At 36.3% G+C, this 144,179-nt stretch overlaps 2 protein-coding genes across 4 annotated transcripts; one reads left to right on the top strand and one right to left on the bottom strand.

The window, feature by feature from the left end:
• Positions 1–22,781: 22,781 nt before the first annotated feature.
• Positions 22,782–71,111, top strand: MNS1 (meiosis specific nuclear structural 1). The gene is made up of 10 exons (XM_086710758.1): positions 22,782–23,351; positions 24,340–24,561; positions 41,777–41,904; positions 49,998–50,100; positions 53,227–53,456; positions 54,044–54,260; positions 54,360–54,467; positions 62,199–62,456; positions 68,292–68,417; positions 70,054–71,111. Exons 1-10 carry the CDS (start codon positions 23,349–23,351, stop codon positions 70,144–70,146), a joined length of 1,488 nt encoding a protein of 495 aa, XP_086566884.1. The 5' UTR covers positions 22,782–23,348; the 3' UTR covers positions 70,147–71,111.
• On the bottom strand, positions 70,571–134,352 carry TEX9 (testis expressed 9). 3 transcript variants are annotated; one of them, XM_025919724.2, is made up of 12 exons: positions 134,280–134,352; positions 134,084–134,175; positions 123,369–123,432; positions 121,651–121,730; positions 115,963–116,008; positions 115,105–115,187; positions 112,881–113,059; positions 110,105–110,187; positions 109,511–109,684; positions 90,502–90,636; positions 71,575–71,709; positions 70,571–70,951 (listed from the first exon to the last, which is right to left on the bottom strand). In XM_025919724.2, the coding sequence occupies exons 1-12, from the start codon at positions 134,304–134,306 to the stop codon at positions 70,877–70,879; spliced, it is 1,173 nt and encodes a 390-aa protein (XP_025775509.1). In that variant the 5' UTR covers positions 134,307–134,352; the 3' UTR covers positions 70,571–70,876. The 3 variants fall into 3 exon arrangements, with proteins under 3 accessions (XP_025775509.1, XP_086566887.1, XP_086566886.1); XM_086710761.1 differs by lacking the exon at positions 90,502–90,636; XM_086710760.1 differs by lacking the exons at positions 134,084–134,175; positions 134,280–134,352 and adding an exon at positions 123,592–123,931.
• Positions 134,353–144,179: the final 9,827 nt, after the last annotated feature.

Here is a 144,179-nt window from a genome sequence, read left to right as displayed (position 1 = left end):
ATCACTACAAGCATAAAACATACAGACATCACAATGACTCTAAACCCATATCTTTCTATAATAACACTGAATGTAAATGGATTAAATGCGCCAACCAAAAGACATAGGGTATCAGAATGGATAAAAAAACAAGACCCATCTATTTGCTGTCTACAAGAGACTCATTTTAGACCTGAGGACACCTTTAGATTGAGAGTGAGGGGATGGAGAACTATTTATCATGCTACCGGAAGCCAAAAGAAAGCTGGAGTAGCCATACTTATATCAGACAAACTAGACTTTAAATTAAAGGCTGTAACAAGAGATGAAGAAGGACATTATATAATAGTGACAGGGTCTATCCATCAGGAAGAGCTAACAATTATAAATGTCTATGCGCCGAATACCGGAGCGCCCAAATATATAAAACAATTACTCATAAACATAAGCAACCTTATTGATAAGAATGTGGTAATTGCAGGGGACTTTAACACCCCACTTACAGAAATGGATAGATCATCTAGACACACGGTCAATAAAGAAACAAGGGCCCTGAATGAGACATTGGATCAGATGGACGTGACAGATATATTTAGAACTCTGCATCCCAAAGCAACAGAATATACTTTCTTCTCGAGTGCACATGGAACATTCTCCAAGATAGATCATATACTGGGTCACAAAACAGCCCTTCATAAGTTTACAAGAATTGAAATCATACCATGCATACTTTCAGACCACAATGCTATGAAGCTTGAAATCAACCACAGAAAAAAGTCTGGAAAACCTCCAAAAGCATGGAGGTTAAAGAACACCCTACTAAAGAATGAGTGGGTCAACCAGGCAATTAGAGAAGAAATTAAAAAATATATGGAAACAAACGAAAATGAAAATACAACAATCCAAACGCTTTGGGACGCAGCGAAGGCAGTCCTGAGAGGAAAATACATTGCAATCCAGGCCTATCTCAAGAAACAAGAAAAATCCCAAATACAAAATCTAACAGCACACCTAAAGGAAATAGAAGCAGAACAGCAAAGGCAGCCTAAACCCAGCAGAAGAAGAGAAATAGTAAAGATCAGAGCAGAAATAAACAATATAGAATCTAAAAAAACTGTAGAGCAGATCAATGAAACCAAGAGTTGGTTTTTTGAAAAAATAAACAAAATTGACAAACCTCTAGCCAGGCTTCTCAAAAAGAAAAGGGAGATGACCCAAATAGATAAAATCATGAATGAAAATGGAATTATTACAACCAATCCCTCAGAGATACAAACAATTATCAGGGAATACTATGAAAAATTATATGCCAACAAACTGGAATACCTGGAAGAAATGGACAAATTCCTGAACACCCACACTCTTCCAAAACTCAATCAGGAGGAAATAGAAAGCTTGAACAGACCCATAACCAGCGAAGAAATTGAATCGGTTATCAAAAATCTCCCAACAAATAAGAGTCCAGGACCAGATGGCTTCCCAGGGGAGTTCTACCAGACGTTTAAAGCAGAGATAATACCTATCCTTCTCACGCTATTCCAAGAAATAGAAAGGGAAGGAAAACTTCCAGACTCATTCTATGAAGCCAGTATTACTTTGATTCCTAAACCAGACAGAGACCCAGTAAAATAAGAGAACCACAGGCCAATATCCCTGATGAATATGGATGCAAAAATTCTCAATAAGATACTAGCAAATCGAATTCAACGGCATATAAAAAGAATTATTCACCATGATCAAGTGGGATTCATTCCTGGGATGCAGGGCTGGTTCAACATTCGCAAATCAATCAACGTGATACATCACATTAACAAAAAAAAAGAGAAAAACCATATGATCCTGTCAATCGATGCAGAAAAGGCCTTTGACAAAATCCAGCACCCTTTCTTAATAAAAACCCTTGAGAAAGTCGGGATAGAAGGAACATACTTAAAGATCATAAAAGCCATTTATGAAAAGCTCACAGCTAACATCATCCTCAACGGGGAAAAACTGACAGCTTTTTCCCTGAGATCAGGAACACGACAGGGATGCCCACTCTCACCGCTGTTGTTTAACATAGTGCTGGAAGTTCTAGCATCAGCAATCAGACAACAAAAGGAAATCAAAGGCATCAAAATTGGCAAAGATGAAGTCAAGCTTTCGCTTTTTGCAGATGACATGATATTATACATGGAAAATCCGATAGACTCCACCAAAAGTCTGCTAGAACTGATACATGAATTCAGCAAAGTTGCAGGATACAAAATCAATGTACAGAAATCAGTTGCATTCTTATACACTAACAATGAAGCAACAGAAAGACAAATAAAGAAACTGATCCCATTCACAATTGCACCAAGAAGCATAAAATACCTAGGAATAAATCTAACCAAAGATGTAAAGGATCTGTATGCTGAAAACTATAGAAAGCTTATGAAGGTAATTGAAGAAGATTTAAAGAAATGGAAAGACATTCCCTGCTCATGGATTGGAAGAATAAATAGTGTCAAAATGTCAATACTACCCAAAGCTATCTACACATTCAATGCAATCCCAATCAAAATTGCACCAGCATTCTTCTCAAAACTAGAACAAGCAATCCTAAAATTCATATGGAACCACAAAAGGCCCCGAATAGCCAAAGTAATTTTGAAGAAGAAGACCAAAGCAGGAGGCATCACAATCCCAGACTTTAGCCTCTACTACAAAGCTGTCATCATCAAGACAGCATGGTATTGGCACAAAAACAGACACATAGACCAATGGAATAGAATAGAAACCCCAGGACTAGACCCACAAACGTATGGCCAACTAATCTTTGACAAAGCAGGAAAGAACATCCAATGGAAAAAAGACAGTCTCTTTAACAAATGGTGCTGGGAGAACTGGACAGCAACATGCAGAAGGTTGAAACTAGACCACTTTCTCACACCATTCACAAAAATAAACTCAAAATGGATAAAGGACCTGAATGTGAGACAGGAAACCATCAAAACCTTAGAGGAGAAAGCAGGAAAAGACCTCTCTGACCTCAGCCGTAGCAATCTCTTCCTCGACACATCCCCAAAGGCAAGGGAATTAAGAGCAAAAGTGAATTCCTGGGACCTTATGAAGATAAAAAGCTTCTGCACAGCAAAGGAAACAACCAACAAAACTAAAAGGCAACCAACGGAATGGGAAAAGATATTTGCAAATGACATATCGGACAAAGGGCTAGTATCCAAAATCTATAAAGAGCTCACCAAACTCCACACCCGAAAAGCAAATAACCCAGTGAAGAAATGGGCAGAAAACATGAATAGACACTTCTCTAAAGAAGACATCCGGATGGCCAACAGGCACATGAAAAGATGTTCAGCGTCGCTCCTTATCAGGGAAATACAAATCAAAACCACACTCAGGTATCACCTCACGCCAGTCAGAGTGGCCAAAATGAACAAATCAGGAGACTCTAGATGCTGGAGAGGATGTGGAGAAACGGGAACCCTCTTGCACTGTTGGTGGGAATGCAAATTGGTGCAGCCGCTCTGGAAAGCAGTGTGGAGGTTCCTCAGAAAATTAAAAATAGACCTACCCTATGACCCAGCAATAGCACTGCTAGGAATTTATCCAAGGGACACAGGAGTACTGATGCATAGGGGCACTTGTACCCCAATGTTCATAGCAGCACTCTCAACAATAGCCAAATTATGGAAAGAGCCTAAATGTCCATCAACTGATGAATGGATAAAGAAATTGTGGTTTATATACACAATGGAGTACTACGTGGCAATGAGAAAAAATGAAATATGGCCTTTTGTAGCAACGTGGATGGAACTGGAGAGTGTGATGCTAAGTGAAATGAGCCATACAGAGAAAGACAGATACCATATGGTTTCACTCTTATGTGGATCCTGAGAAACTTAACAGGAACCCATGGGGGAGGGGAAGGAAAAAAAAAAAAAAAAAGAGGTTAGAGTGGGAGAGAGCCAAAGCATAAGAGACTTTTGAGAACTGAGAACAAACTAAGGGTTGATGGGGGGTGGGAGGGAGGGGAGGGTGGGTGATGGGTATTGAGGAGGGCACCTTTTGGGATGAGCACTGGGTGTTGTATGGAAACCATTTGACAATAAATTTCATATATAAATTAAAAAAAAAGAAATATTGGGTTCTTATATTGTTATATATATATTCTCATTTTCTACAATGTACATATACTGATTTTGCAATAATAAAAGTAAAAACAAGAAAAAAATTTACTGCAAACATCTTACTTAGAGGTCAGATGTCAACATATAAGGCAAGGATAAAAAAATTTTTTTTTTTAAATTTTTTAACGTTTATTTATTTTTGAAAGAGAGAGACAGAGTGCAACCTGGAAGGGTCAGAGAGAGAGGGAGTCACAGAATCTGAAGCAGCTCCCAGGCTCTGAGCTGCCAGCATAGAGCCCGATGTGGGGCTCCAACTCAAACTGTGAGATCATGACGTGAGCCGAAGTTGGACGCTCAACCGACTGAGCCACCCAGGAGCCCCAACGATACCCCGATTAATTAGTTCCTCTATTTATTAGAAGTTATGGTTAGTTCAATAAAGGAAGAAAATCTTTTATATGGTGTAAGGAGAGGAAAGCAAAAGATGTTTATGAACATAGAAGACTCCAGAAAATCTACAGATACGTGATCAAATTTTAAAATGGAATTTAGCAAGACTAGTGGATATAAAATCAATATAGAGAAATAATTTGTTGAATATCAATTTGCCCCTCCAGATTCACTCTTCACCTTCCTCCACAGTGGTAGTGCCTTGGGATACCGACCTACAGTAACAAGTTCCCTTATTCTCTGGCTTCTCATTAGGTTCAGTAAGTAGTAGCAGCAGCAGCAGCAGCAGGAGATCCAAGGGAGGAGGAAAAGAGCTTGAGGGTTATATAACCTTATCTCTCTCCCTGTGGGGCTGCTCTTGGCTGGTTGTATCACCCATCAAAAGTCATAGCTCCCATCAGAGGGCTCTCTCTGCATAGCTGTTTCTGTCTTTGCGTTCTGGAAAATTTCTTCTTTCCTTCCCTTTAAGTTTAGGAGTAGTAATGGTCCCCCAACATTACTGCACCTTAGGTACTGTATAATCCCTGGTAGTTTGCTTAAACCCTGCCTACGTATGTGTAAATGACCTAATATGAGGGTGCTGTTTCCTACTTGGGCCTTCAAGGATATAGATAGTATTTATGACAGCAACAAAGAATTTAACTAGAAATAAACAAAGAGGCAAAAGACCTTTATAGAAAAATTCTAAAGCTTAATTAAAGGACATTTTATTTTTATTTTTATTTTTTTTTTAAATTTTTTTTCAACGTTTTTATTTATTTTTGGGACAGAGAGAGACAGAGCATGAACGGGGGAGGGGCAGAGAGAGAGGGAGACACAGAATCGGAAACAGGCTCCAGGCTCCGAGCCACCAGCCCAGAGCCAGACGCGGGGCTCGAACTCACGGACCGCGAGATCGTGACCTGGCTGAAGTCGGACGCCTAACCGACTGCGCCACCCAGGCGCCCCTAAAGGACATTTTAAAACAGCTATTGAGCTATACCATGTACATGGCTAGCAGGACATAATATGCAGACATTGTTTTTTTCTCCAAATTGATCTGTAGATTCAAATAAATTCCATTGCAATTTCCAACCTTATTTTCATGGGACTTGGCAAGGGAAATCTAAATTTATATAGAACAACAGAGGGCAAATAATAGCCCTCTATTGAAGAACAATAAATCAGGTAAAGCCTTGCTCTACAAGGTGGTGTTACTATACACATGGAGTAATTAAAACTGAAATTGGTGCATTGCAGATCAATAAGGAAAGATAATGGTACTGGAACAATGGTATTCATATGGACAAAAGAATAATAAAATTATACACCTATGTCATTATACAGAATATATAAATCCCAGGTGAATTATAGTTGGATCATAAAAAGCTTTATGATCTCACATTACTAAAAGAGTATTTAAATATGGTCAAAAAACCCACATTAGACCTAAAGGAAATAATTGATGAATTTGACAATTCTGGATTTTAAATTTCTGTGCATTAAAAGCCATTTTAGACAAAGTAAAATATATATGCCACAGCTTAGAGAAAACAAAGTAGATGTACCCGCAATAGGATGTAGTAATCTCACACATGTGGAGTTAAAAGTGATTTAGGAAGTGTGTCTCAGCCTTATTAAACATGGAAAGTAGTATCACCTCTTTAGAAGTATTAAAAGTATAAAGCCGTGTGTGGGAATGATGCTATTAAATACAGAATAATGTTGTCTCAAGTCAGAGAGACGAGACCAGGATATGTACCCTGGTGCACAAAAATAGCTTCCACAGTTTTTCTTAGGTCAATTTTTTTAAAAATAGAAACATGGGCGTTCATATTATTCCCTATGCTTTTATGTTGGAGATATTACCAATGCAAGTAGCCATGTCACAAAAGTAGAAACTAGATACCAGAAAACAGAGTTTAATAACCCAAAAGTTGTGGGATTTAATTTTTAAAATCTAAACTATGTATATAAATTATGATATTTAAGGAAAAAATAGGAAAATATCAGCATTGTTGAAATGAATAGGCATTAAAAAGAGGATAATGTGGGGCGCCTGGGTGGCTCAGTCGGTTAAGCGGCCGACTTCGGCTCAGGTCATGATCTTGAAGTCCGTGAGTTCGAGCCCCACGTCAGGCTCTGTGCTCAGAGCCTGGAGCCTGTTTCAGATTCTGTGTCTCCCTCTCTCTGACCCTCCCCCGTTCATGCTCTGTCTCTCTCTGTCTCAAAAATAAATAAACGTTAAAAAAAAAAAAAAAGAGGATAATGTGAAATACTTCCTTATTAACTGGAGATCAAAACAGACTTTTGTTTAATGGAAAATTAACCAGGATGTTTTTCTATTAACAATTCAGTGTTGACCCAAGATAAAGGCAATGCATCATAATACATAAAGGCAATGTAAAGGAAACAAAAGTAAGAAAAACAAAATGGAATTAGATGAAGTAGGTGTGGGCACAACTAGAGTCCATGACCACAGATGTCCTTGAGCACTTTGGAAACTGGTAAGGAATTTCACAAAACCACTCTCTATCATTTTTCAAAATTCCGGTAGAGTGCCTGCTGAAGTTCTGAATATAGGAAAAAAGTCAGCACAATGGCTATTTTTTTAATAGAAAAGAATGGCCTCGGTATTATAATATGTCTATCAGGTCAAATTCCTTGCCCACAAAGCTACTGAACCTTTTGTGAAAGCATTAATTTGCAAATCTTAAAAAATAATGTTGGACTTCAATTCAACATGAGTTGGTGAAGATTAAAATCTGTCAGTTGAATCTAATTTTCTTCTGTGATGGGTCTGTTAAAGGGCAGCGACAGTGTAATTAATTGCTCGAGGCTCAGAAACCCAATTAATCTCTAAGTTGATTTTTATTTCATAGAATGTTAGTGCTAGAAGAGGCCTTAAGGATTATCTAGCCCACCCTCTTCATTTTATAGAAGAGGAAACAGACGTTAAGGAGGTTAAATAACTTGTTCAAGGTCAAAGACACAGTCTTTCTTTGCCAGTGCATCCTGTAAATAGGTTCAGTAATGCATCCTTTAAACTTTTATGAGTTTCTTTGCATTGGATCATGAAATATTATTTGAACACAGGTTTTTTTTTTTTAATTTGCCTCTAAGTTTTTAAAAATTGAAGCCTGTTCCATAATGATTATGCAGCAAAGGGGGGGGGTGGGTAGTGAGGGCAGGGTCCTGGTCTGCACCCTCAAGAGGAGGACTCTGGAGACAGAGGACCAGCCCTATATGGACTCTTGGAAAACCAGGAGTCCCAGTTTGGCAGATGTGAGTGACACCTAATCCTGTGGTGCTTTGCCAGCCATGACCTCTCTTAGGAATTTGTATGTCTGATTCCGAGATGTAAGTGGATAAACTGGGCACACAGGGTACTCTTAGAGAAGATGTCAGCAGAATAACAATGATAACAAAGATGACATATGAGAAGATTAGAGAAAATGAGAATAGCCACTATAAATGTGAGACGCATACTAGCACTCCATGTGTCAATGTAGCAGCCGTGGGGGTGCTCTGCTCAAATCTCTCTTTAAAGGAACTTGCTTCAAGGAAAGCAATTGCCCAAGAACCTCTGGTTGCTGCACATCAGGATCCACTGCAGCGTTCACACTCAGGCCACACTCTGCCAAAGCTGCTCCCAGGCAATGCCTGAGCATGACTGGGGGATTAGAGCCGGGACTTTTTGGCCCAACATGGGACATCTCTCATGGAAAGGCTGTGCTTGGAGACTCCCAACTGGCCTGGTAGAGACTTTATCAATTGTACAGCAGTTTGAGGCTCTTCTTCTTTTCCTCTCTCCTTTTACAGGTGTCAGAATCAGTTCTGAAGGCTCTCCATGCCCATGTCTACTTCTCCCTCCTCCTTTCTCCTTTATAGACCTTTTCCAAAATAAACCTCTTGACCAGCCAGTTCGGTCTTGGCATCTGTATCACAGAAGACCCTAGCTGATGCAGAATATAGCAGTTGCCTTGGTTGATGTCAAGGAGGGATTTAAACATTACCTGAGAAAAAAATTAGGATCCTGCTTTGTGGAGGGAGTGGTTTGAAAGCAATAGTTTCTGTCTGGTTGTTGTAGTTACCATTATCACAATTCCTTAATTGTGCTCCCTCATGATGGCATGGCCTTAGATATACGTATGTATTGTAGTAAAATTTACTTCTGGTGTTGGGGTGGGGGGGGGGAGAAAACCCATGTTTCACAGATTCTAGGATATACTTTCTTTTTTCATTTTAGTCTTTCTGAAATTGGGATGGGCCTTAAAATAAATGATGTGCTCCAGTTAAATCAGAGGGGTTTCTTCCTTTACTGATGGATAAAATACCTGGGCATCCTACCATTGATGGTGTCATAGATTGATTCAGTAAGAAATATCATCTCAATTCAGGTCACAAGATGCTAGGTACTATTATAGATTCTAAAGGCCTAAGGGGCTGAGTTAACCTTTGTGGGTTATTATTTGGCTATTTGTTAGATGTATCTACTAAGAAAGGAAAGAAAAACTCAAGGAACAGAATTATATGATAGATAGGTATACTGTGGATAAATATTGTCATGGGCATATTACTATAGAAATAACTAGGGATCCAAAGAGGCATAAAAAAAGTTTTGGAGGGGTACCTGGGTGGCCCAATCAGTTAACCGCCCGACTTTAGCTCAGGCCATGATCTTGCCGTTCATAGGTTCGAGTCCTGCATGGGGCTTTGTGCTGACAGCTCAGAGCCTGGAGCCCGCTGTGGATTCTGTGTCTCCCTCTCTCTCTGCTCCTCCCCTGCACGCACTCTGTCTCTCTGTCTCTCTAAAACATAAATAAACATTTTTAAAAAGTCATAGGAAGCAAGAACCTTTACTCTTGTCACTTCTGACTCTATTCACTCTTTTACTCCTTTTTCTTTTTTGCTACTTTTACAACTGATGTTTTCTTATAGGCCAGAGCTGTCTTACCTAAAATTGGATTCCTTGGCACTGTTTCCAAAGTTAGGATTGAAACCATTGTTTCCTTTCTCTCTCCATGTAACCTTTATACTTGGATCAGTTTCTCCCAGCATTCCAATTATTTCCAAAATTCCCCATGTTTCAAAAATCCTAGGAAAGAATAAGTGGGGATCATTTTGATATACTACTCCATAATCACTGGAAAGATTGGTAAAGTTTGGGAAAAATATACTTCACACTTGATTCAGAGATTGTTTGAAAAAAAATGATTTTGTGTGGAATGATGCCCTAGACATTGTGGAAAACATTCTATAAAATGAGAAATTTGCTGTAATTCCGAAGTTCACAGCATTTCCCTGAGATTCAGTAGTTTTTAAATTTTTTTGACCTTGACTTGTAGTAAGAAACACGATTTATATCATGATCAAATATATACTCTCTTTCTTGCTTTCTTAGCTTTCTTTCTTATCTTACCTTATTCGTGATCCACAATTTGAAAAATACTTAATTTTATAAAAAAGCATGAGCTGGGGAGACAGACTTGGTACAAAACTCTGTCGCACAACTAACCCCTTCCATGAATTTGGCAAATTGCTTCTACTGAATCTTGTTTTCTTCATATGTAAAACAAACTGAATTGTCCTAATAATTACAGACAATTATAAATGAAGCGGCTGGTATATAGTAGGTGCTCAATTAGGTATAAGGTAGCAGGAAAATGTTCTCAAAATATTTTGCACTGCATTTCCTTATACACTTTGTCATCTATTATCTCAAGGCAAGGTTGTTACAGGATTTCTGGGCCATTCTGGTCTGTTAGCTCTACCAGTGAATTGATACAGCTGCTTTCTCTCTCTCTCCCTTTGCCTTTCCCCTCTCCTCCCTTTTTCCCTGTCTCCACCTCCCCACCGCCCCCCAGTTCCTCTCTGTTTTCTGGCAATGGGCCAAGCAGGGCTGGATCTTAGGACAATGTAAACAGCCTTGCACCATACTCCTTTGCCTTGCTTCAAGTGATCACAGTGAGCTTGGGTTCTTAGGCTCTCCCTCCTCAGGTAGCTGCCTTCTTCATCTGCCATTCCTCTTGAAGGAGTATTGTGTCCCTCTTGCTCTCCAGGACCTTAGAGTTGGTGCTCAGGTTCTCAGTGCCCAGTCATTCTTTCCTATGATGTTGCTCAGGCTCTCTGCAAATCACCTCTTCTGGGCCTGCCCCTCTGACCCTCCAGACATACTCACATGTTCTCTAGGTACGTAGCTGATGTGCTATTATTTATTTCATCATTTCCTTACCATTGTGTATTTGGGCTGCTCCTCTTTTTCTGCTAAATTGGAAAATTCTACAGTGAATAAAATAATACATTTAGTGGTTTCAAATTTTTGTTTGGTCTGGTTAATTTTCCATTGGAAAAAATGCCACAAATATGCCAAATTTGATCAAATTAGGTACTTTTTCCAAAGTTAAGAAATGAAAAACAATTAACGCCTTTCTAAAGGTGTTTTACCTATATATGTACTTGGATATTAATATGTACACACTTTTTAAAAAAATGAATACGAGCTTTATAGTTCAGAAAGGGACTCCTCTGTTCTTTACAATGAATTAGATGTGGTTGTCTTTGTTTCACCACTAACCAATTAGTCTCTATGCACCAAATGACAAATCTCTAAGCAACTATTACTTGCTGTTCCATATCTTGTTATGTATATGCCAACCACCTATTTTAGTACTAATTAATGTCACTTTTCATTCAATTCTGTTCTTACACCTGTTGTATCTGCACTTGGTTTTCCTCTTATGCTTAGAATGACAGAATGCACAAAAATAGACAACTGAGGCAATCATCTAGATGAAGGTAATAATTTTTTTCAACTACATGGTATTTTATTTTATTTTATTTTATTTTATTTTATTTTATTTTATTTTATTTTATTAAGTAATCTCTACACTGAACATAGGGCTTGAACCCACAACCTCAAGATCAAGAGTCACAGGCTCTACCAACTGAGCTAGCCAGTCATGCCAAACTACATGGCATTTAAAATTTTTTTTTAAAATTTTTTTTTTCAACGTTTATTTATTTTTGGGACACAGAGAGACAGAGCATGAACGGGGGAGGGTCAGAGAGAGAGGGAGACGCAGAATCGGAAACAGGCTCCAGGCTCTGAGACTTCAGCCCAGAGCCTGACGCGGGGCTCGAACTCACCGACCGCGAGATCGTGACCTGGCTGAAGTCGGACGCTTAACCGACTGCGCCACCCAGGCGCCCCTACATGGCATTTTAAACAAAAGTGGCTTTTTAAAAAATTACCCAGATAAAACTTTATTCATATCCACAAAGAATAAGCATTCTTTCCGTGTGGTGTTCCCCAACCTTAGAAATGTACGTGTGACATTTCTATAGTTACTTTCTAGCATTCCTTTAGAATTTACCAAGTCAGTAATTTCCTAATAGGTGAGCATGCAAGAGCGAGGATGAAACTAAGAGAGCAGTGAAGGAAGGGAACCACTAATCTAGGTTTAAATGGGCGACAAATAAACCTATATAACTGTGTCTCCTCCCTCCCCCGCAAACAATTATTTAGCTCTTGATCCCATCGGCACCTAGTCAATGTGATTCCCAGATTATGGTGGATAAAACATCCAGACACAGATTTTATTGCCTTAATGAAACAGTCAGGTTCAACATATGGAAACTGGCTTATTCTGAATCGACCAGAAATAGTCACTTCCTAACTGCATATCACAGAGAGACAAAGTAAGAAAGGAAGTTATATACAATGAAACCATTAAATGCAGATTTGCCACAAGGCAAGATGGTAATGCTTGAACATTATGAAGTGCGAAAACTGCACAAACACATTATATTTTAAACACTTCATCTATTTAACAAACTATATACACTCTTCAGCTAAATAAGATGAATTGAGATTCAAGAGGCAGCACCGTACTGGCAAATCTCGTCCTAAAGGCATCCATTAATATAAATCAACAGTAGCAATTTGGTTTGATCATTTATTTGCGAGAATCATTAAGGTTTATTAGCATAATTATTCCCTGTGGGATTTCATGTCAAGGAAATGAAAAATGGCATTATCAATATTTAAAAGATAAGTGTGTAACGTTCAGAGTACTTAGTCATCTGCAGGTGGTGTCCAGCTGCAGCAAATTAGATTAGATTTGGGCATTTTTCTGAATGAAAGAAAAATTGCTTTTTTTTAAATTGCCTCATTTTATAAAGCAATACAATTTTGTAAATAATTTCTACTATATGGTTAAACTTACAGTGTATACCTATTACCATGACTTATTTCATATCAGGAACTATGTTATGTTCAACCTTCCTATATTGTAACTGTTGGGAATGGTGAATCATATAATCCATCATTTATTATTAGGAAAAGCTCTTTCCCTTACATACTCTAGACCTTTAGTCTAGACCTGTGGGTGAAAAGCTATATTCCAAAGGGAAATGAACCAGAAAATTTCTCCTTAATGCTGGGAGGGCATAAATCCTTCCTCAACAATGAAGTAGCATTTATGATAATTTATCATAAAAAATAATCTTTAAATGTAGTAATTGTTTTTTTAAAAAGGCATACAATGGAGTATTATTTTGTGATAAAAATAAATGAGCTATCAAGCCACAAAAAGACATGGAAGAATCTTAATGCATATTACTAAGTGAAATAAATCGGTCTGAAAAGGCTACAGACTGTGTGATTTCAACTATATGACATTCTGGAAAAGAAAAAAAAAAGGCAATAGATAGATTAGTGGTTTCCAGGACTTGGGGGGAAGGAGGGAGGGATGTATAGGTGGACCACAGGGGATTTTTTAAGCAATGTAACTATTCTGCATGGTACTGTAATGGTGAATACATGACATTATGCATTTCTCAAAACCCATAGACCTGTAAAATAGAGTGAACCTTAATGTCAACTATGGACTTTAGTTAATACATCACTGTTGGTTCATCAATTGTAATAAATGTACCACACTAATGTTTGATGCTAATGATAGTAGAAACTGTGTGAGTATGGAGGGAGGAGAGGACATATTGGAACTCTCTGTAGCCTATCAATTTTTCTATAAATCAAAAATTGCTCTAAAAAGCAAAGTCTATTAATTAAAAAAAATTAGGCTATTTTTTCAGGTCAAATCAGCTAATTGTTGCAACTTACTAAATTTATCTTTAATTTATTATTATTTGTAATGTTTATTTATTTTTGAGAGAGACAGGGCGTGAGCAGGGGAGGGGCAGAGAGAGAGGGAGACAAAGAATCCAAAGCAGGTTTCAGGCTCTGAGCTGACAGCACAGACCCTGATGCAGGGCTTGAACCCACAAGCCATAAGATCATGACCTGAGCCGAAGTTGGACGCTTAATGGACTGAGCCACCCAAGCTCAAATCTAAATTTGTCTTTAATTTAGATGAAAATTTGGGCCAAAAATCTTTTTCTCTGACAGATTCCTTATTAAATTACGTAAATTATTGTAGAATCTTTCTACAATACTCATGTGTTGCCTGGAAACAAGAAGCTATAAATTCCGTTCTAAAATTCCGTTCTAAAATTCTGTTTAGAACCAAGTAGCTATAAATTCCGTTCTAAAATTCCGTTTAGAACCAACAATCCTTAGAGAAGCAAAAAATAATTGCTAAAATACTTTGTAATACTACATCACATTTTGCTATTAGGAATTAGCAAATTCCACTCTCTTAAACCTGGTATACCCTGAACCTGTCCTCCTCATTTACCCTCGCTACAGGGAGCCTAACCTTTTAGGGAAGTGGTTATATCAAGAAATTTGCAGCAGGCTGTCTGCTTTGCTTTGTTCCAGGTCAATTTACACAGAACACCAAGAGAGAAAGCTTGTGCCTTCTGTTCCTCTCAGGCAATATTGCCGATGAGTAGAGCGGGAGAGATAATATTGATATGCAACCATGCGATCAATAACCCAAGGACAGAGAGAGGAGCAAAAGATTTGCAGTTCCCAGAACTTTTTCCACAGCTCAAGTTAATCTTTTTACTCATGCTTTAGATTCTTTTCCTTATGGTCTCAATCTTTGCCACATATAGACCTTTCTCAAACTCCTTCCCAGAATTTGCTTTAACATGAACGTTGCATGTTTTTAGCTTGTTTATGTATGGCCCTACATTTTATCACTGTTTTCTTTATTAGTGAACATTGTTCTTATTATAATGTCATTACTTTAAGGTAGGGGTCCCTTTGCCAGGGCAACCTGGAGTGCAGTGTAGGTCCTCTTAGACCGAGGACTTGAATTCTACTTGTTCAGAATCCTGTTGCTTTTTCAGTACCCTCCACTCTTGTGATTAAAAGTATACCAACCATTCCTTGACATTCTTCTTTTGTCTCTCATCTCATAATTTCTGGTCACCTATATGGTTTCACCTTAGTTTATTCCTACTGACTAAATGCAAAGCTTTTCCCTCCTCCTACACAGTAGATTCTCCATCTGAATTATCCTTCTGAACATCCTAACACTCAAATCACCACGTTCTAAATATACTGTCAGTCCTTCAATATATACTTACTAAGCTATACTGTGTTCAGAGCTCTGTGCTAGCCACAGTCTGGTAAATTTAGACAATTAGTAATGCATTTAGACTATTGCTTACCATGTGTGGTGTTCTGAAATGCTAACTGCATGTTTTAAGAGGCAAATGGAATTGATATATTTAGCTGCCTAACTAAACAGATAATCTATGTATTGATGAGTGAAATACTTTGTGTATTTGATTAATGAAGTAGTCTTTAGGTTACAAATGTTTCCTTGCAAAAACTAATGTATTAGTGTGTATTAGAAGTTCATTGTATATGAGAGCCTATATTTAGTTAGCAAGTAACTAATGTTTAATGATCAGATTTGTACCCTCTTAATGTTTTTAAGACATTTATATTTATTGATCTGTGAGCATTTCAGGCAAATAACATTGACCTGAATCTATCTACGCAACCAAAAAGATTTGCCATTTGGTTGCCAAGAGGTCAATTGGATTGTGTTAGACAGATAAGGGAAATGAAGAAATTATAATGTATTTAGGCTTTAATGAAGTCTTTTTGAAGAATTCTCCCAGTAAATTCTTATGGAAAGGTATATAAATATTGGTAACATTTTAGTAAAATTGGTTCATTGGTAACTAGTTAGATGATCATACTCAAAGTTTGCTGATTTAGTTCCCCTCAAAAAGATACTCTAATAGTATATGTCAGGGCTCTTTGTTCTTGGAGCCTTGTCTACTTTTTTATTCTTTAAGTATTTGAAAATACAAAAGGCTTGTTTATTCAATTTGTAAATGACATGACTCTGGGAGTTATTAAACATGTTACGTGGATATTTTGGAAATCAAAACCAAGAATCAGGCATCGAAATCGGCCAGGAGGAGGATAAACTTTCACTCTTCACAGATTACATGATACTCTATATGGAAAACCCAAAAGATTCCACCAAAAAACTGATAGAGCTGATTCATGAATTCAGCAAAGTTGCAGGGTATAAAATCAATGCACAGAAATCGGTTGCATTCCTATACACCAACAATGAAGCAACAGAAAGAGAAATCAAGGAATTGATCCCATTTACAATTGCACTAAAAACCATAAAATACTTAGGAATAAATCTAACCAAAGAGGTGAAAAATCTATACACTGAAAACTATAGAAAGCTTATGAAAGAAATTGAAGAAAACACACACAAAAAATGGAAAAATATTCCATGCTCATGGATAGGAAGAACAAATATTGTTAAAATGTCAACACTACCCAAAGCATACACATTCAATGCAATCCCTATCAAAATAACACCAGCATTCTTCACAGAGCTAGAACAAACAATCCTAAAATTTATATGGAACCAGAAAAGACCCCAAATAGTCAAAGCAATCTTGAAAAAGAAAACCAAAGGAAGAGCCATCACAATCCTGGACTTCAAGCTGTACTACACACCTGTAATCATCAAGACAGTATGGTACTGGCACCAGAACAGACACTCAGATCAATGGAACAGAATTGAGAACCCAGAAATGGACCCACAAACGTATGGCCAACTAATCTTTGACAAAGCAGGAAAGAATATTCAGTGGAATAAAGACAGTCTCTTCAACAAGTGGTGCTGGGAAACCTGACAGCGACATGCAGAAAAATGAACCTGGACCACTTTCTTACACCATATGCAAAAATAAACTCAAAATGGATGAAAGACCTAAATGTAAGACAGGAAGCCATCACAATCCTCGAGGAGAAAGCAGGCAAAAACCTCTGTAATCTTGGCTGCAGCAACTCTTACTCACCATGTCTCCAGAGGCAAGGGAAACAAAAAGCAAAAATGAACTACTGGGATCTCATCAAAATAAAAAGCTTCTGCACAGGGAAGGAAACAATCAGCAAAACTAAAAGGCAACCGATGGAATGGGGAAGATGTTTGCAAACGACATATCAGATAAAGGGTTGGTATCCAAAATCTATAAAGAATATATCAAACTCAACACCCAAAAAACAAAGAATCCAGTGAAGAAATGGGCAAAAGATATGAATAGACACTTCTCCAAAGAAGACATCCAGATGGCCAACCGACACATGAAAAAATGCTCAACATCACTCATCACCAGGGAAATACAAATCAAAACCACAATGAGATACCACCTCACACCTGTCAAAATGGCTAACATTAACAACTCAGGCAACAATAGATGTTGGCAAGGATGTGGAGAAAGAGGATCTCTTTTGCACTGCTGATGGGAATGCAAACTGGTGCAGCCACTCTGGAAAACAGTATGGAGGTTCCTCAAAAAACTGAAAATAGAACTACCCTAGGACTCAGCAATTGCACTACTAGGTACTTATCCAAGGGATACAGGTATGCTGTTTCAAAGGGGCACATGCACCCCAATGTTTATAGCAGCATTATCAACAATAGCCAAAGTATGGAAAGAGCCCAAATGTCCATCGATGGATGAATGGATAAATAAGATGTGGTATACACACACACACACACACACACACACACACACACAATGGAGTATTACTTGGCAATCAAAAAGAATGAAACCTTGCCATTTGCAACTATGTGGATGGGACTAGAGGGTATTAGGCTAAGTGAAATTAGTCAGAGAAAGACAAATATCATATGACTTCACTCATATGAGGACTTTAAGGCATAGAACAGATGAACACAAGGGAAGGGAAGCAAAAATAATATAAAACAGGGAGGGGGACAAAACATAAGAGACTCTTAAATATGGAGAACAAACAGAGGGTTACTGGAGGGATTGTGGGAGGGGGATGGGCTAAATAGGTAAGGGGCACTAAGGAATCTACCCCTGATCTAACAATCTAACATATGTATTGTGGATTTATGTAATTTAAAATGTATGGTAACAGCACAAGATATGGGATGGAAGAATTGAAATTATACTGTTCTAAGGTTTACACACAACAACTGAGGCAGAGTTACAGTATTTGAATAATATATAAATAGTAAAGCTTAGGGCAATCACAAACATTTAAGAGGTATAAATAACACGTCAATAGTGAAAATAAAATGAAATCACAAATAATAAAAAAAAAAAAGACCGAAAAAGAAGAGAAAATAAAAAATGTATGCAACAAATATTTTAAAATTAGCATGTGTATATTTTAATCCATACATATCAATACTGATATGTAAATGGCATAAACCTAGCAATTAAAAGATGGGACTTTCTTAAATTTTTCTTAAACATATGAGTGAAATCATATGCTATTTGTCTTTCTCTGATTGACTTCACTCAAACATACCCTCTAGGTTCATCCATATTGTGGCAAATGGCAAGATTTCATTCTTTTTTTTTTTAAATTTTTTTCAACGTTTATTTATTTTTGAGACAGAGAGAGACAGAGAATGAACAGGGGAGGGGCAGAGAGAGAGGGAGACACAGAATCCGAAACAGGCTCCAGGCTCTGAGTGGTCAGCACAGAGCCCGACGCGGGGCTCGAACTCATGGACTGTGAGATCATGACCTGAGCCGAAGTCGGACGCTTAACCGACCAAGCCACCCAGGCGCCCCTGATTTCATTCTTTTTTATGGCCGAGTAATAACTCCATTGTACATATTTACCACCTCTTCTTTATTCATTCATCTATGGATGGGCACTTGTGTTGCTTCTATATCTTGGCTATTGTAAATAATGTGTAATAAGCATAGGGGTGCATATTTCTTTTCAAACTAGTGTTTTGAATTTTTTTTTTGGGGGGGGTAAATACCCGGTAGTAGAATTAGTGGATCATATGCTAATTCTGTCTTTAATAATTTTGAGGAAATTCCATACTGTTTCCCACAGTGGCTGTACCAATTTGCATTTGTACCAATAGTGTACAAAGGTTCCTTTTCCTTCACATCCTCAACAAAACTTGTTATTTCTTGTGTTTTTGATTTTAGACATTCTGACAGGTATAAAATGATATCTCATTGTGGTTTTGATTTTTATTTCCCTGATGATTAGTGATAAAACAAAACAAATGAACAAAGAAAAAAAAAAGAAAAAAAATCAGACTCTTAAATACAGAGAACAAACTGGTGGTTGCCAGAGGGGAACCGGCCAGAGAGGGGTGGGGGGTTGGGTGAACTAGATAAAGGGGATTAAGAGTACTCTTATCTTGATGAGTATTGAGAAATGTATAGAATTTTTGGCTCACTATATTCTACAGCTGAAACTAGTATAACATTACATGTTAATTATACTTAAATTTAAAAAAAGATGGAGATTATTCGGTTGAATAAGAAAATAATGCTCAATGATATGCTATCTGTAGGAAAGTCATTTTAAATATAAATATGCAGATACATTAGATAGAAAATTAGAAAAGTAAAAACATAGAGAAATACATGCCATGTAAACATTAGTTATAAGAAAGCTAGGGTGGCTACATTAATGGCAACAAGATTTCAGAAAAAGAGTATTACTGGGGTGCCTAGGTGGCTCAGTCAGGTAAGTGTCTGACTCATGATTTTGGCTCAGGTCACAATCTCAAAGTTCATGAGTTCGAGCCCTGCATCAGGTCCTGTGCTGGCAGCATGGAGCCTGCTTGGGATATTCTCTCTCTCTCTCTCTCTCTCTCTCAAAATAAATAAATGCTAAAAAATTTTTAAAAAGAACAAAGAATAATTACCGGGGAAAATAAGGGTGTTTGAAATGTTAATGTCAAATGTTAATGTATATACCTTAATCCTAAAGGTATACACACTTAACAATAATACTTTAAAAGACATGCAGCAAAAGGATAAGCAAATCCACAATTATACTTGATGACCTCAACACTTCTCACAGTAATTGATAAAATAGAAATACTGTAAGGACATGGAATTTCCTTGGCATTGGATGAAAGCCATTCTCAACCAACTTGACCTTTGTGATGTTTATAGAATACCTCACCCAAAGTGCCTGAATACATATTCTTTTCAAGGACACATGAAACAGTCACCAAAATGGACCATATTGTGCTGAATAAAATAAATCTCTACAACTCAAAAGATTTGAAGTCATACAGGTACATTTTTTTACCATAGTGGAATCAACTAGAAATCAATAACAAAAAGATGCCTGGAAATGGTTAACAAAGCATGTTTAAATAATTCATAAGTCAAAGAAAAAGTCTTTGATATTTTGAACTGAATGAATGAGAAATCACCATATATCAAAATCTGTGGGAAGCAGCTAAAGCAAGGCTTAGAGAGAAATTTATATTATATATTTATATTTAAAAAGAAGAATGGTGTTAAAGATTTAAACTTCCACCTTATGAAACTATAAAGAGAAAAGCAAATTAAACCCAAAGCAAGATGGGAAGAAAATAATGATGGTAAGAGCAACAAACAATGAAAATGGAAAAAAATATATATACATATATTTATGTATATATATATATATATATAGAGAGAGAGAGAGAGAGAGAGAGAGAAATTAATAAAGCCAAAAGTTTGCTCTTTGAAAATATAAGTAAATTTGATAAAACTTTAAATGATGAAGAGCAATATTTCTTCAAAGTTATTTCTGGGTAGAGCTTTTTCCGATGTGTATAACAGTACCATAATTTCAATCATTTGTTAATTTAACAAATATTTACTTATCACCTATTATGTGCCAGGCACTAATCATTGTTCAAAACAAAACAAAAATTCCTGCTGACAGCCCAACCAACGAAATTTTAATTAGAGGCTACTTTATGAGAAGCTATACATAAGCCATGCTTTTTGTAGAATTCTTGTGGAAGTTGCTAGACAAACAAAATTGAATGTTTTCAAAATGTTTTGCACTGTACACATGTGGCCAATTCGACTTTTGTGGTAACTGGGTTTATATGATCTCCCCAAAAATAGAAACCTTGACAATTACCATCCCCTCAACACACACACACACACACACACACACACACACACACACACGCACACACACACACACACGCCCTTTTCTATTGTAGAAAACAATTTGATTCTAAGGTGAGGTCTACAAGCCCAATAGGATTATCTACTCCTTGCGTTTCAGTTTGGGAAGTTTCTACTGACATATCTTCAGGCTCACTGATCCTCTCCACAGTGTTATCCAGTCTACAATAAGCTTGTCAAAGGCATTCCTCATTTGTTACAGTGTTTCTTATTTCTAAAATTTTCTTTGGATTCTTTGAGTTTCCATTTATCTGATTACATCACCCATCTATTCTTGTATGTTGCCAATATTTTCCATCAGATCCTTTAGCATATTAATCATAGTTATATTACTGTTTAATAATCTCCCAATCTGTTCTGTTTCTCCCAATCTGGTTGAGTCTAGTTCTGATGCTTACTTTGCCTTTCAAACTGACTGTTTCCTTGCCTTTAGCCTTGTTGTTTTTTGTTGAAACTGGCTGTGCTATATTGGGTAACAGGAATTGAGGTAAATAGCACTTAATGTGAGTTTTTTATTACATGGCTAGGAGTTGGGCTGTGCTTCATGTTTGCTGTAGCTGTTTGTTCTAGAGGTTTCAAATACTTCTAGTATTTTTGTTTCTGTCTCCTGTTGTCTTTGGATTTCCCTAAGAATTCCTTGTTAGTATGTGATTTTGCAGTGCTTTCATCTGTACTCAATGTTAAGTGTGGGAAGAATTCCATAATTTTATATTTAAGCCTCTTTAAACCTCTTTGGGCTGTGACCTTCACAAGTGTTTCTTAGCTTCCTCCTCTCTACTTAGGAGAGACTGGCAGGCTGGAGGAAGCTATAGTCAGAGAACTGTCCTTGCCTTGGGTGGGATATAGCTTTGGTACAATCTTTTCTTCTGGGGAGTAGGCCTTTATTAAGGAGAAGGCTCTAGATATATTTGATAATAATTATTAATCTTATCTGCTTCCTAGAGCCACAAGATATCTTTCTTGGTTTTTAATGGTGAGAACTTGCTGGAGTTCGTCAAAGCAAAACCCATGCAAGTGTTGGGCCTCCCAAGACTGCAAACCCCGGGTAGTTTAACTCACGCCAGTCCATGCTCAGTTTCCAACAATTAATCAAAATTACTATTCAAGTATTCCTTGTTTATGGCTTCAGAGGCTCCTGCTCTAGATAAGTAGGTCTTAGCTGTTAACCCCTGGACTCACCTCTCCAGATTTCAGGGTTGTAGGTTGCCCTGTGACCTCAGTTCTTTGATGAGTCCAAGAAAAATCATTTGTTTTTAGTTTGTTGAAATTTTTCTGATAGTAAGGACAAGTGATAACTTCCAAGCTTTTACATTTTGGAGCTGGAACTGGAAGTCCTTTTGGTTATTAATATTTAAGCACAATATTGCTGCACATGATGGGCTTCAAATTAGCTAGCACAAACTAAGTCAAGTTCCCACACTACGTTTAATTTTTTTTTTTAATATTATTTTTGAGAGAGATAGAGAGGGAGAGAGTGAGAGGGAGAGCGCAAGTAGGGGAGGGGCAGAGTGAGAGGGAGACACGGAATCTGAAGCAGGCTCCAGGCTCTGAGCTATCAGCTCAAACTCACAAACCCCAAGATCATGACCTGAGCTTAAGTCAGATGCCTAACCCACTGAGTCACCCAGGCGCCTCAATTTTTTTAGGGACTTCTCTGTCATCTCTATAATCTTTGAATAATTTTTCTGACCCATTCCTGTTCTTAAATTCTTCCATTTAAAATGGACTGTAGTGTGTAACTGCCAGTAAAATAAACCTGATCACATCCTGCCATCATCTGTATGCTGGCTCATCGATACCTGGACCAGGTATTCCACAGCGGAGAAAGCTCTGTGTGGCCCCTGCATTTTATTACCACAGTTTACCAACAGCGTCTGCGGGGTGTGAGGTGAAGGGCGCTGGAAGGACATGCCACCCACAGTGGCTCACAGTTACCCAGCTAGGGAGACGGTGGCCGTGCCTCCCACTGCTAAAGGTGAAGGCAGTCATCAACTCATGCAGAACGGGCTTTGAGGGCACAGGATGTTCTATGCGTGGAAAGTGACTTTGGCCCCATGGAATAGGAGTTTGCGTATTTCTGTGTAAAGTTTCCACAGCCTCCCCTTGGCTCCCAAACCTACCCAAATCACAGAATTTAGCCGCTTGAGGGAAATCGTGAGCGCCCTAAAAGACTACAAAGAGCTCGCGCCTGGATACAGAATCTGAACTTCCCGCCTGTTAATTAGATCTGGAGAAGTAGCTCCTCTGCCAGCCTTCCAAGAAGCTCAATGCCCATTGGCTCTTCCTGCGTCCAATGAGAGACTGCGCCCTGCGCCGGTAGGTGGGACCCTCTTTGGCGGCAGTTGCCAGGAAACCGCGTCAACATCAGAGAGCTGAGCCTCTGCTTTGGAAGCGGGAGGTGGTGGCCGCAGGAGCACGAGAGGGGAATTTTCGTCTGCCAAGATGGTAAGCCGGTTGGGGGTCTTGAAACTACTTGTTTATCTATTGGTTTAATTGTAGTTTAGAGCCAGCTTGCACCTAAAAAGGATTTGAAGTGCCTAATCTGAGAATTAAAGTGGGAAACTCGTACAATTTGCTTTCAGAGGCCTCCTGTGGTATTGTTTAAGCAACGAACACGGTGGCTTTCAGCCTTTTCCAAAATTTCTGGCTGTTATTAGATCTGCCCGGTAAATATCTTTTTTCTCATATTTTGGAAATTTGGGAAAAGATTAAGAACGTTGAACGAGTAACTGGGGGAAGAAAACTCCAGGAGAGAGTGAATGAATTAAGTAGCAGCGGCCCGACCTGTTAAATCTATATTAGGAAAACCTGACCAGTTTCTCAACGGAACTTTATGGCCAAGGGTAAGGGAGAGGGGGGTGGAATGGGGAAGGAGGAATTCCCTGTATTGCGCTAAAAGCTAGTTCTACAGAGCTTGACTACGGGTCTTTGAATCTTAGTACTGCGGCATATTTAAGCTGAGGAATCCTGGGTAAAGTTGCTTTTACTTTTTATTCTTCATCTATAAAATGGGGAGTAATAAAAGTAGTTTACTGATATATCAATATATTTAGCTACCACGCGTACTTTTTTTTATTTCTCTGAATTTAGGAAGGAGGCTAAAGGTCCTTTGTTTTTATTAGTGTTCCCTTTTTTGGAATGGGAGCTTACATCAGTATACTTTTAAAGTTTATTTATTTATTTTGAGAGCGAGGGAGCACAAGTGGGGGAGGGGCAGAAAGAAAGGGAGAGAGAATCCCAAGCAGGCTCCACGCTCAGCCGGGCTCAATTCCTTAGCGGGGCTCAATCCCAGGACTGGGAGATAATGACCTGAGCGGAAATCAAGAGTGGTGCATAACCCTCTGAGCCACCCAGGCACTCCACAGCAGTATTCTTTTAAAAATTAGATTTTGGAATATCAAAGTATGCATACTTTTCTTTTTTTTCATTATAGGCTTCTAAAAGGAGAGCTATGAACTTCAGTGAAAGACATCAGAAATTAGTAGATGTAAACTACTGCAAGAAATTGCATGTCCAATCACTAAGAAAGATACAGAATCAAGTCAGGGACCAAATGGTGCAGAACGAAAATGATGACCGTGTGGAGCGCAGGAGATTCCTCAGATTATTACAGAATGAACAATTTGAGTTGGATATGGAAGAGGCCATTCAAAAGGTACATTTTACTATTCATTCTTACATCATTTTTTTCCCTTCATTTTCTCCTTGGAAATGATAAAAACCAACTGCCGATACTGGAATTGAATAGATAACAGGATCAGATAAAGTATGCCTCATTGTATGTCAGTCCAGTGTAGTGGTAAAGAACTGTGTTTTTGGAGTTAGACTGTTATGTCTTTAAATCCTAGTATTGCTGTATATAAGCTGTTGAACCATGATTTTACTTGCTGCCTCATCTATAAAACAGGAATGATAATAGTACCCACTTTGTAGGACTGTTTTAATAGTTAATGATTTAATACATGCAAAGCACTTGGAAAAGTACCTGGAACAGAGTAAGACACAGGTTTTCTCGTTTTTTTCATAAACATGAAATCCATAATTACTGAGTTTTGCTCATATAAGTAAAATTCAGTTGCATTCCATAAAATTCAAAAGACAAAAATTTCAGATTACCTTTTTTGAATTTACTGATATTAAACATGTTCATTGTTCATTGGTAGAAAATGAACACCTATGTATTAGATTTGAATTTACTTGTATTTTTGATTTTTGAAATACTGACTTGAATTCAGGTACAGTACATATATATAACTCCTAAAATATGGAGATAATTTTTTAATGGAAACTTCTAAATATTTTACAGGATGAAGGTGGTAAAAAAGGGAAACCAATAAGAAACAAGTTCTCATAAATGTGAAAAAGGTGTTCTGATATTTCACTATTTTTTGAGTTCCTGCTTTATGTTCAACATTTTGCAAGATATTGTGGGGAATGGCAAAAGCAACTTTTAAAAATGATATCCATCCCTCTGAATTTCAATTTCATAAAGCTTAGACATGATTTTCAACTCTGAGCAATAAGATCCTAGGGATTAGATTTTTTTCCTATTTTTATTCTTATTTTTTTCTTTAATTTTAAAGAAAACCCTAGATATCAGATCATCTCTCTCCTGTATACTTCAGTATGCATCTTATAAAATACAGATATTTTCTAACATAGTAGCAGAACAATGCCATTATCTCACGTAATAGAATTAACAGTAAATTCTAGGTATCATTTAATGCCATCCCATAATCAAGTTTTGGGGATTATGTCAAAGTCTGCTTTTACAGTTGGTTTGTTTTAATCAGGATCCGAACAAGGTTCATATAGTATATTTGGTTGTTGTGTCTGTTAGGTACCTCTAATCTAAAATAGTCTCTCCCTCATCCTTTATTTATTTAAAAAGGAATTTTTCTTTAACGTTTATTTATTTTTGAGAGATAGAGAGAGACAGAACATGAGTGGAGGAGAGACAGAGAGAGAGGGAGACACAGAATCCAAAGCAGGCTCCAGGTTCTGAGCTGTCAGCACAGAGCCCGATGCGGGGCTCGAACCCATGAACTGTGAGATCATGACCTGAGCCAAAGTTGGATGCTTAACCGACTGAGCCACCCAGGCCTCTCTGGGTCTCTGGCTTTCTACTCTCAGATCTTAGGAATCACTTGAGCTGATTCATTATCCTATTTGTTCTTTTCCTCTGGTGAATACAAGACTCATCTTGTAAATTTCTGGCTTCACACCCGGAATCAGCCATTGTACCAAAGAGCACTGTTATCATCTAATGGAAATAATATTTAGAGACAATTTTTGAGATAAATTTAGATACATAAGAGTTGCAAAAAATAGTAAAGAGAATTGCTGTATACCATTTACTGATTTCTCTTTAAGTTAACATCTTAAATAATCATGGAACACTTATCAAAATGAAGAAATTAGCCTTGGTACAATATGTTAACTATAGTATTTATTCAGATCATATGAGTTTTTTCCATTAACATGTTTTCTGTTTCAGGAATACAAACTGCATTTAGTTGTTATGTTTCCTTAATCTCCTCCAATCTGTAACAGTTTTTCACTTTTCCTGTCTTTCATGACCTTGACAATTTTAAAGACTACTGTTCATTTATTATATTAGTTTTCTGTTGCTATGTAACAAATTACCACAAATTTAGTGGCTAAAAACATCTGTTGATTACCTCACGGTTTCTGTGTGTCAGAAATCCAAACGTGGTTTATAGCTGGATTGACTGCTTGGTCTCACAAGGCTGAAATCCAGGTGTTGTCTGGAATATATTCTCATCTGAATCTTGGGTCCTCTTCTAAGCTCATTTAAGTTGGCAGAGTGCATGTTCTCATAGTTCGAAGACTAATACTCATATCTCTCAGAGATTGCTGACATTCCCTGCCACTTGATCCTTTCCACAACATAGCAGTCTGTTTCCCTGATATCCACAGAACAGTGGCTTCAACTGCTCTTTGTCATTTTAGGGCTCACCTGATTAGGTCAGGCCTACCCAAGAGAATCTCCCTTCTGATTAGCACAGTGGTTATTCTAGCCTTTCTCCTTTCCTTATTCATAATTGCTTTCTCCAACAAAAAGAAAGTTGGTTCTCATTATCTATAGTATATTTACTTATTCTTTCAACCCTAGTATACAAATAAAGTAGTCTCAGAATTGTTAACCTGCACCCCTGTGAACAACACATTTACTTACTACAGTACAGATTTGGATATAAATATTTTTTGTCCTTAGCCTTATAATATCTAGTCAGACACTGTTTCCTAAAATTACTTATGTCTATTTCTACTGCATTTATGTGATTGTCTTTTTAAAAATTTTATTGAGGTATAATTGACATACATTATGATATTAGTTTCAGGTGCACAACATAGCAATTTGATCTTTGTATACATTGTGAAATGATGACCTCAATAAGTCTAGTTACTATCTATTTACCATACAAAGTTAATACGCTATTATTGACTATATTCCCCATCCTGTATGTAAATCCCCATTACTTATTTTATAACTGGAAGTTTGTACTTCTTGATCCTCTTCACTCATTTCACACCTCCACTCCTACTCCCCTCTCGTCTGGCAACCACCATTTGGTTGTCTATATCTATGAATTTGGGTTTTGTTTTGTTTATTTGTTTTGGTTTTGAGATTCCACATATAAGTGAAATCAAAGATAATGGTCTTTCTCTGACTTATTTCAGCTAGTGTAATACCCTCAAGGTCCATCCAAATTGTCACAAATGGCAAGATTATCTTTATGGCTGAGCAACATTCTATTGTACTTACATACCACATTTTCTCTATCCACTCATCCATTGATGGACATAGGTTATTTCCATATCTTGATTATTATAAATAATGCTACATTTATATATCTTTTTAAATTAGTGCTTTTGTTTTCTTTGGTAGATACCCAGAAGTGAAACTGCTGGATCATATGATTTTTTAAAAATTTTTGAGAGCTTCCATACTGTTTTCCATTGTGGCTGCACCAATTTATATTCTCGCCACCACTGCATGAGGATTCCCTTTTCTCCACACACCAACACTTATTTCTTTTTGCTAATAGCCATTCTGACAGGTGTAAGGTAATAATCACATTATAGTTTTGATTTGCATTTCTCTGATGATGGGTGATGTTAAATATCTTTTCCTGTGCTGGTGGGCATCTGTATGTCATTTTTAAAAAGAGTCTATTTAGGTCCTCTGCTTATTCTTTAATCAGACTGTTTATATTTTGTTCGTTTTGGGGTTTTATGACTTTATATATTTTGGATATTAACCCCATATAGGATATATGATTTGCAAATACTTCTGTCATTCAGTAGGTTGCCTTTTAATTTTGTTGATGGTTTCCTTTGCTGTGCAGAAGCTTTTTAGTTTGTGGTAGTCTCATTTGATTTTGCTTTTTTATTGCAATTACCTCTGGAATCAGCTTTAAAAAAAAACATTGTTAAGATTAATGTCAAGGAGCTTACTGCCTTTGTTTTCCTTTAAGACTTTTATGGTTTCAGGTCTTAGCATTCAAATTTCTGATCCATTTTGAGTTAATTTTTGTATATGTTGTATGATAGTGGTCCAGTTTCATTTTTTTGCATGTTGCTGTCCAGTTTTCCCAGCAGCACTTGAAGAGTTTTAACACCACTTTTCCCCGTTGTATATTCTTGCCTCCTTTGTTCTAAATTAATTGACATATATGTGCGGGTTTTCCTGGGCTGTCTGTCCTGTTATATTGATCTATGTGTCTGTTTTTATTTTAAAATTTTTTTAATGTTTATTTATCTTTGAGAGAGAGACAGAGCATGAATGGGGGAGGGTCAGAGACAGAGGGAGACACAGAATCTGAAGCAGGCTCCAGGCTCTGAGCTGTCAGCACAGAGCCGGATGCGGGGCTCAAACTCATGAACAGTGAGATCATGACCTGACCCGAAGTCAGACACTCAACCGACTGAGTCACCCAGGAGTCCCTCTATGTGTCTGTTTTTAATGCCAATACTATACTGATTTGATTACTATAGCTTTGTGATAATAGTTTGAAATTTGGGAGCATTACACTTCTGACTTTGTTCTTTTTCAAGATTGCTTTGGTTATCTTAATTCTTTTGTGCTTTCATATGAATTTTAGAATTATTTATTCAAATTCTGTGAAAATGCTGTTGATATTTCGGTAGGAATTACATTGACTCTGTAGATTGCTTTGAAGAGTACAGACATTTTATACTACTACTCCATGAGCACAGAATATCTTTCCATTTATTTGTGTTTTCTTCAGTTTCTTTCATGAGTATCTTATAGTTTTCAGTATATAGTCACCTTGGTTAAATTTAGTCCTAGGTATTTTGTACTTTTTGATGCAGTTGTAAATGGGATTGTTTTCTTGATTTTTCTTTCTGATCTTTTGGTATTGATGTGTAGAAATTCAACAGGTTTTTATGTATTTTTTGTGTCTTATCACTACTGAATTGATTTATTTTAATAGTTTTTTGGTGTAGTCTTTAGTATTGTGTTATTTGCAAATAGTGACAAGTTTGCCTCTTCCTTTCCAATTTGGATGTCTTTTATTTCTTTTTCTTGCCTAATTACTATGGCTAGGACTTCCAGTACTATGTTTTATAGAAGTGGAGATGGAGTGAGCATTCTTGTCTTGTTCTTGATCTTAGAGCTTCTCACCAATGAGTATGAAACTAACTGTGGGTTTGTCATAAGGGTATTAATTATGTTGAGGTACATTCTCTCCATAATCTGCTTTTCCTGAATCAAAATGATCAATGATTTTTATCTTTCATTTTGTTAATGTATATAATAGTGATTGATTTGGGATGTTGAATCATCCTTGCATCCCTGGAATAAGTCACATTAATCATGGTGTATGGTCCTTTTAATATGTTGTTGAATTTGGTTTGCTTAATATTTTGTTGAGGAATGTTGCATTTATGTTTATCAGGAATATTAGCTGGTAATTTTATTTTTGTATGGCATCCTTGTCTGGTTTTGGTATTAGGATAATGATGGCCTCATGACATACAGTGAGAGTGTTCCCTCCTCTTCAGTTTTTTGAGAGTTTGAGAAGGGGAAATATTAATTCTTTGAATGTTTGATAGAGTTAACCAGTAAAGCCACATAGTCCTGGACTTTTGTTTTTTGGGAGGTTTTATTGATTCAGTCTTCTTACTAGTAATCTCCCTACTAGTATCTTGATTTTATTCTTGATTCAAGAATTCTTCTTGATTCAGTCTTGGAAGATCATGTGTTAGGAATTTATCCACTTCTTCTAGTTTGTCTAATTTTTGGCGTATAATTGTTCATATTACTCTCTTATGATCCTTTGCATTTCTTTAGTATTAGTTGTAACTCCTTTTTCACTTCTCATTTTTATGTATTTGAGCCCTCTCTCTTTTTTCCTTGGTAAGTCTAGCTGAAAGTTTGTCAATTTTATTTATATTTTCTTTTTTAAGTTTATTTTTGAGAGAGAGATAGAATGAGTGGGGGTGGGAGCAGAGAGAGAGGGAAAGAGAGAATCCCAAGCAGGCTCTGCACTGTCAGCATGGAGCCCAATCTGGGCCTCGAACTCACAAACCGTGAGATCATGACCTGAGCTAAAACCAGTAGTTGAATGCTTAACTGACTGAGCCACCCAGGCACCCCATTTTTATTTATATTCTCAAAGAACTAGTTCATAGTTTCATTGATGTTTCCTATTATCTTTTTTTGTCCGTATTTCATTTATTTCCACTCTGATCTTTATTATTTTCCTCCTACTAACCTTAGGCTTCATTTATTCTTGCTATAGTTCCTTTTGGTGTAAAGTTAGACTGTTTAATTGAGGGTTTTGTTGTTTCTTCAGAAAGATCTGTATTGCTGTGTACCTCCCTCTTAGAACTGCTTTTGCTGCATTTTGATGTTATTTTCCTGTTTTCATTTGTCTCCAAATTTTTAAAATTTTATTCTTTAATTAAAAATTTTTCTCAATGTTTATTTTTATTTTTGAGAGAGAGACAGACAGAGCATGAGTGGGAGGAAGGATAGAGAGGGAGAGGGAGACACAGAATCTGAAACAGGCCCAGGCTCTGAGCTGTCAGCACAGAGTCTGACAAAGAGCTTGAACTTGGAAATGGTGAGATCATGACCTGAGCCAAAGTCTGATTCTTAATTGACTGAGCTACCCAGGTGCCCCTGTCTGTAGATTTTTTAAAAATTTTTTCTAGGTATTTATTTCTTCAATGCCCTTGTGGTTGCTTTGTAGCATGCTGGTTAATTCTCACAGTTTTGTTGTTTTCTTCTTGATAATTGGTAATTCCATACCATTATGGTTGGAAAAGGTGCTTGATATAATATCAATTTTAAATTTATTTACATTTTCTTTTTTATGTGGCCTAACATTGATCTGGTCTGGAGAATGTTCTATATGCACTTGAGAAGCATATGTATTCTGCTATTTTTGTACTGAATGTTCTGTATATATCTATTAAGTCCACCTGGTTTAAGGTGTTGTTTAAGGCTGATGTTTCCTTACTGATTTTCTTATTTCTGTCAGATGATATAAGTAGGGTGTTAAAATCCCCTACCATTATTGTATTATTGTTGATTTCCCCTTTTTGGTGTGTTAATATTTGCTTTATATATTTTGGTGCTTCTATATTAGATACATATATATTTGTAAAATTTATATTTTCTTGCTTGATTGACCTCTTTATCATGTAATGCCCTTCCTTGTCTTTTATTACAGTGTTGGTTTTAAAGCTTATTTTGTCTGATATGAGTATAGCTATACCAGCTTTCTTTTCATTTCCATGGAATATTGTTTCCATTCCTCACTTGCAGCTTGTGTGTATCTCTACTTCTGAAGTAACTCTTTTGCAGGCAATATATAGATGAGTCTTGTTTGTTTTTTGTTTGTTTGTTTATAATCCATTTGGCCAGCTGTCTTTTGAGTAGAACATTTAGTCCATTTATATTTAAAATATTACTGTTAGATCTGTACTTATTGCCATTTGGTTAATTGTTTTCTGGCTGTTTCTGTAGTTCCTCTCTGTTCCATTTTCTTTCTGTCTTTCCTTGCGGTTCATTGTCTTTCTTTAGTGTTGTGTTTAGTTTTTTCATTTACTTATTTACTGTAAAGTATTGCTTTGTGGTTACTGTGAGATAATTTATGTATACAACATATATAACATCCTATCAACCTTTTAGGTTGATATCAACTTGAACTTATTCCAAAATAGTACACTTTTACCATCTCCCCCATTTTATGTTTTTGATGTCACACTTTATCTCCTATTTTATGTATCACTTAATTAATTATTGTAGTTTTATTTTACTATTTTTGTCATTTAACCTTCATACTAACTTTATGAGTTAACTTATATACTACCTTCACTACATATTAAATTTTACAGAGAGATTTTTACTTTCAAATGTTTTTTGGTTGTTAATTAGTCCATTTCTTTTCAACTTAAAAGATCCCTTTAACATTTCTTCAAAAACCAGTTTAGTGGTGATGAACTCCTTTAGCTTTTGCTTATCTGAAAAACTATCTCTCCTTCAATTCTGAGTGATAAACTTACTGGGTAGAGTGTTCTTGGTTGGAAGTTTTTTTCTTTTAGCACTTTGAATATGTCATGCCACTCCCTTCTGGCCTGCACAGCTTGGGCTGAGCAATCTGCTGATAGCCTTGTGGAGTTTTCTTTACAACAAGTTGCTTGTACTGCTTTTAGATTTTCTTTTTTTTTTTAATTTCTAAAAAATTTTTTTAAATTTATTTTTGAGAGAGAGAGACAGACAGAGTGCAAGCAGGGGAGGGACAGAGAGAGAGGGAGACACAGAATCCAAAGCAGGCTTCAGGCTCTGAGCTGTCAGCACAAAGCCTGATGCAGGGCTCAAACTCATGAACTGCAAGATCCATGACCTGAGCCAAAGTTGGACACTTAACCAACTGAGCCACTAGGGCACCCTAAGATTTTCTCTTTAATTTTTGACATATTAATAATAATGTGTGTTGGCGTGGATCTCTTTGGGTTTATTTTACTTGGAACTCTCTGGGTTTCTGGATCTGGGTGTCTGTTTCCTTCCTTAGGTAAGGGAAGTTTTCAGCCATTATTTCTTCAAATAAGTTTTCTGCTTCTTTCCTTTCTCATCTCCTTTGGTACCCCTATAATGCAGATATTATTTCACTTGATTTTGTCCCATAGATCTCTTAATTTATCATCTTTTTTTTTTAAGAATTCCTTTTTCTTTTTGCTGCTCTGTCTGGGTGATTTCCAGTGCTTTGTTTTCCAGTTCTCTGATCCATTCTTCTGTTCTATCCAATCTGCTGTATAACCCTCTTTGTGTATTTTTCAGTTCAGTTATTATATTCTTCAGCTCTGATTTCGGTTTCATACTTTCTTATATCTTATATCTCTTTGTTGAAGTTCTCACTGTGTTCATTCAGTCTTCTCCTAAGCTTGGTGTGCATCTTTATGCCTATTACTTTGAATTCTTTATCTGGTAAATTACTTATCTCTGGATCAGTAAGGTCTTTTTCTGATGTTTTGTCTTATTCTCTCATTTGGAACATACTTCTCTGTATCCTCATTTTGTTTGACTGTGTTTGTTTCCCTCTGTTAGGCAAAACAAGTACTTCTTTCAGTCTTGAAGAAGTGGCTTTGTGTAGTGATGAAACTTCTCATTCACCATTGATTAGTTCTTGGTTGTCTCTTGAACCTTTGTGATCGTCTGAACAGCCTGATTTTTATTCTTGATATGTCTGTGTTGTTGATGGTATGCCAAGACCTGTCAGTGTTCCAAGGAGAGGAATCTTATTCAGCACCTAGTTTCAGGCCGAATGGAAGCCAGACCCTCAGGCAGCAGCTTTTAATATATGCAAATATATACAGTCCTGTGGGGCTACAATTGTAAACTCTGTTGGCCTCCAGATCTAGAGATGGAGGTGTTCCCTAGGCAACAGTTGTAAAAACAGGGCTGCAGATGAGTATATAAGCTCCTTCCTGGGAGGTCTTGTTGAGCTGCAGTGAGGCCAACAGGATGGGCAAGAATAATGTCTCCCTACTTATGTTCCCTGGGAGTGCCTTTGTAGCTACTGTTTGTGTGGGAAACCTGAAGACTCTTTCTTAGGCTGGAGCTCCAGGATAAATAGGCCTTTTTCAAGGAAGACTGGGCGTGCAGTGCCCTGGGGGGTTGGCCTGCCAAGAACTGTCTTCTGATGGTAAGAGTCCCTTGGAGCTCAGGACCTTCAGCCCTCTTGGCCACCAAGGCCAAGTGAACAAAGGGCATTCTCTCTGTGGTTTGCACACACCTGCTCTGAAAGGTGCGCTCACCAAGTTCAGAAAGGCAGGGGGGAAATGTCTTGACTGCATGTGCCTGAAGGCTTCTGTGATACTGTGGGAGAGTGCCCTGTCTCTGTGCCTGTATGGTCCCAGGTTGGTGGCAGGAGAATGTCACGACTGCTCCCACTTGCCAGTCCAAGCAGGGTATGGGGGATTGCTATGACCGCTCCCACTGCCCAGCTGCAGGAAAGCAGCAGGACGTCACTGAGGCCACTTGTCCCACCAGCCCCAGTGAGGCAGTGACAGGGTGCAGCATCCAGTGTGCTACCCTGGCAGGTTAGGTAGAGAGTACACAAAAGGAGTTAGCCTTGCCTCTGTCTCTGGCAGAGTCCCAACTGTCCCTTACTTCTGCAGCAGATTCCCCCAGATCAGCAAATGAATTCCCTTCAAATTGGTGCTTTTGTGCTTGATCCTGGGATGAGTGAGACTGCAGGTGAGCCTTTAAAATGAGAATCTCAGTTTCCTATAGTACTTTGGGTCCCTTGGATGTCAGCCCTGTTGGTTTTCTAAGCCAGACATTTTTGGTGCAGCTCTGAAGTGTTGGAGTGCCTAATGTGGGGCACCAACCGCTCACTCATCTGGCAGAGGTGCTGGACTGGTGAGATCCCTCTCTGTTGTGTCTCCCTGCCTATTGGGTGTAGGGTTTTTTGGCAAGACAGTGTCTCTACCCCTCTCAATGTGGTCCTTTTATCCTTTGTTGTAGAGAAGCAGTTCATCTAGTTTTCAGATCCTTTTCAGAGAGAAATTGTTAGAAGGTGCAGGAGAGACATGAAGCATCCCCCAAACTGAGAAGGCACTTGGAGACCGGAAAATGAAGTAGGCCACTCCATACAGTTTACACAGTGTTTTACTTCAGGTAACTTACTGACAGGGGGATTGGGTGGAAGACTGACTATTCACAGCAACTGCATAGTTATTCTCCACCAAATCCAGACCTTAGTCCACAAACCTTATAGAGCAAAGGGACGCACAGAAGGGCACTATACTGAGATCAAAGGGTTCACACACACCGCAGAGAGCTTGAATGTGTCTAATTGACCGCTAACTTTTAATTAGATCTTGCAGCCTCACCTGTGCATCAGGAAGGGGAAAGACTATTATTTCTAAAAGATTAATGGGAGACCAAAACAACCTTCTCCCTATTTTGGTCTTGGTGGGCATTTCTAAGGTATGATTATTCATTTCCATGGAATGGCTACATGGAACCTGTAGCCCCAAGAAAGGTCATTGAGCAACCATGAACAAGATGGAGGGCTAAAGATGGAGTCGGTATTGTCAGCATTCCTACACAAATGATCTACAGGTAGCTGTAGATTTTGTGTGTCCATGGGAGGAGATGAGTTCAGGATCTTCCTATGCTGCCATCTTGGACTCCCTAATTTTTAATACAGTTAATTTGACATAGTCTGCATTCCATTATTCCCCCCACATGTGGTCGATTTCTTTAAAAAATTTTTTATGTTGAAATAGTTACAAATTCTTGGGAAATTGCAAAAATCGTATGGAGAGGTCCACTGGGCACCATACAGAAGATTCCCCCGGTGGTTACATCTTGCATAACTGTAATATAATATCAAACTCTAGAAAATGATATTAGTACAATATGCATATATACCCATATGTCATTTTTTTCAAATGTGTAGTAGATTTACACAGCCACCACCTAATTCAAGATACAGAACTGTTGTGTCACCACCAAGACCTTATTCATGCTACCCCATTATAGTCATATATTTTCTTCACCACCACTGCCCTCCCCTCCCCCGCACCCCGCTGCTGCCACCGACTATGCCTGGCAACCATTGATTTGTTCTCCATCTCTGTAATTTTATTCTTTCAGGAATGTTATATAAATGTAATTGTGTGTGATTCCATACATATGTGGAGTCATATGTGACCTTTAGAGTAGATTTTTTTCACTCAGTGTAATGCTTTTGAGAGTTATCCAAGTTGTTGAATTTGTCAATAGTTAATTCTTTTTTATTATTGAGTAGTAGTGCATGGCATGGATTTACTGGTTGATTTCTTTTTAAATTTGCATATTATAAAATTAATTCTCTCTGATGTATATATAGTTCTATGGATTTTGACAAATGGATAGATTTCTATCTCTACTCTCCCAGTGTCATTCAAACACTTCTGTCATCCCAAAAGCCCCCTCATGCTGCTCCTTTGTAGTCAGCCACTCACCCTTTTCCCCAAATCCCTGGAAACCACTGATTTATTTTATGTCCTGTTAGGTTCACCTTTTCCACAATGTCATATAACTGGAATTAGGCAATATGTTACCTTTTGGGTCTGACTTCTTTCACTTAGCAAAACAAATGTAAGATTCCATATTGTTGTATGAATTGTTCCTTTTATTGCTGAATGGTATTGTTATATTCTAGTATATGGATGTACCACAGTTGTTTGTTCATTTGCACGTTGAAAAAAATCTGAATTGTTTCCAGTTTATGGCAACTGTGAATAAAACTGCTATAAACATTTGATTACAAACTTTTATATGAACATAAATTTTCATTTCTCTTAGATAGATATCTGAGAGTAGGATGGTTGTGTCATATAGTGGGTGTATGTTTCACTTGATAAGAAATTGCCAAACCATTTTGCAGAGTTGCTGCATTTTTTTGCATTTCCTCGGGTGGTGTATGAGAATTCCAGTTGTTTTGTGTTATCACCAGTACTTGCAGTTGCTTTTTGTTAATTGAAATTATTATTTAGATAATTGTGGATTCATATGCAGTTGTAAGAAATAATACAGAGAGACCCAATATACCTTGCACCTAATGTCTCCTAATGGTACATCTTGCAAAACTGTAGTACAATATCACAGGCAAAATAACAGCAATGATACAATCCACCAATCTTGTTCAGATTTCCCTACTTTTACTTGTGCTCCTGTCTGTGCATTGGTGTGTGTGTGTGTGTGTGTGTGTGTTTGGTTCCCTACAGTTTATCACACGTGTAGGTTTGTATGTCCAGCACCACAGTCATGATCCAGGGGAGCTCCATGACCACACGGGTCCCTCATTTTGTCCTTTCATAAACATAACCATCTCTTTCTTGTACACCATACCTCATGCCTGACTCTGGCAACCACTAATATGTTCTCCGTTTCTATAATTTTGTCATTTCAAGAATGTTACCTATACAACTCAACAATAAAAAGACAAACTCTTTAATGGACAAAGGACATCAATAGCCATTTCTCTAAAGAAGATATACAAATGAATAATAAGCACATAAAAGATGTTCAACATAATGTCATTAGGGAGATGCAAATCAAAATCGCAGTTAGGTATCCCTTCAGAGCCATGAAAATTGCTCTAATTCTTTTTAAAAAGGATAGTAAGTATCAGAAACGATGTAGAGAACTTCGAACCCTTGTACATTGCTTTTGGAAATGTAAAATGTAGTGGCTGTGGGAGACAGTTGGACAGTTCCTCAAAAAGTTAAATGCAAATGCTGTATCACTTAGCAATTCTTCTACTAAACCCAAGACAATTGAAAACATGTTCACACAAAAACTTGTACATGAATATTGAAAGCAACATTATTCATGATAGCCAAAAGGTGGTTGTTGGAAACAACCCAAGTGCCCATCCACTGATGACTAGATAAAATGTGTTCTATCTGTACAGTGGGATATTATACAGACATAAAAGGGAATGAAGTACTGATACATGCTGCAACATGGATGAACCTTGAAAGCATTACACCAAATGAAAGAAGCCGAGCACAAAAAGGCCACTTATTCTGTGATTCCATTTAAATGAAGTATCTAGAATAGGCAAGTCCATAGAGATAGAAAGCAGATTAGTGGTTCTCAGAAACTAGTGGGTGTGTGGAATGGTGAGTGACTGCTAACAGGTATGGGTGTTTTTTGTTTTTTGTTTTTGTTTTTGTTTTTTTTTTTGGAGGCGATGAAACTGTTCTGTAATGTTAAAACTTACATCTACACGAATACCTGCATGTGGATGTTTATAGCAGTTTTAATTGCCAAAACTTGTAAGCTACTAAGATGTCCTTCAGTAGATGAATGGATCGTTGATCCAGACAATAGAATATTAGTGCTAAAAGAAATGAACTATCAAGCCATGAAAAGACATGGAGAAACTTTAAATGTGTATTACTAAGTGAAAGAATCCAACCTGTAAAGGCTTCATACTGCATGATTCCAACTATCTACCAGTTCTGTATGATAACTGTAATGGTAGATAAATATCATTACAGATTTCTCAAAACCACAGAATGTACAACACCAAGAGTTAACCCTAATATAAACTGTGGACTTTGGGTGATTGTGTCATTGCAGATTAATTGATTGTAACAAACGTACCACGCTGGTGGGGTGTTGATAGTGAGGTGGGCGGTGCATATGTGTGGGCTTTGGGTATATGGGAACTCTCTTATTTCTGCTCAGTTTTGTTGTGAACACAAAGCTGCTTCAAAAAAAAATATCCACTTAAAAGTTCTGAAACTAGATAATGATGATTGTTGCACAACACTGTGAATATACTAAAAAAACACTGAATTGGGAATTGTAAAAGGTGAATTTTATAATATGTGAATTAAAGCACAATTGTAAAATAAGGAACGTGTTTCAAGAACATTATATAAATGGGCCCAAACAGTATATTGGGATTGGATTTTTTCACTCAGCTTAATTGCTAGAAATTCATCCAAGTTGTTGCTAGTGTCACTATTTCGTTCCCTTTTGTTGTCGAGCAGTCCTCCATGGTAGGATGTACCACAGTTTATCTCACTATTCACCTGGTAGCATTTGTCTGTTTATTTCCATTATTAGCTATTTTGAATAAATCTGTAAACATTTAGATACAGGTTTTTATTTATTTTTATTTTTTTATTATTTTTTAATATATAATTTATTGTCAAATTTGTTTCCATACAACACCCAGTGTTCATCCCAACAAGTGCCCTCCTCAATGCCCATCTGTCACTTTCCCCTCTCCCCCACCCCCATCAACTCTCAGTTTGTTGTCAGTATTTAAGAGTCTCTTATGGTTTGGCTCCCTCCCTCTCTAACTTTTTTTTTCCTTCCCCTCCCCCCTGGTCTTCTGTTAAGTTTCTCAGGATCCACATCTGAGCGAAAATATATGGTATCTGTCTTTCTGTGCCTGACTTATTTCCCATAGCATAATACTCTCCAGTGCCAACCACGGTTGCTACAAATGGCCAGATTTCATTCTTTCTCATTGCCAAGTAGTATTCTATTGTATATATAAACCACATCTTCTTTATCCATTCGTCAGTTGATGGACATTTAGGCCCTTTCCATAATTTGGCTATTGTTGAAAGTGCTGCTGTAAACATTGGGGTACAAGTGCCCCTGTGTATCAGCACTCCTGTATCCCTTGGGTAAATTCCTAGCAGTGCTATTGCTGGGTCATAGGGTAGATCTATTTTTAATTTTTTGAGGAACCTCCACACTGTTTTCCAGAGCAGCTGCACCAGTTTGCATTCCCACCAGCAGTGCAAGAGGGTCCCTGTTTCTCTACATCCTCTCCAGCATCTGTAGTCTGATTTGTTCATTTTAGCCACTCTGACTGGCATGAGGTGGTATCTCAGTGTGGTTTTGATTTATATTTCCCTGATGAGGAGTGACGTTGAGCATCTTTTCATGTGCCTGTTGGCCATCTGGATGTCTTCTTTAGAGAAGTGTCTGTTCATGTCTTCTGCCCGCTATTTCACTGGATTATTTGTTTTTCAGATGTGGAGTTTGGTGAGTTCTTTATAGATTTTGGATACTAGCCCTTTATCCGGTATGTCATTTGCAAATATCTTTTCCCATTATTTTGGTTGCCTTTTAGTTTTGTTGATTGTTTCCTTTGCAGTGCAGAAACTTTTTATCTTGATGAGGTCCCAATAGTTTATTTTTGCTTTTAATTTACCTTTGTAGATGTGTCAAGTAAGAAATTGCTGCAGCTGAAGTCACAGAGGTTTTTCCCTGCTTTCTCCTCTAGGGTTTTGATGGTTTCCTGTCTCACGTTTAGGTCCTTCATCCATTTTGAATTTATTTTTGTGAATGGTGAAAGAAAGTGGTCTAGTTTCATTCTTCCGCATGTTGCTGTCCAGTTCTCCCAGCACCATTTGTTAAAGAGACTTTTTTCCATTGGATATTCTTTCCTGCTTTGTCAAAGATGAGTTAGCCATACATTTTTGGGTCCAATTCTGGATACAGGTTTTTAAATAAACATAAGTTTTCATTTCTCTGGGATAAATGCTTAAGAGTAAGGTTACTGAGTTATATGGTAATTGTATGTTAGCTTTATAACAAACTACCAAACTGTTTTCCAGAGTTGCTCTATCATTTTACATTCCCACCCAGCAAACAATTTCTCACCAACATTTGGTTTTGCCATTATTTTTCATTTTAGCCATTGTAATAGGTTTGTAGTGATCTGTCGTTGTAATTTTAATCTGCATTTCCTTGAATGCTAATGATTGTGAACATCTTTTCATGTGCTTATTCCTTCTAAATACAGAATCTAGTTAAGCCTCTAGATTCTTCTACCATTTTACCCATGATACAAAAGAGAAACAAGTTAAATGGTATCCTGGAGAAGCAATCAGTCAAATTCAGAATGTAGGACATTCTATGGGCTACATGTACTAATTTCTACAACAAATCAATGGCTTGGGGGGAAAATGTGTGTATGGGATGGACTATTACAGAAGGAAAGAGACTTAAGAGAACTAATAACTAGATGCCACATGTGGACCTTGTTTGGATTTTGATTTGAAAAAGCAAACTAAAAGCATCTTTGAGACAATTGGGAAAACCTGAAAATGGACTACACCTTACTAAGGAATAACTGTTATTTAGACATGTTAATGGTATGGTTGTTATATGAGATGAAATTCTTATCAGGTAGAGATCAATACTGAATTACTTATATGGTAATGACATATCTAGGATATGTTTTAAATAGTCTCGCAAGGGGCGCCTGGGTGGCGCAGTCGGTTAAGCGTCCGACTTCAGCCAGGTCACGATCTCGCGGTCGATCTCGCGGTCCGGGAGTTCGAGCCCCGCATCGGGCTCTGGGCTGATGGCTCAGAGCCTGGAGCCTGTTTCCGATTCTGTGTCTCCCTCTCTCTCTGCCCCTCCCCCGTTCATGCTCTGTCTCTCTCTGTCCCAAAAATAAATAAACGTTGAAAAAAAAAATTAAAAAAAAAAATAAATAGTCTCGCAAAAAAGAACAAAGGAAAAAAAATGAAATTGGAGTAGAAGAGCAAAGAAAAAAGGTGGACAAAATATTGGTAGTTATTGAAAATGAGTGATGCTACCTGAGGGTGTATTTTAATATTCTTACTACTTAAGATGTCTGACATTTTCTATGGTAAAACGTTTGGGAAAGTGTTGATTGAAATAGCGTTTTGTATTTTAAAATAAAACACAAATGGTTGTTGCTCCGAAGGCACTTGAAGTTTTCTGTTACAAAACAGAGTCTTCCTTGAGGAAAAAATATATCTGATTCTGAAGGACAAATAATTGAAGTTTCTTTTTTAAAAAAATTCAGGCAGAAGAAAACAAAAGATTGAGGGAACTTCAGATTGAACAAGAAGAAAAATTGGCTATGGAATTGGCCAAACTAAAACATGAAAGTCTAAAGGATGAAAAGATGAGGCAACAAGTAAGAGAAAACAGGTATCTTGGCTTTTATAAATTTCAGTTATTTTGTTTTTGCCTTTAAACTATTTATGTTGTGCTTGGCACCTGAAAGTGAAATTTCTTTCTTTGTATCATTGCACTTAGTTAATATTTTGTCTGGAAATGCTTATTGCTTTAAGTCCTGTATATATTCATTTGAGAAAAGAAGTTGTATTCAAAGTAGTGTTTAAGGTGAAAATAAATATCAGTTTCTTATCTTTCCTCTAAATGTAATTTTTTAAATGACCTAAAAAATAGACTCATGAATCCTACTCTTAAGTGAAACCTTACATAATTTAATTTTCCAGCCCAGTATTACTGGAAAGTGGCTGGTCAGCTATGGGTCAACACCTCTAGTGATTGCCATAGAACTTCTATTTTCATTCAGCTGTAACTCTGAATATCTTTCCCCCATATTGTTTCAAAATTAATTTCCTTGTAACTTTCATGAATTTATCTCATTTTTGCTATCTAATAAAAAACAAACAAATTTAGTGCTTATTTAGGATATCCTTTCATATTTATGAATCCCATAAATGTTTTATTCTATAAGTTAAACATCCTTCATTCCTTCATTTGTTTCACATATAGTATAATTTCAAGCTTCACCATCCTGGTTCTCTTCTGTAGATACACTTTACATGATTATTGGTCCTTAACAAAATATTACCCCCATAATTATGTGTAATGCTCCAGGGTATTGCTTAATACCCCTAGTAGAGGGACTGTTAACCACATTGTTCTAAAATATGTTTCTTAATGTTGCCTAAGACAGAATTACTTATTAGGAGCAGCCATGTCACACCTATACTTACATAGTTGAATATAATAGAAATTTATTTACTTTGATAATTGTTACATTTTATCTTAACTGAGCCAAACTTCCTGTAGGATATTATATGACCCATGGGTGACCCTCAGGGATTCTAAACTTCATTAATTTATATTTATATGTTTGACAGATGTACCCATGTGTGTTTTTCTGGGTCTACAACTTTTATCAAATTCTTTTACTAATTCTTAAAGATTTAAAATTGCCACTAATGTCTTCGTATTGTTCTAGTCGCAAACCGTCTTTTTGGACATTAATTCTCCAATCATATGAGCTATCCCTTGTGGTTTTATGTTATCTGAAGATGAAACAAATATTTCATCATATTTTTGTCTAATTCACTGATCTAAAAATGAAATGGAGGAACTTTCTACTTCTAGCAATTTTTAGACAAAGTGATTCCAATAATTGCTCCCTCTGAGAACAGGTTATCTGGAGAAAGTATAAAAGCCAGATCTGGGAAAGAAGAAAACCTGAATGGTAAGCTTGGCATTTGAAGCTGCATTTCTTTTGGAAGCTTTGCTGATTCCAAAAGTATGGCTGAGAGTTAAGAAAACTGAAGCAGAGCTTAGCCAATAAGCATATGGCAAGGTGTTCAACATTTTGATGAACTTTATGTTTAAGATTTTTGCACCTTCGTGTATGTTTTACTTCACTAATACAGAATTCAATTTGATTTTATTAGAAAGAAACAGATGAAGAGAGCCATGTGCAAGCAGGCCAGTGGAAAATATCCAGAATGAAGCACAGAGAGACAAAAAGATAGAAAAATACAAAAGAAAGCTTGAAAGAGATAAGGGCTATGATGGAAATTCTAACAGATGTATGATTTTAGTTCTGGTAGTAGAAATAGAAGAGGATGATGCAAAAAACAGTATTTGAAGAGATATTGGCCAAGAATGTCCAAAAATGATAAAAGACATAAAGCCACAGGTTAAAACACAACAAATGTTGAAAACTATACCTGTACTTATCCTAGTCAAACTTCTGAAATCCAACAATAAATAAAACTATGAAAATCACAAAAGCAGCCCCTCAAAAGACTATTACGTTCAAAGGAGCAACAATCAGAAGTACAACTCGATTTTGATAGTAACAGTGAAAATGAGAAGTCCATGTATTGAAAGGGCTGAAAGAAAATAATGGCCCATCTAGAATGCTATATTTTTGAAAATTTTCTTCAAATTTAAGGCAGAAGTCATTCAGCTGAGTGCTTTTTCAAATAGCGTATGCTACTTCTTAGCAGTGTCAAAACTGCTAAGAGTTTTTAATTTTGTGCATAAGCCATGATGGAATTGTGACTGACGTGCAGTAAGGGACCAGTTTTCTGATCAGTGTTTTCATCTGCAAATTGGCAATTCTCAAATCAAGGAAATGTTTGCAGTGGTACTCAAAATACATCCTAAGTGATTAAAAACCATGTATAGTAAGATTAGCCTCTTTAAATCTAAAAGAAATGAATTTTTAAAACCCAAGGTAAATTTTAAGGCTCATTGACATTTATTTTGAAAATAATTGACTTTGAAAGTCATGAGATTCTTTGTTATTTGATCTTTGAACACATGATTTTTTAATCCAAGAAAATATTTAAAAGACAGTTTAATTTTATCACTGCTTTTACCTTGAGATGGGACAATCACTTCCTATTTTTATTTTTTTATTTTTTTAGTCACTTCCTATTTTTAGAAGTCTTTTTTAAAATTATACCACAGATCAGTAATTATATGTGTGATTAATAATTTCAGTGATTTAAAATTATTATGCTTAATTATATGATTAATTATACAATTTATAATTACATAATTAGCAGCTATACATGTACTATATAGTTAATATATAGTTTTATAAAAGCAAAAACAAGTATCTCATATATAATTGATAGTTAAGTTTAGCAAACACTGGCTCAAAGAGGAGACAGAGATAGGCTTCCTTTATTAAACACATAGCCACTTTGTTCCTGATGGCAGTACAGTTCGAACAGTCAAAGGTTCATAGCAACCAAGTGAATGCTGAATCAAGAAAAAGGCAACTTAAAAATGGCAGCAAAGCTTTGTAGTTTTTTCATTTGTCCTTGCTCCATCCTCTCCCAGTTCTAAGGCAGGCTTGAAAGTAGGAGCCCATATTGTGAGTATCTGTCCCTCATTCTGGAGAGAGGAGAGCAGATCAGATGTTATTAGAAAATTATTATGTATGTATGTTTGAACCTACCTGGTAGCTACCTGTAGGATTGACACAAGATGCTCATCTCTGTTACACATAACTCCTAACCAACTCAGACTAGAAAAGCAAATTACATCTGTGATAAGATTTTAATATCCTTGGGGCACCTGGGTGGCTCAGTCATTTAAGTGTCTGACTTCTGCTCAGGTCATGATCTCATGGCTGCATCAGGCTCTGTGCTGATAGCTCGGAGTCTGGAGCCTGTTTCAGATTCTGTGTCTCCCTCTCTGTTTCTGCCCCTCCCTGTCCATTCTCTCTCTCTCTCTCTCTCAAAATAAACATTAAAAAACTTAAAAAAAAAAGAATTTAATATCCAGAATATTTAAATGATTCCTACAATTCAACAGTTTGGACATAGGCAAAGTACTTAAGAGATTTCTCCAAAGAAGACAGACAAGGGGCAATAAGCGCATGAAAAAAACACTCAACATCATTAAGTCATTAGGGAAATTGATAGGATAGCTTTAATAAAAAAATGGAAAGTAAATGCTGGTGAAGATGTGGATAAATTGGAACCCTTGGACATTGCTGGTAGGAACATAAAATGGTGCAAGCACTGTGGAAAATAGTTTGACGATTCTCAAAAAGTTAAATATAGAACTGCCATATGATCTATCTAGGTAGATACCCACAAGGATTGAAAATTGAGGCTTAATCAGATATTTGTACATTAATGTTTAATGCAGCATTATTCACAATAGCAAAAGGTAGGAACAACCCCGTTGTCCATCAACAACTTTGGTATGTATATACAGTGGAATATCATTCAGTTATGAAAAGGAATGAAGTTCTGATACATGCTACAATATGGCTGAACCTTGAAAGCAATATGTTACGTGCAGTAAGCCAGACACAACAGGATAAATACTGTTTAAATCCACTTATGTGAAATAACTAGAACAGGTAAATTTATAGAGACAAAAAGTAGTTAGAGATTACCAGAGGCTAGGAAAAGAGAGGAATGGGAAGTTACTGCTTAAATGAGTACAGCATTTCTATTTCGAATGATGAAAAGTTTTAGAAATAGTGATGATGGTTGTAGAACATTGTGAATGCAACTAACACCACTGAATTGTACACTTAAAATAGTTAAAAATGGCAAATTTTTATTTTTTGTATTGTACCACAATAAAAAATTATAATATGAAAACCCTCAAACTTATGGGGTTTAGCTAAAGCTGTTGCTCAAGAGTAATTTATAATCTGAAATGACTATTAGAAATGAAGGCTCCATCTGGATATTAGAGAATATACAGCAAATTTCCATCTGGAATGATTATAAAAAGAATGTAGGAAGAGAATAATAAGAGCAGAAACAAATGAATTAGAATGTAAACATAAGGTAGAATCAAAGCCAAGAATTGTGCCTTTAAAAAGGCTAATAAAATTGATTACCTCTGGTCAGAATGGTATAGTGTAAAAGAGAATGAATGCATAAATAACCAATTTTAGGAATGGATGATAAGATATCACTGTAGATCATACAAATGTTTACTAGATCATAGCAAGATATTGTGAATAATTTGATACAAATAAATTTGAAAATTAGATAAATTCTTAAATAGAACTATTTACCAAACTGGCATATGTAGAAACAGAAACATAAATGTTTCTATAACTTTTAAAGATATTACACCTATAATTAACCTTTTTCACAAAGAAACCTACATAGCTAGGTGGTTGGTGAATTTTACCAAACATTCAAATAATAACCCTGATCTCACATAGTTTTGCAGAGTGGGAAAAGAAGAAACACTTTCCAATTGATTGTAATCAGATCAGTATCTGAGTAGGGTAAGAACCTTATAGACTAATTTTTCTCTTGAGTTTAGCTACTGTAATCTGAAATTAGTTAATATCAATTCCAACAGTGTGTGAGAAAGATAAAAATCTGACTAAATTTAACTTATTCTAAGAATACAAAGTTGTTTTAACATTAGAAAATCAGTAAGTGTAATTCATCCGATGAACAGAATATAATAGAAAAACTGTATGAGCAGAAAAAAACAATTGGTGGAAATCAACATCACTCTAAGATTAAAAGAGGATTAGCAAATTAGGAATAAAAGGAGTTTACAGTAACATCATAGTTAATGGCAAACATTAAACACTTTACTTATATTAAGAAGACAGGAATGCTTGCTATAACAACTTCTCTTAATAATTGTATTGGGGACACTAGCCAGTGCAATAAGGCAAGAAAAGTAAATGAAAGTTGTTAGGATTGGCAGTAAAGAAATAGAACTTTTATTATTACCAGATGATATGATTGTGTATCTAGAGAATCCAAAGAATCTATGTATAAATTATAAGAGTAAGTTCAGCAGTGTTGTTGGATGTGAAGTCAATATACAACATTAATTGTATTTCTGTAAATTAGCAACAATTAATGAAAGTTTTAAAATAATTTGTACAAGAGCATATAAAAGTAAGTAACTAATGAAAGAGGTATAAAACCTCAACACTGAAAAAAAACTATTATCAATAGAGTTTTTAAAAACCTAAATAATTGGAAGGATGTGCCATGTTTATAAAATTGAAGACTCAGTATTGTAAACATGTCAAACTGATTTATAAATTCAGGATAATCCTAATCAGAATCTCAGCCAGTATTGTTTATTATGACATTTGACAAGCTTATTCTAAAATGTATATGGAAATGCAAAGTACCTAGAATGGCTAAGACAATCTTTAAGAAGACCAAAATTGGAGACATATTCTTTAGGATATGAATACTTATTATAAAGCTGTAATAATTAAGATATTGTGGTTTTAGCACAGAATAAACAAATGGATTTATGAAATAGGATGGAGCAGATCTTTTCAACCAGAAAATTTAAACCCTAATGGCCTACGGCATCTGTAATGAATTAACTTACTTCCTGTGGATCTAAAACAATGCCTGCTATGTACTGTCTATGAGAGAATTAAAATATAGACTCCGTTTTCTGTGAGGCTTAGTTCTCTTATGGAACCCCAGTTGAGGAACGATGGGATGGGATATTAAAAAATGGATCCATGCATATATACACACTTAAACTTTATGACACTGCAAATCCCTGGCACTACAATGGTAGTGCAGAACATTCAGAAATGGACATTTTTATAAAATGGTACTGCATCAATTAAATAGCCATATATACAAAAATGAACTTGATTTTTTTACCTCATTCTACACACAGAATTCAATTCTTGAATGATTATAGTCTAAAAGTCAATGGTGAAACAAAATTTTGAGAGACTAACAAAAGAAAATAACTTTATGTCTGTGCAGTAGGCAACATTTCTTAAAACATGACACATAAGTCATTGACAATGAAGAAACAGATGGGTGAATTAGAAAACTTCTCTTCATCTAAAGAAACAGCTATAAGAGTAAGTACAGACTGGAATAAGATATTTGCAATGATTGTAACTAACAAGAGACTTATATTAAGAACATACAAAGAACTCTTCTGTAACAAGAAGTAGACAATTTAGTCTAAAAGTGGGCAAAAAATTCTTGAACAAAAACTTCACAGAAGATGAATGACTTCACAGAAATGATTCAAACATATGAAAAGGTCTGAGTTTCATTTTATTAGGGAAACAAAACCACAGTGATATTTTACCCACAAGAGTGGTTAAAATGAAAAAGAATGACATGACTAAAAAGTGTTGCTGGGATGTGTAGCAGTGGGAGTACTGAAGCACTATGAGTGTAAATCTCTGTACAGAGCATGGAAAGCTGGCATTTTCTATGAAATTTGAATACAGCCTACCCTGTGACTCCGAAATCTCATTCCTAGGTATATATCCAGTAGAAATCTGTGCATTTGTCCTTCAAATGAAAGTCATTTATTTACATGTTAGTTGTTTGGAACTTGATGCACTTTGTTTTGGAGAGGTAATATTATAAATTGGGATTGGGTATGTACATTGGCTTACTAATATTAGTACCTAACTCTAATCCAACAAAAACTCTTGTAAATATGTCAGCTCCTTAGAGTAAAATATGTGGACTAACCTAGAAACTTAATCCTCACTTATATTATTACTTTTATGAAAGAAGACAATCTTGTGTCCCATACATTTACAACTACAACAGTGAGGGCAAGAAGGACACATCACAACACCAAGAATAGCTCTCTTCCCTACCCATGATTATCTCTTTGGAGGTTTAGGGTACTTCTAAATTGTTTATAATTAGGTGAGTGCCTCTGTTCTAGTAAGAATTAAGATGTGCTTTAAAAAAATTTTTTTAATTTAACTTAATTTTTTGAAACAGCATGCACAAGTCAAGGAAGGGGAGAGGGAGAGGGTGACAGAGAATCTTAAGCAGGCTCCATGATCCACACGGGGGCTCCCATGACCTTGGGATCATGATCTGAGCTGAAATTAAGAATCAGATGCTCAGCTTATAGAGCCACCCCAGTGCCCCAAGATGTGCTTCTAAGTGACATCTAAGTACCCTTCCGACTCAGAATTCTCATATTCAGAAATATGACTGGCACATTAAAATGAAAAGTTGTGTATGGCATATTATTTTCCACTATAGTTAGGGAAGGGATAGATTGAAAAGCAGTTCAGAGGTTTTCTGAGGGCGATCCTCATTTTTAACAGGTAAGTAAACAAGCCCAGAGAAGTGAAGCAAACTTACCCATGGTCATTCCTCTCCATCATTAATCATCAAAAAATAGTCATGGCTTTCAGAGTGTTTACAACCCTTCCACTATAGTTCTTGTAGCTCAATAGTGTCGGTAGCTGGACAGAAATTTTAACCAATATTGCTAAAGCATCTTCTCTGAGTCAGGCACTGGCAAAAAGATTTTTAGTGGTGATTATTGGAAATAAAACAGTTGTTTGTCTGGAAAATTAATTATAATGCCTCATTTTCATTCTGATTTTTCTTTGGATGAAGAGAGAAAAGAGTATTACTTTCAAGATATTTAATATAAATATACATTTAGAAAAAAATTATTTTAAATTTCAGGTACAGATTTTTAAGATGAAAATGTGGTCCTCAATTTTAAATTTCTGTCTTTTTTTTTTAAAACAGTATTGAGCTCAGAGAATTGGAGAAGAAATTAAAAGCAGCTTACATGAATAAAGAAAGGGCAGCTCAGATTGCAGAGAAGGATGCCATTAAACATGAGCAAATGGTAATCATGTTTCTGGTCATTATGTTTTCTATATTTTTAGCTTCATTTAGAAAATCAACAATAGACCAATTTTTTGAAAATTGCTACATACTATGAAGAATTTACACTGCTAGATTTCTTAAATACTTTTATGCTTTTCAGATCCTTAAGGTATAGAAACTCAGAAATTATTCAATAGTGAGCCTTGTTTAATTTAATATTAGAGCCTTTCAGAGACACAAAGAATGTGGTTGCTGTTTAGAATGAATAGCTATACTCAGTAAGTCTGAGCATTCTTTGTGGTCTCTGACTGATAATTCTTTGACAAACCAATACAGTACAAGTTGTTAGTGTGATCAATTCATTTTAGAATGTTACTAGGTTTTTCATTTGTTAAATGTTTTAAAAAGTGAAGTATTTTATAATTTTAAGCAGGAAACTTTCATGTTTTGTAAGTAGCTATCTCTTTATCTTTTTCCTCTATGTTTATTCCCTTTTCTAACTCCTGACATACTGCCAGATTCAGGGCAAGAGTTACTCCTGGGCAAAGGAGTTTTAGACACACTCACTAGTGGTGCTACAGTAAATGTAAAATAGGGTTTATTGAGTTAATTCTGAAAAGCAGTGTGCACACCATCACTTGAGCCCTCATGGTCCCCTGGAAAGGCTAGACATAGATGAAAAGGTCTGATTGCAATAGTACACAATCTTTTCTCTCGTTTCTCTATTAATACGTAAAGCATTTTGGTTGTAGAGTTTCCTCTCTCTTGGATCCCTTTCAAGGATTATAAGCTATTAAAGAGAAGAGGTAGAGGTAAATGTTGTGGCTTTTAAAGTTATATTTTAGGTTAAAAAGAAAAAAAAAACAAGTTGCAGAAAAATCAAGTTGGAGAGAAATACACATCACAGACCGTCTTTATTTTTTAAAAACTGTATATTAACATATGTGTATATATATCAACACATATATGTTGATGCACACATACAATTAGAGGAATAATATCAAAATACTTAACCAGCACAATGCAACATAGGCATCTCATAAGAATAGATGCTGGCCACAGTGATGTGCATGCATGTGTGTTAGTATAGGAAAAGTCTGAAGGGTTGCACAGCATGCTGTTAACTGGGATTGCCTTTCACGTGGCAGGTGGTAGGAGAGCATGAGGAGACCTCATTTCCTAAGCCATGTAGTTCTTTTCTACCCTTTCAAAAATAAAGTGGAACTGGGGCAACTGGGTGGCTCAGTTAGTTAAGCTGAGCTAGAGTTGGTCCAACTCTTGATTTTGGCTTAGGTCATGATCTCATGCTTCGTGAGATCAACCCCACATCTTTGTGAGATTTTCTCTCTCCCTCTCTGCTCCTCCCCTCATGTTCTCTCTTTCTTTCTCTCTCAAAATAAATAAAATTAAAAACAAAAAGTAGAACATAAACAGTGTACTCTTTGACCAGTAGTTTGCAGTTTTATTCTGATCATTGAAGTTTTTCCAGGTAGTTGTACATTTAAGTCTGACTCCTGAAAGAATTGCCACTATTTTCTAAATAAAGTGAGTCCACAAAAATTAAAGTCAAATAGTCCTACAATTTGACTAGGTGTTGAGATACCTAGGTGCCAATATGGGCTCTGTCTGAGCTTTAGTCTTCTTAAATCTGTGAAATGAGAACATTGTATGTCTATTAAGTGTGTGGCAGTGTGTACATAAATGTTTTTGTCATTTCACATTTTTTTAAAGAACCCAATACAACACGTACTAAGAAAGTAGAAAAGAAAAAATTTTGGTCAAGTCATATTCATAGTGTATATGTTAAAAGCCTCAATTAGATTAGGAATGGCATTCACATTCGCATTTTAATCTTTTCTTGTCTATTTGATGCTATTTGGTATGTGATCATAATGGTCGAGGGTAATAAAAATTGCCTCAGTATATTTAATTTACAACTTATTTTGTTAAGTGATTTAAAAATGCTCAAAACAAATAAGAGGTTTAACCTAGTTAAGAAGTAAGATTGTCTCGGGGCGCCTGGGTGGCTCACTCGGTTAAGCGTCCGACTTCAGCTCAGGTCACGATCTCACGGTCCGTGAGTTCGAGCCCCGCGTCGGGCTCTGGGCTGATGGCTCAGAGCCTGGAGCCTGCTTCCGATTCTGTGTCTCCCTCTCTCTCTGCCCCTCCCCCATTCATGCTCTGTCTCTCTCTGTCTCAAAAATAAAAAAATAAACGTTAAAAAAAAATTAAAAAAAAGAAGTAAGATTGTCTCTAACTCAGGGAATGGTCTTCAATGAGTGAATTAAAAGCTACAGAAAACAGGCACAATGATATATGTGACTCTTTTAAGTTAAAGTGATTATAAAGGGCATTTAATAAATGAGAAATGAGAGACTTCAAAGGCTGGTGGCAAGAAAGAAAGTTTAGGCTGAGAGAAACTTCAGAGTTGCTCAGAGCTGGTTAATAGGAGACTTGTCTGAAAAAGAGTACAATCCTTACTGTAAAGGGCAGCTGATACATAATGGAGCTAAAAATTGCCTACATGACTTTTAAATAAAAGGAAAAGATTACTACTGCTTTTTTTTTTAAAAACAGTTATTAGGGGCGCCTGGGTGGCGCAGTCGGTTAAGCGTCCGACTTCAGCCAGGTCACGATCTCGCGGTCCATGAGTTCGAGCCCCGCGTCAGGCTCTGGGCCGATGGCTCGGAGCCTGGAGCCTGCTTCCAATTCTGTGTCTCCCTCTCTCTCTGCCCCTCCCCTGTTCATGCTATGCCTCTCTCTGTCCCAAAAATAAATAAAAAACGTTGAAAAAAAAATTAAAAAAAAAAATAAAAACAGTTATTAATAAAGTACCTCAAATTTTTTCAAATTTTTGCTGTTTTTCAAATGCGGAGTTTTTCTAATTTTCTCACACATGGAGTTATTAGTTACACTTATCTTGTATTTCCTTGAGATCTACTTGAAGGAATGGGAAAGCACCTTTAGGGTTTGACTCATCATTCAAACCCTTCAAGTAACAGTGACTTACCTTTGCATTTACCTGGACAGATGAAAATATTTTATGCAGTACACTTTATAATATTCAATTTCACCTGTTTTGAAATATTCTATCAGACTGCACTCACATTTGAAAGTAGAAAGATGAATTTTGTTTTCATAACAGAAACGTGATGCTGAAATAGCCAAAATCATGATGGAAGAACACGAGAGAGCAATAAAGGAAGAGAATGCTGCAGAGAACAAACGGAATAAAGTAAAAGCACAGTATTATCTTGACTTGGAGAAACAACTTGAGGAACAAGAAAGGAAAAAGCAGGAAGCTTATGAGCAGTTACTGAAAGAGAAACTCATGATTGATGAAATTGTTAGGAAAATCTATGAAGAAGATCAATTGTAAGTTTATCCCAGTTTCTTTACATGCCTAAAAATTGAGATGAGATTTATGTCAGGCTTGTTGTGAAGAGGAGAAGCACCTGAACAGTGCTGAATACATACGAAGTCTTCAGGAAGTATTACGATCACATAAACGGAGTCCAACTCCTGTTTATCTTTGTGAGCATTATAATAATCTGGTAACAAATGCTTATTAAGTAACAATGATTAAACCTTTGTTTTCCTTAAATGTGCCCATATCGTGTCAGAGGACTTGTCTTCTGATCATTTCTTTGCTAGACAACTGAAGTGTAGTGTACTGCTAGGCTTATGTAAACAGGTTGGTGCCTTTCTGAAGTGAGAGGCATAAAACTTCATTAATAGGTTAGAGGAAAGGTATAAGTAGTATTTTACTTGGAAAATTCATACCTGTCATTATATTTAGCAGTACATAGTGGACACTCAAAATGTTTGTGGTATGAATGAATGAATAAACTATAAATAGAAAGGCTGTTTTTTCCCACATTATCAACTGAAGGAAATGACACATTTTTATATTTATATTATTTCTTGTACTATTAAACTGTACTCAACTATTGCTTTTTTAGGGAAAGACAACAAAAGTTAGAAAAAATGAATGTAACTCGAAGGTACATAGAAGAGTTTCAGAAAGAGCAGGCTCTCTGGAGAAAAAAGAAACGTGAGGAGATGGAAGAAGAAAACAGAAAAATCATAGAGTTTGCCAACATGCAGCAACAAAGAGAAGAAGATCGAATGGCAAAAGTTCAAGAAAATGAGGAAAAAAGGCTGCAGCTTCAGAATATGGTATTAAAATAGCCACTTTAACAATGGAGAAATTCAGAAATACTTGATATAGAATTTGTTTCTTATTAATGTTTGTGTGTTTCTTTAAAAATTTGATAGCTGACTCAGAAATTGGAAGAAATGCTGCGGCAACGTGAAGATTTGGAACAAGTGAGACAAGAATTATACCAGGAAGAACAAGCTGAAATACATAAGATGAAACTAAAAGTAAGTTTTGTAAATGGAAAGAATGATTAACATAGAGAAGAGTATCATTTTGAGATGAAGCAATAGAAAAATAGTAGATTTAAACCCAGCCATATTGATAATTACATTATGTGTAAATAGCATAATCACTGCAATTAAAAGAGAAATTTTCAGGCTGGATAAAAAAGTCATACCTAGGTAACAGTCCACAAACTGCATAGAAAGTATGATTCAACTGTGTTATCTATAAGACACACAATTTAAATATGAAGACATATAGTTTAAAAACAAAAGGATGGAGAGAGATATACTAAACATTAATCAAAAGCAAGTGGTGTTGGAAATCATGGTAAATTCATCTAGAGGATATAAAAGTCCTAAAGGGTGGATGAACCTAAATAAAGTTTAAAATGCATGAAGTAAAACTGAAAGGAGAAAGAGACAAATCCATAATTACAGTTCAAGATTTCAGTATCCCTTCTCATTAATATATAGAATAAGTAGTCCGAAAACCCCAGGATATGGTGTTCAACAACATCAAAAACCTTGACCACAAGTCAAGATGACTGGCCAGTTTTCTAATTGTGTTGTTAATTTATCGTAGAGTTTTGAGAGTTTTTTATGTATTATAGATATTAGTCATTTGTCAGGTATGTGGGTTTCATATATTTTCTCTTGGTCTATAGCTTGTCTTTTTATCTTTTTAACAGGGTCTTCTTCCAAGCAAATGTTTTCAGTTTCTCTGAGGTCCAATTTGCTAATTTCATTTTTTTTAGATCATACTTTGGTATCAATTCTAGGAAGTCTTTGCTTAGATCCTGAAGAATTTCTCCTTTTTTTCCTAAAACTTTTTTCCTTTTCCATTTAAGTCTGTGATCTATTTTCAGTTAATATTTTGTGTGGGATGTGAAACTTAGGTCAACGGTTTTTGCTTTTAGATATTCAGTTGCTCTACATCATTTGTTGAAAAGATTTTCTATCCTACATTGAATTGCTTTTGCAACTTTATTAAAACACAGTTAAGTATATTTGTATGGATCTGTTCCTGGGATCTCTATTTTGTTCTGTTGATCTACGTATCTGTTCCTCCACCAATACCAGACAGTTTTGGTTACTGTAGCTATATAAGGCTTCAAATTTGCTTTAGCCTTTCCATACATATTTAAAAAAATTTTTTTTAATGTTTATTTATTTTTGAGACAGAGAGAGACCGAGCATGAACGGGGGAGGGTCAGAGAGAAAGGGAGACACAGAATCTGAAACAGGCTCCAGGCTCTGAGCTGTCAGCACAGAGCCTGACGCGGGGCTTGAACTCAGACCGCGAGATCATGACCTGAGCCGAAGTCGGACACTTAACTGACTGAGCCACCCAGGCACCCCAGCCTTTCCATACATGTTTTTGAATAATCTTGTCTCTAAGTACAAGTAAGTCTTCTGGGATTTTGAGAGGAATTGCATTAAATCTAAGTATCAATTTGAGGAGAACTGACGTGTTCACTGTTGAATCTACCAGTCCATGAACATAGTATAATTCTCCATTTATTTAGATCATCTTTGTATTTTTTCTTGTCTTTCATAGTTTTCATCGTACAAATCCTGTATGTGCTTTGTTTTTATATTAAATATTTCTTTTTTTTGAATAATTGTAAATGGAATTTCAGTTTTAATGTCAGTGTCCACGGACTCATTACTAGTGAATTCACTTTTTTTATATTTATCTTGTATCTCAGAACTTTGCTGTATTCATTTAGTACTGTAGGAGTTGTTTTTCTTTTTTTTTTTTTTTTACCTACCCAGTTATGTTTTCTGAGAATAGGGACAGTTTTAATTCTTTTTTATCTGTATCCTTTTTATTTCCTTTTCTTGCCTTATTGTTCTGGCTAAAACTTCTAGCATTGTCTACCACTGTTATGAGTAAGAGTGATGAGATAGATATCAGCTTTCTTTGTTGTCTGTCTTCAGGGAAAGCATTTTGTTAATTGTAGTTCTGTAGATAGATGCTCTTTATTAAGTTGAGGAAGTTCTCTTCTAACCCTATTTTCTGAAGATTTTTATCATGAAGAGATATGAAGTTTGTCAAATGCTTTTTTATATCTATAGATATAGATATCTATATCTATCTATATAGATATCTATTTATATCTATAGATAAGGTTGTGTGTTTTTTCTTTACTTTGGTGGGTTACATTTATTTTTTTTTGAATATTGAACCAGTCTAATCACTGGAATAAATCCCACTTTGCATTGGTGTATAAGTCTTTTAATATATGGCTGGATTCTATTTTCTAATATTATGCTAAGGATGTTTTCATCCATATTCATGAGGAATATTGCTTTTTAGTTTTCTGTTTTCATGTTGGTATCAGGGTATTATGATCTTCATAAAATAAATGTAGAAGTGTTCCCTCCTCTTATGTTTTCTGGAAGATTGTGTAAAGTTGGTTTTAATGCTTTGTTAAAATGTTTGGTAGTTTTTTCCAATGAAACCATCTGGCCCTGGAGTTTTATTTTTGAGAGCTTTAAATTATTAATTCAGTGTCCTTAATAGTTATAGATTAATTCAAATGATCTTATTTCATATTTGGTTACTATTAGTGATTTGGGAAAGTGATCCATTTTGTCTAAGTTGTCAAACGTGTATGTAGAATTACTCATACTGTTCCCTTATTATCCTTTTGATGTCTGCAGGGTCTCCAATGCTATCCCATGTTTCATTCCTGATATTGGTAATTTGTTTCTTTGTTTTTTTGGTCACTCTTGCCTCAGGTTTTTCAAGTTAACTGGCTTTTATTATCAGTTTTCTTAAAGTATAATTGACATATAAACTTGTAAGATATTTAAAGCATTATGGTGATTTGATATATGTTTATTTTGGGGAATGATTCTCCCATCTAGTTAATACATCTATCACCTCACATAATTATTTTTTTAATTTCTTTTTGAAGAGAGCACTTAAGTTGGACTTTTAGCAAATTTCACTTATATAATACAGTGTTATTCACTTTAATCACCACATTTTACATTAGATCTTCAGGCCCTATGGCTGAACTTTGTACCCATTATCAACCTCTTCCTATTTCCCCTACCCTCCAGTTTATTATTTTCTGTCTCATTATATACAAAAACTAACTCAAAATAAGTGTGACAAACAAAAAGGATGAAACTACAAAATTTCTAGAAGAAAACAGAGGAGAAAGTCTTTACGACCTTGAGAAGGGTGAAGATTTTTTTGGTACAGTAAAAAAGGCATGATCCATAAAGGAAAAAGTTGCACATTGGGTTTCATCAAAACTAACAATTTCCTAACACCGTTAGGAAAATGTAAATGCAAGCCACAATCTGGGAAATAGTATTCTGTATGTGTATCTTACAAAAACCTTTTATTCAGAATATAAAAAGAACACTTATAACTCAATAATAGAATAATAAAGAACTATTTTTTTTAATGAGCAAGAAGTTTGAACAAAGACTTCATACAACAAATACATGAATAGCCAAGTATGCAATAGATTGTTGGTTATTAGCATTATTTTTAATATTTTTCACCTATAACAAAACATCATTTTAGATAAACTTTTTCATCAGTGAGGAGGAAATAGTTACCATGTATTGATATCAAAACCCTGTTGGGTGTATATTCTTAATGATTACTGCATGTAAGAATGTAAATATAGGAGCATCTGGGTGGCTCAGTTGGTTAAGTGTCCGACTTCGGCTTAGGTCATGATCTTGTGGTTCGTGGGTTCAAGCTCCACGTTGGGCTCTGTGCTGACAGCTTAGAGCCTGGAGCCTACTTCTGATTCTGTGTCTCCCTCTCTATCTGCCCCTCTCCCGTTCATATCAAATTACCCAAAAAAGAATAAAATGATGGATGAACGTGTAACAGGTATACATGGACCAAGGGGAAGCAAATAGTCAAGGTTAGCATCAGATAGATAGAACATCAAATGAATCCCAGATATCATAGATGAAAGGTACAGTTGACAATGAGGGTATTACAGGATAAACATTTAATCTTCTATGTAACATTGCATTGAAGTACATAACTTTAAAATTTTTTTAATGTTTTATTTAGTTTTGAGAGACAGAGAGACAGAGTGCAAGCAGGGGAAGGGCAGAGAGAGAGAGGGAGATGCAGAATCTGAAGCAGGCTCCGGTCTCTGAGCTGACAGCACAGAGCCCAACGTGGGGCTCAAACTCACAAACCGTGAGATCATGACCTGAGCCAAAAGTCCATGCTTAACTGACTGAGCCACCCAGGCGCCCCTGAAGTACATAACTTTAAAAGCTATTAAACTTCCAAAGAAAATTTACCAGAATAATACAAGGGGAAATGGTATTTGTCATCACTAGAAATTAATGACAAATATTTTCATCTTCTATCTGAAAATCTAAAAATATTATTTTCAGTTATTATTGGTTGAAGAGGAAATTTGTAGGTAATTTAGAGGATGAGATTAGTACACATCAAAATCTTATCAGATTTATAAAACTGATCTCTGAGGCAATTAATCTTTTAAAAATTTTTTTTTATATTTTATTTTTTTAATGTACCTCCAAATTAGCATTTGTGCAACAATGATTTCAGGAGTAGATTCCTTAATTCCCCTTACCCATTTAGCCCATCCTCACTCCCACAACCCCTCTAGTAACCCTCTGTTTTCCATATTTAAGAGTCTCTTATGTTTTGTCCCCCTCTCTGTTTTTATATTATTTTTGCTTCCCTTCCCTTATGTTCGTCTGTTTTGTATCTTTTTTTTTAAAGATAGCCATTTGGCCAGCAATTGTTTTTTTTTTTTTTTTTTTTTTTCAACGTTTTTAATTTATTTTTGGGACAGAGAGAGACAGAGCATGAACGGGGGAGGGGCAGAGAGAGAGGGAGACACAGAATCTGAAACAGGCTCCAGGCTCCAAGCCATCAGCCCAGAGCCTGATGCGGGGCTCGAACTCACGGACCGCGAGATCGTGACCTGGCTGAAGTCGGACGCTTAACCGACTGCGCCACCCAGGCGCCCCTGTTTTGTATCTTAAAGTTGAGGCAATTAATTTTTAACAAGAAATATTAGAAAAAATTATCCAGGCAGCCAACTCAGTTACTTAGAAAAACAATACAAATTCAAGTATGGGGCAAGAATATGGAAGGAAATGATAAAGATACAAGTGGAAATTTACCAAAATCAGGAAAACCTATTAGAATTAATTAATCCAATTATTTAGTATTGGGTGGTAAAGCTTTTACTCTGGAAAAACATACTAAAAAGGAAAGCAAAAACAAAACTAGAAAGACTAAAAGGTCTGTAAAGAAAAAAGATTAGAAAATAATGAACGGTCATTCAATTGTATACTTATAAAATGGGACAATCTTAATGGTACTATTTTCTGCATTAAAAGTATAGTGATTTCAAAAAATGTAGAAAAAGCCAAAATAAGATTACTAAGGATATATCCCATGTGAAAAGCTTGCTGTGCCCTGCCTCATACCCTCTTAGCCTCACCTCTAATTTCAGTGGCAGCTGTGGAGAACACTTGTGAGGGTTTACACTGACTGTGGTTGACAGTGTCCTAATGGGTGGTGCTGTTGGTGGGGGCAGGGAGTGAACACCCTCTGAGGCATCCCTCAGCCAACAATGGACAGGAATTAAGGGATAAATGCTTCCTGTCAGCCTTGAGGACAGACCTGAAAGAAGCTTCATGCATTCCTCACAAGATTCTGGCAGGATTAAGCCACACTTGCCCACATAGTAACCAGTTCAGTGATGTACCCACGTGTTGGCTTTTCTCCCTTCCCTATTTCTCTCTGCTTTTCCCTCACTGCTGCTTCCTGAGATCTCTCTCTCTCTCATAAAATATGTATACGCAAATATTTGTGTAAGATTATGCTTTCAGAGGAGAACCCAGACCAAGATACCTCTAAAAGTTTCCAGGCTCAAAGTAGTTTTTTCAGCAAATTATTTCAAACCTGCAGTGAACAGCTATTTCTCAAACCACATTATGGGCTTTAGAATGTAGAAAAGTTTGGAAAATTATGCAGTTCATATTACATTAATATATATTCCTGATCCAGGCATATCAAAGAGTATAGGGACATTTTTCTAGTTGAAAAAAAATACAGTGAATGGTGTTTTGTTTTGTTTTGCTAACATTTCCCTGATTTTTAGTCAGATGTCTTTACCGTTGATTGGATTAAACTAAAATTTGTATGGGAGATGGATGCCAGGAAATGTCAACAGTTCATTTGGTTCTATGTGTATTTTTTGTGTGCAAGGTATTAGGATAAACTCTGGAGGAATTCAAAGCTGAGACAATATCTGCCTTCAGTGAGCCTTCTGACTTCTATATATAATACATAGAGATGAACACAAACTATAATATCATAAAAACACTGTACCCAGCATCCCAAAGGAAAATAATATATAAGATAAATAAAATAATAAGAAATAATATGCCCTCTAGGAATTTATTTTTAGTGAGGAGATAATGCATGTATCTGAAGTAAAATTAATGATGGGAAAAATAAATGGTATCAGAGGCCCAAAAGAGAGAGATGTATGAATTAGAGTGACTTTCTGGAGGAGGTAGGTTTTGAACAGATTAGATAGAGGTAAGTGAAGAAAAAGAAGTGGAACATTCAAGATAATTAACAAATAGGTGGAACAAACAGCTGATATTCCAGATTGGGTGGCTTAAAATCCACTCCTATACTTTTTTGTCTTACTTTGTTATAAAAGCTATAAAGTTAAAACCACATTTCTTTTAGCTAGAATTCTTCATAGGACCTAGGTTATCTTCCAAGTTACTCTCCACCTCAAGGTGTGAAGATAGAAGTGGGCAAAATGAGGTCATAGTCACATGTAGAAGACTGGGTCTTTGGGAGTAGTTTTGGTAGAGTTATCATCATGGTAACTTTGAGCCATGATGGTTAACTCTACCGAAGACAGATGGTAACCAAGACAGTGGCTGGCTCCTTGGCCATCCTGGAAGTTCTCTCATACCACCTGCTGGCCTATAGTAAATCCCTTATAGCTTCTGTTACCTGTAAGAAACCTGACCAAACGGCTGTTATTAAGGCAATATTTTGATTGCCTTGAGGATATGGCTTACCTCCTGGAAATTGTGTTTGAATTAGGCAAGGCTGGTTACAGTTGAGAAGGAATTGTATCAGTCCTAATTGGATAGATGATAAAGCAAAAATAGTAAAATGTTACTAATAGTACCTAGGTGTTAGGTAGATGAGTGATCACTGTAAACTTCTATTTTCCAGTTATGTTTGAAATTTTTCATAATGTTAGGAAAATTAAAGCTTGTAGGAAAAGATTTGAACTACTCCAGGTAAATTTGAATTTTCCTGAAAAACTTGTGATTGTCACTTGTAGATTATTATTCTGAAAAATATTTCCCAGTAATTTGAATCATAATTTCAGGCAAGATTCTAGAATGATTCTTTGTGGGTACAAATTTCACAGACCACAGATTTAATGATCTCAGTTATGCAAAAAAGTTTTTATGTCAGCTCCTTTCAAAATAGATACAAATTAAAATTTAAAAATAAAAGAAGGCAATCCAAAGTAACATGTCCTTTATCCAACTAGTGTTAACAGGGTGAGGGAAAGTGTTATCTTGAAAAGGCTTAATTTTTCAGGCTTTATTTCATATTGTAACACTGCACTTAACCAAACTCTATCCATCATTTCTTTATAAATCGGTTGTAAAGAAACAGTTACTGAATCAATGTTTATACGGATTGTTGTTTAGGAGGAAGCAGAAGAGAAATTAAGAAAGCAAAAGGAGTTGAAACAAGATTTTCTAGAACAAATGGCCCTGAAGGAACTAGTACTCCAGGCTGCAAAAGAGGAAGAGGAGACCTTTAGAAAAGCTACGCTCGCTAAGCTTGCTGAGGATGATCGAATAGAACTGCTGAATGCTCAGAAGCAAAGAATGAAGCAGCTAGAACACAGGAGGGCTGTGGAAAAGCTTATCGAAGAGCGTCGCAACCAGTTCCTTGCAGACAAAGTAAGAAAAAGTGTTCATTTTTGTTATCACTGAACAGTAGTCAGCTCATCTATTCATCCACTCAGCATTTAACTGAGACCCTTTTATGTGCCAGGTGATGTTAGATATCTGCTTACTAGTCACATGGCATAGACATTTTCTGACCATTTATTTATGCATCTAGAATGTATTTATTGATGCTTTCTATGTGCTAGACACCGTTTGGTGTTGAGAACATATGTACAGCTAAGTCTATGACATCTATGATTTTATTTTATCGTCTTGGTTAAAGAAAATATATAAAAACAATCATTGTAAAGATATGTCAGGTACACGTGACAATAATTATACAGGTATGGGCATCTTGGTGTGGTAGACAGGGCACAGATCATGAGTGCCCTGGATGCTATTTTAAGGAAGGTGGTCTTTATCCAGGGGAACCCACTGAAGAATTAAGAAAGCTATCTGATAAGATCTGCACTTGGAAAGATGACTTGAGTAGTGGTACTGGGGGTACTGCCTGGAGTGAGACCAGAGACAGGGAGATCAGTTAGGACATTACTACCATCAGTCCATGATAGGTGGGGAAAGCCTGTGCAAATAGAGAAGGGGGCCCTGTGAGAGATGTTAGGGAGATAGACTTGATGGGGCTTGCTGACCAGTTAGCAGGGTCTGGAGAGGTGAGAGCAGGATTATGCCTGCTACTACCACTAAATAATACTATTGCTTCCATCTTCAGTGAGTGAGTGGGTGATGTCCTAAAGAAAACAAAGAAAAATAGATTTCAAGGGGGTATATAATTCCATTTTGTCCACATTGATTTTGAGGCCGCAGGGGTTGATTTCTTAGTTGGAAATATGGATTTAAGAGTTGGAGATGGAACTCGGTTTGTGCCTTTGGACACATTGATTTATCTATTTTATGTTTGACTTATAAAACTGAAATAATACTTAATCTGCCACACTAGATTGTTGTGCTTTAAGAACCAAATAAGAGGGGCACCTGGGTGGCTCAGTCTGTTAAGCGTCCGACTTGGGCTCAGGTCATGATCTCATGGTTCGTGATTTCGAGCCCCGCGTCAGGCTCTGTGCAGACAGCTCAGAGCCTGGAGCCTGCTTCAGATTCTGTGTCTCCCTCTCTCTCTGCCCCTCCCCCACTCACACTGTGTCTCTCTTTCCTTCAAAAATAAATAAATATTAAAAAAATTAAAAAAAAAAAAAAAGAACCAAATAGGATAACGTATAAGTGCTTTGTAAAGATAAACGCTCTAAATATGAAGAGTACAGATTAGGCATAGGGTAAATATTTTAAAATAATTAATATAAGTGGTAGTGTAACAACTAACATTTATTGAGCTTTTACATATGTCATTCAACTATTCTAAGCTCATTTCAAGCAAATAACCTTAACCTTTCAACTCTATGAGTTAGGTAGGTCGGGGTTTTATAGCAAGTAAGTGGCAGAGCTGGAATTAAGTTAATTGATATCCTAATGATGATCTTTTCCAGTATGGGTAGGCAGAAAGAAATCTCAGGATATTCTTGTAATCAATAGATACTGATCTGCTAGACATTCTGTTGAGTATTGGTGAGAGAACCAAAATAAATACAAGTTAATTCTGGTACTTTCTAGTGTAGTACAAAAAATGGGGTATAGATTCCCAAAACACTCAATTATATATAAAATTATACTGATAATACATTTCTTAAATGTACAGTGTACATTTATAGAATTTGGTAGTTATAATTTACCAATTGTGCAGTACAGTTGACCCATGAACAACATAGGGGATAAGTAAGGGTGCTGATACCTCCCCCAAACCCCACCCCAGTCAAAAATCCACATAAAATTTTTGACTCCTCCAAAACTTAACTAATGGACTTCTGATGACCAGAAGCCTTCCTGATAACATGAAGAGTCACCTGGCACATGGGGTGCCTGGGTGGCTCAGTCAATTGAGCATCTGACTCTTGATTTCAGCTCATGTCATGATCCTAGGGTTGTGGCACTGAGTCCCACATTGGGCTCTGTGCTGTGCATGGAGCCCTGCTTAAGATATTCATATTCTCTCTCTCTCTCTCTCTCTCTCTCTCTCCCCACCCCCACTCCCTCTCCCCGCCTCTGTCCCTCTCCCCAGCTTGTGTTCTCTCTGTAAAATAAAAAAATAAAAAAGATTATCTTATTTTAAAAAAGTCAATTAGCACACATTTTATATACATATTATAAACTATATTCATATAATAAAGTAGCTAGAGAAAACAATCTTATTAAGAAAATCATAAGAGAAAATATCTTTATGGTACCATATTATATTACCGAAAAAAATCTGCAGGTAAGTGGACCCACTCAGTTCAAACCTGTGTTGTTCATGGGTCAACTGTGCATTTATGGCAGAACTATGTGGGTTTTCCTGGAAATACATAAAAGATGAATAAAAGCAGAAGAAGGCTATTCTAAGTTGGCAGCATATGGAATTACCCACAATGAGAAACTTGAGTGATAGGCAGAGGAGTTTAGACATGATACAATAGGAAATTGGTGATCACAACATGGTCTTAGGAAGAAGAGAATGTAGTGATTCAAGAGTGAGGTGATGAGGACCTAGAATAGGTTAACAAAGCATGGAAGAAGCAAGAAAGGAAGAGTTTAAATATTTTTAAAGGAATATGAGACTGGTATGTTTTGTTTTGTCTTGTTTTGTTTTGTTGGTGGATCATATAGGGTAGACTGGAGGAAGGAGTCAAAATAACTCCAAGGTTTCAACTAGGAGAAACTCAAAGAATACCAAGTGCTGTTATGTTTTGAGTCAGAGAAAAAAGATAGTTACTTCAGTTTATATCATGTTGGGCTTGAAATAGAAATACAAATTGAAAATATCTTGAAGGCACTGGACTCAGAGGAGCAAAGCTTAGGTCAAGTTTTCCTAAACTTACATATCTGGCATTAATTAGTACACAGAGATTCCAAGAATATATTATAATGAGAAACAATCAGAGGGCCAATGATGGAGTCTCAGCGAACATTCTTATTTAGGAGTAGAAGGAGGAGGAAAAAAACAATGACAAGACCAAGAGATGGTCAGAAAGGCAAGAGAATCTGGATGGTTGTAGTCACAGAAAACCAAGCGAGGTCAGCTCTTTTTTTTGTCTGCTCCATGAAGGGGGGAGGGGGGATACTTGGAGTTCAATTTTTAGGTCTCTTCTATTCTTATTCATTTCATGCTTTTGTTCTGATGCCATATTTCTAGCTGTCTAAATGATATAGTTGGAAATCTTGTAGGTGCCTTAGAATTTAGTTTCCAAAAGTGAACATTCCACACAAACTTTTTACAGTTTCTGTAGCCTGAATCTTGGTTAAAGACAGCATATTCAGTCAGTTACCCAAGTCTATGACTTTGAAATCATCCTGGACTTTTCCCCATTCCTATCTAATAATTTTTAGTCAGCCACCAAATTCCATTGACTTCATTTCAGTAATAAGTCTTAAATCCAGTTTCTTTTCTTAATAACTTAGTTCAGACATTTAATACCATTCCTGTGGACTACTGAAATTGTTATCTACTGGTCTCCATATGACTAGTCCATCTGCTACTAGTTATAATGGGCTTAAAAAATTCATTATGTCCTCCTCGTACTTAAACCTAAGTGGATTCCTACAGCATAAAATCCCAATTCCTTATCTTTGATATAAATCAGTCATGATCTACTCTAACCTTTAAGGGTTAACCTTTAAGCACCTAGCATTTTGCTTGACAAGTGGTGAATAATAAATGTTTGTTGAATCAAGGAGGGTGATCAACAGTGTCAGACAAGCAGAGCAGTCAAGGAGGATGAAAATTAGAAGACTTTTGAAATGATCAGAAGGTGTTGAATACTCCTTGCGTAGAAAGAGGTAGAAACAGTGATAGACCGTCCCATCTCATGGCTTACAGAGCTAATTAAAAGCTCCTAGAAAAGTTAGCAAGGCAACTATACATGGAAATCACATAAAACCACCTAAAGCATAGATACTTCTACAATTTATGTCTTAATTTTCTTAATTTTTTCTAATGTAAATATTCCTAATATAAAGCTGTGTGCTAAAAGTGTCTGTGAGATTGGGTCACATTTTTCTTGCCCAAGAGCAAGGGTGGATTTTCATGATCATGGAACACATTAATCCCATAAGGCTCTAACTCTGTTTTTTTAGATTTCAGATATATTCCTAAATAGGTAACTACAATTCTGTCTACGTCTAAAAAAATCATATGGTTTGTCAGACAAAATATAAAACTCCCCAGGAAAGACTTACCTAATACCAGTTCTATTGAGTTTGTCTAAATGGACAAATTGGTTTCATACTTTCTATTTACCCTAATTTACTCTGAAAGTGTTTTTTAGGATAAATATTTAATGTGTTTGCCACATCCCAAGTAGAGAAATCTTATATTCTACCCCAAATAGAGACCGTACATCATTGGACAAAAATCTAACAACTGACCTTTCCTCACAATGTTTGAGAATTTTTTTTTGCATCTCCTTTTTATAAAGAACAGATCAGTTAGGATTAGGTTTGGCTGCAGGTACAGAGCATCAAATTAATAGTGGCATAATAGATAGTTGTGGCTTCTGTAGCCTATAGCCTTTATCTTCATGGTCTAAATTGGATCTTCACCCTTCATGTTTCAAGTAGCAGATGGAAGAGTTGAAGAGAAACAAAGTGGGTGTATACGATTGATTCCTGGAATCTGCCATATGACACTTTTGCTTATAGTCCATTGGCAGAAACCAAGTCCTGTTGTGATCACACATGATTATAAGGGAGCCTTAGAAATATAGTCTCAAAATAAATTCAGGTATAACGATTCCATGCCAGATTCTATAACTTTATATCATCTTAGAAAATAAGTAAGAGCCACTCAACTCTTTGATTCAATAACAAGATGGGTAGAGAGTGTCTTTTCTCAGCTACCAATGCTTCTTCTGATTCTGTAATGCAAATAAGGTAATATCATAGTAGACAAAATAGTCTCATTAGAAGCCATTAAAGGCTTAAGTGGCATTGGATATGGCTGTGTCCTAGCATCCTTCTTTATCTTTATTTGGTAACTATGAAGAGTTTTGAAGAAATTGTGACCCTAGGAAACTACTTATTGCACAGACCAGCTCAACATTAATACTACTTTAATCCTATGTAGGAATTCATCACTACTTCAGTGGCCTGCCTTTAGCACCCTTCCCTTTACAAGAGATTATTTGGATACAATGCTGTAAGAGTTCTTTTAAGCCCTAAAACTTTTAAAACTGGCCATCTCTTCCATAGCATGTGGCACAGAATTTTGGTGCGGTTACATGAGAGCATTCAGAACTGTTGCCTGAGAAACACTGGTTCTCCTGTTAGAACTCTTGCTGCTACTCCTGTGCTTCATATGGGCTCTTAAAATCTTTAACATACATGGAAATATTTATCTTTTAGATATCCCTATTCTGTTTCATCCAGTTTTTGGTTTTGTTTTACACTGAAAGCTGCCTTCAGCAATTGGCATATGGTAAACATTACATAAATATTTGAATTAGGAAGTCCCTTCTTTGTACATTTTTTACTTGGTGATGAAGATACTGTCCTGAAGACATATACTTGCCTCCCTAAAATCCCAGCCATGCCTATTTTTTTGTATCCTTAAGGGAATAGTGACTGTAAAAAAGAGATTTGTGTATATATAATAAATATAAAAGATATATATACTACATAATATTTTCTGAAGTTAGTGTAAAAAATAGTTCAATTTTATCTAATCCACTGCAAGATGGCTTTATTTGACGACTTCTTAAAATATTAATGTATTCTGTGTCAATAAAATTTCATTTACATTTCCAGCAACGTGAACTGGAAGAATGGCAGTTGCAGCAAAGACGACAAGGATGTATTAATGCAATTATTGAAGAAGAAAGACTAAAACTTCTCAAAGAACATGCTACAAAATTACTAGGATATCTTCCTAAAGTAAGTGAGATTTAATTCAAGGTATAATCTTCCTAAACTCTAATAATGGGGAAAAAAACAGAGGGCCTGGGTTTCACTTACTTGTGGCTGTTATAAAGCAGCAGTGGGATCGGAGGCAGTCATTGAACATCTGTCTCTAAAATTAGAGTTGGTCTTGGCACATTTTTTTTCTTTTTTCTTAATGTTTATTTTTGAGAGAGAGACAGAGTACAAGCAGCAAAGAGTCAGAGAGAAAGGAGACACAGAATCTGAAGCAGGCTCCAGGCTCTGAGCTGTCCACACAGAGCCTGACTTGGTGCTTGAACTCATGGACTGTGAGAGCATGACTTGAGCTAAAGTTGGAAGCTTAACTGACTGAGCCACCCAGGTGCCCCAAATCTTGGCACATTCTTAAAGTAGGAGCTAGATTTACTGAATTTAAATTTTAGAAGTTCTTTTTCCCTTTTGGTGTAGGAAGTCTAAAACTAAACTACCCTAAAGCAACCGTGATACTTTTTGTACAGGAAACTCTTGTAATTGGTAACACTGATAACAGACACATGCTTGAACCAAGTCCGAGACAGAGCTGCTGTATAATGGGAGGTTATAAGTAGGTACTAAGTAATCTATTTTTAAAAGTACTTCCAGAAGGTAACAGATTTTCATGTATAAGTGGAATACATTCTGACTATAAATGAAGTAACAATGGATTTTCCTAAGCCCCATAAACATCTGGACTCATGTAAATAAAATTTACAACCTTCAAATAGAAATGTCATTTGATATTTTATTCCATTGTAAGAATAAAGTGCTTATTTTGGGTTCAGTCCAGTGCTAAGGAAAGAGAAAGGGAAATATATGAGTAATTATTGCTTGCCCACAGGATGTTATAGTCTAATTGGCTGATTGGATTAATGAATATGAAATGATACACTGACAAAAGCTATAAGAAATTCATTTCAAAAAAATTAGACTATAAATTCTGGAGAATCTCAGTTTAGATACTTTTAAAAGGAAATAAATGTGGAGATAGGGAGAGTCTAACAAACCTGTTCTGCCAAAATGATTTTAATTTTTAGGTCCTAATGGCCCTAAATGACCTAAATTATTCTTTAGCTCCTTTAAATTACATAAGTAAATATTTAAGAGCCTTTTATTGTGTACTGTAAGGAAAAGAAACGTAAATAAAAGCATCAAGAATTTCAAAGGGCTTGCTTAAAGGGCATGTAACTCCAAACCTGGAGTCTTTCCTGCAAGACAATGTTTGCTGATCAACCATAGAATGGAGGTGAGAGCCAATCCCACGCATGAATCTGGCAAAGCTCAGTCTCTTAACTCTGACTGCTCTCATACCTTATGAAATTCTCATTCAGCCAATCCAAGCAGTGGTACCTGAGGTAGTAAAATAGAATTCCAGATTCCTATTACAAATTCCTATACTGGAGCTGATAAATAAATCAGGAAATCAGGTCAAAGATTTCATTATACATAGAGTAATAATTTTCAGAGACTAGTGATATTATTTGTAAACCTATGAAATAGATTTCATTATCTTGGAGATAACTTTACAAATTTTTGTAGTCTATATGTTAGTCTTAGAAGCATTTAGTTAAATATTCTGGCATCTGAAGTAACTCACAAAATATTTTTCCTGTAGGGAGTATTTAAAAAGGAGGATGATATCGATATGCTTGGTGAAGAGTTTAGAAAAGTATATCAGAAAAGGAGTGAAATTTGTGAAGAGAAGTGATACCATCAAGATTTGGTAAAACCTGGATTGTTTTGTTTTCACCACTAGATGTCAGTGTGACTTTTGTTTCACAGGTCAGTGATAGAATCCATAATCTATTTGGATTTTCTAAAGCAACTCTGTATTTCATCATTTGTAAACAATTATCTATAAGAAAATATTTGTTTTCTGATAAAATTAAATTGCAGAATATTTTTTATCTATAAAATTAATTGCTATTAGTCAAATTCTTGTTCTTGTACTGATAATTTGAACAGCTGAGTTACACACCACATTACAACATTTCCTTTATATAAATACAATACAGCCAAACCCAGGAGACTAACTTTTCCATACTACTCCTCCTGCTCAGAGCTTGGTATTTGTGTTTAGGGAAAGTATCTTTTTCTTTCTACTATAAGGGAAAAGAATAGTAAAGAGTGAGGAATTTCAAAGTGGTTTATTGTCAATAAGAACTTAAATGACAGTTTATGTGCTAGTACTGTTTTTATTAATTAGAGCTAAATCACCAGAGCATAAAATACTTCATGTAAAAAGGCAAGTGCTCACAATTTTCTAATAATTTTCTATCCACCCCAAATCTAAACAGGGAATTTGTTGCAATTGCTTTGATTTCATTATCAAATATCTTAATTATTTATAAAGAGTAAAAATAAATCATTAAAACTTTAAATAAAATGTATATGGGGCACACAGTCAGTTATACAGACTAATTAAAGTAGGTCACTTATCAATTTCCCCATTCAAGTGCCTTCATAAATTCCTCTTCGGTGAAAGACAGCATCTTGGCAGCTTCAATATGCATCTGTGTTTGTAACAAATCAATATTGTTTTAGCATTAAGAGTAGACCACAGGACAACACGCAGTTGATAAAAATGTGTATATAAATATGCTATCAAATGATAAGCTCTGTTGGAATGTGTACTCTAATCCCAATAAACATATTTGAAATAATTACATTCAAGGGTCAGCCTGTAAAAGCCTATTTGTCCATGGTGGTTACTGAATCAACCTGTTGAGAGAACACTTCAGTAGTATTTTAATACGTAACCTTTGCAAAAAGGGAAAGTGGCAGAGCCATGGCTTCGAATCTTCTCACCACCAGGTAATTCATGTGTAGAGAAGGGAAGAGTGATTTGGAATCCATTTTCACTCTTCCGTGTTTAAAGAGGCAAACCAATCCAATAAGATAATAGTATATTATACTCTTGTATATACTTTCTGTTATTAGGGAGTACCCATACTGTATTTACCAGTCCCATTTTCCACATTACTAATTTATCTGCCTGAAAATATCCATTTGCTTGGATGACATCTTATGTAGAAATCTTATTATGTATGTTCTATTGGTAAAATTTTGTACCTAAGCATATCAAATACATCTAAAAATATCTACAATTTAACTGTTTTTTTTAGAATAGACTCACCTTCTGCCTTTTTAAAACATCAATTAATTTTAACTGCTTCTTGAACCCTATCATTAATTCTCCTTTTTGTTTTTCTAGCTTCTTGTTTTCAGACTTTAATGCTTCAATTTTTTTGTGGTCTTCATTGGCTATATCCTGCACAAGGAAAAACAAATCCCAAATAGTCTTCAAATTATAAAAACTATAGTCACTTTGTAATAACTACCTTTAAAATATAAAATTTTTGTAAATCTTCTTTGCATTACTGAAAAACTGACTTTGATAACTCATACATTTTAAGCATTTTAAATATAATTCAGTTCTAATTCCAGTAGTGGCAGAGTAACTTATAATGGACCAAACCCTTCTGAGGGTAACAATAACATATTTGAAGGCACAGATGAGTAATCAATAGTAAGCAGAAAGTGGAGATGATATGATCCTTGAAAAAAGGGAAATAAACTGACTGAGGTCCATATTCAACTGGCTTCTGAGAGCACTTTCCACTTAATGGGTTCACAGGAGATAGACCTCAAGGAAAAAGTAGTTTTACTGGGCTGAGGAATGAAAGAGCAGGGTTGCCAGGGTGGTAGAAATTTCCAGGTGGCAAATCCTGGAAAGAAAAGAGCCCTCAAAATTCCCTCAAATCCTTGGCAGATACCTAGATAGCCCACGTGCAGAGTGAGACCCCTAGGAAAGGCAACATGAAAGGCAAGAGCTGTGGTCTAGAGGGCTGGGCAGAGAATTCAGCCAGTGGTCTGACAAGGCAGAGTTTGTAATCTTGGCAAAAATTACCTGAATGAGCTCTGCAGCAATTTGGACAGTGCAGAAAAAATATCTGTGAGCTTTAAGACAGGTCAGTAGAATTTATTTAAGTATAGGAAGATCTTAAAGAAATATTAAAGGAAGTCTTTCATGCAAAAGGACAATGATACCAGAAGGAAATCTGAATCTACATACACATAAAAAAGTACCAGAAATAATAGAATATTAGACTTTTTCTTTCAAAATAAATCTCTGTAAAAGATAATTGACAGTGATATCACCAAGATTAGGAAGCTCCAGACCCTTCTCCCCCCAACAAATACACAGAGAAACACTGAAGATACAATATACTCCCCAATGTAACATGAGAACTCTAGAAGCCAATTAAGCAGCAGTAACAACCAAACACCTAACCAACAAAAAGTCACATTCAAAATGATAGGAAACTTTATGGCCTTTATGCTCACCCTTTCCCCTTACTCTCCTGGCCTAGTGGAAAAAAGAAGCCTCTAAATTCATGGAAAAAAGAGTGGAACTTACTTGTGATGTTCTGACTTGTCTGAGGATTGCTTGAGGGACTGTCTTGCCTGACTCAGAGCACTGATGGGAAGTGCTACACCTGAGGGCTACTGGGGGTCTGCAGAACCATGAATGCCTAAGGGCAAGAGATTATGGGCAGAGGAATAAAATACAACATCTAAGGCCCTGAGAAGCAGCAGGGCTGAGACTCCTAGGAAATTAAGACGTTTAAATGACAAAAAGAGCTTTAAGACATATAGAAAATAATACAAAATGGTAGCAGGAATTTCTTCCCCATCACTAATAACTTGAAATGTAAGTGAATTAAAGTCCCCATAGATTGGATTTAAAAAACAAGATCAAGTATATACTGTCTACAAAAGACTCACTTTAGATCTAAGGACATACACAGATTGAAAATGAAAGGATGGAAAAAGATAATCCATGCAAATGGTAACCACAAGAGGATGGAGGTAGCTACAATAATACCAGACAAAATAGACTTTTAGTCAAAACAGGTACGAGAGACCAAAAAAAGGCCATTATATAATAATAAAAGGCTCAATTCACCAAGGAGCTATAACAATTATATATGCACCCAACATGAGTTCCTAAATATATGAAGCAAACATGGACAGAATTGGTGGGAGAAAAAGAACCGCTCTACAGTTACAGTAGACTTCAATACCCCACTTACAATAATGGATAGAACCAGAAAGAAGAGCAATAAGAACAGTACTTGAACAACCCTAAAGACCAACTGGACCCAAAAGACATATTAGAACATGACACCCAAGAAAAGCAGAATATATATCTTTCTTAAGTGCACATGAAACATTCTCCAAAATAGACCATTTTAGGCCACAAACAAGTCTTAGGAAATTTTAAAAGATTGAAACCAAAGTGTCTTTCCTGTTCACAGTGAAATGAAACTAGAAATCAATAGCAGAAGGAAAAGGGAAAATCCATAAATACGTGGGAATTAACATACTTTTAAACAACCAATGGGTCAAAGAAGAAATCACAAGAGAAATTAGAAAAATATCTTCAGATAAATGACGATGAAAACCCAATATAACAAAAGTTATAGGATGCAGTGAGAGCAGTGCTAAGGGGAAAATGAAATGTATAGCTATAAATGCTTACATTAAAAAAGAAGATATCTCAAATCAACAATCTCACTATAACTAGAGAACTAAACCCAAAGCTAGTTGAAAATAGAAAATAAAGCTTAGAGCAGAGATAAATGAAATAGAGAATAAAAAAACAGTAGAGAAAAATCCATGAAACCAAGAGTTCATTCTTTGTTAAGATCAATAAAATTGACAAACCTTTACCTAGACTTAAAAAAAAAAAAACAAAACACGATGACTCAACTAACATCAGAAATGAAAGCAAGAGTCACCTGGGTGGCTCAGTCTATTAAGTGTCTGACTCATGATCTCGGCTCAGGTCATGATCTCATGCTTGGGAGATCAAGTCCCACACTGGGCCCTGCACTGGGCATGGAGTCTACTTAAACTTCTCTCTCTCCCTCTGCCCCTCCCCTGCTCATGTTTGCTCACTCTCAAAAAAATAATAGTAACAAAAATGAAAAAGGGGATATTGCAACTGATTTTACAGAAACAAAGCCATTTTGGAAGATTTTATTTTTTAATTTTTTTTTAACGTTTACAAGAGAGTGCAAGTGGGGGAGGGGCAGAAAGCAAGGGAAACAGAATCAGAAGCAAGCTTCAGGTTCTGAGCTGTCAGCACAGAGCCCAACGTGAGCTCAAACTCACAAACCGTGAGATCATGACCTAGGTGAAGTCGTTTAACCAACTGAGCCACCCAGGTGCCCCCATTTTGGGAGATTTTATTATTTATTTATTTATTTATTATTTTTGGAAGATTTTAAATTAATGGGAGAGTAGACATTACAACTGATATCCCAGAAATACAGAAGATAAGAGAATACTATGAACAGTGGTACACCAATAAATTGGATAACCTAGATGAAACAAATTCCTAGACATTCCCAGTCTACTAAAACTGAATGATGAATACGAAATCAGTTCAGGAAATCCAAATAAATCTGTACCTAGTTAGGAGATTGAAGGAGTATTCAAAAACCTTTTAATAAGGAAATCCCTATTCAAAAACCTTTTAACAAGGAAATCCCTGAACTAGATGGCTTCACTGGTGAATTCTCCCAAATATTAAAAAAAAAAGAACATGAACCATCTTTAAATTCTTTACCCAAACTGAAGAGAACAAAACACTTCCAAACTCATTCTATGAAGACAGCATCAGCCTAATACCAAAGCCAGACAAAAATACAAAAAAACTACAGACCTATATCCTTCACAAATACTTACGTGAAAATCCTCAACAAAATAATAGCACACAATTCCACAGTACATGAAAAGGAATGTACAGAATGACCAAGGGGGATATATTCCTGGAAGCAAGGATGGTTCAACATAATGAAAATCAATCAATGTAACACTTCACATTAACACAATGAAAGAAACACACAATCCTCTTGAATGATGTCAAAAAAGGATTTGAGAAGATTAAACACGCTTTCATGTTAAAAAACATGAAACAGACAAGGAACAATGATCCTACTTCAACATAATAAAAGCCCCACATGAAAAGCCCACAGCTAATATACTCAGTGGTAAAAGACCAGAAGATTTTACTCCATTATCAAGAACAAGACAAGGATACCTGCTTTTGCCACTTTATCCAACATAGTACTGGAAGTCTTGGTCAGAGCATCCAGGGAAGAAAAATAATAAAAGGCATCCAAATTAAAAAAAAGAAGAAGAAGAAACATTATTCCTGTTCACAGATAAAACATGTATGTGGAAAACCCTAAAGATTCTACAAGAAAACTATTAAGAATAAATTCATTTGGTAAAGCTGCAAGTTACAGAATCAATACACAAAATCAGTTATGTTTTATATACTAACAATGAATATTCCTAAAAAGAAATAACCATTGTACAATAACCATTGTATTGTAACCATACAATAACCATTGTATTCAAAAGAATACAATACTTAGGAATAAACATAACCAAGATGAAAGACTTTTACACTGAAAACTTGAAAACTGCTGAAAGTATTTAAATCCAAATAAATGGACAGATATTCTGTGTTTGTGGATTGGAAAGACTTAACATTTTTATGATGCCAATACTACCCAAAAGATATTTATAGATTCAATGTCATCTCTATCAAAATCCCAACTGTGTTTTTTTACAGAAATGGAAATATCCATCCTAATATTCATATGGAATCTCAAAAGGATATAAATAGTCAAACAATCCTGAAATGAATAACAAAGTTGGAGATCTCATACTTCTGGATTTCAAAACTTATTACAAAGCTACAGTGATCAAAGCAATGTGATACCTTCATAAAAGACATAGACCAATGGAACAGAATGCCCAGAAATAAACACATAAGGACAAATAATTATATTGACAAGAGTGCCAAGACCATTCCCTGGGAACGGACATCCTCTTTAACACACTGTACTTGGAAACTTGGTATCTCCAAGCAAAATAATGAGCCTGTACCTCTATATCATACTATCTACAAAAATTAACTCAAGTTTGGTTAAAGACCTAAATGTAAACCCTAAAATTATTAAACTATTAGAAGAAAACACAGGGGACATGGTACATGATATTGGATTCAGTTGTGATTCCTTAGGATGCCAAAAGTACAAGCAACCACAAAAAAATTTTAAAAAATACTACATTAAAGGACAAAATCAACAGAGTGAATGGCAAATCTCTGCAAATCATATATCTGACAAGGAATTAATATCCAGAATATGTAAAGAATTCCTACAAGTCAGTAACAGAGCACAGTCAACCAATTCAAGTCCTTGCCTATTTTGTAGACATTTCTCCAAAAAAAGATATACATATGTCTAGCAAGCACAAAAAAGGTGGTCAGTATTACTAATCGTTAGGGAAATGTAAATCAAAGCCACAATGAGAAATAACCCCCTAATAAATATTAGGATGACTACTATAGAAAAAATAAAACCAAAACCACAAAAAAATAACTGCTGGTGAAAATACAGAGAAACTAGAACCCTCATGCACCATTGGTGAGGATGTAAAATGAGAGCTCCTGTAGAAAAGCAGTATGGTTGTTTCCTGAAAAATTAACAAGTATTTGCCATACGATCCAGCAATTCCACATCTGGATATATACCCAAGAAAACTGAAACCAGGGTCTTAAAAAGAATAATTGTACACTCATGTTCATAGCAGTCAGTTAAGCAGCCAACTCGATTTCGGCTCAGGTCATGATCTCATGGTTCAAGGGTTCGAGCCCTAGGTCAGGCTCTGTGCTGACATTGCAGAGCCTGCTTGGGATTCTCTCTCTCTCCCTCTCTTTCTTAAGCAACCATCAGCTTCATAAGACTATGATAAAGGTAGAAGATGTTATATATACACCTAATGATAACCATAAATCAAAAAACAGTAAAAAAATATGCAAAGAATAAAGAGGAATCCAAGTATATCACTAAAGAAAATCAGCAAACCATGAAAGAGAGCAAGACAAAAGTCAGAGAAAAACTACAAAAAAAAATCCTACAAAACAAGTAACAAAATGACAATAAATACATACCTATCAATAATTACTTTGAATGTAAATGGACTAAATACTCCAATGGAAACACAGGATGACAAAGTGGATAAAAACAAAATCCATCTATATGCTGCCTATAAGAGACTCATTTTAGACCTAAAAATACCTGCAGATTGAAAGTAAGGGGATAGAGAAATATTTATTTTGTAAATGGATGTCAAAAGAAAGCTGGGATAGCAGTACTTAGACAAAATAGACTTAAAACACTGTAACATAAAGCAAAGAACACTATATATAATAAAGGGGACAATCCAAGAAGAAGATACAATAATTGAAAATATTTGTACACCTAGCATGGAAGAACCCAGATCCATAAAACAGTTAAAGACAAACATAAGGGAACTAATCAATACTAACACAATAATAGTAGAGGACTTTAACATCCCACTTACATCAATGGACAGGTCATCTAAACAAAAAATCAACAAAGAAATAGTGGCTTTGAATGACACAGGAGACTAAGTGGACTTAACAGATACATTCAAAACATCCTACAATAGCAGAATACACTTTCTTTTCAAGCACACATGGAACATTCTCCAGAACAGACCACATATTAGGGCACAAAACAAGTCTCAACAGAATTTAAAAGATAAATCACCATACATCTTTTCTGACCACAGTGCTATGAAACTAGAAATCAATCACAAGAGAAAATCTGGAAAGAACACAAATATCTAGAGGTTAAATAATAGGCTACTAAAAAATGAATGGGTCAACCAAGGTATCAAAGAAGAAATAAAAAATTACATCTAAACAAATGAAAATGAAAACACAACAGTACAAACTCTTTGGGATATAGCAGAAGTGTTTCTAAAAGGGAAGTTTATGGGGCGCCTGGGTGGCACAGTCGGTTAAGCGTCCGACTTCAGCCAGGTCACGATCTCGCGGTCCATGAGTTCGAGCCCCGCGTCAGGCTCTGGGCTGATGGCTCGGAGCCTGGAGCCTGCTTCCGATTCTGTGTCTCCCTCTCTCTCTGCCCCTCCCCCATTCACGCTCTGTCTCTCTCTGTCCCAAAAATAAATTAACGTTGAAAAAAAAATTAAAAAAAATAAAAGGGAAGTTTACATAAATACAGGCCTATCTCAACAAACATAAAAAGTCTTAAATAAACAACCTAACCTTACACCTAAAGGAACTAGAAAAAAAAAGACCAAACAAAACCCAAAACCAAAAGAAGAAAATAACAAATGTTACAGCAGAAATAAATGATATAGAGACTATAAAAATTATAGAACAGATCAATGACACCAGGAGCTGGTTCTTTGAAAAGATCAACAAGATTGATAAATCTCCAGGGAGACCCATCAAAAAAAAAAAAAAAAGGAGGACTCAAACAAAATCATAAATGAAAGGAAAAATGACAACCAACACCATATAAAGAATTTTAAGAGAGTATTATGAGACACTATATGCCAACAAATTGGACAACCTAGAAGAAATGGATAAATTCCTAGAAACAAATAACCTACCAAAACTGAAAGAAATAGAAAATGTGAACAGATTGATTACCAGCAATGAAATTGAACTAGTCAAAAAACTTCCAACAAACAAAAGTCCAGAACCAGACAGCTTCTCAGGCAAATTCTATCGAACATATTTTATTTTTTAATCTTTATTAATTTATGTTGACATAGAATCCCAAGAAGGCTCCATGGTCAGCATGAAGCCTGATGCAGGGCTCGATCCCACAAATCATGAGATCATGACCTAAGCTGAAATTGAGAGCCAGATGCTTAACTGACTGAGACACCCAGGTGCCCCAAATTCTATCAAACATTTAAAGAAGAGTTATTATCTAGTCTCCTCAAACTATTCCAATAAACATAATAGGAAGAAAAACTTCCAAATTCATTCTATGGGATTAGTATTACTCTGATACCAACACTAGATAAAACCACACTAGATAAAGACACACACACACACACACACACACACACAAACCCACAAACACAAAGAACTACAGGCCAATATCTCTGATGAACACAGATGCAAAACTCCTCATCACAATGTTAGCAAACTGAATCCAGTAATACATTTAAAAAAATCACTCATCATGATCAAGTGGGATTTATTCCTGGGATTCAAGGGTGGTTTAATATTCATAAATCTATCAACATGACAGACCACATCACTAACAGGATACAAACCATATGATCGTTTCCAAAAAGCATTTGACAAAATACAACATGCTTCATGATAAAAACAAAAAACTCAACGAATTAGGTTTAGAGGGAACATAACTAAACATAATAAAGACCTTATATTGAAATCCCACAGCATATATCCTACTCAGTGGTGAAAAACTGAGAGCTTTTCCCCTAAGTAACACAAGGATGTCCACTCTCATCACTTTTATTCACCATAGAACTAGAAGTCCTAGCCACAGCAATCAGACAACAAAAAGAAATAAAAGGCATCCAAATTGGTAAGGAAGAAGTAAAACTTTCACTATGTGCAGATGACATGATACTCTATATAGGAAACCCTAAAAAGTTCGCCAGAAAATTACTAGCACTGATAAATGAGTTAAGTTGAGGGATACAAAACCAAGGTATAGAAATCTCTTGCATTTTTATACACTAATAATGAAGCAGCACAAAGAGAAATTAAGCAAGGAATACCATTACAGTTGCACCAAAAATAATAAAATACCTAGGAATAAACCTAACCAAAGAGGTAAAAAACTTGTACTCTGAAAACTATGAAACACTGATGAAAAAATTGAACATGACACAAAGAAATGGAAAGATATAATAAACATGCTCATGAAATAGGAGAACGAATACTGTTAAAATGTCCATACTACCAAGCAATCTACAGATTAAATTCAATCCCTATCAAAATACCAACAGCACTTTTCACAGAACTAGAATAAACAATCCTAAAATTTGTATGGAACCATAAAAGACCCCAAGTAGCCAAAACAATCCTGAAAAAGAGAAACAAAACTAGAGGGAAGTATTACAATTCCAGTCTTCAAGTCATATTACAAAGCTCAAGTAATCAAAACAGTATGGTACTGGCACAAAACAGATTAATAGAACAGAATATAGAGCCCCCAATAAACCCACAATTATATGGTCAATTAATCCTCAACTAAGGAGGAAAGAATATGCAATGGGAAAAAGTGTCTTTAACAAATGGAGTTGGAAAAACTGGACAGCTACATGTGAAAGAACGAAACTGGACCACTTTCTTACACCATACACAAAAATAAACTCAAAATGGATTAAACATGAGACCTGAAACGATAAAAAAAAAAAACCTAGAAGAGCAGCAGTAATTCCTGTGACATCAACTATAGCAATATTTTTTCTAGAGCTGTCTCCTGAGGAAAGGGAAATAAAGCTTAAAAAAATAACTATTAGGATCACATCAAAATAAAAAGCTTCTGCACAGTGAAGTAAACAATGAACAAAACTAAAATGCAACCTACTGAATGGGAGAAAGTATTTGCAAATGGCCTATCCTATAAAGGGTTAATATCCAAAATATATAAAGAACTTCTACAACTCAACACCCAAAACCAAATAATCCAAAAATGGGCCGAAGACATGAACAGACATTTCTTCAAAGACATACAGATGGCCAAAAGACATGAAAAGATGCTCAACATCACTCATCCTCAGGAAAATGCAAATCAAACCACAAGAGGTATCACTTCATACATGCCAGAATGGCTAAAATCAAAAACACAAGAAACAAGTGTTGGTGAGGATGTGGAGAAAAAGGAACCCTCAATGCACTGTTGGTGGGAATGCAAGCAGGTGCAGCCTCTCTGGAAAACAGTATGGAGGTTCCTCAACAATTTCAAGACAGAAATACCATATGATCCAGTAGCTCCACTACTCAATATTTACCCAAAGAATATGAAAAGAATAACTCAAAAAGATATATATGCGGGGCGCCTGGGTGGCGCAGTCGGTTAAGCGTCCGACTTCAACCAGGTCACGATCTCGCGGTCCGTGAGTTCGAGCCCCGCGTCAGGCTCTGGGCTGATGGCTCGGAGCCTGGAGCCTGTTTCCGATTCTGTGTCTCCCTCTCTCTCTGCCCCTCCCCCATTCATGCTCTGTCTCTCTCTGTCCCAAAAATAAATAAACGTTGAAAAAAAAATTAAAAAAAAAAGATATATATGCATCCCTCTGGTTATTTAAAATAATCAAATAGGTAAGCAGCTCAAGTGTCCATCAACAGATGAAAGGATAAAGAAGCAGTGCATATACACAATGGAGTATTATTAAGCCACAAAAAGAATGAACTCTTGCCATTTGCAACACCATGGATGGAGCTAGAGAATATAATGCTAAGTGAAATAAGTCAGAGAAAGACAAATACCTTATGATCTCACTCATATGTGGAATTTAAAAAACAAAATAAATGAGCATAAGAGAGAAAGAGAGAATGAAAGAGAGACAAACTAAGAGTGAACTATAGAGAACTGATGGTTAACAGAGAGGTAAGTAGGGCAATGGGTGAAATAGGTGATGGGGATTAAGAATACGTTTATCAGATATGTGAGTACAGAAAATGTTTAAAGTTGTTCAATCAGTATATTGTTTACCTTTAACTAATATAACCTTGTATGTTAACTATAACTGAATTAAAATAAAAAACTTAAAAAAACAAAAACAAAAACAAATTCATTATATGTCCACCATGAATTAAATTAGAAATCAGTAAAAAAAGTATCTGGAAAAATTACCAAATATTTGTAAATGAAACAACAAGCTTCTAAATAACTCATAAGTAAAAAAGAAATCAAAAGGAAAATTAGACAGTATGTGAATAGAATGAAAATGAAAAAATGACAAATCAAACTTTGTAGCTAAAAGAATGCATAGAAGAAAATTTACAATGTTAAATGTTTATATTAGAAAAGAAAGGGTTCAAATCAACAGATTCTGTTCCCTTTTTAAGTAACTAGAAAAAGAACAAATTGAACCCAATTAAAGAGAGAGAAGGAAATAATAAATAGAAATCAATAAAAGAGAAAACTGAGGAAAAATAAATAAAAACCAATTTAGTAAGGTTCTAGTAAGGCTGATCAAGAAAAGATGATACAAATTACCAATATCAAGAATAAGGAGAAAAAGAAATCTATGAGAATGTGGGAAGAACATCAATATAAATTCTCTAGTTATTCAAAGGACAATAAAGGAATAACAAAAAAAATTATATGCCGATAAATTTGACAACATAGGTAAAATGTAAAGATTCTGGATTTCGGGGAAGATGGTGGTGTAGGAGGATGCTGGGCTCACCACGTCCTGCTGACCACTTAGATTCCACCTACACCTGCCTAAATAACCCAGAAAACCGCCAGAGGATTAGCAGAACGGAGTCTCCGGAGCCAAGCACAGACGAGAGGCCCACGGAAGAGAGTAGGAAGGGCGGAGAGGCGGTGCGGGCTACTCAGACTGGCGGGAGGGAGCCGGGGGCAGAGGGGCGGCCTGCTGGCAGAGCAAGCCCCTGAGTCTGGCTTGCAAAAGTGGAGGGGCTGGAGGGAGTGTGTTCCGACAGCAAGCGGGACTTAACATCTGGGAGGTTATAAGTTAACAGCTCTGCTCAGAGAGCGGGAAGGCTGGAGAACAACGGGAGGGAGAGTTGCTGAGCCCCTGACGACAGAGCTCAGTTTGGCGGGGAACAAAGGCGCTCGCCAGCGCCATCTCCCTCGCCCATCCCCCAGCCAAAATCCCAAAGGGAACTGGTTCCTGCCAGGGAACTTGCTTGCACCGCACAAACCCCCAACGCTTGCTTCTGTGGAGCCACCCCTCCAGTGGCGGGTCTGACTCCCTCCTGCTGCCACAGGGCCCCTCCTAAAGGGGATCACTGAAGGAGAATTGAGCTAAGCCTGCCCTTCCCGCCCCTGTGCACCTTGCAGATCCACCCCAGCTAATACGCCAGATCCCCAGCACCACAAGCCTGGCAGTGTGCAAGTAGCCCAAATGGGCCACGCCACCCCACAGTGAATCCTGCCCCTAGGAGAGGGGAAGAGAAGGCACACACCAGTCAGACTGTGGCCCCAGCGGTGGGCAGGGGGCAGACATCAGGTCTGACTGCGGCCCCTCCCACCAACTCCAGTTATTCAAGACAGCACAGGGGAAGTGCCCTGCAGGTCCGCACCACTCCAGGGACTATCCAAAATGACCAAACGGAAGAATTCCCCTCAAAAGAATCTCCAGGAAATAACAGCTAATGAACTGATCAAAAAGGATTTAAACAATATAACAGAAAGTGAATTTAGAATAATAGTCATAAAATTAATCGCTGGGCTTGAAAACAGTATAGAGGACAGCAGAGAATCTATTGCTATAGAGATCAAGGGACTAAGGAAGAGTCAGGAGGAACTAAAAAACACTATAAACGAGCTGCAAAATAAAATGGAAACAACAATGGCTCGGAATGAAGAGGCAGAGGAGAGAATAGGTGAACTAGAAGATAAAATTATGGAAAAAGAGGAAGCTGAGACAAATAAAAAAAATCCAGGAGTATGAGGGGAAAATTAGAGAACTAAGTAATGCACTAAAGAGAAATAATATACGCATAATTGGTATTCCAGAGGAGGAAGAGAGAGGGAAAGGTGCTGAAGGTGTTCTTGAAATAATAGCTGAGAACTTCCCTGAACTGGGGAAGGAAAAAGGCATTGAAATCCAAGAGGCACAGAAAACTCCCTTCAGACGTAACTTGAATCAATCTTCTGCACAACATATCATAGTGAAACTGGCAAAATACAAGGATAAAGAGAAAATTCTGAAACCAGCAAGGGATAAACGTGCCCTAATATATAAAGGGAGACCTATAAGACTCCTGACTCATCTCTCTTCTGAAACTTGGCAGACCAGAAAGGAATGGCAGGAGATCTTCAATGTGATGAAGAGGAAAAAATATGTAGCTGAGAATCCTTTATCCAGCAAGTCTGTCATTTAGAATAGAAGGAGAGATAAATGTCTTCCCAAACAAAAACTGAAGGAATTCGTCACCACTAAACCAGCCCTACAAGAGATCCTAAGGGGGCTCCTGTGAGACAAAGTACCAGAGACATTGCTACAAGCATAAAACATACAGACATCACAATGACTCTAAACCCCTATCTTTCTATAATAACACTGAATGTAAATGGACTAAATGCGCCAACCAAAAGACATAGGGTATCAGAATGGATAAAAAAAACAAGACCCATCTATTTGCTGTCTACAAGAGACTCATTTTAGACCTGAGGACACCTTCAGATTGAGAGTGAGGGGATGGAGAACTATTTATCATGCTACTGGAAGTCAAAAGAAAGCTGGAGTAGCCATACTTATATCAGACAAACGAGACTTTAAATTAAAGGCTGTAACAAGAGATGAAGAAGGGCATTATATAATAATCACAGGGTCTACCCATCAGGAAGAGCTAACAATTATAAATGTCTATGTGCCGAATACAGGAGCCCCCAAATATATAAAACAATTACTCATAAACATAAGCAACCTTATTGATAAGAATGTGGTAATTGCAGGGGACTTTAACACTCCACTTACAGCAATGGATAGATCATCTAGACACACAGTCAATAAAGAAACAAGGGCCCTGAATGAGACATTGGATCAGATGGACCTGACAGATATATTTAGAACTCTGCATCCCAAAGCAACAGAAGATACTTTCTTCTCGAGTGCACATGGAACATTCTCCAAGATAGATCACCTACTGGGTCACAAAACAGCCCTTCATAAGTATACAAGAATTGAAATCATACCATGCATACTTTCAGACCACAACGCTATGAAGCTTGAAATCAACCACAGGAAAAAGTCTGGAAAACCTCCAAAAGCATGGAGGTTAAAGAACACCCTACTAAAGAATGAGTGGGTCAACCAGGCAATTAGAGAAGAAATTTAAAAATATATGGAAACAAATGAAAATGAAAATACAACAATCCAAACGCTTTGTGATGCAGCAAAGGCAGTCCTAAGAGGAAAATACATTGCAATCCAGGCCTATCTCCAGAAACAAGAAAAATCCCAAATACAAAATCTAACAGCACACCTAAAGGAAATAGAAGCAGAACAGCAAAGGCAGCCTAAACCCAGCAGAAGAAGAGAAATAGTAAAGATCAGAGCAGAAATAAACAATATAGAATCTAAAAAAACTGTAGAGCATATCAATGAAACCAAGAGTTGGTTTTTTGAAAAAATAAACAAAATTGACAAACCTCTAGCCAGGCTTCTCAAAAAGAAAAGGGAGATGACCCAAATAGATAAAATCATGAATGAAAATGGAATTATTACAACCAATCCCTCAGAGATACAAGCAATTATCAGGGAATACTATGAAAAATTATATGCCAACAAACTGGACAACCTGGAAGAAATGGACAAATTCCTAAACATCCACACGCTTCCAAAACTCAATCAGGAGGAAATAGAAAGCTTGAACAGACCCATAACCAGCGAAGAAATTGAATCAGTCATCAAAAATCTCCCAACAAATAAGAGTCCAGGACCAGATGGCTTCCCAGGGGAGTTCTACCAGACGTTTAAAGCAGAGATAATACCAATCCTTCTCAAGCTATTCCAAAAAATAGAAAGGGAAGGAAAACTTCCAGACTCATTCTATGAAGCCAGTATTACTTTCATTCGTAAACCAGAGACCCAGTAAAATAAGAGAACCACAGGCCAATATCCCTGATGAATATGGATGCAAAAATTCTCAATAAGATACTAGCAAATCGAATTCAACAGCATATAAAAAGAATTATTCACCATGATCAAGTGGGATTCATTCCTGGGCTGCAGGGCTGGTTCAACATTTGCAAATCAATCAATGTGATACATCACATTAATAAAAGAAAAGATAAGAACCATATGATCCTGTCAATCGATGCAGAAAAGGCATTTGACAAAATTCAGCACCCTTTCTTAAAAATTTTTTTTTTCAACGTTTTTTACTTTATTTTTAGGACAGAGAGAGACAGAGCATGAACAGGGGAGGGGCAGAGAGAGAGGGAGACACAGAATCGGAAGCAGGCTCCAGGCTCCGAGCCATCAGCCCAGAGCCTGACGCGGGGCTCGAACTCACGGACCGCGAGATCATGACCTGGCTGAAGTCGGACGCTTAACCGACTGCGCCACCCAGGCGCCCCTGCACCCTTTCTTAATAAAAACCCTTGAGAAAGTCGGGATAGAAGGAACATACTTAAACATCATAAAAGCCATTTATGAAAAGCCCACAGCTAACATCATCCTCAATGGGGAAAAACTGAGAGCTTTTTCCCTGAGATCAGGAACACGACAGGGAGGTCCACTCTCACCGCTGTTGTTTAACATAGTGTTGGAAGTTCTAGCATCAGCAATCAGGCAACAAAAGGAAATCAAAGGCATCAAAACTGGCAAAGATCAAGTCAAGCTTTCTTTGCAGATGACATGATACTATACATGGAAAATCCGATAGACTCCCCCAAAAGTCTGCTAGAACTGATAGCTGAATTCAGCAAAGTTGCAGGATATAAAATCATTGTACAGAAATCAGTTGCATTCTTATACACTAATAATGAAGCAACAGAAAGACAAATAAAGAAACTGATCCCATTCACAATTGCACCAAGAAGCATAAAATACCTAGGGATAAATAACCAAAGATGTAAAAGATCGGTATGCTGAAAACTATAGAAAGCTTATAAAGGAAATTGGAGAAGATATAAAGAAATGGAAGAACATTCCCTGCTCATGGAGGCATCACACTTCCTGATTTCAAGCTATATTGTAAGATTAGTAATTAAAATAGTATGGTATTGGCATAAAAGCAGACACATAGACCACTGGAACAGAATCAAGAGCCCAGAAATTAATCCATGCATATACAGTCACCTAATAATGGGAAAATGATAGTGTTTTCAATAAATGGTGCTGGGAAAATTAGATATTCTCATATAAAAGAATGCAACTTGATTCTACCACTATCAGTTTAGTCCAAGCTCCCTCATCTTTCACACTGCACCTCTTAACCAGCATCCATCCTTCCAATCAATTATCCACACAGCACACAGAAATACTTTCCAGGTACACATCTGATCATAGCATAGTCTCCTTTCACCTTTTTCAAATAGCCATACAGTGACTTTATACTACTCTTTGGGTAAAACCTGTAACACTTAACATGGCCTAAAGGATCTAGATGGTTTGGCCTCTACCTAATGTTGGAGGCCGCACTTTGCAACACTCCCTTGACATCCATCCCTGACTTTCATACCTTGTCTTTCTTCCTGCCACAGTGCCATTTTTTACATAGGATTCCTTTTGTCCATAATCTAGCATCTAACTCATTAATATTATTTAGAACTTAGCTTAGAATTACTTTTTAAAAAAGCATTCCTTGAGGTGCAGGGTTGGCTCAGTCAGTTAAGCGTCCAACTTCAGCTCAGGTCATGATCTTGTGGTTTGTGGGTTTGAGCCCCGCGTCGGGCTCTGTGCTGACAGCGCAGAGCCTGGAGCCTGCTTCAAGTTCTGTGTCTCCCTCCCTCTCTGCCCCTGCTAGTGCTCTGTCTCTCTCAAAATAAATAACATTAAAAAAAAAAAGAATTTAAAAAAAAAAGCATTCCTTGACCTGGTTACCTGCTGAAAGCACAGTTGCACCTTAGTTTTGCTTGATGAACTGTCTAACACACAGCTTCTTCACTATGAAGTGCGTGATTATAAGCACCACATTTATTTTTATCATGTTTATATCTCTAGCTTCTAGTAAAAATCTGGCAGGTACCTAGAAGGCCCTCATAAATATTTCTGAATGAATTAAGGAAGAATTAGAAATTATTTGTTCCTAAATGACATGGACTTGGTGACATGTTTTAAATGGATTACAAGCAAATCATCAAATGCCCTGTTTTTAAGAATTCCAATTAAACCATCACAAAGTTGTTTTTCCTCATTCCTTCCTGCAGTGTGTTTCAGGGGCAATTATTATGTTTCAGGCACTGAGACCCAACAATGGATGAGACAGTAAGGGTCCCTGCACTCATGCAGCATCTGGTTTAAGCTGACTGACTTTTCATTTTGAAAGTTACTCTTATTCTAAGGCCAGATTACTTGTTTCCTAACCTCTGTGGAGAATAAATATATCATTATTTTTAAAATAAATCTTTAACTTTCTTATGACTCTGAGGAAATCTTGTTCTATTTTATGGAAAATTTACTATTTCTTAAACATACAGACCTGAATAATTTTAATTACCTACCTATTTATATGTCTAATGAGAATGAGAAGCAAAGTACAAAGAATTAAAATGGAAAATAAAATATACCTCCTCACAAAACTTATATACAGACTAGATGACAAAGAAAAACCTTACAGCATATGCCCAAAGAGTCCTTCAAAGACAGAAGTTAGAAATAAAGCAAAATAATTTAAAAATGAAAAACTTAAAGACTTACACATATTTTTTCAGAAATCTGAAATAAGTTACGTCTAAGAACTCTGATCTCGAAATGCCTACTTCATAGCAAATAGTTACACAAAATGTTATCCCAACTGTCTTTAAACTCATCACCCATAATGCTGACTTGGGATCAGAAATTTATCTTGGACACATTTGTTTTTACAGTGTTGATGGTTTTAAACTGAGTTCGCATACCAAATCCTCATTACTTGAATTTGTAAAATGGCTGATTAGGATTATTGCTGTCATGGAAACATGTTTTTCCTTCTGCTTCTCTAATGTGTGTGCTAAAACAGACATCACATCTACAACCAAGAATTAGCAAATCCTGGCATATACACGGTTATTCCATTTTCTTCAAAATCCCTTCAGAGTGCACCAAAGTGAAAATACTCCAAGAGCATGCTAATTATTGGCAAGTTATAAAGATGACTTCCTAACTTGCTTACTAACTTCTGTTAATAAATCCCTGTCATCATACTATCATTGATGGCTCTTGAACATGAACATAGTCTGATCACACAGCATAAACTATCTCACAGAAGATATCTTAAAGCTCTTTAGTCACTGTAACATATTTGCCTCTGTTAAACATGTTAGAGGATTCATCAAGTTCAGTTTAGTTCTATGTTCTAACATAGTGTTAGTGTTAGTTCTAACACTTATTAAGTGTTATTAATTTAGTCCAAAATGTATCATCTGTGTCTATAATGACAGTGGCTCCTAATTTCATCACCCAAGTCATTGTTAAAGTATTCATTATTGTCCTAAGGGAGAGATTCCAATGGAGCATCACTTTTAGGCTGACATGGAACCAAAAACTAATAGCCAAAATTTATACAAGATTTTGATATACAAAATAGAGTATACAAAAGGTTTTTACACAACATGGATATGTGAGCCTTTATTTATTCAACAGACATTTCAGGGACTGAGTGCTAATTCTATGCCCATCACTGGCTAGATACCAGGATACAACAGTCATCCTTACAACAACCCTATAATAGTGACTATCAAAATGTTGTCTCAGAACCAGTGGCATCAGCATCAACCTGGGAACTTGTTAAAACTGCTTCCTTAAAGTAGTTAAAACAGGCCTCACCCCAGACCTACTAAATCTGAAACTCTGGGGTTGGGGCCCAGCAATGTGTGTTTTAATAAGCCTTCCAGGTAATTCTGATACACGCTCAAGTTTGAGAACCACATAATTGCATTAATATACTGAAAAATTGAGGCTCAGAGAAGGAAGCAGACGTGAGGTGCAAAAGAGACATTTTCCTTTCATCTATCCCCAGAGATTAGAAAAAGGCCTGGCACATAATATGTGCACACAATAAAGATTTTTGGATGGGAAAATGACTGAATCCTCTAAAGAGGTGTGCTATCATCCAATTATGGCAATAGCCCAAGAAATATAATCCTAACTTATTGAAGATGTACATATTGATGATGAAAGTTTTTCTGCTATGAAGAGAAATGTTTGCCATGACATCAAGAAATATAATTTAAAAACTATTATTTTTGAATCTTGCATAAAAGAAGTTACCAAAGGTGACCACTACTCAAACTGTTCAATTTTTCCATACCTTGTTATTTTGCCTTGATTTACTTAACTCCAATTTATACTTTTCTGCCTCTTCCAGAGCTCTATTCAACCGAACTTCTGTAGCACTTTGATTAGTAGCAGCCTGTTTTTGTAGTCTTCTTTTATTTTCTAATTCCTGTACAGTAAAAGAAATATATGGGACATTTATAAATATATCACAAGTTCCCTCTATTGTTATATAAAATTTTCCATTTCTCCCAAATTTTACACACACACACACACACACACACACACACACACACACACACACACATACAGCTGGGGGCGGAGGGCTGAAGACTGACTGACAGAAGTCTCAGGGAATTCTTACTTCCAAATTAGTAGTAGGAAAATATATCCTTAAAAATGTAGGTATGAATTCAACTTTCTTTTTTTTTTTTAATTTTTTTTTTCAACGTTTTTATTTATTTTTGGGACAGAGAGAGACAGAGCATGAACAGGGGAGGGGCAGAGAGAGAGGGAGACACAGAATCGGAAACAGGCTCCAGGCTCTGAGCCATCAGCCCAGAGCCTGACGCGGGGCTCGAACTCACGGACCGCGAGATCGTGACCTGGCTGAAGTCGGACGCTTAACCGACTGCGCCACCCAGGCGCCCCTGAATTCAACTTTCAAATTACTATTTGTTTGGAATTTTCTACTTCTTTTTATGTAGTATAGAGATTCTCTGTATTTATTTTATAATCAACTCCTTGTAACTACAATTCTTCCTTTGGGAACCTCCCCAAAACACCCATGTAAGGCACAAACTCTCTCATAAACACTGTTTATGTAAACCTAACAAAGTATAGAAGAAATATTTGTTAAAAACAGAGCATTCTATGTTAGCCTTATAGGGAAAATCCCAACTCTGAGCAAAAACAACAGATCTTGTGGATTAATTTTCCCCATCTTGGGGTAGGTTTAGACTTGCATTTCTGCAAATATTCTAAGAGATGCTGCTGCACAGAGTCTACAGGCCACACATGAAGAAACATGAACATGTAGGATAAACTCCAAATTCTACCATCATCTGGCACTACAGTTTCATCTCCTGCCAGAAATGTTACCTTCAGTTGTATCAGCAGTATGTGGATCTCTTCTAAACAGCTATGATGTTTCTTGCCTCTAAGCCTTTGCTCATGCTCTTGCTTCTGCCCTGATCCCTCCTGCCTACTCCTCATTTTTACATGCTTATCCTTTAAAACTCAGTGAAGGGTGTACATGAGGGCTTTACCTCCTCCAAGAAGCCTTCCCTCATTATCTTCCTCATTCTCCTCCTAGGCTGGATTAGGTACCCTTTCTTTAGAGCTTCTACAACACCGTGACGCACATTTATCATGGTACATGCTGTGGAGAACTGAAACTATCCATTTACTTCATTTCCCCCACTATAATATAAACTCATTAAGGATAGAAATGGTCTTAATTTCTGTATTCCCAGAAGTTTAATGACATGTTTATTCAATTAAATTTATTTTGTAATACTTAACTCACTCTTCTTTGCATTTCCTATAGTGCCTAGTACAGAGCTTTATATACAACAGATATTCAATAAATATCAGGGAATTGAAATGATGCAGTTAAAGCTACAGTTGTCTGTTTTCTCCTTTTATTAAGTTTTTTTTTTCTCCTGGCTGCATCACTAGGTTTTATTTGAAAACTGATCTCCCTGGCTCTGAGTAATTAAGGGCAAAACAAAACAAAATACAACAAAACACATGCTGCTCTTTATGTAGGTTTCTAAACAAATCAAACTGTGTATGGATACCATCTGCTATCACCAGCCTTCTTCACAGCTTTGTGGGTGGTAGCTACAGTAAGAGCAAGCTTGATTTATCTCACTGTTCACATGGAAAAGGCAGAGATTCTCATTAGCTAGAAAGTCCACAATTCTAGCTGCCTCATTTCAGCCTCCTCTCATAAGAATATGAAATAAATCTTTGCCCTTCTCTTTCCTTCTGGTGACTTTGTAACCTGCTTCATAGAAAAATGGAAACCATCCTACACCACATTATGTTCCCCTTTTTGTGAATCAATATTGACCTCCTGCTTGGGAGAAGTGAAAAAGAAAAACGGTAGCCATTAGAATACTAAAATACGAAATAAAATATTCCTATACGAGTAAATCTACTAAGGGAAAACCTTACCAAAAACTTGAAAACATTGCTGTTTTCAGTCACACTCAAGGACTTTACAAAATGCATACAAAGTACCAATATTTTTTATATATGCTGAAAATACTCAATACAGTAAACCTATTGTTACCAAAGTTAAGCAGTTTACATGTTGTTAGAGAAAAATTTTATGAAAGATCTCAAGCCCTTACTTTTACATCAGCTTTAAAAGAAAAATCTAGATAGCTTAAAGAAAATCTGACTTTAAAACTCAAACAGTATGAGATCCAAGAAATAATTTGCCATCCTCTGATAACTTTTAAAGCATTCATAAGGCACTACAAGAGGGCAAGAATACAGAGAGGTATGTATCAGTAGCCACAGCACAGGATGAAATGTAGCAAATGCTTTAAGAGGAACAAGTTGTCACAGTAATTTAGAAGAGAAATAATCACATGAGGACAACAAGTAAATGATCAGATAAGGTTCTAGAAACAGGTGGCTAAGGTACAAAGAGCATTAAACGTGGAGTCAGAAAACCTATGAACTGTGATAGACTCAGTTTCCACATCTGAAATTGGAAGTGATGAGATGTATATCTAATTACTTATGCAACACATTTATCAAGCACTTACTATGTGCCAGGTACTATTCTATATGAATGATGGGCACATGATAATTAACCAAAGTTCCTCCCTTCATAAAGCTTACCTTCTAGACGAAAAGACAGATGATAAGCACATACATATATACATACTCACATAATATCTGGTAGTGATAAGGTCTATGAAGAAAAATAAAGAAGGCTTGGCGCCAGAAGCGAGAGCCCCTTGGGGCTCATCCTGCCCCGCCTCATTGGGTCAGTGAAAAAACGGTAAGAGTAGTGGTATTTCACCGCTGGCCGGCAAGGCCGGAGGACCCTGCCCCGCCCCCTCATGGGGGGGGGGGCGGGGACGCCAGGGGCCTCCGACTTATTTTTTTTTTTAATGAAATTTATTGTCAGCTTGGTTTCCATACAACACCCAGTGCTCATCCCAAAAGGTGCCCTCCTCAATGCCCATCACCCACTTTCCCCTCCCTCCCACCCCCATCAATCCTCAGTTTATTCTGTTTTTTTTTTTTTTTTTTCAACGTTTATTTATTTTTGGGACAGAGAGAGACAGAGCATGAACGGGGGAGGGGCAGAGAGAGAGGGAGACACAGAATTGGAAACAGGCTCCAGGCTCTGAGCCATCAGCCCAGAGCCCGACGCGGGGCTCGAACTCACGGACCGCGAGATCGTGACCTGGCTGAAGTCGGGCGCTTAACCGACTGCGCCACCCAGGCGCCCCTATTCTCAGTTTTTAAAAGTCTCTTATGATTTGGCTCCCTCCCTAACTTTTTTTTTCCTTCCCCTCCCCCATGGTCTTCTGTCAAGTTTCTCAGGATCCACATAAGAGTGAAAACATATGGTATCTGTCTTTCTCTGTATGGCTTATTTCACTTAGCATCACACTCTCCAGTTCCATCCACATTGCTACAAAAGGCCATATTTCATTCTTTCTCCTTGCCAAGTAGTATTCCATTGTGTATATAAACCACAATTTCTTTATCCATTCATCAGTTGATGGACATTTATGTTCTTTCCATAATTTGGCTATTGTTCAAAGTGCTGCTATAAACATTGGGGTACAAGTGCCCCTATGCATCAGCACTCCTGTATCCCTTGGGTAAATTCCTAGCAGTACTATTGCTGGGTCATAGAGTAGATCTATTTTTGATTTTTTGAGGAACCTCCACAGTTTTCCAGAGCAGCTGCACTAGTTTGCATTCCCACCAACAGTGCAAGAGGGTTCCCGTTTCTCTACATCCTTTCCAGCATCTATAGTCTCCTGATTTATTCATTTTAACCACTTTAACTGGTGTGAGGTGTTATCTCAGTGTGGTTTTGATTTGTATTTCCCTGATGAGGAGTGACATTGAGCATCTCTTCATGTGCCTGCTGGCCATCTGGATGTCTTCTTTAGAGAAGTGTCTATTCATGTTTTCTGCCCATTTCTTCACTGTTTTCTCGGTGTGGAGTTTGGTGAGTTCTTTATAGATTTTGGATATTAGTCCTTTGTCTGACAAGTCATTTGCAAATATCTTTCCCATTCCGTTGGTTGCCTTTTAGTTTTGTTGGTTGTTTCCTTTGCTGTGCAGAAGCTTTTTATCTTCATAAGGTCCCAATAGTTCATTTTTGCTTTTAATTCCCTTGCCTTTGGAGATGTATCAAGTAAGACATTGCTGCAGCTGAGGTCAGAGAGGTTTTTTCCTGCTTTCTCCTCTAGGGTTTGGATGGTTTCCTGTCTCACATTCAGGTCCTTTGTCCATTTTCAGTTTATTTTTGTGAATGGTGAAAGAAAGTGGTCTAGTTTCATTCTTCTGCATGTTGCTGTCCAGTTCTCCCAGCACCATTTGTTAAAGAGACTGTCTTTTTCCATTGGATATTCTTTCCTGCTTTGTCAAAGACTAGTTGGCCAAGGGTCCAATTCTGGAGTCTCTATTCTATTCTATCAGTCTATGTGTCTGTTTTTGTGCCAATACCATGCTGTCTTGATGTTACAGCTTTGTAGTAGAGGCTAAAGTCTGGAATTGTGATGCCTCCCGCTTTGGTCTTCTTCTTCAATATTCTTTGGGTATTCGGGGTCTTTTGTGGTTCCATACAAATTTTAGGATTGCTTGTTCTAGCTTTGAGAAGAATGCTGGTGCCATTTTGATTGGGATTGCATTGAATGTGTAGATTGCTTTGGGTAGTATTGACATTTTAACAATATTTATTCTTCCCATGCATGAGCATGGAATGTTTTTCCATTTCTTTATATCTTCTTCAATTTCCTTCATAAGCTTTCTATAGTTTTCAGCATACAGATCTTTTAAATCTTTAGTTAGGTTTATTCCTAGGTATTTTATGATTCTTGGTGCAATTGTAAATGGGATCAGTTTATTTGTCTTTCTGTTGCTTCATTATTAGTGTATAAGAATGCAACTGATTTCTGTACATTAATTTTGTATCCTGCGACTTTGCAGAATTCATGTATCAGTTCTAGCAGACTTTTGGTAGAGTCTGTCGGGTTTTCCATGTATAATATCATGTCATCTGCAAAAAGTGAAAGCTTGACTTCATCTTTGCCAATTTTGATGCCTTTGATTTCCTTTTGTTGTCTGATTGCTGATGCTAGACCTTCCAACAGAAGTTGGAATTCCAATGGAATTTCTCCATTTTTTCCAGGTTGTCCAGTTTGTTGGCATATAATTTTTCATAGTATTCCCTGATAATTGGTTGTATTTCTGAGGGATTGGTTTTAATAATTCCATTTTCATTCATTATTTTATCTATTTATGTCCTCTCCTTTTTCTTTTTGAGAAGCCTGGCTAGAGGTTTATCAATTTTGTTTATTTTTTAAAAAAACCAACTCTTGGTTTCATTGATCTGTTCTACAGGTTTTTTTTTTTTTTTAGATCCTATATTATTTCTGCTCTGATCATTATTATTTCTCTTCTGCTGGGTTTGGGGTGTCTTTGCTGTTCTGCTTCTATTTGCTTTACGTGTGCTGTTAGATTTTATATTTGGGATTTTTCTTGTTTCTTGAGATAGGCCAGGATTGCAATGTATATTCCTCTCAGGACTGCCTTTGCTGCATCCCAAAGCATTTAGATTGTTGTATTTTCTTTTTTATTTGTTTCCATCTATTTTTAAATTTCTTCTCTCATTGCCTGGTTGACCCATTACCTGGTTAACCCCTCACAGGGATGGGGGGTGGGCCACCGGGGGCCTCCCACTTATTCTACACCTCTCATGTCTCTTCACCATGCCAGACTAGAGTCAAGGTCAACAGGGTCTTCTTTCCCCCCTGATTCCACCAAGCCTGTTCCCCTGGCTGTGGTTTCACTGGATACTAGGTAGGGACAGTGGGAATCTTGTTCATCCATTCATGCATGTCACTAATTAGGTGATGAGGCATTTGGCTACCTTAAGAGAGTCATATTTACTCCCAAAATTTACATTTGTAAGGCTTCCAAATGTGGGGATGATTCTTGTAAAGATCTGGAGGGAAGACTTATAGACTGAAGGAACAATGAAAACAAAGATCTTGAGGTAGGAATCCACTCAGCATATTCAAAGATCACCAAGGTGGTATTGCTATTGTGGTAGGACTATCAATCTAGGAGGTTACTGGAATAGAGTAAGTGAACGACAGTAGCTGGGGCTTGGATAGAAGTAGTGAGTTTTTGATAAGTAGTTAATTCTATGTATTTTGAAGATAGAATTGACAGAACTTGTTGATGGGTTGGATGTAGATATGGTAAGAGAGAAGGAGCAACAGGACTTTTGGATTTTGGCCTGAACAACTTGATGTCTTTTACTGAGAAGGAGAGGAGAAGCTTGTTTACAGAGTGCAGGGAAGCAGGAGCTCCTTTTAAGACGTACGAAGTTTAACATATCAAGCAGAAGTATCAAGTGGGCACCAAAGAAGAGGTTAGAGCAAGAAAAAGAAATGTGGTGGTGATCAACATATGGATGGTATATAAAGCCATGGAAGTGAATGAGAGCATCTAACAACTGGATGTAGACAGAATAGTGAAGAGAGCCAAGGACTCAGCCTTGGGCACTTCAACATGTAAAGATCAAGAAAATAAGGAAGAAAACCATTAAGTGTGCTATAGAAGTCAAATGAAAAGTATTTCAAGGAGTGAGTAATCAACCTTGGCAAATGTTACTGAGAGACAAATTACTGAAAGGAATAGTAACTGACTACAACTGGCAGTGTGGATTATTGATGATGTTGTAAAGAATGGTTCTGAGGCAGAGCAGAGATGGAAACCTAACTAGACTAGTTTCAGGAGAGATTGACAAATGAGGAATAGAGACATTGAGTATAAACAACCATTTTAACAAGCTTCACTATAATGGGGAGCAATGTTATAGAGCTGGAGGTACATATAAGATCTATGGAGGTTTTAAAAAATATATTGCATATTCTATAACATGTTTCTATGATCATATGAATAATCCAATAGATGAATGTGATTTTTGAAAGACAAAGACAGGATAATTGTAGAAGCAAAGTCCTTGAGTGGGAGAGAGGGTATGTGATCCAGTGCACGGTAAAGAGAGGCATTTACACAGAAGAGGTAGGAATCTATTGTCATACATTAGGATGGAAGCAGAGTAGATGGGTACAGAGGCAGAGACATTCACATATTTAGTGACAGGATGAGAAAGAGTTATCTTTTGATGTTATTTTCTTAGTAAGACAGGGGGCAAAGTCATGAACTTAAAATGGGAAAGTTAGAAGAAGTACTGAAAAGTTGAGGAGAAAAGTTCACCTGTTTAATAATCATCTTGGGAGAGGGAAATGACTTCTCAGAAAGTTGGAGAGGAAAATGGCATTACACCTGAGATTTGTAAAATAAATTAAAATAGGACCAATCCATTTGGCTGGTGTTTTTTTGTTTTGTTTTGTTTTGACAGCCCAAATTCACTGCACTTGAGGAAGCATGCAGTAGCAAGGACATTACGTTTAACTAGGCTTGGGTTTTGCCCACACACTAGATTGTCAGGGAAATTAAGAATATACAATGGATAATTAAGTAGTGAACATGAAAACTAAGCTGGGAGGAAGGGAATAAAGAACTGGGGGGAGATGCAGATCTGTATAATAAAAATATATTTGACTATACACAACTATCTTATGTATGTGATAGCAATTTGTAAACTACACAATATTAAACAAAAGGACCATTAATATAACAGCTCTACAGGACACATCTAGGCAAAAATTTAAAAAGCTTTCTTTGCAAGATAAGAACTTGAAGAAATTAAGAAAATGATTTTGAGTAGTTTTGCTATAAAAGCAAAAAAGAATAAAGTATCTTTAAGAAATTATACAAACATCAATTTTAGCTGGGGAAAAAGATAAAAAGAGAGCAGACTTTTTAAAAAGTGAGTTACTAATGATAAGCATGTTTGTGTGACATAATTCATGGTCAGAGAAACTTGTGGATGTACCTGCTGACTTTAATTTGACCAAAACCAACATAAAACAGAGATTAAGTCTTCCACACATGATAAACAATAAGGATCTAACATAAAAACACATCATAAACAACTAAAAGAAATAATCAAAACTTGTTAAATAACTATTTAGAGATCATGGAAAACAGTAGTATGATGATTCCTGACAGAAGGGAAATAAATGATGTAGTCCTATAATCACCCCAGCATTCGGCCTCAAGGCAACACCCACACTTTGGGTACAAGGAGGAGAAAACACAAATAGAGCTCAAGGTCTGTTGAGCTGAGTAAGGAGACAGAGATGGGAGTTGGAGGAGACTGAGGCAGCTAGAATTTCTAAGAAGGGTTCAAGTAAGGAGGAACTCTATTAGGAAGGAGCTTCAGGAATCCACATACTGAGGACTAGGCCACACCTGCATACAGAGAAACTCAACAAGGCCAGCAAAGAACAAGCAGGAAGTGTATATAGAACAATTCACGTCATTCAGACAAGGAACGAAGACATTTGAGCTCTAAACAGACAGAAGTGAGAGTCTATAGTGATAATCCAAGGCATTCAGTCGAGCTTTTGGAAGATATCTTTAAGGGAAGCCTTGGTAGTAGAGTTGAATTATTCTTGGAGGCTACTCTAGACACACCCAGCCAAACTTAAAAACAGGACTCAAAGGGACTATATTGAAAAATATCTGTTAAAACCCAATACTATCTTCAAAGAGCACACTAAACACAGACACTCAATAATATAACATTCACAATGTCTATCATCCAATATAAAATCACTAACCAATTCAAGAAGCAGGAAAATGTGATTGATCTCCAGGAGAAAAAATAGTCAAGAGAAACAAATCCTTATCTGAGAAAAATGATGGATCCAGCAGACAAGGCTTTCCAAACAGCTATTTTAATTATATACATTATTATAATGAGAACATAAATTGAAAATATAAAACAGAATCAAATGGAACTTCTACAGATAAATAATATATCCAAATGAACTTTTCACTGGGTTAAGAATAAGAACACATCAGACATTGAAAAGATGAGTGAACTACTGAAGACATAGCAACAGAATCTATCCAAACAAAAAATATAAAGGAAAAAGGCTTAAAAACATCAGTGACCTAATATCATTGATATATTATCAGTGTGATAATATCAAGTGGTGTAACAAAAGTATAATTGAAGTCTCAGGTCAGGGGAGAGAAAGAGAGGAGAAAGAAAAAATACTGGAAGAAATAATTGCCAACATTTTCCAAATTTCAGGAACATTATAAACCCACAGATCCAAAAAGTTCTACAAACTTCAAGCAGAATAAACACATTCTCCACACAAAACTAAGAAAACACATCACTATCAAATTGCTGAAAACCAGTACCAGGGAATGTCTTAAAAGAAGAGATAAAAGATATAAAAATAAAAAGGTAGACAGAGCAAAGAATTACTGTGAAATTTTTGTCAGAAATGACATAACCTAGGAGACAGTGGGATGGTATCTTTAAAGTACTAAAAGAAGACAAAAATTTTCAACTGATAATTCTATCTCTAGAGGAAAATACCCTTCAAAAACGTAAGTGTCCAAACACAAGTGCATACAAAATTGATGAAATATGAATAATACCTGTGGTGTGTACCAATGTTGGTTTCCTGGTTTTGATATTGTACTGTAATTATGTTCAATGTTATCAATGAGGGAACTGAGTGAAGGGTACACAGGACTTATTATTTTTCCAGCTTTCTGTGAATCTATAATTTTCAAAATAAAAAAAATTTAAAGAAAACAGTCTTTTTTCAAAGAAACAAAAACAAAGAATCAGTAATTAGCAAACTGATACCACAAAAATGGAAAGAGTAGTTATTTCAAGCAGACATATACAAAAACAGATCTAAAGAATGAAGAATACCAGAAATGGCAAGTATAAAAGGCATTTTCATATGTTAATCTTTTTAAACTATAACTATTTAAAGAAATATTGTGAGATTTATGACATTTAAAAGTAAATGTATAACAACAAAGGCATAAAGGAAAGGAGGTAGAAATGGAGTATATGGTTGTGAGCGTCTTATATTTGAAATAGTATAACATGATTTGAAGGTAGATTGTGATATGGTAAATATGTTTTTTGTGTTTGATGTAATTTATGCATGCAAACATTTTTGATGTTTTTAGTGTTAAATCTAACATAAAAATATAAAACAAAGATATAGCCAATAGGGGAAAAACCACAAAATACTAAAAAATATTCAATTCAGAAGAGAAAAGAAGTAACAGAACAGTTAGAAAAGCAAGATGATAGATTTAAATCCAAATATCAAAACCTGATTTAATGTAATTGGCATGAACATGCCAATGAGAGACAGAGACCATCGAAGTAGATAAAAAAGCAAAACCCAATTTTGTACTGGCTATAACAAACTCATTCTCAGTATAAAAGGCAGATGACAAGTAAAAAGATGAAAAAAGATGTATCACACAAACACTATGCATCATGAAGCTGGAACTACTACACTAATATCAGAAAAAGTAACTCGACTTTGGAACAAGAAATATCATCAGAGATTTTAAAAAAGTATTTACAAAGAAGCATTAATCAACACCACTACAGTCCTAATTGTGCAGGCATCCAAAATAGAGACTGAAAATACATGAATCCAAAACTGATATAACTGAAAGGAGAAAAAGACAAATCCACAACTCTAGTCAGAGATTTCAGCATCAGCACCTAATAAATGATTAAGCACTTTAACAACACCATCAACAAACTCACCCTAATATTTGCAGACCACTCCATTCAACACAGCATACTATATATTTTTTTTCAAATTACATGAAGTATTCATCAAAAGATGCTAAATGCTGGTCCATAAAACTAGTTGAGATCAATTTTAAAAGAATGAAATCATACAGGGTAGGTTCTCACACCACAGAATTAAATTAGAAATCAACAGAAAGACATGAAAAATGCCCAATTATTTAGAAATTAAACAATATACTTCTATATAATCCAATGATCAAGAAAAATTATAAAGGAAATGGGAATATACATTGAACTTAATGAAAATAAAAAGACAACATCAAAATTTGTGGAATGCAGGTAAGGCAGCACTTAGAGGAAAATTGATAGCTTTAAGTGCTTATGTAAGCAAAGAAGAGACAGATAGAAATTTGAGAGTTGCCAGCTAACATGGAGGAGCAGCAAGGAAGTTTTTTTTTTTGTCTCTCTTGTCCCTGAAATGCAGCCAGATCAACACCAAACCATCTTGCACACCTAGAAAACTGATTTGAGGATTAACATAACAATACAACCTGAACCACAGAATTCAGCAGGTACGTGGCACAGAGACATGAAAAGGGGAGAGAGAAGCCAGAGAGGGTAGGGAGCTGGTTTTGCTTGCAGAGAGAGGATGGAGAGTACAGAAAAAGCACTCCCCCCTAAAGCAGTTGGAGGGAAAGAGAAAGAGTAGAAAACCTACAAGGGACTGAACAAGAAAGGGAGAAAGGAGAGGGTTTGGATACCTTTCAGACTGTATGAACAGGGGAGTACAGAGTCTGAAACTCTGCAGCTTGATACCTGGCGGAGCTCTAGTAGGAAGAGCGAATCCCCAGGAGAAGACAGTGAGGACCAAGGGGTCCTCAGGCCACATGGAGAGTGGCGGTTCCCTTGCTGGGAGGACATTTGATAGAGGCTGTGCGGCCTCCCCAAAGGCAAAGGTCCCAGAGGTTTCTGGAGAACAGCAATGTTCGCTGCTGTTGGAACAAGGACGTTGAGGGTGAAACCTGGCACCAGATGTGTGTTGTAACTTCCCATAATCCTTGAAACACTGCTGCTACATGATTGTGCAAACTTTTTCTGGGGCAGGTAGGCACCTGGCTGTAGCCTCTGGGAATCTGTAGCAAAGCAGTCATGTGAAAGTTCCTGAGGGCAGGCCAGCACCTAGCGATTCCCCAGAGGGTCTGAGTGGGTCAAAGCTGCAGGGCCTCAGAAGTGAGGGGTTTAGAAACACAGCCCCATCTGAGATAAAACTTAGGCCAGGTGCTGCCTGGCAGGCTGATGGCTTGGTCACAGTATAGAAGTGGGGAATTAACAGAAGCTGGAGACAAAGGAGGGATGCTTGATTGCCAATGCTCAAGAGCACAGAGTTCTGATACTAGAGACAGGGTAGCTGGGTGATACCATTTTCACGCCTCTGTTGCTACATGTGTCACAATAATCCACACCAGTAAATTAAGCAGTGCCATCTACCAATAAGTTAGGCAGTGCCATCTAATGGAGAATAGTGTCATTACTCCAAGCCCTGTCCAACTGGGCCAACTGTTCTCTAGAGGACCACAAGTCTCTCTGCCTGCCTAGTTCACGGACTATCAAGTGCTTCATAGTTGGACTTCTAGGGTAAACTGGATATAACTTTAATCATATTTCATTCTGTTCACTGGTCCATCTATCAATTTTTTTCCTTTTATTCTTGAATATAGGAAGAGAAAACAATTATTTTTATAAAGAAGATTTTTAATTTTTTCTACTATATTTTTTACTTTTTGGTAAATTTTTTAGTTCTATTTTACTCTCACCATTTCAATTTATTCTATTTTAGTGTATTCATCGTTTAAAATTTTCAAATGTTTTTTTTTTCTTTTCTTTCCCTTTTTTCTCTACTCTATCAAACCTCTTTCAACAACCAGACCAAAACACATCTAGAATCTAGCATCCTTTGTTTTTTTCTGTGTTGCTTTTAATTATTTATTTATTTATTTATTTATTTATTTATTCATTTTTTTTATTGTATTAATTCTTTTTCTTCCTGCAAAATGACAAAACGAAGGATTCACCCCAAAAGAAAAGAGGACGAAATGTCAGCCAGGGACTTAATAAAAGTAAGATGTACGAACTAGAATTCAGAATCACAATAATAAGAATACTACCTGGGGTTTAAAAAAGCATAGAATCCCTTTCTGCAGAGATAAAAAAAAAAAAAAAGTAAAATCTAGTCAGGATGACATTAAAAATGTTGTAACTTAGATGCACTCTTACATGGATGCCCCAGTGGCAAGGATGGATGAAGCAGAGCAGTGAATCAACGATACAGAGGACACACTTATGGAGAATAATGAAGCAGGAAAAAAGAGGGAAACTAAGGCAAAAGAGCACAAAATAAGAATTAGAGAACTCAGGGACTCATTAAAAAGGAATAACATTTGAATCATAGGAGCTCCAGAAGATGAAGAGAGAGAAAAAGGGGTAGAAGTTTTATGTGAGCAAATCATAGAGGAAAACTTTCCTAACCTGGGGAAAGACACAGACATTAAAATCCAGGACACAGAGAACTCTCATTAGATTCAACAAAAACCAACCACTGACAAGACATATCATAGTCAAATTCACAAAATACTCAGACAAGGAAAGAATCATGAAAGCAGCAAGGGAAAAAAGTCCTTAACCTACAAGGGAAAACAGATCAGGTTCACAGCAGACCAATTCACAGAAACTTGGCAGGCCAGAAAGGAGTGGCAGGATATATTCAATGTGCTGAATCAGAAAAATATGCAGCCAAGAATTCTTTATCCAGCAAGTCTGTCATCCAAAATAGAAGGAGAGAAAAAAAGTTACCCAAACAAATATTAAAGCAATTCATGACCATTAAACCAGCCCTGAAAGAAAATTTAAGAGGGATTCTCTGAGGGGAGAAAAGATGGGGGAAAAAAGACCCAAAGCAACAAAGACTAGAAAGGACCAGAGAACACCACCAGGAACACCAACTCTACAGGCAACATAATGACAATAAATTAGTATCTTTCAGTACTCACTCTAAATATAAAGGGGTAAACGCTCCAATCAAAAGACATAGGGTAACAGAATGGATAAGGAAACAAGATCCATCTATATGCTGTTTACAAGAGACCCATTTTATTTTTTTTATTTTTATTTATTTTTTTAATATGAAATTTATTGTCAAATTGGTTTCCATACAACACCCAGTGCTCATCCCAAAAGGTGCCCTCCTCAAAACCCATCACCCATCCTCCCTTCCCTCCCATCCCCCATCAACCCTCAGTTTGTTCTCAGTTTTTAAAAGTCTCTTTGGCAAGAGACCCATTTTAGACCTAAAGTCACCTTCAGATTGAAAGTAAGGAGATGGAGAGCCATCTATCAGCTAATGGTCACCAAAAGAAAGCCCTAGTAGCCATACTTATATCAGACAATCTAGATTTTAAAATAAAGACTGTAACAAGAAATGAAGAAGGGCATTATATCATAATTAAGGGGTTTATCCACCAAGAAGATCTAACATAGTAAAGATTTATGCTCCAAGTGTGGAAATACCCAAATATATAAATCAATTAATCACAAACATAAACTCATTGATAATAATATCATACTAGCAGGGGACTTCAACACCCCACTTACAACAATGGACAGATCATCTAAACAGAAAATCAACAAGGAAACAATGGCTTTGAATGACACACTGAACCGGATGGACTTAACAGATATATTCAGAACATTTCACCCTAAAGCAGCAAATACACATTCTTCTTGAGTGCACATGGAACATTTGCCAGAAGAGATCACATACTGGGACACAAATCAGCCCTCCACATGTATAAAGAGATAGAGATCATACCATGCATATTTTCAGACCACAGTGCTATGAAACTTGAAATCAATCACAAGAAAAAACTTGGAAAGATAATACTTGGAGACTAAAGAACATCCTACTAAAGAATGAATAGGCTAACCAAGAAGTGAAAGAGAAAATTAACAAGTACATGGAAGCCAATGAAAATGATAACACCACAGCCAAAAACCTCTGGGACGCAGTAAAAGTGGTCATAAGAGGGAAGTACATAGCAATCCAGGCCTTTCTTAAGAAGGAAAAAAGGTCTCAGAAACACAATCTAACCTTATACCTTAAAGAGCTGGAAAAAGAACAGCAAATAAAACCCCAAAACAGCAGAAAACAGCAAATAATAAAGATTAGAGCAGAGATGAATGCTACTGAAACCAACAAAAGTAGTAGAACAGATTAATGAAACCAGGAGCTGGTTCTTTTGAAGAAGTAACAAAGTTGATAAACCCCTAGCCAATTTGATCAAAAAGAAAAAGGAAAGAATCCAACTAAACAAAATCAAGATGAAACAGGAGAAATCACAACTAACACAGCAGAAATAAAAACAATAGGAGAGTATTATGAGCAATTATACACCAATAAATTAAGCAATCTGGAAGAAATGGACAAATTCCTAGAAACATATAAACTACCAAAACTGAAACAGGAAGAAACAGAAAATTTAACAGACCCATAACCAGTAAAGAAATCAAATTAGTAATCAAAAATCTCTCTCAAAAACAAAACAAAACAAAACAAAACAAAACAAAACAAAAAACATGAGTCCAGGGCCGGATGGCTTTCCAGGGGAATTCTACCAAACATTTGAAGAAAAGTTAGCACCCATTCTTTTGAAGCTGTTCCAAAAAACAGAAATGGAAGGAAAACTTTGAAACTCATTCTATGAAGCCAGCATTACCTTGATTCCAAAACTAGACAAAGATCCCACTAAAAAGGACAACTACAGACCAATTTCCCTGATGAACATGGATGCAAAATCCTCAACAAGATCTAGCCAACCAGATTCAACAATACATTAAAAGAATTATTCACCATGACCAAGTGGGATTTATACCTGGGATGCAGGACTGGTTCAATATCTGCTAAATAATCAATGTGATATATCACACCAATAAAAGAAAGGACAAGAACCACATGCTCCTCTTAATAGATGCAGAGAAAGCATCTCACAAAATACAGTATCCTTTCTTGGTAAAAACCCTCAAGAAAGTAGGGATAAAGGATCATACTTCAAGATCATAAAATAGGGATAGAAAATCATACCTCAAGATCATAAAAGCCATATATGAAAGACCCACTGGTAATATCATCCCCAATGGCGGAAAAATGAGAGCTTTACCCCTAAGGTCCGGAACACAACAGGAATGTCCACTCTCACCACTGTTATTCAACACAGTATGGGAAGTCCTTGCCTCAGCAAACACAAAGGAATAAAAGGCATCCCAATCGGCAAGGAGGAAGTCAAACTTTCACTCTTCACAGACGACATGATACTCTATACAGAAACCCAAAAGATTTCACCAAAAAACTGCTAGAATTGATCCATGAATTCAGCAAAGTCGCAGGATGTAAGATCAATGCACAGAAATCAGTTGCATTCCTATACACCAATAATGAAGCCACAGAAAGAGAAATCCAGGAATTGATCCCATTTACGATTGCACCAAAACCCATAAAATACCTAGGAATAAACCTAACCAAAGATGTGAAAAATCTATACACTGAAAACTGTAGAAAGCTTATGAAAGAAATTGAAGAAGACATTAAAAAAAATGGAAAAATATTCCATGCTCATGGATTGGAAGAATATTGTTAAAATGTTGATACTACCCAAAGCAATCTACATATTCAATGCAATCCCTATCAAAATAATCCCAGCATTCTTCACAAAGCTAGAACAAACGATCCTAAAATTTGTATGGAACCAGATAAGACCCTGACTAGCCAAAGCAAATCTGAAAAAGAAAACCAAAGCTGGAGGCATCACAATCCCACACTTCAAGATGTATTAAAAGGCCAGAATCATCAAGAGAGTATGGTACTTGCACAAAAACAAACACTCAGATCAATGGAACAGAATAGACAACCCAGAAATGGACCCACAAACATATGGCCAACTAATCTTTGACAAAGCAGGGAAGAATATCTAATGGAATAAAGACAGTCTCTTCAGCAAATGATGCTGGGAAAAATGGACAGCAACATGCAGAAAAATGCATCTGGACTACTTTCTTGCACCATAAACAAAAATAAACTCAAAATGGATGAAAGACCTAAATGTAAGACAGGAAGCCATCAAAATCCTAGAGAAAGCAGGCAGCAACCTCTTTGACCTTGGCTGCAGAAACTTCTTACTTGACATGTCTCTGGAGGCAAGGCAAACAAAAGCAAAAATGAACTAATGGGACCTCATGAAGATAAAAAGCTTCTGCCCAGCAAAGGAAACAATCAGCAAAACTAAAAGGCAACCGACAGAATGGGAGAAGGTATTTGCAAAGGACATATTGGATAAAGGGTTAGTATCCAAAATCAGTAAAGAACTTACCAAACTCAACACCCAAAAAACAAATAATCCAGTGAAGAAATGGGAAAAAGACATAAATAGACACTTTTCCAAAGAAGACATTCAGATGACTAACAGACACATGAAAAGATGCTCAACATCACTCATCATCAGGGAAATACAAACATCACTCATCATCAGGAAATACACAATGAGACACCACCCCACACCAGTCAGAATGGCTAACATCAACAACACAGGCACCAACAGATGTTGGCAAGGATGTGGAGAAAGAAGATCTTTTTTGCACTGCTGGTGGGAACACAAACTGGTACAGCCACTCTGGAAAACAGTATGGAGGTTCCTCAAAAAATTAAAAATACAACTACTCTATGACCCAGCAACTGCACTACTAGGTATTTACCCAAGGGATACAGGTGTGCTGTTTCAAAGGGGCACACGCATCCCAATGTTTATAGCTCTACTATCAACAATAGCCAAAGAATGGAAAGAGCCCAAATGTCCATCAACTGATGAATGGATAAAGAAGATGTGGCATATATATACACAATGGAATATTACTCAGTGCTCAAAAAGAATAAAATCTTGCTATTTGCAACAATGTGGAAGGAACTAGTTTATTATCCTAAGCAAAATAAGTCACAAAAAGACAAATCTCATGATTTCACTCATATGTGTAATTTAAGAAAAAAAAAAAAACAAACAGAGGGGAAGGGAAGGATAAATAAGATAAAAACAGAGAAGGGACACAAACCATAAGAGACTCTGAAATACAGGGAACAAACTGAGGGTCACTGGAGGGAAGGAAGGAGGGGGATGGGTTAAATGAGTGATGGGCATTAAGGAGGACACTTGTTGGGATGAGAATTGGGTGTTATAGATTAAGTGATGAATCATTCACGTCTACTCCTGAAATCATTATTAAACTATATACTACATGTTAACCTGTATTTAAATTTAAATGTTCATTTGAATTAAAATGTTCTAAAATTGATCATGGTGATAGTTGCACAACTCTGTGAATATATTAAAAGCCACTAAATTGGGGGACACCCAGTGGCTCAGTCAGTTAAGCATCTCACTCTTGATTTCAGCTTGGTTCATGATCACGTGGTTCATGAGTTTGAGCCCTGCATTGGGATCTGCACTGACAGTGCAGAGCCTGCTTGGGAATCTCTCTCCCCCCCTTTCTCTCTGTCCCTCTCCCACTCATGCTGGATGCCTCTCTTTCTCTCTCTTTCTCAAAATAAGTAAACTTTAAGAAAAAGTCCCCAAATTGTATACTTTAAAAGGGTGATTTCAGGGTGCCTGGGTGGCTCAGTCTGTTAAGCATCCAACTTCGCCTCAAGCCGTGATCTCACAGCTCATGAGTTCAAGCCCCACATTGACTCTTGCTGACAGCTCAGAGCCTGGAGCCTGCTTTGGAATCTGTGTCTCCCTCTCTCTTTCTCCCCCTCTCCTGCTTGTGCTCTGTCTCTCTCTCAAAAATAAATAAACATTAAAAAATTAAAAAAAATTTTAAAGTGTGGTGTGTACTATATGTGAATTTTATCTCAATAAATCTATTAATATTCTCCTATATATGGTGGAAGACTTTTTAGTAAACACTAACAAAATAAGTGAACAAAAGTGATGTCTACACAAACATGTAACTTTAATGTTTTATAGTGTTTTTAACATTAGGGCAGGAAAAATCACAAAATTATTACCTTTTCTACTGAAGACAGCTGTTGCTGTAATCCATCACATTTTTTATTTAGCTCCTCAAAAAGAGTTTTATATTTTTCTGTTTGAGACTGTTGCAAATTAATTGTTCGCTGCTGTCTCATACAATCTTCTTCCAAATTTTTTATTTGAGACTTTAAATCCTGAATTTCATTTTCCTATAGTTATAAAATTACAGATTATGTGAAAAATACACAAGATTTGGTATCAAAACATAAAGCAGAAAACAAAAAGGAGTTTCATATGATTTTTAATGAGCTACTTATATCCATTTCAAGGAGAATAACAAATTGTGTTCCATTCTCATCTTCAAAAATAGAAGTTAGAAGTTTCATTTGTGTTTAATAGCTTCCATTTGTAAATCTTATACAAAAAATTCTAACTGCTAACAAGTATTTAAAATTTTTTCACTTAGTGAAAATTCAACATCTCAGAATAGAATATAAGTCAGTATTTACATACAATTTTTAATTCAAAAGTTAACGGTAAATTATATGTCAATAAACATATATTGTAAAAATAATGAAACTGCTCCTAACATATCTTTAAATATAGAGCATTTATTTTAAAAAACATACCTTCTTATTGCATTCATATACAACATTATCCAATTCCTCCTGCATAACACGGAGTTTGGCCTTTAGAAATCTGTTCTGTGCTTCTGTGGATTTAAATGATTACATTTATTTTCCTTCACTGAATCTAAGATGCCATTAACTGCAGATAGACCATTTTATGAGGAAAAAGAATGCTCAAGATGGCGAGTTTATCAGGAGACCCCTGTTTGAGAACACTAAAGACACTGAATACTCATACTATCAAGGTAAAGGAAAAACAAATCCACCCAACAGAAAGGAACTGTGGAACTGAGTAAAGAGGGGAAAAAAACCCAAAAACCTCTCCTTAGAGTCTGAACCACAAGCCAGTATTCACTCTTGCAAACTGAATTTGTCTTTACCAAGGTGGTACAAAATACCTCAGTCAAAATTTAAAGTGGTTTCAGGTTGGTAACATCCCCAGGTGTTTGGCAGAAACAAACACAAAACCACTCGAGCAAAACTCAACTTCAGTCTCAGCCATTGTGATTATAAAATACCATTGACTGTAACACACATGCCAATTTCACGGAAGTTATAATGTAGTCTATGTGCCTTAGAAGCAAAGAAATACACTAATACCTTACTGCTGAAGCTTTCTTGCACAAACTCTAAGATCTGCCTTTGCAAAGTATTTCATTGCTACCTAAAGTTCTTTATTCAATATCAGCAGTAAATCTTTGATGTTTCTAGGTGTATACAAGTAAATAAAGTGAAAACTGAAATTAGCACTCACTCCATAATTCATTCAATCATTCATTGAAAAAATATACATTAAGTCTCTACAATGTTCCAGACCTAATAGGGATAAAACAAGCTTTGCCTTCATGGATCTTATGTTGAGTAAACACCCTGAGTGGTCTCTGAGAAGTCATTAGAATATACCCCAGAGAATGCACAAAATCTCTTCATGCATACTCCTTCCAAAGCTCTTCTTTTTATTTATTTTTTTAAGTTTATTTGAGAGAGAGAGAGAGAGAGAGAGTGCACATGTGGGCTGGGGAGGTGCAGGGAGACAGGAAGAGAGAAAGAGAGAATCCCAAGCAGGCTCCGTGCTGTCAGCACAGAGCCTGATGCAAGGCTAGATCTCCCAAACCGTGAGATCATGACCTGAGCCAAGATGAAGAGTCTGACGTTTGACTGAGCCACCCAGGTGCCCCCAAAGCTCTATTAAATGCTTCCAGTGTTATCATGGAGATGATTAATGATGACTGGCTCTAACCCACCTAGATCTCTCCAGCCTCAACTCTCCTTCAAGCCTCTCGTGTCACTCCAGGTTAGCACAGGATAGAAGGGAAATGATAAATTTAAAAATGTGAAGTTTGCAGTAGCTGTTCTCTAAGGGGAAAGGAGGAAGAATGCGAGAGCCTGAGTTTGTCCATCTCTTTCTCTCCCCAACTAACCTTGGTGTCATCAAGGAGTTGAGTGCTCTCATCTCTGGAGGCCACAGCATTAACCTCCCATCCCCATCTCCCTCTGACTTTAGTCTTAGAAAGCAGTATGTGCTACTAAACTACTTTTCTTATCTTTTCCTCTTGCCTGTAAGATACCCATTCATATCCGGAATAAGAGAAAAACTCCCCCAAAAGGACAGACACCTAGGCCAAAGACTCTGGAAAGGGAATGCAGGGAGACAAAGTGGCAGAGAGGTGATTCAGCAATAAAAACCAACTGGCAATTTAAGGTAGTCTGTTGTATTGGTTCTATGTATCTGGGAGCGGGAATATTGTAATGGGACCACGGGTGACTATGTACTGAGAAACAGCCAACATGTGACCAGTGTGTCCTTGAAGGCATCTTGACAAAGACCTAAAGGCAGCTTCCTGCTTCCTTTATCTTCTCTTCTGACAAGTACCCCAGAAAGCTTAGATTTACTAGCCAGTGAATGTGATAAATTCATAAATGAATTGCTCATTTATGAATGACTAGCATGTAGCACAATAATCATTATACATATAAATTGTTACTGTTTTCACAGAATCAGAATTTTAAAGATAACCTTATGACCATCTAATATAAACTGCTAAATTTTGAAATTAAGAAATTGCAATTACAGAGAGGCCAAGTGGCTTGCCTGAACTTACAATTATAGTTCAGTATTAACTCTTCATCTACACTCAACTGTCTTATGTTTACAATAGCATAGGTGGCACCTCATAAATTCAACAGTTCTAGAGGCACTACTGATAATGTTTTTAGAGTATCTGAACTTATTATTTTTCAAAGTGATATGCAGAGAATGAGTTTATAAGAAAGAAAATCACATTCATTAGAAAACTAATTTGATTATTTTAACTGATGCCACATGAGTGATTCATTTATCCTTTTAACATGCCATAAGTACAATACGGTAACAATCAATGAAAGAAATACAAAGACATTGGGTTTTAAAAAGTATTTTAATGTTTAATGATAAGCTATGGGGCATTTTAACCTTAGTTGAACAGTGGTCAATGAAACCAATACCATATAGTCTTTTTCACTTTTACTTTTTATAATGGAAAATGTCAAACATATAAAAGTAGAAAGACACTGTCAATGAAAAACCACTTTCCTATCATCCATCTTCAACTGACTCATAACCAATTTTATGTATCTATAATTCCACTCATTCCTCCTACCATCAAGTCCCACTAGATGATTTTGAAACAAGTGCAAGATATCACAATACTTTTTTTAAATGCAAAAAAATATTTCCCAAATATCTGTTTCTAAGTAATTGTGATATACAGATAAAAATAAACAGAAGAAAACTTACCTATTCCAATGTCATTACTAACACCACAAAAAATATCATCATCGATATAATCAGGTAAGCCTTCTTCCTCCAGTTGCCCTTCAATTTTACTAATTGTTTTAGCAAGAGAAAAGTCTGATAAATCCTCTGGAATGGCAACATCATTGGCAGTCTGTACATCAAAGTATTTCAATTTTATACTATAAATAAACATACACACACATATACATACTCATTATATATTATATACAATGTCAACATACAAAGGAAATATGACTTTTATCCAAATAAAAAAGATCAAAATTATTAATTAAAAAATTATTAGTTTTGAATTTATGATGAAACCTATAATTGATACTTCCAAGGATTATATTATAAAAGACTTGGCTGACTTTCAATCTTTATGAATCACACGGCCACAGAGCTAGAGAAGGCTTATGAAACCAGTTTATCTGCACATTGCCTCCAAACAAGTAAACATCAAAACTAAGAGTGCTAAACTTGGCCTCCCAAGTTAGATCCAGACTGCGGATTTTAACTTATATGCTGCTGAAGAACTATATAAAGTGATATTGCGTTTAGCCATAATTCTGCAAACACTGAGAATAATACCTCTTAAGAATTAGAGTGAACATTTATTAGCTCAATCAAAATCAACTTTTTTTTCCACCTAAAGAAACACATTCTAACCAGAATCAAAATCAACCAAAAGTTGGATTTGCTTTTCTTTTTTTTAAAAAATTTTTTTTCAACGTTTTTTATTTGTTTTTGGGACAGAGAGAGACAGAGCATGAACGGGGGAGGGGCAGAGAGAGAGGGAGACACAGAATCGGAAACAGGCTCCAGGCTCTGAGCCATCAGCCCAGAGCCTGACGCGGGGCTCGAACTCACGGACCGCGAGATCGTGACCTGGCTGAAGTCGGACGCTTAACCGACTGCGCCACCCAGGCGCCCCTGGATTTGCTTTTCTTAACAAGAGAGGAAATATGAAATAAAAGTCACTAGTAAAGGCATTAAGGAATGGGCCAAGCCTAACCAATCAAGTTTATGATTCCAAAGCCTTGTTTTTAACTTTTTACTTAATTTAAAGCCTAACTTTCTTTTAATACATAAGCACAAACTTCAGAATTCTATTTATAAAAACAAACTTTTCCTTAAAAAGTAGTTTTGAAGTCTGAAAATAAGATAACCAGTTATGTATGCATGCATGTACTGATGTACGCAGTATATGTTCTCTTTTCTTCTATCAATTTTATTTATTTTAATGTTTATGTATTTTGAGAGAAAGAGAGCATGAGTGTAACCAGGGGAGGGACAGAGGGAGGGACACAGAGAGAGAAAGAGAAAGAGAGAGAGAGAGAGAGAGAGAGAGAGAATCCCAAGCAGGCTCCACGCTATCAGTGCAGAGCTCAATGTGGGGCTCAATCCTACGAACCATGAGATTATGACCTGAGCCGAAACCAATTTGGACCCTCAACCAACTGAGCCACCAGGCTCCCCTATCAATCTATTTTAGATTTATTTTATTTTCCTTATCCCTTCACTGTATTTTTTCTTTTATTCAAAAAACAAAAAAAGTTATTTAGCCTATTAAAAGACACCAACATTAACAAAGATTTTTCCAGGATTATAATGCAGTATCAGTTTGGATAAGTAATAGACACTTAATAATTTACTGTGAATAAGAAGCGTGTTGGTACAACCCATTGTAGGTATGACCTTCCTTTTCCAGAAGGTCTCCTATCCTAGATTGCCTCTTGGGTCCCCTTTTCAAGCTTAAACTACTAAGAACAGTCTTGAATTCTTTATCACCAAATACAATAGAATGTAAATTATAATGATACTATAGTCTTATTTAGAGCCTACCAAATCACTCTGTATGTCAATACACACAATAATGTATGGTGTTCTATTAAATGTTCGAAAAAGTAGACTAGTCTGAGAAAACTAGGCAAAGACACCTATGGTCTAGACTCAGTTCTAAGAAAGTATCTCACTAAAAATAACATTTAAAAATTTGAAATGTGGCGATTTTGCTTAAAAGAACTGTGTACAATGTTTACTAACTGCTGTAAGACATTTCTGAGTTGAGAATGTTTTAAATTACTGAATGTAGATAAGATATATACAATGCCAGGTATAAAAAGATCTGGAGAAAGAGAAAGAGCTTAGTAACTAAAATCATGATAGTATGAATCATAAAACTAAAAAAATAGAAAGTAATACTTTTAAAACTGTACTATACCTTGAATTTGTTTTCCTTCCTTTATTTGTAGAGTGTAGTTTGTTTTGAATCTTGTTCACTGCATCAACATTTTTGGTCTTTGGCTACATCAAAGAATTTAAATTATTGATTAATTAGATTCTAATCATTTGCCCTGGAAAGCAGTTTTGTAATACACAGAACTGCTAGTTTACTACACAGAAGAATTCCTATTTTCATGGAATTATTAAATTGTATTTTAAAGAATCCCAGAAACTGTATAGCTGGAAAAGACCTAGATATCACTAGCACCAACAGGTTCAAAGATAAGGAAAATGAGTCCCATAAAGTCAAGGATATTCAGCTGGCTAGTGGAATATTAAACTGGATGTTATGACTCACAGAACTGAGTTCTCCTCACTGATTATTCCCCAGGCAGGCCTTCACATACGCTGTTTTCTTGGCCTAGATATCTGTGGGTGGGGAACCCGTAGATCTCAATAAGCCCAGCACCTGTAATAGTGATCTATACACTGCAAATATTTAAATGAATGAATAAACCTTTCAAATTACCTTCTTAGTATATAAATAATTTTCTTTTTTGGGTCGAATACCTGGTGAATTTCAGCTTCAGAGGGAAAACAAACTCCTTAGGTTACAGATTCATTTTACTCAGAATTTCTTCCAGTATATAACCAAATTGTTCAGTGAAATTATGAGACAAAAAAGGATTCAGCTTATTTTGTAAGTAACACATCATGAAGGCATCTCTTCTAAGTATCAAGGCTTATATTCTATTTCTGTAGAGTCATACTCCTCTGTTTTGTTCTAAGAAAAGCCTAAAAAATAACCTAAATTCTATACAACGTAATTACATTTACAGCAAGTTCAATTTCATACCTTAGTTTCTGAATGAAGATGAACTATCCCTTCAGACAACAGACCTCTACAGACCAAAAATAAACATTATATATTAATAATAGACGATACTAAGCTGAGACACAATAAAAGTCAACAGTAATTACATCTGAAAGGGAAAATAGACAACTACCAAGTAGACTTTGCTATAATTCTAGTTATGCACATGTTAATTTATTAACACAAGAAAATTGCTTTGGTTAAATAATTCACCTTTAAGAAGTTATAATGTAATACCAATATTTTTGTAGGAAAATGAAGCACAAACTTTAACAAATTAAAATCATAAGGAGTGATTACTGGCTACACACAGGGATTATCTATTTTACAAAATAATTCACCACAAGGCTTTTTAGTGTGCGCCCACCAGTGTTATCCTTTGTTTAATGCATTTAAATACGTGGTCTGTATTTGTTTCTCCCATTACACTGTGAAATCCATGAAGGTAGGAATCATGTCTGCCTTGTTCACTGCTCTATGCCTAGTACATGGTGTAGTACATGGTATATAGGTTCTTAAATTGTCACCGAGCAAATATTTGCTAAATGCATGAATCTAAAATACAATTCATTTTTTTAAACATTTTAACTTCACATTTTTTTAATTGACATACAATAGTCTATTAGTTTCAGGTGTACATCATAATGATTCAGTATTTTTATACAATACAAAATGATCTCCACAATAGGTCTAGTTGCCATCTGTCACCGTACAAAGTTGTTATAATATTGCTGACTATATTCCCTGTGGTGTACATTACATCCCTGTGACTGACTTAATTTATTACTAGAAATTTGTACCTCTAAAATACAACTCATTTTTCTGCGCAGTTTTCAAAATATGTTTTTATTTAATACAAAGAGTGTTTATGGGGTCTGCACTCTCTGGCCCATGGGCTGAATCCATCCACATCAACTCATTTTCACATTATCTATGGCTGTTTTCACACTACCAGCAGCGAAGTTGAGTAGTGACAAAAACTGTAAAGCTGACAAATACAAAAATATTTACTATCTGGCTCTTCACAGCAAGATTCTACCTACCCCCTGATCAATTGTCTAGATCATCCCCATTACATATATTATTATTTCTATATCTTGTTGCTATTAAAAAACAAACAGGCACTGGATGTCTCAGTTGGTGAAGTGTCCTATTCTTGATTTCGGCTCAGGTCATGATCTCATGGTTTGTGGGATGGAGCTCTGCGTGCAGCTCTTCACTGACTGTGTGGAGCCTGATGGGGATTCTCTCCCTCCCTCTCTGCCTTTCCCCCACTCACATTCTCACTCTGTTTCTCCCAAAATAAATAAATAAATAAATAAACAAATAAATAAATAAAATATTTAAAAACAAAACACTCCATCATATCCCCCTGAGAACTCATTACCAGAATAAGGACATAAAAACAAAATTACTTTCTATCAGATGTCACCTACTGAACTAGTTACACATAGGTTATTTCAATATTAAATACAAAAATATACTTAGATAGATATTATATACAACCTCTCAAAGAACCAGAAATAGCTTTGCAAAGAATAAAAAGAAGGCTTTCAAAACAGCTTAAAATTACAGAGTAAGAATCATTCTCACATATGACATTAAAATGTTACCAAATTTTAACTGTCCTCTTCCATGGCCTTCATATCAAAAATATTTGCTGTTTCCTTACATTTTCTGTAGCTTCCATTGTTCCTTCCCAGATACACAAACGTATCAGCCAAAAGACATTTAACGGTTATCTGTCTCCCTCAGGTTTAGCTGAGTGACATTACTTTGCTAGTGTATTTCTGTGAAAAATGAACTAAAATACAGTATTCTAGTTACTTTCATTACATTTCTCCATGAAAGGTTTGTACGTAACATGAAATGATTTGTGTGATAAACCTTGCTTCCAACAGACCGAAGGATATGTATCCCATACTGTTAAGAAGCTAGAGGGGCGCCTGGGTGGCGCAGTCGGTTAAGCGTCCGACTTCAGCCAGGTTACGATCTCGCGGTCCGTGAGTTCGAGCCCCACGTCAGGCTCTGGGCTGATGGCTCGGAGCCTGGAGCCTGTTTCCGATTCTGTGTCTCCCTCTCTCTCTGCCCCTCCCCCGTTCATGCTCTGTCTCTCTCTGTCCCAAAAATAAAAAAAAAATAAAAAAAAAAAAAAAAAAAAAAAAAAAAAAAAAAAAAAAAGAAGCTAGATTCTGGTTTTCCAACTGTATTGTTTGGCAGAGTAACCGTGGATGTTGAAGACCTATTATAATGTATACTGCCTGACCATAATCATTTAGGTGTATTATTCTCCAAGCTAAAATGGATTATCTCTCTACAGAATTACCTTCCATATTCAGCAATTCCCAATAGTCAAGTAGCATGTTTAAAAGCCAATTGTTCAAACAGTAGTATTTTTTTAAAAAGTCACCTGACCAAGATAAACAGAGGTGTCATCACCACTTTGCACTTAAGGAAAATTTTGTGAAAGAAAACCAACAGATTTATCTTTAGGCTTGTGAAATCAGTCTCTCACTTGCTTCAACAGAAACTAGGCATTAGCAGTCATTACCATCATTTCAATCTATTCATTTACTTGATAAAAGCCATGCCTCATCTTCTCTGTAATCCAAATTTTGGAATTTTGATAGCATCATTTCCCATAAAGTATCAAAAAGTGTTATATATAATAAGGATAAGTTGTTTCATGTGTGTATGTCAAATGATGATATAAAAAAATTTTTATGGGAAAAAATTTTATTAAAAAAAATTAAAATGCACCAGGCATTAACTCCTTGGAAGCAGGACCTGGTCTGTTATCACTGTATCACCAGTAGCTAGACCTGGCATGGATGGTATTCAAAAATTGTTTCATTTTTTTTTCAGAAAGATTTACTGATTTACAGTAAAATATACTCTTTTTAGCCATACAGCTCTATAAATTTTAACAAACTTTATGATCATATAACCATAACAACCAAGACAGAGAATGTTTCCATCACCCCCAAAAGTTCCCTTGTGCTTTGCAGTTAATTATCTCCCCTCCACAACATAAAACCACAAATCAGATTCTGTCTCTATAGTTTTACCATTTCCAGAATGTCAAATAAAGGTACATAGGGATAAGGGAAAAAAAAGAGAGAGAGGGGCAAACTAGAAAATAGACTCTTAACTACAGAGAACAAACTGATGGTTACCAGAGGTGAGGTGAATGGTGGGGGGATGGGTGAAATAGGTGATGGGGATTAAGCAGTGCACTTGTCATGATGAGCACAGGGTGATGTATGGCAGTGCTGAATCACTATATTGTACACCTGAAACTAATATTACACTGTATGGTAACTAACTGGAATTTAAATAAAAACTTTTAAAAAATGGAATCATACAGCATACATATATTTTAGTCTAGCTTCTTTCACTTAGCTTCTATGTTGCTGCTGCATCAATAGTTCATTGCTTGTTACTGCCAAGTAGTATTCCATTGCATGGATATAACATAATTTGCTTATCCTACCTGTTTACTACTTGATAGATATTTGAGTTGTTCCAGTTTTGCAATTATAAATAAAAGTACTATAAACATTCGCATAAAGGTTTTTGTTTGGACATGTGTCTTCATTTCTCTTGGGTAACCAGCGAAAGGAGAATTGCTGTATCATACGCAGTATTTTTGAGTAAATGAATGATGTCCCAATATTTCAAGTATGAGCCAACTATACTACTGCTTAAATAACATATTTCTTTTCTGTTTCTAAGCCTTCTAAGGTGTTTAAACATTAGACCCTCTTGGGGCTGTGCTGCTTTCACAGCCTGCTTCTTCATCTCAGAAGAATGGGAGGACGCACAGCTGTTTTAAGATTTAAACAGTCACAGTTTTAGTCTATCACTCAAAGTTTCTTTGCCAATAAAACTCCCTCAAAAACTAGTGGACTTCACACCTATTTGATTCCAGTTAGTTTTGTGTGCCATTACCACACCTACAGTTCTCTCCGAGACTGTGTTTCTTTAAACTGAACACCTCACCCTCCTCCCCTTCTCCTTCCTGACTTTAAAAACGGCTTACTTTGAAATTGTCAGGTTTCTATGGGGAAACTACAGCTTTAGTTAGATCTTTGCACTGAGCCATTTTACCCAATTGGAAAGTTTCACTAGGTGCCATTCAAAATGATCCTTGCCCTGAAGAATCTTAATCCACTGTAAAGTTTTATCAATAGCATGAAGCGCACATCTTTAGTTTGACTTTTACTTCAAGGCTGAGCTTTAATAGGCTTTTGTTCCTCAAAGAATTTCTCTACATCATAATTTTTCTTGTCAAAAAGCAGCTAATTCTACAAACCAAGGGTCATCAAGACAGTGAGGGAGGGCATAAGAAAAGATATATAGATTGGGACGCCTGGGTGGCTCAGTTGGTTGAGTGTCCAACTTCAGCTCAGGTCATGATCTCATGGTCCATGAGTTCGAGCCTCGCATCAGGCTCTGTGCTGACAGCTCAGAGCCTAGAGCCTGCTTTGGATTCTTTGTCTCCTTATCGCTCTGCGCCTCCCCTGCTCACACTCTTTCTCTCTCTCAAAAACAAATAAACAGTAAAAAATTAAAAAAAAAAGATATATAGATCAATTGGGTAGAATTGAAGAGTCCACCAATAAAACCATGTGTCTCTGGTCAGGTGAGTTTTGACAAAAGTGCCAAGACCATTCAGTGGGCAAAGAATAATACAGCTAATAGTAACTAACAGCACATACTACTAATATTCTGTTTTCCAACCTCTCTCCCTAACGCACAAGTTCATTTGACACCTGTTCTGCCTTCCCATTTAGCAAAGGTGGCAGTTTTACTAAATCCACTGCTGGTACATTTAATACAACTTCTCTATCTTTCCAGGATCAGTTTCCTCACTGGCTACCACCTAACTACAAAGCTAAAGCCACACTTTTTTCTACCATAAGTTCCATATGGTCACCCAGAGACGAGGCTGGGAGATTTCATCAACTGGATTTTCACTGATCATGGCATAGAAAGACTCAGCTTGAGGTTCAAAACCCAACTCCTATCTGTTGGCTTCGAAGAGAATAGTCTGACTTTTGCTCATAGAAAGAAACTTAGAATGTTGGGTGATCATTATTGCCTCAGCTTTAAGATTTTATAGTTTTATTCACATAGATCTTTTATGTTTCCTGTTAAATTTATTCCTAAATACTTTTTGGGTCCCTATTTTTTTCTTTTAACATACCTGAAGTCCACATGAAATTCAAGGGAAAAAAGATCTAATATATTCTATTTTTACTAATTTATTAATTTTTACCTAATTTTCATATGCAATTTTAAAAGAAAGTATAGGATGTAAGAACAGGTTTGGAAATCTTAACCAACTGTGGTTTGCATCTCAGTGAAATTACATATTATCTATATATCCTTGGGCAAGCTCCTGAACTTTGCTAAGTTCTAGTTTCCTCATTTTTAAAATGAGGACAATAACATTTATTTCAAAATAGTACTCTGAGAATTAAATGAGATAAAGTAGGTAAAGGGTTTACATTGTGTCTGGCTGATATAAGCTCCCATTTTATTACTACATTATACATTACATTATTCTTCAAATTATAAATTTCCAATACTTACATGCAAAAAGATCTTACATAAAAAAAGATCCAAATGCATCATCAAAAAAATGGTATTTGAGATTTAACTTACTTTAAATTGCAATCCTCTTCCTTTTCATATGATTTAATTTGTGTTGAAACAGGCCTCGATTGGTCTTCTTGCTGATCTCTCTAGTTAAATGAGTAAAGGTAAGTCATATAAACAAAAATCACAAAACCAGGATATGGTTAAGTGCCTTTCTGATCATTAATCATTTCAGAGTTGTCCATAGCTTCCATGAAATCCAGGCACAGAATTCGAAATGTTATGGTATGAATATAAGGTTTGGAACAAAGTAATTTCACCTTTCATTCTTTTTGGATTAAGAAAGTCAATTTTAAAGGAAAAATGTATCAATGCCTTATGTGATCTTATCTAACTCCTGTTTCCCCACCACATTAGTCTTCCAACTTGTAACATACAAAGGAAATTAGGCTCACAGGAAATGAGAACATAAATCTGTTTAATGGGTAGAAATACTTATCTCAAAATAGGCACGACTTCAATGTTAAGAAGATCATGAAGCACTAAAGTACTAAGTTTTTTGTAATGATGTATCAAGACATGAAAGTGAGTAAACAAAAATTCAAGGCAGCAAAAGTTATATCCATTAGCTTCTGTGGGGCAGCAATGTCTTCTCCCCTTTCCTAGCCCTTCCTGGGCTTCTACTTTACTCTTTTTCAGGGTAGAGGTAGATTGTCCTTATTAGAGGATTCTTGGAGCAATAAATCCCTCATTTTCCTATAATATGGTTTGTTATTTTCCTAGTCTTTAGACACTGGCAAAAACTAAAAGATATCATAAAAATTTACTTTTAGTAAAATATTTAATTACAAATGAAACTAGCAAGTCTATAACCGTTATCTGAATACATTACCTGAAAAGAATGTGATGTGTGTGTATGTATGTGTGTATATATGTGTGTACATGTATATTATATATATTATATTATATATTATATATGTGTATACATTATACATTATATATACATATTATATATATGTATACATATTATATATAACATATATTTCTTATTTCAAAACTAACGAATAATGAAGGACTGTATAAGGCAGTTCAAACAAATTATTCCCTATTCTTCACTACCCTCCTAAGGGGGATGGGTGAGAATTTAAAAGAAGATGTATTAAGTAGAGTAAAAACTGAAAAAAGTTTGAAAGCAGCCACTTTATTCCTCTAAGGAATAAATACGGAGCTGCTTACATTAGGAATAAACAATTTGGTAGCCAAAATGGGGCAAAATATGCTTATATTGTCTAGTGATAAAACTTCACTACATTTTCTCTAACTATAAAACTGACTACAGTCTAGCCCTAAGAATCTGAGTCACATCCAACTGCAGAATTGAAGAAACAAATTACCATCTGAGTATCAGTGATGACTGTTATCCTTTATTCAACTTTTTTGCAGAGCCCATGTTATTTCTATCCTTACTGAATTACCAGAATTAATTATATACATCTACTCTCAAACATTAATTTTAAAGTAGTGGGAAAGATTACTAAGTATGAATGTTCTTACTAATTAGATGACTGGAACATCAAACAGAAAACACTTTTTCAGTAGCTTTTCAGAAATGCGTGCATATCAAAAACATATACTTGCATATATATATACATACACCTATTCATATATTCATGTTCATTCTGTGATAATTCATTGAACTAAAAATTTATGTTTTGGGCACTTTTAAAAAGTTAAAAAAAAACTAGCACTCACATGAAATTAGTAATAATTGCATATTTACTTACTATTACTTCCTCAGCTTGTCGAACCAGATCAGCTGTTTTTGCCTCCAATTCTGCATTTAAACGCCTAAAGGCAGAAAATAATTATTATTTGGGATATACTCAAAATTCTAACAAAAATAAAAGTAATTAAATTTCAGTAACTACACTTTAGCTAATCAAAAAAATGCCAAAATATACACATGACATTTTTATTCTAAAATTACCATTACTTTAGAACTCTTACCTCCAACCACTCATGATTCCTTATCTTTTGTGGTAGAAATTCATACAGTAACTCGTGGCCTCTCTCTGGCCCTCACTTCAGGTGGAATGATTTATTTGGGTAGAACAAACTGGATGGGTTCAACTCAGTTTCACTCTCCATCTTCGTGGGATCAACTCCAACTAGGGACAGGAATAGGGCAGGGTGGGGGAGAGGCCTGCTTTGGTCTGGGGTGTTGCTGCAACTGGGGAGATAACTCTGGGTTCAGTGAGCAGACCTAATGTGGCTCACACCTCAGCTACATACTTCAGTATCAGCTTCAGAAACAAAGGTGACTGTTTTGGCCTCCACTTGCCACTCCTTCCTCCACCCCCATCCCTGCCTCACCCCACCACATCTACTTGGAATCTAACCAAGAATAGGAATACTATTTGGCTCCATTTAGATGGGAAGAATGGCAAGAATGGCAATATCACTGAAGGAAACTCTTTTTAAAGAAAAAAGTGTTGATAATCCTTCCACCATCATCCAATTGTTTTTATTTTTCATATTCCCTTCTAATTTTCATCTATACACACAATTTCATACTATGCTTTCCTACAAAAAACAGAAGGAATATGTATCTCCACATAATCTTTATAATTCATGCCTTAAATGGCTACACAATTCTAATGAGTTGCACTTAACATAATGTACTAAACTGTTCCTACTGTTAAATATTCTTTTTCACTTTTAAAGGTTAACACTATAATAAATATCTTCAAAAGCATGTAACTTTTTAATTTTATTCATAGGTCACATTTCTAGACCATCTAGTCTCTTTTGAAATTACATGAAGGGAATATGTTGAGCAATTTTTAAAATGAGATATGATATTGTTTGTTTTTCTTCGATATGTGATTCAGAAGAAACAAAATTCAGACAATCCCCACCCCCAGTAAAAAAAAAAAAAAAAAAAAAAAGGGAAGAAGAAGAGAAGCAATACTACATTCTTTATGCCTTCCTAAAACAGTCTAATGTTGTAAGAAATATTTTTACATCTTAAGATCAGTTAATCAAAAGAAAAATAACTAATAAAGACTTAAAGTTGCATTTAAGATGCCATTACTTGATTTTTCACATTTTCTTAAGAATCATGAGAACTTAAATAGAAGCTTCTGGTCAATATAGTTTTCTGAGGAGGACTCAGAACACTATTCTGCTCCAAACCATGGATGTCCAAATGGACATGTTGGATAAAATATAATGAAGGAAATATTGCTAAACTCCAACTCAGGCAAGGAAAATACCCTGACACTAAAAATAAAGCAGTAACTCAAAGTGAGAGCAGTAAACAGGAACAGAAGCCAAAAGAGTCTAACAGCTAAAAACTGATGCATGTGTGGGAGTCATGAAGGACTACACCTGTGAAACACAGACTATAAAACACTACCCATAACATTAGGCAAATGGAAATGAAACTGGAGTCATGGGTGGAAAAGATGCTCTTGTCAGTGGTCAGAGAAAATTCATCTTTCCCAGATGGTGTGGGGACACTGTGCCAAATTTTAGTGTAGAAAGGTACACCGAAAGCAGTGAAAACTCTGATAAGCTAGGAAAGGTAAATGTGAAATCAACCTATAATGACATTTATTTATGTAGAATATATGGAGCTCTCTCAGAAAGCAAACCCTGCTAAAAATAACCTCACAAACATAACAAACTGCGTAAAGAAGTTACCAAGACCGAGAAACGGCAGACACGACAAAACTTATACCATAATAACTAGATTTTCTAAATCTATAAATAAAAATCTAAATCTAAAATCTATTTTTAAATATTTTATTTTTTTTCAACTTTTTTTTTATTTTTATTTTTTATTTTTGGGACAGAGAGAGACAGAGCATGAATGGGGGAGGGGCAGAGAGAGAGGGAGACACAGAATCGGAAACAGGCTCCAGGCTCTGAGCCATCAGCCCAGAGCCCGACGCGGGGCTCAAACTCACGGACCGCGAGATCGTGACCTGAGCTGAAGTCGGACGCTCAACCGACTGCTCCACCCAGGCGCCCCTATTTTTAAATATTTTAAATCAGGATTTTTCATTTGCCCACTCCCCAAAAAGCAGGAATAGAAACTATTAGGCAAGAGCTAATATTTTTTTTTTTACCAAAAGAACACTGAATTTAGGAAAGAACCAAGTAGAAATTACATTAACAAAAACACAGTCATTGCACTTAAAAACTCAAACTCAATGGTTACACTGATCAAATGAAATGAAGAGGAAATGAATTAGAAGAGAAATAAGAGACCATGCACCTAAAAGGAGATAAAGAGAAGCAAAAAGATAAAAATACAAAAGAAAGGTTAACATACATTGAAGAGAGACTGACAAAGACATATGTACATCTACCTAATAGAAGCTGCAGAAGGAAATCCCAGAAGCAGGAACATCAATATTCAAATACTGAGAATTTTCTAGTACTGAAGAAAGACATGGATCTCAAGTGGAATTAAAATAGTGAAATTAGTCAGAGAAAGACAAAAATCATATGACTTCACTAATATGAGGACTTTAAGAGACAAAACAGATGAACATAAGGGAAGGGAAACAAAAATGTTATAAAACCAGGGAGGGACACAAAACAGAAGAGACTCATAAATATGGAGAACAAACTGAGGGTTATGGGAGGGGTTGTGGGGAGGAGGGATGAGCCAAATGGGTAAAGGGCATTAAGGAATCTACTCCTGAAATCATTTTTGCACTATATGCTAACTAATTTGGATGTAAATTTAAAAAAATAAAAAATAAAACAAGTTAAAAAAAAAAGACTGTAATCTGGGCACTAAGGTTGGTGGTGTTATTAGAATGGTTACTGTTTCTAGGTCTTTTCATGGACAAAGCTAGGAAATAGTGGGTGGGGGGAAGGGGAGGAGATGTTTTGTTTATTTGTTATATATTTATTTATTTATTTTTAATGTTTATTTATTTCTGAGGGACAGAGCATGAGTGGGGGAGGGGCAGAGAGAGAGGGAGACACAGAATATGAAGCAGGTTCCAGGTTCTGAGCTGTCAGCACAGAGCACAACATGGGGCCCGAACTCACAAACCTTGAGATCATGACCTGAGCTGAAGTTGCTCAACCGACTGAGCCACCCAGGCACCCCTATTTTGTTTTAAAGATAAAATAAATCATAAGTTCAAACATTCTTCCAATTCAAATTCAAGACTACAGAGTTTTTACTTAGCCTCTTTTATGTTACATTCATATCTCCTTTTCCCACTCTGATCATTCTGGTTCTCAAAGTCACTGGGGATAAAAGAATTAAAATTATTATATAACAAACATATATCAAAACATATATATATATAATCATATAACAAACATATATCAAAAAAGAAAACAGGGGCACCTGGACGACTCAGTCAGTAGAGTATATGACTCGTGATCTCAGGGTTGTGGGGTTGAGCTCCATGCTGGGATTAGAAATTACTTAAAATCTTGAAAGAAAGAGAGAAAGAGAGAGAGAGAGAAAGAGAGAGAGAGAGAAAGAGAGAGAGAGAGAAAGAGAGAGAGAGAAAGAGAGAGAGAGAGAAAGAAAGAGAGAGAGAGAGAGAAAGAGAGAGAAAGAGAAAGAGAGAGAAAGAGAGAGAAAGAGAGAGAGAAAGAGAGAGAGAAAGAAAGAAGGAAGGAAGGAAGGAAAGAAAGAAAGAAAAGAAAGAAAGAAAGAAAGAGAAAAAGAAAGGAAGGAAGGAAGGAAGGAAGGAAGGAAGGAAGGAAGGAAGGAAGGAAGGAAGGAAGGAAATTAGCCCACACCTGTATATGTCATAGTGAAATTACAGAACTTCAAAGACAAAAATAATCTTTAAATTATCAAAGCAGTTATTTAAAAAAAAAATAGTCTACCAGCATGATGTTCTAAAAAGCTGACAGTAGACAGTTTATCAACATCTCTAGATTCCAATGGACTATGAAGTGTTAACTTCAATGGATTGCAGAGGAAAAAAACTGACCATTTAGAATTCTATGTCCTGCTAAACTACCATAGAAGAATAAGTGTTAACAAAATTTTCAAAAAAGACTGCAGACTCAGAAAAAGTAATGAAGGGTCTACACTTCAGGAAGGAGGAAGCTGGACCTAGAAAAAAGGTCACAACAGGGACAAAAATTAGAAAACATGATGATAATTGGGGCGCCTGGGTGGCGCAGTCGGTTAAGCGTCCGACTTCAGCCAGGTCACGATCTCGCGGTCCGTGAGTTCGAGCCCCGCGTCAGGCTCTGGGCTGATGGCTCGGAGCCTGGAGCCTGTTTCCGATTCTGTGTCTCCCTCTCTCTCTGCCCCTCCCCCGTTCATGCTCTGTCTCTCTCTGTCCCAAAAATAAATAAACGTTGAAAAAAAAAAAAAAAAAAAATTTAAAAAAAAAGAAAACATGATGATAAATCTAAATTAGTTCAGAACATAAAAATAACATTAATGATAACCTGGAGAGCAGCAATGTTCAAAACTAAGAGCAAGTCAAGTATTATCTAACTTGACAGATAGAAGAAAACCAAGTTCAAGCACTTTAAGGTCTTTCCAAACCAGAAAAAGAAAAATAGAGATACAACAAAAACTTCAATCCAATAGAAGACAGAAAAGAACAAAGGGATAGTAAAGAGGAAATACAAAAAATAAAATGACCCAAAGAATTTCAAATTAATGACACAATAACGTAAATAAATTCACTTATCAGAGGCAGAAATGATCAGGCAGGATATAAAAACAATGTTTTTAAAACTAAATGAGGGGCGCCTGGGTGGCGCAGTCGGTTAAGCGTCCGACTTCAGCCAGGTCACGATCTCGCGGTCTGTGAGTTCGAGCCCCGCGTCGGGCTCTGGGCTGATGGCTCAGAGCCTGGAGCCTGTTTCCGATTCTGTGTCTCCCTCTCTCTCTGCCCCTCCCCCGTTCATGCTCTGTCTCTCTCTGTCCCAAAAATAAATAAACATTGAAAAAAAAAATTAAAAAAAAAACTAAATGATATAAAAAGCTTATAAATAAAAGAATAAAAAAATGGAATAATGAAAGGAATAATTCATTTCATCTGGAAGATTTAAGGAAATCAAACAATACAGTGTCCAAGCAAAAAAAATGAACACAATTCTATGAAGAAGTTTTTAAATTATAGTTATAGCTTATTTCAATACACCTCTAACAGGAATCAATAGAGCTAGCAAGAAAAAAAAAAATGGTGAGGATACTGATGTTATGGAAAGCCAAATTAATTAGCTTGAGCTAAGAGATTAATTCACAAATAGCAAATATACTTTCTATCAGAGAATACATGAACATTTACAAAAACTGAACATGCATCTATTCAGAAGTAAGTTTCAATACATTTTCAAATATCATTAGTATGTAATTCTCTGACCATAGTGCAATTAAACATAAATTTTAAAATTATAAAAATAAAGCAATCAAACAATCTATATGCCTGGGAACTAAAAAACTCCTAAATAATCACTTATGAAAATCATAAAATATTTTAAACCAAATAACCACAAAAGAAATAAATATCAAACTAGGCCCTGGAATACAAATAAGCTGTAGGTGGAGAAAAATTTACAAAAATTAAATGTATTTATTAAAAAATTAAAAACAAAACTAAAAATGAAACTAAAGTAAATTAAAAATAACTTTTTTTTTTTAAATTTGAGACAGAGAGCATGAGCAGGGGAGAGGGGTGAAGGCGAGAGAGAGTCTTAGCAGGCTCTATGCTCAGTGTGGAGCCCAACACAGGGCTGCATCTCACAACCCTGTAATCATGATCTAAGCAGAAGTCAGGAGCCAGTTGCTCAACTGAGTGAGCCACCCAGGTGCCCTAGTAAACTAAATATGAACTAAATTACTAAACTAAAGAGTAAAAAAAAAAATCCACCACAATTAGAAGAGCTAGGATAAAGACCAAATAAGAAAACATAGATTAGCAGCAAAATCAAAAGCTAGTTCTCTGGGGGCATCTGGATGGCTCAGTCAGTTAAGCATCTGACTCTCGATCTCTGCTCAGGTCTTGATCTCAGGGTCATAAGTTCAAGTTCTGTGTTGGGCTGGGCATGGAGCCTACTTAAAGAAAAAAAAAAGCTAGTTCTCTGAAAAGACCAATAAAATAGACCTTCCAGCAAGACTGCAAAAAAGAAAAGGCAAAAATAAATGACACTAGAAAGCTTCCATAAGATGTGTGTGTATAAGGTAACAAACACGCACAAGACTTAAAATACACACACACACACACACATATATCAGACACATATACACATAATGGAACATTATTCAGCCATAAAAAAGAATGAAATCTTGCTACCTGCAACAACATGGATGATGGTAGAGAGTATTATGTTAAGTGAAATTAAATCAGAGAAAGACAAATAACATATGATTTCACTGATGTGGAACTTAAGAAACAAAACAAATGAGCAAAGGAGGAAAAAAAGAGAGAGAAAGAGAACCAAGAAATACTTAACCACAGAGAACAAACTGATGGTTACCAGAGGGGAGGTGGGTGAGGAGATAGGTGAACTTCGGGATGGGCATTAAAAAGCACACTTGTCGTGATCAGCACAGAGTGGTGTATGGAAGTGTTGAATCACCACACTGTACACCTGAAACAAATATAACACTATATGCTAACTATACTGGAATTAAAAAAAATAGTAATAAATTAACTGTTTCTTAAAATAAAAAAAACTAAACAATAAAAAATAACTATACTGGAATTAAAAAAAATAGTAATAAATTAACTATTTCTTAAAATAAAAAATAAACAAACATATAACTATTTCTTAAAGTAAAAAAAAATATTTATGTTTTTATATTATAAATTTACCTTTTTAAAACATATATGAAGTGGACACTTTTCTAGAAAACTACAAATTACCAAAATTTATTCTGGAAGCACTAGTACATCTAAATTAATGATTATTCATTTATGAAACTGAAATTATAGGCAAAAAAATTCCATCAACAAAAAATACATCAGACTCAATTTCACAGTTTTAATCAAAGGATAGATGATCCCTAGTTACAAAAAGCTTCCAAGAACAAAAAAAAAAAAAAAAAGGAAAACTATTCTGTTGTTTCATGTGGCTAGGATAATATGGGTATCAAAATCAGAAAGGAAAAGAACTAGAAAAAAGTATAAGACCAATTTCATTTGTTTGAAGATGCAAAAAAACCTACATAAAATTAGAGCAGTCAAATCCAGCAGTCTTTAAAGGAAAATAAAAAATCTGCTTAGTAGTTCAAAGTGTTAAAACATTAAATATGGAGGGGAGGACATTTAGTCACCTAAATTAATTAGGGAAAAAAGTTTTGATAGGATTTAACATTCATTCAAAACAGGAATTAAAGGAAACAATGTCTGGGGCGCCTGGGTGGCGCAGTCGGTTAAGCGTCCGACTTCAGCCAGGTCACGATCTCGCGGTCCGGGAGTTCGAGCCCCGCGTCGGGCTCTGGGCTGATGGCTCAGAGCCTGGAGCCTGTTTCCGATTCTGTGTCTCCCTCTCTCTCTGCCCCTCCCCTGTTCATGCTCTGTCTCTCTCTGTCCCAAAAATAAATAAATGTTGAAAAAAAAAAATTTAAAAAAAAAAAAAAAAAAGGAAACAATGTCCTTAAACCTAATAAAACAATCTAGTAAAACTCTATTATCAAATTTCATACACAGTGATAAATTAAGTGGGCTCCTTAAAATCATAACCAAGATAAGGATGCTCATCATCACTTTTTCTATTCCATACTGCAGTGGAGGTGCTAACCAGATTGATTTTAAAAAATGCATAAGAAACTGTGAAGACACAAAACTATCCTTATCTGCATTTGATATAACAATGATTATAAAAAATCCAAGGGACTCTATCTACACAACGACGAAGAGAGTTCAGCAGGACTGACTACATATAAATACAGGCCTAGGATCAACATACAAAATCAGCAATGTTCCTACACATCTAATCAATTAGAAATATTTTAAAAAGCCATTCATTACAGCCACAAAAACTATAAGGCACCTAGAAATAGATTACATATGTGAGGGTTTAATGTAGTAATATAAAATATTAAAGGACACCAAAAAACCCCAACCCCTGTATAAATGGAGATGTATCAATATTCATAGAAAGAAAGATTCAATACCATAAAGATGCCAGTTCTCTGCCAATTAATCTATAAATCCAATGTAAGTGGTATTTATGGGTATGGGATGTGGGGAGGAGTGGGGCTTCCCCTACCGGTTATCAAGACCATTATAACAGAGGTCACAGAATCTTACTGTTTAGATTTCTAGTTTTATAATATAGGCAAGAAACTTGGAAAACCTACTGACTTGAGTAATCAGCACATTCTTTAGTATATTCTCTCAGATGGTGATTATTTCCTGAAAATATCTAACAGCAGTTGATTATAGACCATTCTGGATTGGGATCCCGGCAAGTTCTGTGTTCTGCTGATTGGAGACATCCCAAACATGCTTAACATCAAGACCGCATGTGGCAAAATACTCTGTTATTACCTCTTATTCTTGCCCATAAGAATGGCCAGATATTTTACTCTTCTGCATGGCACAGAAGTGATCTATAGCTTCAGGCAGAGCCAGGAAGCTACTCTGTTCATATAGGCCTCAGATTTGCACACCTGAGTACAGGTAACAGAACAAGCAACAACTGGCCACCTTTTCCACAAAATGACTTTTGTTAAAATAGAATAGCTCCTATAAACGTCTTTAAGAAGACTTTAAGCAGGACCATAACAACATACCAGAGCTAGTTGCAAATTATACCCCTAAATAAGTAAATGAATTAACCTAATCAATGCAGGTATTTAGTGCTATCTAGAATATAATGAAAATAACCATTTGGGGTTGAGCACAGCTGATTCAGACCTGTACACAGACAACAGATGAGTTACTTAGGTAAACTCCTGAAGTGAATTAATAGGCCCATTTCATTAAATAGAGGAGAATGATTATCTTCCTACATGTTATGGCAAATTAACGAGTACATGTCTAGTTCATCAAGAGAGTTCACTTCAGTTTTAACTTTAAATATGCTTTAATTTTCATAAGAGACTGTGAGAACTGAGAACAAACTAAGGGTCGATGGGGGGTGGGAGGGAGGAGAGGGTGGGTGATGGGTACTGAGGAGGGCACCTTTTGGGATGAGCACTGGGTGTTGTATGGAAACCAATTTGACAATAAATTTCATATATAAATAAAAAAAAATAAATAAATATGCTTTAATTTTAAGTACAGATCATATGGTAACTCTATGTTTAACTATATGAAGCAGTACTATAATGTTTCCCAATTTTAAATTAAATTAGATAAATTAAAAAGAAAATGAGTTGGTAAAATATAATTTTTTGTAAGGGTATATACAATGACAAATAAAAGACGTGGTCTCTTACTTTATAGAACTTACAGCCCAGTGGAAGAAACAGACAAAAAGTACACTAACAAATGAATTTGTAACAATTATGCTAACTGCAAAGAAAAATTAGTAAGTCCCTATAAAAAGAGTAACTGGGGAGCTTACTCTAACATAGTCCAGGAAGACCACGTGGAGCATTACAGGTGGAAGGCATGTGTGTGATTGTCCTCAAGGGAAAAGTCTGAGACGCTTAAAGACCAGTGAGGCTGGAAATTGGTACGCAAAAAAAGAGAGGGCACCAGATCAAACTAGAGACAGGATCCAGATCAGACAGCTTCTTTTTTGATTTTTTGATTTTTATTTATTTTTTTTAATATGAAATTTATTGTCAAATTGGTTTCGATACAACACACAGTGCTCATCCCAACAGGTGCCCTCCTCAATGCCCATCATCCACTTTCCTCTCCTTCCCACCCCCCATCAACCTTCAGTTTATTCTCAGTTTTTAAAAGTCTCTTAGGGTTTGGTCCCTCCCTAACTTCAGACAGTTTCTAAAGTGCAACAGGGAACCACTGCAAAGTTTCAGGCAAGGGAGTGACATGATCAAATTGAATGATTACTCCGGGTCTGTGTGAAGACTGGGGCATGAAGGCAGAAATGGTCTAAAAATGAAAGCACGTGTTGTCAGAATAGGTATAGTTACACTGAGCGCACATAAGTAAAGGAAATGCTCCTCCCAACTCCACCAAATGTGGATGAGAACGGGAATTCCAACTGCAATGAGAAACACGCTTTCAATTTAGAAACCAAGAGAAATTTACATAATTAAACTCTAGAGACTCCAAATTAAGTGGATTTTCTTAAACTAGAAACTGAAATATTGGCAATTCCTGCTATCCTACTCACAAAGAGCATTATCATTTTCCTGATGAACATGTTTTCTTGGGGTAAATTTCCATCCCCTTCAAACACTGACGATGCAAGCGGAGAAAAGATGAAGAAAGACTAGCGAATAGGATGATGAAAGGAGAGTGGTAAACAGTGAGTAACCCCGAAGACCCCGTCAGTCACCAGGAAAGTACTTGCAAGCAGCCTCATTTGGGTAAAGGAAAGTAGGAAAAGCTGAACGGCTTCTTACTTATATTCTTCCTCCCGGGCAAGTAGGTCACGTCGAGGCGCAGCAGGTTGCTGAATACGCTGCGGGAGTGGAGTGCTTGGAACGCTCCGTCTCTGTAAAAGAGAAAGCGACTTTCAGACCCGAAGTTAAATGAGGTTCCGCGTTCTCAGCCCGCTGGAAATCTAGTCGCTACTCGAGTGTCTGTGTTTGAACTGACCCGGGGACCGACACTGCGCCCGGCCATCTTTCACGACCGACGCTGTTACCGAGGCAACGAACTCATCTTCCCGCGAGAGTTCCCGCATCCCAGACAGCCTACCGCCCTGGGCGCAGACTCCGTCTAGTCCTGGACTCTAGAGCTGTCTGAGACTGGGGTGGGGCATGAGGGCTAGGGAGTAAGCACAGAGCAAGCTCTAGCTGTGGACTGAAAGGGGGAACCCTGATCTGCACTGCCCCAGTAGCCCAAGAAGCCAGCCTACTACTGGGTCGACATACAAATTGTGAAGTTGGGGTTGGAAACGTTTCAATCAAGGAAGGCAGGTCTGTTTCTAAAGCTCAGAAGCAAGCTAGTAAAGCTCCTTCTCTGTTGTGCTTTTCCAAACTTACTAGCCAATTCGACCTCCACCTGGTTTTTAAAAAATGAACTCGTTATTGGAATTTTAGGTTCTAATTTCTCACAGTTAGAGCATCAGCCAGCCTAAGTTCATGTCCTGGCTCTGCCGCTTACTAATTGTACGATCTTGGGTAAATCACTCTGTATCTTGGCTACTTAAAGGAGAATAAAAATAGTTCCCATCTCATAGAGTTACAATGAGGAGTAAATGAATTTGTGATTAGGATTGTGGCTGAAACACAGCAAGCAGTTAAATTTTCCAGCTCTTTTGGAATAAAATTGAGAGTTCAAAAATAAACCTTCACATGTTAAAAAATAAAACTGCCAGTTATTTTACCAGCAAAAATGGGTTTGGGAATAGCAGAGAACTGGAATCTGGAACAAGCAAGCTGCAGCAGAACCACAGGCAAATCCACAGAACAAAGGAGAGGACTGCTCTTATACAGGAAAGGGGGATGCTGGGAAAGCTGTTATAAACAAAAAGCCTATTGGAATAAAAACTGGGAGTTTGAAGTATAATTGCTATTCATTGGCTGAGCTGTGACAGTCTGTTATTGGCTGTGCTGTTGTCAGGCTATGGGAAACACCCTTCCTCCTAAGGAAGTGTATCCATGTGCAAGGTCTATCTCTTCCTGTTAGATTTGCAATTGTTAGGTGGTAGAGTTTAAGAGCTTCCCCCTCCTGGTCTCCTGACTCCATTCTAAATAAGGTTTCCTTTTATTAATTCTTACAAGTGTCAACATTTGGCAAGGATGCCAAGACCATTCAATGGGGGAAAGAATAGTCTTTTCAACAAATGGTACTGGGATGCAGAAGAGTTAAATAGGACCCTTATCTCACACCAGGTATAACAATTAACTCAAACTGGATCAAACACCTAACCTTAAGAGATAAAATTATAAAGCTCTTCAAAGAAACTGTAAGTGAAAATCTTCATCACCTTGAATCAAGTAATCATCTCTTAAATATAACACCAAAAACAAACCACAAGAGAATAATCAATAAACTGAACATCATGAAAATCAAAAACATTTTGTTTTGGGGCATCTAGGTGGCTTAGTTGGTTAGGTGTCCACTTCAGCTCAGGTCACAATCTCACACTTTGTGAGTTTGTGCCTCACATTGGGATCTGTGCTGACAGCTCAGAGCCTGGAGACTGCTTCAGCTTCTATGTCTCCCTCTCTCTCTGCCCCTTCCCCACTCATGCTCTGTCTCTTTCTCTCTCTCAAAAATAAACATTAAAAAAAAAACATTTTGTTTCAAAGTATACCATAAATAAAGTGAAAGACGAACAATAACAAGTGTTGGGGAAAATGTGGAGAAATTCAAACCCTCATACAGTATTGGTGGGAATATAAAATTGTGCAGCCACTTCAGAAAACAGTCTGGCAGTTATACATAGAGTTACCAGATGATCTAGGAACCAACTCTTAGGTATATGCCCAAGAAAAATGAAAACATATGCCCTCACATAAAGTTGTACACAAATATTTATATAACAGCATTATTCAGAATAGCCAAAAAGTGAACATAACCTAAATGATCATATACTGATTAATGAGCAAATAAAAATGGTATAATAATAAAATAGAATATTATTCTGCACCCAAGAAGAATGAAGTACTGACACATACTGTAGTATATGGATCAGCCTTGAAAACATGAAGTGTGAAAGAAGCAATTCATAAAAGGCCACGTATTAACTGACTCCATTCCAATATGACCACATATTATGTGAAATGTCCAAAATAGGAAAATATATATTGACAGAAACTAGATTAGTGGTTGCCCAGTTTTACAGATGATGGAGGATTGGCTAAGTTGCAAAGGTTTTTGTGGGGGTATTGTAAATATACTAAAATTGATTGTGATGATGGTTGCACAACCTTCTGACTACACTAAAAGCCAATGAATAGTACAATTTACATGGGTGAATCATAGGTATGTGAAATACATCAATTAAGTTGTTAAAACATTAAAAAAAATAACTTATTAAAATGAAAAGATCAAGGGATGGAGAAAAGTACACCACACTAATGCCAATCAAAATAGAGTTGAAGTGGCTGTATTAATTTCAAGCAAAGCTGACTTCAGAACAAGGAAAATTATCAGCAACAAGGAAAAGCATTACATAATGCTAAAGAGGTTAACACTCCATGGAGAGGCAGCAATCCTTAATGTGTATGCGACAAACATTTTAGTGTTAAAATGCATGAGGCAAAAACTAAAGGGACTGTAGAGATACGGATAAGTCCACTAATATATTTGGAGATTTTGACACCCCTCTTTCAGTAATTGATAAACAGGCAGAAAAACATTAAGGATATAATTGCTATTAATCATCTTGATCTAATTGACATCTGGAGAATACTCCCTCCAACAAGAGCAGAATACACATTCTTCTCAATGTCACATTAAACATTCACCCAAATAGACAACATCCTGTACCAAAAAATGCAAAATAAAAAAATTTAAAAGAATATAATTTATATTAGTTTCCTAGAGCTGCTGTAACAAAGTATCACAAACTAGGTGGCTTAACACAGAAGAGGGACACCTGGTTGACTCAGGTGGTTGAGCATCCGATTTCAGCGTGGGCCATGATCTCACAGTTCATGAGTTTGAGCCCCATGTCAGGCTCTGTGCTGACAGCTCAGAGCCTGGAACCTGCTTCGGATTCTGTGTCTCCCTTTCTCTCTGCCCACCCCCCAGCCCCCGCCCTGCTCATACTCTCTCTCTCTCTCTTTCAGGAAATGAATAAACATAAAAAAATTTTAAATAAATTCATTTTAAAAATTAAAAAAACACAGCAGAAATTTATTGTCTCACAGTTCTAGAGGACAGAGGTATAAAAAAGTGTTGGCAGGGCCATGCTCCTTTTGAAACATATAGGGGAGAATCTTTCCTTGCCTCTTCCTAGTTTCTGGTGGTGGCTGTCACTCTTTGGCATTCCTTGACTTGCAGGTGCATCACTTGAATCTCTGCCTCTGTAATCATACTGTATTCTCCCCAAGCGTCTCTGTCTTCACATGGCATTTCTTCTCATAAAGACTGCCAGTGTATTGGCCAAACACACTGTTTTAGTGTCAATCTCAGTCTACCAGTAGTGATGCTATCAGTCAGGAATGTCTGGGGGACTCACCTGGGCCCATACCACTTGTGGCAAGCCCCCACGGATATTTCCCCAACCAGAGCCAGGGTTGTGGCTGGACTGACCTTTATGGTTCTTATTATGAATGTAAGATACACCCCAGCAACAACCATGAGGGAAAAAAATGAGGTTTATTACTCACAAATCCTGGAGGGTATACAGCATGCCTAAAGGCCATACAAGGGAGGCTGCAGGTAGAAAGGGAGTACAGACCTGGGATTCTGCCTTTATCAGGGTTGAAGACGGGTTGCCTAAGGTTTCCTTGATTCACTTCTATTGGTGAATTTTCAAACGTAAGAGTGAGAATTGGGGCATGGAAAGGGGAAAGGGGTGTGGACACTCAAGCAGTCATTTATCTAGGTTTCCTTTATAAAAGGAGAAGTCCATGGATAGGGGAGGCCTCGCTCCTTATCTAGTTATTTAGTTAGTAGCTGTGTCATCCAGCTGGCAAGATGTTTATTCGAGATGGATGTCTTTGAAAGGGATGCCTTGGCAATCAAAAGCTTAAGGTCAGCCACTTACTACAGACCCACCTTAAATGACCTCATCTTAACTTGATTACCTCTACAAAGACCCTATTTCCAAATAAGCTCAATCCACAGGTTGGGGAGCATGGCTTAGGACTTGAACATATCTTTTGAGGGGACAAAATTCAACCTATAACAGGATCATATGAACTTTATTCTCAGTCCATGATAGAATTAAACTAGAAGTCAGTAACATAAAAATAGCTGGAAAATCTCAAAATACTTAGAGATAAAACACAGACTTCTAAATTATATATGAGCCAAAGAACAAGTAGCAAGAGAAATTTTAAAAACATTTTGAACTAAATGAAAATGAAAATACAACTTATCAAAACTTACTGGAAGCAGCAAACCAGTACTTAGAGTACTTAGCATTAAATGCATATATTAGAAAAGATGAAAAACTTAAAATTGACAGTCTTAGGTTCCAACTTAGGCAATGAAAGAAAGAAGAGCAACTTAAGCTTAAAGAGAGAAAAAAAAAAACAAAAGAAAAGGGAAAAAAAAGAAGTAAAAGAACAGCAGTCATTGGAATTGAAAACAGGAAAACAATAGAGAAAATCACAGAAACTAAAAATCTGGTTCTTTGGAAAGATTAATAAAATCAATAAACCTCTAGTCATGCTAACCTAGGAAAAGGAAAGAAGACACAAAATAAATTACCTATTCTGTGTTATTTTATGTGATGGTTAGTCAGATATGACCATGAGAGGAGTCACAGGAGAAAAACAGGTGGCAAAGAATGCCACACAAAACTACATGGGAAAGCCTCTGGTGGTAAGGAGACAGAAAACACAAGCAAGAGGGAAACCTAGGCTAGAACTTTTATTGGGGTTTCTGCAGGAAAGGCAAGGCAGTTTAGAGTTGACTAGTTTGAATAATTTCAGCAGGCCTTGGGGCATAGGAGCTGTCCCTAGTTGCCTGGTATCTGGTCCTGGGACAATTAAGGCAGAGGAATATTGCCTCCTGGGGTGTACAGGACAGGGAGAAGAGATATGACCCTGGATTGGTTAATTTGCATACCAAAGGCATGCTCCTGGCTGAGTCCTTTGCTATCTCTGAGAATTGGCTTAACCCCCGGAGAGACAGTCTTACCCCAGGCAGAAAGGTTTTTTAAGATGTCAAAACACCATAATCCACAGAAAAATTAAAAATATAAATGATATAATACCAGGGTCAGAAATGGAAAAGGGATCATCATTAGTTATCTCATAAACATTAAAAGAATAATAAGAGAATACTATAAACAACTCTATATTCACACATTTGATAAATTAGATGAAATGGACCAATTCCTTGAAAGATGCAAATGACCAAAACTCAGACAAGGAGAAATGTATAATTTGCATAGTCAAGGACTGAGTCACTAACCCTCTGAGAAAGAAAGCACTAGGCCGAGATAGCTTCATTGATGAATTCTACCAAATATTTAAAGAAGAAATGGTACCAATTCTCCACAATGTCTTCTAGAAAGTAGAAACAGAGCGAACACTTCTACTCATTCTATTAGTCCCTAATACTGAAAAGCAGTTAAACACATTATAAGAAGAGAAAACAATGGACTGATATCTCTCACGAACATAAACACAAAAATCTTCAACAAATATTAGCAAATAGAATCCAACAATGTACAAAAAGAATTATACACACAACCAAATGGGAGATTTATTCCAGGTATACAAAAATAGTTAAACATTCTAAAATCAATGTAATTTAGCATATAAAGAAGAAAAAACACATGATCATAAATATTGATGCGGCAAAAGCTTTTAGAAAATCCAACAACTTTTATGGTAGAAAATTTCTTGGCTAAAATTCTCAGAGGAGAACATCTGCAACTTGATAAAGAACATCTACAAAAAACCCACAGCTCACATCATACTTAATGGTGAGAAGCTGAATAGTTCCCCCTAGAGGGGCACCTGGGTGACTCAGTCGGTTGAGCGTCTGACTTTGGCTCAGGTCATGATCTCACTGTTTATGAGTTCGAGCCCCGCATAGGGCTCTGTGCTGACAGCTCAGAGCCTGGAGCCTGCTTCAGATTCTGTGTCTCCCTCTCTTTCTGCCCCTCCCCGACTTGCACTCTGTCTCTCTGTCTCTTTCTCAAAATAAATAAACATTAAAAAATAAATAAAAAAGAAAAAAAGAAAAAAATGAATACTTCCCCCTAGGGTCTGGAACAAGACAAGAATGTCCTCTCTCACCATTCTTATTTAATATCATACCTGAAGTCCTAGTTGATAATAAGACAAGAAAAGGAACTAAAAGGTATACATTGGGAAGGAATAAATACAATGTCTTTGTTCAGACATGATATAAGTGTCTATGAAGAAAATTTCAAAGAATTACCGAAAAAACTCTTGCAGCTAATAAACAAAACTGATAAACAAAAGGCAGTATACACACACATATATGTGTATATATATTTATACATAATGAAATTTGGATCCATGCTATAACATGGATGAATTTTGAAAACATGTTAAGTGATAAAAACTGGACACAGAAGGACAAATATTACATGACTCTATTTATACAAGGTGCCTAGAATAGGCAAGTTCAGAGACAGAATATAGACTGGAGAGGGAGAGAGGGACTGGGTAGCTACTTTTTAATTAGAGAGTTTCTGTTTGGGATGATGAAAAAATTCTGGACGTAGCTAATATCGATCATTGCACAACATTGTGAATATACATAATGCCACCAAATTTTATAGTTAAAATGGTAAATTTTATGTTATATATATTTTACCACAATAAAAAATATTCCAGTTGAGGAGCATCCTACAAAATACCTGATCAGTACTTATCAAAACTGTCAAAATCTTCCAAAACAAGGTAAGTTTGAGAAACTGTCACAACCACAAAAAGCCTATGGAGACATGACAGTGAAACATAATGTGGTATTCTGTATAGAATATTGGGACAGAAAAATCTATTATGTTAAAAATCAAAGAAATCTGAATAAACTATAGACCTTAGTTAATAATAATGTATTAAGAATGGTTCATTAGCTTTAATAAATGTACTATACTGGTAGAAGATGTTAATGATAGAATAAACTGGATGCAGGGTATATGGAAACTCTCTGTACTATATTCTCAATTTTTCTGCAAGCCTAAATCTGTTCTAAAAAATAAAGTCTATTTTTTTAAAAATAAGCTAAAAGAGACTTCTTTAACAGAATTGTGAGCTAGATTCTCTTCTTGTACAACAACCAGATTCTGTTAAACAAGCATATATGCATTGCTTAATTTGCAGAGGTAAGAAAAACTTCTGTGTCCTGCTGACATCTGCCACTCCAGCTCTCTGCCCTCCCAAATGAACAAAACGGATTCTGTGAATAGGCAATTAAAAAAATAAAATGAGCTGGGGCGCCTGGGTGGCTCAGTTGGTTAAATGTCTGACTTTGGCTCAGGTCATGATTTCATGGTTCATGGGTCCAAGTCTTGCATTGGGCTCTGTGCTGACACTGCAGAGCCTGCTTGGGATTCTCTCTCTCTCTCTCTCTCTCTCTCTCTCTCTCTCTCTCTCCCTCCCTCCCTCCCTCCCTCCCTCTCTCCCTCTCCCCCACCTCTCAAAGCAAACAAAGAAATAAACTTTTTAGAAAAAGTTTTTAAAAAATAAAATGGGTTAACCTGAGAAAATGCCCAGAAAAGGACTGTGCTCAGAAAGCAAGGTTGAGATCATCAGTAATATGGAGGAGCTGAACCTGAGACCCTTCTTCTAAGCTACTGAACTAACTGATAAAGACTAAAATAGCTCCAAATTGATAATGTACCTAGGCTCCCAACAGAATCAAATACAAAGCCTTTTCAGAGGAAAAGTATCCCTAATTAAGCCCACCAGATTTCTGGATTAAGATCAACAAAATGTGAGTGCACCATCAAAAATCACCAGGCACAAAGGAAGCAAGCAAGTCACCATGAGGGAGAAATCAAAAGAAATAATAAATATTTATAATCCCCAATAAACTCAGATATAAAAATTTTTATCAGTTGTGAAATGTAGAATATTTAATTAGAATTTTTTTAAAGAAATAAGGGATAGAATTATAGTGATGATCAAGCAACAAAGGACTCTCAGGAATGATCAAGCAGATGTGACAAATAATTGCATGACACTTTTAGACATTAAACGCCTATTTGTTGAAATGAAAACACTCAGTGGATAGGTCAAATGCCAGATTATACACAATTAATTGTTAACCATAAAATATCTAAGAGAACTATCCAGAATGAACAGAGAATGACAAGGACATGGTAAATATAAAAGAAATGTTAATCATAGGAGTCAGACTGAGAAGATCTGACATGTAAATAATCAGATTCCAAGGACAGATTTTAAATATAGAGAAGCAACATTATAAAAGTTAATTGCTTAGAATTTTTGAGAATTTAGGAAAGACATGAATGTATAGATTCAAGAAACACAGGAGGATAAAGTTAAAAATCTATTCTTAGACCTGTTATATAACCCAAAAGTTTTTTTTTCAAGCATCTTTAAAATAGCCAGAGAGAAAAAAGACAACCTACAAAGGAGGAATTAGACTGAAAGCAGATGTTTAATAGCAACAATGGAAGCCAGAAGATAGTAAAATGATGAGTGAAATCCCAGGATAATAAGCTCCACTATAATGAGAATTTGGATCAAGCATGATGGATGACTAATCACCAATTAATCATTAATGATTGGCTACCTTCTCTCTAGCCCCCATTTTCAAACTGGGTGGGAGAAACTTTTATTTTCTGAGTGGAAGAGATAGAGGATGTGGCGTGATGAAGAAAGGGGACATAAAAGCTGTGTGAGAAAAACTAAGCACCCAATCTCAGGACACAGAGAAGCAGAGGCTGAGTCCTTTATTGCCAGTATTCTTCCAATCTACCCTCCTTTGATTAGAATGATTAAATGGGCCCCAGCTATATAGAAGATTACTATAAATTACTATAAATGCTGTCACTGTCCTGGAAGCTCTAGTCAGTGAGACAGGATCCAGAATTGGCATCACTGGTGTTTATTTTGATTCAGACCGCCACCCCCAAGTGGTGCAAAACCACAATCAGGATGAGCAAAGATTTTAATTATAGAGCCAGACCACTAAAACTTCTAACCAGCCAGCTAGACAGACTCAGGTGACTCATTTCTTTAATTTCCACAATAATCCCACTCTTCTTTGTATATAGTTACACATTTTCATCTTCCCTAATATTGCCATATTGTTTCCATATTCTGAGGGGATTTTATTGTATCCTCAAAGGGATCAAAGAAAATTTCAGTCTAGAACCATGCACTCACTACTACTATATTGCAAGAGTAAGAGTATAATAAAGATATCTTCAGATAAATAACACTTAAGAGACTCACCACCCACATACACATACTAAGGGAACTTCTACAAGATGTACTCAGGAAGAAAGAAAATCATACCATAAGAACACTTTGAGATGCCAGAAGAAATAATAAGCATATAAAATGGTAAACAGGCATGTCAGCCTAAATAAATAATGTCTCTAAAATGCCTACTAATAATAATGCCTAATATGTAGAGGTTAAACATTGGATTCTCACCATACTGGGAGGAGAAAGGAACGTCTTCAACCCGATAAAGAGCATCTCAAAAAAAAAAAAAATCTGCATCTAACCTCATATTTAATGATAAAAAATAAATGCTTTCCCCATAATATGAGGAACAAGACAAGAACTTCCACTTTTACCACTCTTATTCATAATCATACTGGAGAACTGAAGTTCCCTCCTATGCAATAAGGTAAATTAATTTATCAATCTGGGAAGGGAGGAAATAAAAGTGTCTCTATTCACAGATCAC

This window comes from Puma concolor, chromosome B3 (assembly GCF_028749965.1).
Source record: "Puma concolor isolate L17-30 chromosome B3, mPumCon1.1.hap2, whole genome shotgun sequence".
Lineage (NCBI taxonomy): Eukaryota > Metazoa > Chordata > Mammalia > Carnivora > Felidae > Puma > Puma concolor.
Note: the sequence above shows the minus strand (reverse complement) of the source record. Positions and strands in the feature narration are given on the sequence as shown.

Bases quoted from the DNA above. Each gene is read 5' to 3' on its own strand.
- MNS1 (XM_086710758.1), top strand. The intron at 41,905-49,997 runs GTATCTTGGCTT...TTTTTAAAACAG, and splicing joins CAACAAGTAAGAGAAAACAG to TATTGAGCTCAGAGAATTGG. The intron at 53,457-54,043 runs GTAAGTTTATCC...TTGCTTTTTTAG, and splicing joins ATCTATGAAGAAGATCAATT to GGAAAGACAACAAAAGTTAG.
- TEX9 (XM_025919724.2), bottom strand. From the start codon at position 134,306: ATGGCCGGGCGCAGTGTCGGTCCCCGG. The intron at 134,176-134,279 runs GTCAGTTCAAAC...TCTCTTTTACAG, and splicing joins GGCGCAGTGTCGGTCCCCGG to AGACGGAGCGTTCCAAGCAC. The intron at 121,731-123,368 runs GTAAGTAAATAT...TCATTTAACTAG, and splicing joins GACAAGCTGAGGAAGTAATA to AGAGATCAGCAAGAAGACCA.